The following is a 144,179-nucleotide window of genomic DNA, read 5'->3' as shown; positions in this document are numbered from 1 at the left end:
GATTTCATCTGAGGATATTTCCTTTTTCACCATAGCCCTCTAAGGGCTTCCAAATATCACTTTGCCAATTCCACAAGAACTGTCTTAGCGAAAGGCTTCTGGAGGGGAAAGCTGTAACTCTGTGAGATGATTTCACAGAACACAAAGAAGTTTCTCAGAAAGCTTCTTTCTCTTAGTTATCGGAGGATATTTCCTTTGACCCTATAGTCTTCAAAGGGATCCGAAATATCTGTTCTCAGATTCCACAGAAATAAGGCTAGCAAAGAGATCCACGAAATACAGATGTAACTCTGTGAGATGAATTAACAGAAAACTAAGCAGTTTCTCAGAAAGCTACTTTCCAGATTTCATCTGAGGATATTTCCTTTTTCACCATAGCCCTCTATGGGCTTCCAAATATCACTTGGCCAATTCCACAAGAACTGTCTTAGCGAAAGGCTTCTTGAGGGGAAAGCTGTAACTCTGTGAGATGATTTCACAGAACACAAAGAAGTTTCTCAGAAAGCTTCTTTGTCTTAGTTATCGGAGGATATTTCCTTTGGCCCTGTAGTCTTCAAAGGGATCCGAAATATCTGTTCTCAGATTCCACAGAAATAAGGCTAGCAAAGAGATCCACGAAATATAGAAGTAACTCTGTGAGATGAATTAACAGAACACTAAGCAGTTTCTCAGAAAGCTTCTTTCCAGATTTCATCTGAGGATATTTCCTTTTTCACCATAGCCCTCTATGGGCTTCCAAATATCACTTTGCCAATTCCACAAGAACTGTCTTAGCGAAAGGCTTCTTGAAGGCAAAGCTGTAACTCTGTGAGATGATTACATAGAACACAAAGAAATTTCTCGCAAATCTTCTTTCTCTTTGTTATCGGAGGATATTTCCTTTGGCCCTATAGTCTTCAAAGGGATCCGAAATATCTGTTCTCAGATTCCACAGAAATAAGGCTAGCAAAGAGATCCACGAAATACAGATGTAACTCTGTGAGATGAATTAACAGAACACTGAGCAGTTTCTCAGAAAGCTTCTTTCCAGATTTCATCTGAGGATATTTCCTTTTTCACCATAGCCCTCTAAGGGCTTCCAAATATCACTTTGCCAATTCCACAAGAACTGTCTTAGCGAAAGGCTTCTTGAGGGGAAAGCTGTAACTCTGTGAGATGATTTCACAGAACACAAAGAAGTTTCTCACAAAGCTTCTTTCTCTTAGTTATCGGAGGATATTTCCTTTGGCCCTATAGTCTTCAAAGGGATCCGAAATATCTGTTCTCAGATTCCACATAAATAAGGCTAGCAAAGAGATCCACGAAATACAGATGTAACTCTGTGAGATGAATTAACAGAAAACTAAGCAGTTTCTCAGAAAGCTTCTTTCCAGATTTCATCTGAGGATATTTCCTTTTTCACCATAGCCCTCTATGGGCTTCCAAATATCACTTGGCCAATTCCACAAGAACTGTCTTAGCGAAAGGCTTCTTGAGGGGAAAGCTGTAACTCTGTGAGCTGATTTGACATTACACAAAGAAGTTTCTCAGAAAGCTTCTTCCTCTTAGTTTTCGGAGGATATTTCCTTTGGCCCTATAGTCTTCAAAGGGATCCGAAATATCTGTTCTCAGATTCCACAGAAATAAGGCTAGAAAAGAGATCCACGAAATGTAGATGTAACTCTGTGAGATGAATTAACAGAACACTAAGCAGTTTCTCAGAAAGCTTCTTTCCAGATTTCATCGGAGGATATTTCCTTTTTCACCATAGCCCTCTATGGGCTTCCAAATATCACTTTGCCAATTCAACAAGAACTGTCTTAGCGAAAGGCTTCTTGAGGGGAAAGCTGTAACTCTGTGAGATGATTTCATAGAACACAAAGAAGTTTCTCAGAAAGCTTCTTTCTCTTAGTTATCGGATGATATTTCCTTTGGCCCTATAGTCTTCAAAGGGATCCGAAATATCTGTTCTCAGATTCCACAGAAATAAGCCTAGCAAAGAGATCCACGAAATATAGATGTAACTCTGTGAGATGAATTAACAGAACACTAAGCAGTTTCTCAGAAAGCTTCTTTCCAGATTTCATCGGAGGATATTTCCTTTTTCAACATAGCCCTCTATGGGCTTCCAAATATCACTTTGCCAATTCCACAAGAACTGTCTTAGCGAAAGGCTTCTTGAGGGGAAAGCTGTAACTCTGTGAGCTCATTTCACAGAACACAAAGAAGTTTCTCAGAAAGCTTCTTTCTCTTAGTTTTCGGAGGATATTTCCTTTGGCCCTATAGTCTTCAAAGGGATCCGAAATATCTGTTCTCAGATTCCACAGAAATAAGGCTAGCAAAGAGATCCACGAAATATAGATGTAACTCTGTGAGATGAATTAACAGAACACTAAGCAGTTTCTCAGAAAGCTTCTTTCCAGATTTCATCGGAGGATATTTCCTTTTTCACCATAGCACGCTATGGGTTTCCAAATATCACTTTGCCAATTCCACAAGAACTGTCTTAGCGAAAGGCTTCTTGAGTGGAAAGCTGTAACTCTGTGAGCTGATTTGACAGAACACAAAGAAGTTTCTCAGAAAGCTTCTTTCTCTTAGTTTTCGGAGGATATTTCCTTTGGCCCTATAGTCTTCAAAGGGATCTGAAATATCTGTTCTCAGATTCCACAGAAATAAGGCTAGCAAAGAGATCCACGAAATATATATGTAATTCTGTGAGATGAATTAACAGAACACTAAGCAGTTTCTCAGAAAGCTTCTTTCCAGATTTCATCTGAGGATATTTCCTTTTTCACCATAGCCCGCTATGGGCTTCCAAATATCACTTTGCCAATTCCACAAGAACTGTCTTAGCGTAAGGCTTCTTGAGGGGAAAGCTGTAACTCTGTGAGATGATTTCACAGAACACAAAGAAGTTTCTCAGAAAGCTTCTTTGTCTTAGTTATCGGAGGATATTTCCTTTGGCCCTGTAGTCTTCAAAGGGATCCGAAATATCTGTTCTCAGATTCCACAGAAATAAGGCTAGCAAAGAGATCCACGAAATATAGAAGTAACTCTGTGAGATGAATTAACAGAACACTAAGCAGTTTCTCAGAAAGCTTCTTTCCAGATTTCATCTGAGGATATTTCCTTTTTCACCATAGCCCTCTAGGGGCTTCCAAATATCACTTTGCCAATTCCACAAGAACTGTCTTAGCGAAAGGCTTCTTGAAGGCAAAGCTGTAACTCTGTGAGATGATTACATAGAACACAAAGAAATTTCTCACAAATCTTCTTTCTCTTTGTTATCGGAGGATATTTCCTTTGGCCCTATAGTCTTCAAAGGGATCCGAAATATCTGTTCTCAGATTCCACAGAAATAAGGCTAGCAAAGAGATCCACGAAATACAGATGTAACTCTGTGAGATGAATTCACAGAACACTGAGCAGTTTCTCAGAAAGCTTCTTTCCAGATTTCATCTGAGGATATTTCCTTTTTCACCATAGCCCTCTAAGGGCTTCCAAATATCACTTTGCCAATTCCAAAAGAACTGTCTTAGCGAAAGGCTTCTGGAGGCTAAAGCTGTAACTCTGTGAGATGATTTCACAGAACACAAAGAAGTTTCTCAGAAAGCTTCTTTCTCTTAGTTATCGGAGGATATTTCCTTTGGCCCTATAGTCTTCAAAGGGATCCGAAATATCTGTTCTCAGATTCCACATAAATAAGGCTAGCAAAGAGATCCACGAAATACAGATGTAACTCTGTGAGATGAATTAACAGAAAACTAAGCAGTTTCTCAGAAAGCTTCTTTCCAGATTTCATCTGAGGATATTTCCTTTTTCACCATAGCCCTCTATGGGCTTCCAAATATCACTTGGCCAATTCCACAAGAACTGTCTTAGCGAAAGGCTTCTTGAGGGGAAAGCTGTATCTCTGTGAGATGATTTCACAGAACACAAAGAAGTTTCTCAGAAAGCTTCTTTCTCTTTGTTATCGGAGGATATTTCCTTTTGCCCTATAGTCTTCAAAGGGATCCGAAATATCTGTTCTCAGATTCCATAGAAATAAGGTTAGCAAAGAGATCCACGAAATATAGATGTAACTCTGTGAGATGACCTAACAGAACACTAAGCAGTTTCTCAGAAAGCTTCTTTCCAGATTTCATCGGAGGATATTTCCTTTTTCACCATAGCCCTCTATGGGCTTCCAAATATCACTTTGCCAATTGCACAAGAAATGTCTTAGCGAAAGGCTTCTTGAGGGGAAAGCTGTAACTCTGTGGGCTCATTTAACAGAACACAAAGAAGTTTCTCAGAAACCTTCTTTCTCTTAGTTTTCGGAGGATATTTCCTTTGGCCCTATAGTCTTCAAAGGGATCCGAAATATCTGTTCTCAGTTCCACAGAAATAAGGCTAGCAAAGAGATCCACGAAATATAGATGTAACTCTGTGAGATGAATTAACAGAACACTAAGCAGTTTCTCAGAAAGCTTCTTTCCAGATTTCATCTGAGGATATTTCCTTTTTCACCATAGCCCTCTATGGGCTTCCAAATATCACTTTGCCAATTCCACAAGAACTGTCTTAGCGAAAGGCTTCTTGAGGGGAAAGCTGTAACTCTGTGAGCTGATTTGACAGAACACAAAGAAGTTTCTCAGAAAGCTTCTTTCTCTTAGTTTTCGGAGGATATTTCCTTTGGCCCTATAGTCTTCAAAGGGATCCGAAATATCTGTTCTCAGATTCCACAGAAATAAGGCTAGCAAAGAGATCCACGAAATATAGATGTAACTCTGTGAGATGAATTAACAGAACACTAAGCAGTTTCTCAGAAAGCTTCTTTCCAGATTTCATCTGAGGATATTTCCTTTTTCACCATAGCCCTCTATGGGCTTCCAAATATCACTTTGCCAATTCCACAAGAACTGTCTTAGCGAAAGGCTTCTTGAGGGGAAAGCTTTAACTCTGTGAGATGATTTCATAGAACACAAAGAAGTTTCTCAGAAAGCTTCTTTCTCTTAGTTATCGGAGGATATTTCCTTTGGCCCTATAGTCTTCAAAGGGATCCGAAATATCTGTTCTCAGATTCCACAGAAATAAGCCTAGCAAAGAGATCCACGAAATATAGATGTAACTCTGTGAGATGAATTAACAGAACACTAAGCAGTTTCTCAGAGAGCTTCTTTCCAGATTTCATCGGAGGATATTTCCTTTTTCACCATAGCCCTCTATGGGCTTAAAAATATCACTTTGCCAATTCCACAAGAACTGTCTTAGCGAAAGGCTTCTTGAGGGGAAAGCTGTAACTCTGTGAGATGATTTCACAGAACACAAAGAAGTTTCTCGGAAAGCTTCTTTCTCTTAGTTATCGGAGGATATTTCCTTTGGCCCTATAGTCTTCAAAGGGATCCGAAATATCTGTTCTCAGATTCCACAGAAATAAGGCTAGCAAGGAGATCCACGAAATATAGATGTAACTCTGTGAGATGAATTAACAGAACACTAAGCAGTTTCTCAGAAAGTTTCTTTCCAGATTTCATCGGAGGATATTTCCTTTTTCACCATAGCCCTCTATGGGCTTCCAAATATCACTTTGCCAATTCCACAAGAACTGTCTTAGCGAAAGGCTTCTTGAGGGGAAAGCTGTAACTCTGTGAGATGATTTCATAGAACACAAAGAAGTTTCTCAGAAAGCTTCTTTCTCTTAGTTATCGGATGATATTTCCTTTGGCCCTATAGTCTTCAAAGGGATCCGAAATATCTGTTCTCAGATTCCACAGAAATAAGCCTAGCAAAGAGATCCACGAAATATAGATGTAACTCTGTGAGATGAATTAACAGAACACTAAGCAGTTTCTCAGAAAGCTTCTTTCCAGATTTCATCGGAGGATATTTCCTTTTTCAACATAGCCCTCTATGGGCTTCCAAATATCACTTTGCCAATTCCACAAGAACTGTCTTAGCGAAAGGCTTCTTGAGGGGAAAGCTGTAACTCTGTGAGCTCATTTCACAGAACACAAAGAAGTTTCTGAGAAAGCTTCTTTCTCTTAGTTTTCGGAGGATATTTCCTTTGGCCCTATAGTCTTCAAAGGGATCCGAAATATCTGTTCTCAGATTCCACAGAAATAAGGCTAGCAAAGAGATCCACGAAATATAGATGTAACTCTGTGAGATGAATTAACAGAACACTAAGCAGTTTCTCAGAAAGCTTCTTTCCAGATTTCATCGGAGGATATTTCCTTTTTCACCATAGCACTCTATGGGTTTCCAAATATCACTTTGCCAATTCCACAAGAACTGTCTTAGCAAAAGGCTTCTTGAGTGGAAAGCTGTAACTTTGTGAGCTGATTTGACAGAACACAAAGAAGTTTCTCAGAAAGCTTCTTTCTCTTAGTTTTCGGAGGATATTTCCTTTGGCCCTATAGTCTTCAAAGGGATCCGAAATATCTGTTCTCAGATTCCACAGAAATAAGGCTAGCAAAGAGATCCACGAAATATATATGTAACTCTGTGAGATGAATTAACAGAACACTAAGCAGTTTCTCAGAAAGCTTCTTTCCAGATTTCATCTGAGGATATTTCCTTTTTCACCATAGCCCTCTAATGGCTTCCAAATATCACTTTGCCAATTCCACAAGAACTGTCTTAGCGAAAGGCTTCTTGAGGGGAAAGCTGTAACTCTGTGAGCTGATTTGACAGAACACAAAGAAGTTTCTCAGAAAGCTTCTTTCTCTTATTTTTCGGAGGATATTTCCTTTGGCCCTATAGTCTTCAAAGGGTTCCGAAATATCTGTTCTCAGATTCCACAGAAATAAGGCTAGCAAAGAGATCCACGAAATGTAGATGTAACTCTGTGAGATGAATTAACAGAACACTAAGCAGTTTCTCAGAAAGCTTCTTTCCAGATTTCATCGGAGGATATTTCCTTTTTCACCATAGCCCTCTAAGGGCTTCCAAATATCACTTTGCCAATTCCACAAGAACTGTCTTAGCGAAAGGCTTCTTGAGATGAAAGCTGTAACTCTGTGAGATGATTTCACAGAACACAAAGAAGTTTCTCAGAAAGCTTCTTTCTCTTACTTTTCGGAGGATATTTCCCTTGGCCCTATAGTCTTCAAAGGGATCCGAAATATCTGTTCTCAGATTCCATAGAAATAAGGCTAGCAAAGAGATCCACGAAATATATATGTAACTCTGTGAGATGAATTAACAGAACACTAAGCAGTTTCTCAGAAAGCTTCTTTCCAGATTTCATCGGAGGATATTTCCTTTTTCACCATAGCCCTCTATGGGCTTCCAAATATCACTTTGTCAATTCCACAAGAACTGTCTTAGCGAAAGGCTTCTTGAGGGGAAAGCTGTAACTCTGTGAGATGATTTCACAGAACACAAAGAAGTTTCTCAGAAAGCTTCTTTCTCTAATTTTTCGGAGGATATTTCCTTTGGCCCTATAGTCTTCAAAGGGATCCGAAATATCTGTTCTCAGATTCCACAGAAATAAGGCTGGCAAGGAGATCCACGAAATACAGATGTAACTCTGTGAGATGAATTAACAGAACACTAAGCAGTTTCTCAGAAAGCTTCTTTCCAGATTTCATCGGAGGATATTTCCTTTTTCACCATAGCCCTCTGGGGGCTTCCAAATATCACTTTGCCAATTCCACAAGAACTGTCTTAGCGAAAGGCTTCTTGAGGGGAAAGCTGTAACTCTGTGAGCTGATTTGACAGAACACAAAGAAGTTTCTCAGAAAGCTTCTTTCTCTTAGTTTTCGGAGGATATTTCCTTTGGCCCTATAGTCTTCAAAGGGATCCGAAATATCTGTTCTCAGATTCCACAGAAATAAGGCTAGCAAAGAGATCCACGAAATATAGATGTAACTCTGTGAGATGAATTAACAGAACACTAAGCAGTTTCTCAGAAAGCTTCTTTCCAGATTTCATCTGAGGATATTTCCTTTTTCACCATAGCCCTCTATGGGCTTCCAAATATCACTTTGCCAATTCCACAAGAACTGTCTTAGCGAAAGGCTTCTTGAGGGGAAAGCTTTAACTCTGTGAGATGATTTCATAGAACACAAAGAAGTTTCTCAGAAAGCTTCTTTCTCTTAGTTATCGGAGGATATTTCCTTTGGCCCTATAGTCTTCAAAGGGATCCGAAATATCTGTTCTCAGATTCCACAGAAATAAGCCTAGCAAAGAGATCCACGAAATATAGATGTAACTCTGTGAGATGAATTAACAGAACACTAAGCAGTTTCTCAGAGAGCTTCTTTCCAGATTTCATCGGAGGATATTTCCTTTTTCACCATAGCCCTCTATGGGCTTAAAAATATCACTTTGCCAATTCCACAAGAACTGTCTTAGCGAAAGGCTTCTTGAGGGGAAAGCTGTAACTCTGTGAGATGATTTCACAGAACACAAAGAAGTTTCTCGGAAAGCTTCTTTCTCTTAGTTATCGGAGGATATTTCCTTTGGCCCTATAGTCTTCAAAGGGATCCGAAATATCTGTTCTCAGATTCCACAGAAATAAGGCTAGCAAGGAGATCCACGAAATATAGATGTAACTCTGTGAGATGAATTAACAGAACACTAAGCAGTTTCTCAGAAAGTTTCTTTCCAGATTTCATCGGAGGATATTTCCTTTTTCACCATAGCCCTCTATGGGCTTCCAAATATCACTTTGCCAATTCCACAAGAACTGTCTTAGCGAAAGGCTTCTTGAGGGGAAAGCTGTAACTCTGTGAGATGATTTCATAGAACACAAAGAAGTTTCTCAGAAAGCTTCTTTCTCTTAGTTATCGGATGATATTTCCTTTGGCCCTATAGTCTTCAAAGGGATCCGAAATATCTGTTCTCAGATTCCACAGAAATAAGCCTAGCAAAGAGATCCACGAAATATAGATGTAACTCTGTGAGATGAATTAACAGAACACTAAGCAGTTTCTCAGAAAGCTTCTTTCCAGATTTCATCGGAGGATATTTCCTTTTTCAACATAGCCCTCTATGGGCTTCCAAATATCACTTTGCCAATTCCACAAGAACTGTCTTAGCGAAAGGCTTCTTGAGGGGAAAGCTGTAACTCTGTGAGCTCATTTCACAGAACACAAAGAAGTTTCTGAGAAAGCTTCTTTCTCTTAGTTTTCGGAGGATATTTCCTTTAGCCCTATAGTCTTCAAAGGGATCCGAAATATCTGTTCTCAGATTCCACAGAAATAAGGCTAGCAAAGAGATCCACGAAATATAGATGTAACTCTGTGAGATGAATTAACAGAACACTAAGCAGTTTCTCAGAAAGCTTCTTTCCAGATTTCATCGGAGGATATTTCCTTTTTCACCATAGCACTCTATGGGTTTCCAAATATCACTTTGCCAATTCCACAAGAACTGTCTTAGCGAAAGGCTTCTTGAGTGGAAAGCTGTAACTTTGTGAGCTGATTTGACAGAACACAAAGAAGTTTCTCAGAAAGCTTCTTTCTCTTAGTTTTCGGAGGATATTTCCTTTGGCCCTATAGTCTTCAAAGGGATCCGAAATATCTGTTCTCAGATTCCACAGAAATAAGGCTAGCAAAGAGATCCACGAAATATATATGTAACTCTGTGAGATGAATTAACAGAACACTAAGCAGTTTCTCAGAAAGCTTCTTTCCAGATTTCATCTGAGGATATTTCCTTTTTCACCATAGCCCTCTAATGGCTTCCAAATATCACTTTGCCAATTCCACAAGAACTGTCTTAGCGAAAGGCTTCTTGAGGGGAAAGCTGTAACTCTGTGAGCTGATTTGACAGAACACAAAGAAGTTTCTCAGAAAGCTTCTTTCTCTTATTTTTCGGAGGATATTTCCTTTGGCCCTATAGTCTTCAAAGGGTTCCGAAATATCTGTTCTCAGATTCCACAGAAATAAGGCTAGCAAAGAGATCCACGAAATGTAGATGTAACTCTGTGAGATGAATTAACAGAACACTAAGCAGTTTCTCAGAAAGCTTCTTTCCAGATTTCATCGGAGGATATTTCCTTTTTCACCATAGCCCTCTAAGGGCTTCCAAATATCACTTTGCCAATTCCACAAGAACTGTCTTAGCGAAAGGCTTCTTGAGATGAAAGCTGTAACTCTGTGAGATGATTTCACAGAACACAAAGAAGTTTCTCAGAAAGCTTCTTTCTCTTACTTTTCGGAGGATATTTCCCTTGGCCCTATAGTCTTCAAAGGGATCCGAAATATCTGTTCTCAGATTCCATAGAAATAAGGCTAGCAAAGAGATCCACGAAATATATATGTAACTCTGTGAGATGAATTAACAGAACACTAAGCAGTTTCTCAGAAAGCTTCTTTCCAGATTTCATCGGAGGATATTTCCTTTTTCACCATAGCCCTCTATGGGCTTCCAAATATCACTTTGTCAATTCCACAAGAACTGTCTTAGCGAAAGGCTTCTTGAGGGGAAAGCTGTAACTCTGTGAGATGATTTCACAGAACACAAAGAAGTTTCTCAGAAAGCTTCTTTCTCTAATTTTTCGGAGGATATTTCCTTTGGCCCTATAGTCTTCAAAGGGATCCGAAATATCTGTTCTCAGATTCCACAGAAATAAGGCTGGCAAGGAGATCCACGAAATACAGATGTAACTCTGTGAGATGAATTAACAGAACACTAAGCAGTTTCTCAGAAAGCTTCTTTCCAGATTTCATCGGAGGATATTTCCTTTTTCACCATAGCCCTCTGGGGGCTTCCAAATATCACTTTGCCAATTCCACAAGAACTGTCTTAGCGAAAGGCTTCTTGAGGGGAAAGCTGTAACTCTGTGAGCTCATTTCACAGAACACAAAGAAGTTTCTCAGAAAGCTTCTTTCTCTTAGTTTTCGGAGGATATTTCCTTTGGCCCTATAGTCTTCAAAGGGATCCGAAATATCTGTTCTCAGATTCCACAGAAATAAGGCTAGCAAAGAGATCCACGAAATATAGATGTAACTCTGTGAGATGAATTAACAGAACACTAAGCAGTTTCTCAGAAAGCTTCTTTCCAGATTTCATCGGAGGATATTTCCTTTTTCACCATAGCCCTCTATGGGTTTCCAAATATCACTTTGCCAATTCCACAAGAACTGTCTTAGCGAAAGGCTTCTTGAGGGGAAAGCTGTAACTCTGTGAGCTGATTTGACAGAACACAAAGAAGTTTCTCAGAAAGCTTCTTTCTCTTAGTTTTCGGAGGATATTTCCTTTGGCCCTATAGTCTTCAAAGGGATCCGAAATATCTGTTCTCAGATTCCACAGAAATAAGGCTAGCAAAGAGATCCACGAAATATATATGTAACTCTGTGAGATGAATTAACAGAACACTAAGCAGTTTCTCAGAAAGCTTCTTTCCAGATTTCATCTGAGGATATTTCCTTTTTCACCATAGGCCTCTATGGGCTTCCAAATATCACTTTGCCAATTCCACAAGAACTGTCTTAGCGAAAGGCTCCCTGAGGAGAAAGCTGTAACTCTGTGAGCTCATTTCACAGAACACAAAGAAGTTTCTCAGAAAGCTTCTTTCTCTTAGTTTTCGGAGGATATTTCCTTTGGCCCTATAGTCTTCAAAGGGATCCGAAATATCTGTTCTCAGATTCCACAGAAATAAGGCTAGCAAAGAGATCCACGAAATGTAGATGTAACTCTGTGAGATGAATTAACAGGACACTAAGCAGTTTCTCAGAAAGCTTCTCTCCAGATTTCATCGGAGGATATTTCCTTTTTCAACATAGCCCTCTATGGGCTTCCAAATATCACTTTGCCAATTCCACAAGAACTGTCTTTGCAAAAGGATTCTTGAGGGGAAAGCTGTAACTCTGTGAGCTCATTTCACAGAACACAAAGAAGTTTCTCAGAAAGCTTCTTTCTCTTACTTTTCGAAGGATATTTCCCTTGGCCCTATAGTCTTCAAAGGGATCCGAAATATCTGTTCTCAGATTCCACAGAAATAAGGCTAGCAAAGCGATCCACGAAATGTAGATGTAACTCTGTGAGATGAATTAACAGAACACTAAGCAGTTTCTCAGAAAGCTTCTTTCCAGATTTCATCGGAGGATATTTCCTTTTTCACCATAGCCCTCTAAGGGCTTCCAAATATCACTTTGCCAATTCCACAAGAACTGTCTTAGCGAAAGGCTTCTTGAGATGAAAGCTGAAACTCTGTGAGATAATTTCACAGAACACAAAGAAGTTTCTCAGAAAGCTTCTTTCTCTTAGTTATCGGAGGATATTTCCTTTGGCCCTATAGTCTTCAAAGGGATCCGAAATATCTGTTCTCAGATTCCACAGAAATAAGGCTAGCAAAGAGATCCACGAAATACAGATGTAACTCTGTGAGATGAATTAACAGAACACTAAGCAGTTTCTCAGAAAGCTTCTTTCCAGATTTCATCTGAGGATATTTCCTTTTTCACCATAGCCCTCTATGGCCTTCCAAATATCACTTTGCCAATTCCACAAGAACTGTCTTAGCGAAAGGCTTCTTGAGGGGAAAGCTGTAACTCTGTGAGATGATTTCACAGAACACAAAGAAGTTTCTCAGAAAGCTTCTTTCTCTTAGTTACCGGAGGATATTTCCTTTGGCCCTATAGTCTTCAAAGGGATCCGAAATATCTGTTCTCAGATTCCACAGAAATAAGGCTAGCAAAGAGAACCACGAAATATAGAAGTAACTCTGTGAGATGAATTAACAGAACACTAAGCAGTTTCTCAGAAAGCTTCTCTCCAGATTTCATCGGAGGATATTTCCTTTTTCAACGTAGCCCGCTATGGGCTTCCAAATATCACTTTGCCAATTCCACAAGAACTGTCTTAGCAAAAGGCTTCTTGAGGGGAAAGCTGTAACTCTGTGAGCTCATTTCACAGAACACAAAGAAGTTTCTCAGAAAGCTTCTTTCTCTTACTTTTCGGAGGATATTTCCCTTGGCCCTATATTCTTCAAAGGGATCCGAAATATCTGTTCTCAGATACCATAGAAATAAGGCTAGCAAAGAGATCCACGAAATATATATGTAACTCTGTGAGATGAATTAACAGAACACTAAGCAGTTTCTCAGAAAGCTTCTTTCCAGATTTCATCGGAGGATATTTCCTTTTTCACCATAGCCCTCTATGGGCTTCCAAATATCACTTTGTCAATTCCACAAGAACTGTCTTAGCGAAAGGCTTCTTGAGGGGAAAGCTGTAACTCTGTGAGATGATTTCACAGAACACAAAGAAGTTTCTCAGAAAGCTTCTTTCTCTTAGTTTTCGGAGGATATTTCCTTTGGCCCTATAGTCTTCAAAGGGATCCGAAATATCTGTTCTCAGATTCCACAGAAATAAGGCTGGCAAGGAGATCCACGAAATACAGATGTAACTCTGTGAGATGAATTAACAGAACACTAAGCAGTTTCTCAGAAAGCTTCTTTCCAGATTTCATCGGAGGATATTTCCTTTTTCACCATAGCCCTCTAGGGGCTTCCAAATATCACTTTGCCAATTCCACAAGAACTGTCTTAGCGAAAGGCTTCTTGAGGGGAAAGCTGTAACTCTGTGAGCTCATTTCACAGAACACAAAGAAGTTTCTCAGAAAGCTTCTTTCTCTTAGTTTTCGGAGGATATTTCCTTTGGCCCTATAGTCTTCAAAGGGATCCGAAATATCTGTTCTCAGATTCCACAGAAATAAGGCTAGCAAAGAGATCCACGAAATATAGATGTAACTCTGTGAGATGAATTAACAGAACACTAAGCAGTTTCTCAGAAAGCTTCTTTCCAGATTTCATCGGAGGATATTTCCTTTTTCACCATAGCCCTCTATGGGTTTCCAAATATCACTTTGCCAATTCCACAAGAACTGTCTTAGCGAAAGGCTTCTTGAGGGGAAAGCTGTAACTCTGTGAGCTGATTTGACAGAACACAAAGAAGTTTCTCAGAAAGCTTCTTTCTCTTAGTTTTCGGAGGATATTTCCTTTGGCCCTATAGTCTTCAAAGGGATCCGAAATATCTGTTCTCAGATTCCACAGAAATAAGGCTAGCAAAGAGATCCACGAAATATATATGTAACTCTGTGAGATGAATTAACAGAACACTAAGCAGTTTCTCAGAAAGCTTCTTTCCAGATTTCATCTGAGGATATTTCCTTTTTCACCATAGCCCTCTATGGGCTTCCAAATATCACTTTGCCAATTCCACAAGAACTGTCTTAGCGAAAGGCTTCCTGAGGAGAGAGCTGTAACTCTGTGAGCTCATTTCACAGAACACAAAGAAGTTTCTCAGAAAGCTTCTTTCTCTTAGTTTTCGGAGGATATTTCCTTTGGCCCTATAGTCTTCAAAGGGATCCGAAATATCTGTTCTCAGATTCCACAGAAATAAGGCTAGCAAAGAGATCCACGAAATGTAGATGTAACTCTGTGAGATGAATTAACAGAACACTAAGCAGTTTCTCAGAAAGCTTCTCTCCAGATTTCATCGGAGGATATTTCCTTTTTCAACATAGCCCTCTATGGGCTTCCAAATATCACTTTGCCAATTCCACAAGAACTGTCTTAGCAAAAGGCTTCTTGAGGGGAAAGCTGTAACTCTGTGAGCTCATTTCACAGAACACAAAGAAGTTTCTCAGAAAGCTTCTTTCACTTAGTTTTCGGAGGATATTTCCTTTGGCCCTATAGTCTTCAAAGGGATCCGAAATATCGGTTCTCAGATTCCACAGAAATAAGGCTAACAAGGAGATCCACGAAATATAGATGTAACTCTGTGAGATGAATTAACAGAACACTAAGCAGTTTCTCAGAAAGTTTCTTTCCAGATTTCATCGGAGGATATTTCATTTTTCACCATAGCCCTCAATGGGCTTCCAAATATCACTTTGCCAATTCCAAAAGAACTGTCTTAGCGAAAGGCTTCTTGAGATGAAAGATGTAATTCTGTGAGATGATTTCACAGAACACAAAGAAGTTTCTCAGAAAGCTTCTTTCTCTTAGTTATCGGAGGATATTTCCTTTGGCCCTATAGTCTTCAAAGGGATCCGAAATATCTGTTCTCAGATTCCACAGAAATAAGGCTAGCAAAGAGATCCACGAAATACAGATGTAACTCTGTGAGATGAATTAACAGAACACTAAGCAGTTTCTCAGAAAGCTTCTTTCCAGATTTCATCGGAGGATATTTCCTTTTTCACCATAGCCCTCTAGGGGCTTCCAAATATCACTTTGCCAATTCCACAAGAACTGTCTTAGCGAAAGGCTTCTTGAGGGGAAAGCTGTAACTCTGTGAGCTCATTTCACAGAACACAAAGAAGTTTCTCAGAAAGCTTCTTTCTCTTAGTTTTCGGAGGATATTTCCTTTGGCCCTATAGTCTTCAAAGGGATCCGAAATATCTGTTCTCAGATTCCACAGAAATAAGGCTAGCAAAGAGATCCACGAAATGTAGATGTAACTCTGTGAGATGAATTAACAGAACACTAAGCAGTTTCTCAGAAATCTTCTCTCCAGATTTCATCGGAGGATATTTCCTTTTTCACCATAGCCCTCTATGGGCTTCCAAATATCACTTTGCCAATTCCACAAGAACTGTCTTAGCAAAAGGCTTCTTGAGGGGAAAGCTGTAACTCTGTGAGCTCATTTCACAGAACACAAAGAAGTTTCTCAGAAAGCTTCTTTCTCTTACTTTTCGGAGGATATTTCCCTTGGCCCTATAGTCTTCAAAGGGATCCGAAATATCTGTTCTCAGATTCCACAGAAATAAGGCTAGCAAAGGGATCCAAGAAATATATATGTAACTCTGTGAGATGAATTAACAGACCACTAAGCAGTTTCTCAGAAAGCTTCTTTCCAGATTTCATCGGAGGATATTTCCTTTTTCACCATAGCCCTCTATGGGCTTCCAAATATCACTTTGTCAATTCCACAAGAACTGTCTTAGCGAAAGGCTTCTTGAGGGGAAAGCTGTAACTCTGTGAGATGATTTCAGAGAACACAAAGAAGTTTCTCAGAAAGCTTCTTTCTCTTAGTTTTCGGAGGATATTTCCTTTGGCCCTATAGTCCTCAAAGGGATCCGAAATATCTGTTCTCAGATTCCACAGAAATAAGGCTGGCAAGGAGATCCACGAAATACAGATGTAACTCTGTGAGATGAATTAACAGAACACTAAGCAGTTTCTCAGAAAGCTTCTTTCCAGATTTCATCGGAGGATATTTCCTTTTTCACCATAGCCCTCTATGGGCTTCCAAATATCACTTTGCCAATTCCACAAGAACTGTCTTAGCGAAAGGCTTCTTGAGGGGAAAGCTGTAACTCTGTGAGATGATTTCACAGAACACAAAGAAGTTTCTCAGAAAGCTTCTTTCTCTTAGTTATCGGAGGATATTTCCTTTGGCCCTATAGTCTTCAAAGGGATCCGAAATATCTGTTCTCAGATTCCACAGAAATAAGGCTAGCAAAGCGATCCACGAAATACAGATGTAACTCTGTGAGATGAATTAACAGAACACTGAGCAGTTTCTCAGAAAGCTTCTTTCCAGATTTCATCTGAGGATATTTCCTTTTTCACCATAGCCCTCTAAGGGCTTCCAAATATCACTTTGCCAATTCCACAAGAACTGTCTTAGCGAAAGGCTTCTGTAGGGGAAAGCTGTAAGTCTGTGAGATGATTTCACAGAACACAAAGAAGTTTCTCAGAAAGCTTCTTTCTCTTAGTTATAGGAGGATATTTCCTTTGGCCCTATAGTCTTCAAAGGGATCCGAAATATCTGTTCTCAGATTCCACAGAAATAAGGCCAGCAAAGAGATCCACGAAATACAGATGTAACTCTGTGAGATGAATTAACAGAAAACTAAGCAGTTTCTCAGAAAGCTTCTTTCCAGATTTCATCTGAGGATATTTCCTTTTTCACCATAGCCCTCTATGGGCTTCCAAATATCACTTGGCCAATTCCACAAGAACTGTCTTAGCGAAAGGCTTCTTGAGGGGAAAGCTGTAACTCTGTGAGATGATTTCACAGAACACAAAGAAGTTTCTCAGAAAGCTTCTTTCTCTTTGTTATCGGAGGATATTTCCTTTTGCCCTATAGACTTCAAAGGGATCCGAAATATCTGTTCTCAGATTCCACAGAAATAAGGTTATCAAAGAGATCCACGAAATATAGATGTAACTCTGTGAGATGAACTAACAGAACACTAAGCAGTTTCTCAGAAAGCTTCTTTCCAGATTTCATCGGAGGATATTTCCTTTTTCACCATAGCCCTCTATGGGCTTCCAAATATCACTTTGCCAATTCCACAAGAACTGTCTTAGCGAAAGGCTTCTTGAGGGGAAAGCTGTAACTCTGTGAGCTCATTTCACAGAACACAAAGAAGTTTCTCAGAAAGCTTCTTTCTCTTAGTTTTCGGAGGATATTTCCTTTGGCCCTATAGTCTTCAAAGGGATCCGAAATATCTGTTCTCAGTTCCACAGAAATAAGGCTAGCAAAGAGATCCAGGAAATACAGATGTAACTCTGTGAGATGAATTAACAGAACACTAAGCAGTTTCTCAGAAAGCTTCTTTCCAGATTTCATCGGAGGATATTTCCTTTTTCAACATAGCCCTCTATGGGCTTCCAAATATCACTTTGCCAATTCCACAAGAACTGTCTTAGCGAAAGGCTTCTTGAGGGGAAAGCTGTAACTCTGTGAGATGATTTCACAGAACACAAAGAAGTTTCTCAGAAAGCTTCTTTCTCTTAGTTTTTGGAGGATATTTCCTTTGGCCCTATAGTCTTCAAAGGGATCCGAAATATCTGTTCTCAGATTCCAGAGAAATAAGGCTAGCAAAGAGATCCACGAAATGTAGATGTAACTCTGTGAGATGAATTAACAGAACACTAAGCAGTTTCTCAGAAAGCTTCTTTCCAGATTTCATCGGAGGATATTTCCTTTTTCACCATAGCCCTCTATGGGCTTCCAAATATCACTTTGCCAATTCCACAAGAACTGTCTTAGCGAAAGGCTTCTTGAGGGGAAAGCTGTAACTCTGTGAGCTGATTTGACAGAACACAAAGAAGTTTCTCAGAAAGCTTCTTTCTCTTAGTTTTCGGAGTGTATTTCCTTTGGCCCTATAGTCTTCAAAGGGATCCGAAATATCTGTTCTCAGATTCCACAGAAATAAGGCTAGCAAAGAGATCCACGAAATATAGAAGTAACTCTGTGAGATGAATTAACAGAACACTAAGCAGTTTCTCAGAAAGCTTCTTTCCAGATTTCATCGGAGGATATTTCCTTTTTCACCATAGCCCTCTATGGGCTTCCAAATATCACTTTGCCAATTCCACAAGAACTGTCTTAGCGAAAGGCTTCTGGAGGGGAAAGCTGTAACTCTGTGAGATGATTTCACAGAACACAAAGAAGTTTCTCAGAAAGCTTCTTTCTCTTAGTTTTCGGAGGATATTTCCTTTGGCCCTATAGTCTTCAAAGGGATCCTAAATATCTGTTCTCAGATTCCACAGAAATAAGGCTAGCAAAGAGATCCACGAAATACAGATGTAATTCTGTGAGATGAATTAACAGAACACTGTGCAGTTTCTCAGAAAGCTTCTTTCCAGATTTCATCTGAGGATATTTCCTTTTTCACCATAGCCCTCTAAGGGCTTCCAAATATCACTTTGCCAATTCCACAAGAACTGTCTTAGCGAAAGGCTTCTGGAGGGGAAAGCTGTAACTCTGTGAGCTCATTTCACAGAACACAAAGAAGTTTCTCAGAAAGCTTCTTTCTCTTAGTTTTCGGAGGATATTTCCTTTGGCCCTATAGTCTTCAAAGGGATCCGAAATATCTGTTCTCAGATTCCACAGAATTAAGGCTAGCAAGGAGATCCACGAAATATAGATGTAACTCTGTGAGATGAATTAACAGAACACTAAGCAGTTTCTCAGAAAGCTTCTTTCCAGATTTCATCTGAGGATATTTCCTTTTTCACCATAGCCCTCTAAGGGCTTCCAAATATCACTTTGCCAATTCCACAAGAACTGTCTTAGCGAAAGGCTTCTGGAGGGGAAAGCTGTAAGTCTGTGAGATGATTTCACAGAACACAAAGAAGTTTCTCAGAAAGCTTCTTTCTCTTAGTTATAGGAGGATATTTCCTTTGGCCCTATAGTCTTCAAAGGGATCCGAAATATCTGTTCTCAGATTCCACAGAAATAAGGCTAGCAAAGAGATCCACGAAATATATATGTAACTCTGTGAGATGAATTAACAGAAAACTAAGCAGTTTCTCAGAAAGCTTCTTTCCAGATTTCATCTGAGGATATTTCCTTTTTCACCATAGCCCTCTATGGGCTTCCAAATATCACTTGGCCAATTCCACAAGAACTGTCTTAGCGAAAGGCTTCTTGAGGGGAAAGCTGTAACTCTGTGAGATGATTTCACAGAACACAAAGAAGTTTCTCAGAAAGCTTCTTTCTCTTTGTTATCGGAGGATATTTCCTTTTGCCCTATAGACTTCAAAGGGATCCGAAATATCTGTTCTCAGATTCCACAGAAATAAGGTTAGCAAAGAGATCCACGAAATATAGATGTAACTCTGTGAGATGAACTAACAGAACACTAAGCAGTTTCTCAGAAAGCTTCTTTCCAGATTTCATCGGAGGATATTTCCTTTTTCACCATAGCCCTCTATGGGCTTCCAAATATCACTTTGCCAATTCCACAAGAACTGTCTTAGCGAAAGGCTTCTTGAGGGGAAAGCTGTAACTCTGTGAGCTCATTTCACAGAACACAAAGAAGTTTCTCAGAAAGCTTCTTTCTCTTAGTTTTCGGAGGATATTTCCTTTGGCCCTATAGTCTTCAAAGGGATCCGAAATATCTGTTCTCAGTTCCACAGAAATAAGGCTAGCAAAGAGATCCAGGAAATACAGATGTAACTCTGTGAGATGAATTAACAGAACACTAAGCAGTTTCTCAGAAAGCTTCTTTCCAGATTTCATCGGAGGATATTTCCTTTTTCAACATAGCCCTCTATGGGCTTCCAAATATCACTTTGCCAATTCCACAAGAACTGTCTTAGCGAAAGGCTTCTTGAGGGGAAAGCTGTAACTCTGTGAGATGATTTCACAGAACACAAAGAAGTTTCTCAGAAAGCTTCTTTCTCTTAGTTTTTGGAGGATATTTCCTTTGGCCCTATAGTCTTCAAAGGGATCCGAAATATCTGTTCTCAGATTCGAGAGAAATAAGGCTAGCAAAGAGACCCACGAAATGTAGATGTAACTCTGTGAGATGAATTAACAGAACACTAAGCAGTTTCTCAGAAAGCTTCTTTCCAGATTTCATCGGAGGATATTTCCTTTTTCACCATAGCCCTCTATGGGCTTCCAAATATCACTTTGCCAATTCCACAAGAACTGTCTTAGCGAAAGGCTTCTTGAGGGGAAAGCTGTAACTCTGTGAGCTGATTTGACAGAACACAAAGAAGTTTCTCAGAAAGCTTCTTTCTCTTAGTTTTCGGAGTGTATTTCCTTTGGCCCTATAGTCTTCAAAGGCATCCGAAATATCTGTTCTCAGATTCCACAGAAATAAGGCTAGCAAAGAGATCCACGAAATATAGAAGTAACTCTGTGAGATGAATTAACAGAACACTAAGCAGTTTCTCAGAAAGCTTCTTTCCAGATTTCATCGGAGGATATTTCCTTTTTCACCATAGCCCTCTATGGGCTTCCAAATATCACTTTGCCAATTCCACAAGAACTGTCTTAGCGAAAGGCTTCTGGAGGGGAAAGCTGTAACTCTGTGAGATGATTTCACAGAACACAAAGAAGTTTCTCAGAAAGCTTCTTTCTCTTAGTTTTCGGAGGATATTTCCTTTGGCCCTATAGTCTTCAAAGGGATCCTAAATATCTGTTCTCAGATTCCACAGAAATAAGGCTAGCAAAGAGATCCACGAAATACAGATGTAATTCTGTGAGATGAATTAACAGAACACTGAGCAGTTTCTCAGAAAGCTTCTTTCCAGATTTCATCTGAGGATATTTCCTTTTTCACCATAGCCCTCTAAGGGCTTCCAAATATCACTTTGCCAATTCCACAAGAACTGTCTTAGCGAAAGGCTTCTGGAGGGGAAAGCTGTAACTCTGTGAGCTCATTTCACAGAACACAAAGAAGTTTCTCAGAAAGCTTCTTTCTCTTAGTTTTCGGAGGATATTTCCTTTGGCCCTATAGTCTTCAAAGGGATCCGAAATATCTGTTCTCAGATTCCACAGAATTAAGGCTAGCAAGGAGATCCACGAAATATAGAAGTAACTCTGTGAGATGAATTAACAGAACACTAAGCAGTTTCTCAGAAAGTTTCTTTCCAGATTTCATCTGAGGATATTTCCTTTTTCACCATAGCCCTCTATGGGCTTCCAAATATCACTTTGCCAATTCCACAAGAACTGTCTTAGCGAAAGGCTTCTTGAGGGGAAAGCTGTAACTCTGTGAGATGATTTCACAGAACACAAAGAAGTTTCTCAGAAAGCTTCTTTCTCTTAGTTATCGGAGGATATTTCCTTTGGCCCTATAGTCTTCAAAGGGATCCGAAATATCTGTTCTCAGATTCCACAGAAATAAGGCTAGCAAAGAGATCCACGAAATACATGTGTAACTCTGTGAGATGAATTAACAGAACACTAAGCAGTTTCTCAGAAAGCTTCTTTCCAGATTTCATCAGAGGATATTTCCTTTTTCACCATAGCCCTCTAAGGGCTTCCAAATATCACTTTGCCAATTCCACAAGAACTGTCTTAGCGAAAGGCTTCTTGAGGGGAAAGCTGTAACTCTGTGAGATGATTACATAGAACACAAAGAAATTTCTCACAAAGCTTCTTTCTCTTTTTTATCGGAGGATATTTCCTTTGGCCCTATAGTCTTCAAAGGGATCCGAAATATCTGTTCTCAGATTCCACAGAAATAAGGCTGGCAAGGAGATCCACGAAATACAGATGTAACTCTGTGAGATGAATTAACAGAACACTAAGCAGTTTCTCAGAAAGCTTCTTTCCAGATTTCATCGGAGGATATTTCCTTTTTCACCATAGCCCTCTATGGGCTTTCAAATATCACTTTTCCAATTCCACACGAACTGTCTTAGCGAAAGGCTTCTTGAGGGGAAAGCTGTAACTCTGTGAGCTCATTTCACAGAACACAAAGAAGTTTCTCAGAAAGCTTCTTTCTCTTAGTTTTCGGAGGATATTTCCTTTGGCCCTATAGTCTTCAAAGGGATCCGAAATATCTGTTCTCAGTTCCACAGAAAAAATAAGGCTAGCAAAGAGATCCACGAAATATAGATGTAACTCTGTGAGATGAATTAACAGAACACTAAGCAGTTTCTCAGAAAGCTTCTTTCCAGATTTCATCTGAGGATATTTCCTTTTTCACCATAGCCCTCTATGGGCTTCCAAATATCACTTTGCCAATTCCACAAGAACTGTCTTAGCGAAAGGCTTCTTGAGGGGAAAGCTGTAACTCTGTGAGATGATTTCACAGAACACAAAGAAGTTTCTCAGAAAGCTTCTTTTTCTTAGTTATCGGAGGATATTTCCTTTGGCCCTATAGTCTTCAAAGGGATCCGAAATATCTGTTGTCAGATTCCACAGAAATAAGGCTAGCAAAGAGATCCACGAAATATAGAAGTAACTCTTTGAGATGAATTAACAGAACACTAAGCAGTTTCTCAGAAAGCTTCTTTCCAGATTTCGTCTGAGGATATTTCCTTTTTCACCATAGCCCTCTATGGGCTTCCAAATATCACTTTGCCAATTCCACAAGAACTGTCTTAGCGAAAGGCTTCTTGAAGGGAAAGCTGTAACTCTGTGAGATGATTACATAGAACACAAAGAAATTTCTCACAAAGCTTCTTTCTCTTTGTTATCGGAGGATATTTCCTTTGGCCCTATAGTCTTCAAAGGGATCTGAAATATCTGTTCTCAGATTCCACAGAAATAAGGCTAGCAAAGAGATCCACGAAATACAGATGTAACTCTGTGAGATGAATTAACAGAACACTGAGCAGTTTCTCAGAAAGCTTCTTTCCAGATTTCATCTGAGGATATTTCCTTTTTCACCATAGCCCTCTAAGGGCTTCCAAATATCACTTTGCCAATTCCACAAGAACTGTCTTAGTGAAAGGCTTCTGGAGGGGAAAGCTGTAACTCTGTGAGATGATTTCACAGAACACAAAGAAGTTTCTCAGAAAGCTTCTTTCTCTTAGTTATCGGAGGATATTTCCTTTGGCCCTATAGTCTTCACAGGGATCCGAAATATCTGTTCTCAGATTCCACAGAAATAAGGCTAGCAAAGAGATCCACGAAATACAGATGTAACTCTGTGAGATGAATTAACAGAACACTAAGCAGTTTCTCAGAAAGCTTCTTTCCAGATTTCATCGGAGGATATTTCCTTTTTCACCATAGCCCTCTATGGGCTTCCAAATATCACTTTGTCAATTCCACAAGAACTGTCTTAGCGAAAGGCTTCTTGAGGGGAAAGCTGTAACTCTGTGAGATGATTTCACAGAACACAAAGAAGTTTCTCAGAAAGCTTCTTTCTCTTAGTTTTCGGAGGATATTTCCTTTGGCCCTATAGTCTTCAAAGGGATCCGAAATATCTGTTCTCAGATTCCACAGAAATAAGGCTGGCAAGGAGATCCACGAAATACGGATGTAACTCTGTGAGATGAATTAACAGAACACTAAGCAGTTTCTCAGAAAGCTTCTTTCCAGATTTCATCGGAGGATATTTCCTTTTTCACCATAGCCCTCTATGGGCTTCCAAATATCACTTTGCCAATTCCACAAGAACTGTCTTAGCGAAAGGCTTCTTGAGGGGAAAGCTGTAACTCTGTGAGCTCATTTCACAGAACACAAAGAAGTTTCTCAGAAAGCTTCTTTCTCTTAGTTTTCGGAGGATATTTCCTTTGGCCCTATAGTCTTCAAAGGGATCCGAAATATCTGTTCTCAGATTCCAGAGAATTAAGGCTAGCAAATAGATACACGAAATGTAGATGTAACTCTGTGAGATGAATTAACAGAACACTAAGCAGTTTCTCAGAAAGCTTCTTTCCAGATTTCATCGGAGGATATTTCCTTTTTCACCATAGCCCTCTATGGGCTTCCAAATATCACTTTGCCAATTCCACAAGAACTGTCTTAGCAAAAGGCTTCTTGAGGGGAAAGCTGTAACTCTGTGAGCTGATTTGACAGAACACAAAGAAGTTTCTCAGAAAGCTTCTTTCTCTTAGTTTTCGGAGGATATTTCCTTTGGCCCTATAGTCTTCAAAGGGATCCGAAATATCTGTTCTCAGATTCCACAGAAATAAGGCTAGCAAAGAGATCCACGAAATATAGAAGTAACTCTGTGAGATGAATTAACAGAACACTAAGCAGTTTCTCAGAAAGCTTCTTTCCAGATTTCATCGGAGGATATTTCCTTTTTCACCATAGCCCTCTATGGGCTTCCAAATATCACTTTGCCAATTCCACAAGAACTGTCTTAGCGAAAGGCTTCTGGAGGGGAAAGCTGTAACTCTGTGAGATGATTTCACAGAACACAAAGAAGTTTCTCAGAAAGCTTCTTTCTCTTAGTTTTCGGAGGATATTTCCTTTGGCCCTATAGTCTTCAAAGGGATCCTAAATATCTGTTCTCAGATTCCACAGAAATAAGGCTAGCAAAGAGATCCACGAAATACAGATGTAATTCTGTGAGATGAATTAACAGAACACTGAGCAATTTCTCAGAAAGCTTCTTTCCAGATTTCATCTGAGGATATTTCCTTTTTCACCATAGCCCTCTAAGGGCTTCCAAATATCACTTTGCCAATTCCACAAGAACTGTCTTAGCGAAAGGCTTCTGGAGGGGAAAGCTGTAACTCTGTGAGATGATTTCACAGAACACAAAGAAGTTTCTCAGAAAGCTTCTTTCTCTTAGTTATCGGAGGATATTTCCTTTGGCCCTATAGTCTTCAAAGGGATCCGAAATATCTGTTCTCAGATTCCACAGAAGTAAGGCTAGCAAAGAGATCCACGAAATACAGATGTAACTCTGTGAGATGAATTAACAGAAAACTAAGCAGTTTCTCAGAAAGCTTCTTTCCAGATTTCATCGGAGGATATTTCCTTTTTCAACATAGCCCTCTATGGGCTTCCAAATATCACTTTGCCAATTCCACAAGAACTGTCTTAGCGAAAGGCTTCTTGAGGGGAAAGCTGTAACTCTGTGAGATGATTTCACAGAACACAAAGAAGTTTCTCAGAAAGCTTCTTTCTCTCAATTATCGGAGGATATTTCCCTTGGCCCTATAGTCTTCAAAGGGATCCGAAATATCTGTTCTCAGATTCCACAGAAATAAGACTAGCAAAGAGATCCACGAAATACAGATGTAACTCTGTGAGATGAATTAACAGAACACTAAGCAGTTTCTCAGAAAGCTTCTTTCCAGATTTCATCGGAGGATATTTCCTTTTTCACCATAGCCCTCTAAGGGCTTCCAAATATCACTTTGCCAATTCCACAAGAACTGTCTTAGCGAAAGGCTTCTGGAGGGGAAAGCTGTAACTCTGTGAGCTGATTTCACAGAACACAAAGAAGTTTCTCAGAAAGCTGCTTTCTCTTTAGTTATCGGAGGATATTTCCTTTGGCCCTATAGTCTTCAAAGGGATCCGAAATATCTGTTCTCAGATTCCACAGAAATAAGCCTAGCAAAGTGATCCACGAAATACAGATATAACTCTGTGAGACGAATTAACAGAACACTAAGCAGTTTCACAGAAAGCTTCTTTCCAGATTTCATCTGAGGATATTTCCTTTTTCACCATAGCCCTCTATGGGCTTCCAAATATCACTTTGCCAATTCCACAAGAACTGTCTTAGCGAAAGGCTTCTTGAGGGGAAAGCTGTAACTCTGTGAGATGATTACATAGAACACAAAGAAATTTCTCACAAAGCTTCTCTCTCTTTGTTATCGGAGGATATTTCCTTTGGCCCTATAGTCTTCAAAGGGATCCGAAATATCTGTTCTCAGATTCCACAGAAATAAGCCTAGCAAAGAGATCCACGAAATACAGATGTAACTCTGTGAGATGAATTAACAGAACACTAAGCAGTTTCTCAGAAAGCTTCTTTCCAGATTTCATCTGAGGATATTTCCTTTTTCACCATAGCCCTCTATGGGCTTCCAAATATCACTTTGCCAATTCCACAAGAACTGTCTTAGCGAAAGGCTTCTTGAGGGGAAAGCTGTAACTCTGTGAGCTCATTTCACAGAACACAAAGAAGTTTCTCAGAAAGCTTCTTTCTCTTAGTTTTCGGAGGATATTTCCTTTGGCCCTATAGTCTTCAAAGGGATCCGAAATATCTGTTCTCAGATTCCACAGTAATAAGGCTGGCAAGGAGATCCACGAAATACAGATGTAACTCTGTGAGATGAATTAACAGAACACTAAGCAGTTTCTCAGAAAGCTTCTTTCCAGATTTCATCGGAGGATATTTCCTTTTTCACCATAGCCCTCTATGGGCTTCCAAATATCACTTTGCCAATTCCACAAGAACTGTCTTAGCGAAAGGCTTCTTGAGGGGAAAGCTGTAACTCTGTGAGATGATTTCACAGAACACAAAGAAGTTTCTCGGAAAGCTTCTTTCTCTTAATTATCGGAGGATATTTCCTTAGGCCGTATAGTCTTCAAAGGGATCCGAAATATCTGTTTTCAGATTCCACAGAAATAAGGCTAGCAAAGAGATCCACGAAATACAGATGTAACTCTGTGAGATGAATTAACAGAACACTAAGCAGTTTCTCAGAAACCTTCTTTCCAGGTTTCATCTGAGGATATTTCCTTTTTCACCTTAGCCCTCTAAGGGCTTCCAAATATCACTTTGCCAATTCCACAAGAACTGTCTTAGCGAAAGGCTTCTTGATTGGAAAGCTGTAACTCTGTGAGATGATTTCACAGAACACAAAGAAGTTTCTCAGAAAGCTTCTTTCTCTTAGTTATCGGAGGATATTTCCTTTGGCCCTATAGTCTTCAAAGGGATCCGAAATATCTGTTCTCAGATTCCACAGAAATAAGGCTAGCCAAGTGATCCACGAAATACAGATATAACTCTGTGAGATGAATTAACAGAACACTAAGCAGTTTCTCAGAAAGCTTCTTTCCAGATTTCATGTGAGGATATTTCCTTTTTCACCCTAGCCCTCTATGGGCTTCCAAATATCACTTTGCCAATTCCACAAGAAATGTCTTAGCGAAAGGCTTCTTGAAGGGAAAGCTGTAACTCTGTGAGATGATTACATAGAACACAAAGAAATTTCTCACAGAGCTTCTTTCTCTTAGTTATCGGAGGATATTTCCTTTGGCCCTATAGTCTTCAAAGGGATCCGAAATATCTGTTCTCAGATTCCACAGAAATAAGGCTAGCAAAGAGATCCAGGAAATACAGATGTAACTCTGTGAGATGAATTAACAGAACACTAAGAAGTTTCTCAGAAAGCTTCTTTCCAGATTTCATCTGAGGATATTTCCTTTTTCACCATAGCCCTCTATGGGCTTCCATATATCACTTTGCCAATTCCACAAGAACTGTCTTAGCGAAAGGCTTCTTGGGAGGAAAGCTATAACTCTGTGAGCCCATTTCACAGAACACAAAGAAGTTTCTCAGAAAGCGTCTTTCTCTTAGTTTTCGGAGGATATTTCCTTTGGCCCTGTAGTCTTCAAAGGGATCCAAAATATCTGTTCTCAGATTCCACAGAAATAAGGCTGGCAAGGAGATCCACGAAATACAGATGTAACTCTGTGAGATGAATTAACAGAACACTAAGCAGTTTCTCAGAAAGCTTCTTTCCAGATTTCATCGGAGGATATTTCCTTTTTCACCATAGCCCTCTATGGGCTTCCAAATATCACTTTGCCAATTCCACAAGAACTGTCTTAGCGAAAGGCTTCTTGAGAGGAAAGCTGTAACTCCGTGAGCTCATTTCACAGAACACAAAGAAGTTTCTCAGAAAGCTTCTTTCTCTTAGTTTTCGGAGGATATTTCCTTTGGCCCTACAGTCTTCAAAGGGATCCGAAATATCTGTTCTCAGATTCCACAGAAATAAGGCTAGCAAGGAGATCCACGAAATATAGATGTAACTCTGTGAGATGAATTACCAGAACACTAAGCAGTTTCTCAGAAAGCTTCTTTCCAGATTTCATCTGAGGATATTTCCTTTTTCACCGTAGCCCTCTATGGGCTTCCAAATATCACGTTGCCAATTCCACAAGAACTGTCTTAGCGAAAGGCTTCTTGAGGGGAAAGCTGTAACTCTGTGAGATGATTTCACAGAACACAAAGAAGTTTCTCAGAAAGCTTCTTTCTCTTAGTTATCGGAGGATATTTCCTTTGGCCCTACAGTCTACAAAGGGATCCGAAATATCTGTTCTCAGATTCCACAGAAATAAGGCTAGCCAAGTGATCCACGAAATACAGATGTAACTCTGTGAGATGAATTAACAGAACACTAAGCAGTTTCTCAGAAAGCTTCTTTCCAGATTTCATCTGATTATATTTCCTTTTTCACCATAGCCCTCTATGGGCTTCCAAATATCACTTTGCCAATTCCACAAGAACTGTCTTAGCGAAAGGCTTCTTGAGGGGAAAGCTGTAAGTCTGTGAGATGATTAGATAGAACACAAAGAAATTCCTCACAAAGCTTCTTTCTCTTTGTTATCGGAGGATATTTCCTTTGGCCCTATAGTCTTCAAAGGGATCCGAAATATCTGTTCTCAGATTCCACAGAAATAAGGCTAGCAAAGAGATCCACGAAATACAGATATAACTCTGTGAGATGAATTAACAGAACACTAAGCAGTTTCTCAGAAAGCTTCTTTCCAGATTTCATCGGAGGATATTTCCTTTTTCACCATAACCCTCTATGGGCTTCCAAATATCACTTTGCCAATTCCACAAGAACTGTCTTAGCGAAAGGCTTCTTGAGGGAAAGCTGTAACTCTGTGAGCTCATTTCACAGAACACAAAGAAATTTCTTAGAAAGCTTCTTTCTCTTAGTTTTTGGAGGATATTTCCTTTGGCCCTATAGTCTTCAAAGGGATCCGAAATATCTGTTCTCAGATTCCACAGAAATAAGCCTAGCAAAGAGGTCCAAGAAATATAGAAGTAACTCTGTGAGATGAAGTAACAGTACAATGAGCAGTTTCTCAGAAAGCTGCTTTCCAGATTTCATTTGAGGATATTTCCTTTTTCACCATAGCCCTCTATGGGCTTCCAAATATCACTTTGCCAATTCCACAAGAACTGTCTTAGCGAAAGGCTTCTTGAGGGGAAAGCTGTAACTCGGTGAGATGATTTCACAGAACACAAAGAAGTTTCTCAGAAAGCTTCTTTCTCTTAGTTATCGGAGGATATTTCCTTTGGCCCTATAGTCTACAAAGGGATCCGAAATATCTGTTCTCAGATTCCACAGAAATAAGGCTAGCCAAGTGATCCACGAAATACAGATGTAACTCTGTGAGATGAATTAACAGAACACTAAGCAGTTTCTCAGAAAGCTTCTTTCCAGATTTCATCTGAGGATATTTCCTTTTTCACCATAGCCCTCTATGGGCTTCCAAATATCACTTTGCCAATTCCACAAGAACTGTCTTAGCGAAAGGCTTCTTGAGGGGAAAGCTGTAACTCTTTGAGATGATTTCACAGAACACAAAGAAGTTTCTCAGAAAGCTTCTTTTTCTTTGCTATCGGAGGATATTTCCTTTGGCCCTACAGTCTTCAAAGGGATCCGAAATATCTGTTCTCAGATTCCACAGAAATAAGGCTAGCAAAGAGATCCACGAAATACAGATGTAACTCTGTGAGATGAATTAACAGAACTCCGAGCAGTTTCTCAGAAAGCTTCTTTCCAGATTTCATCTGAGGATATTTCCTTTTTCACCATAGCCCTCTATGGGCTTCCAAATATCACTTTGCCAATTCCACAAGAACTGTCTTAGCGAAAGGCTTCTTGAGGGGAAAGCTGTAACTCTGTGAGATGATTTCACAGAACACAAAGAAGTTTCTCAGAAAGCTTCTTTCTCTTAGTTATCGGAGGATATTTCCTTTGGCCCTATAGTCTTCAAAGGGATCCGAAATATCTGTTCTCAGATTCCACAGAAATAAGGCTAGCAAGGAGATCCACGAAATACAGATGTAACTCTGTGAGATGAATTAACAGAACACTAAGCAGTTTCTCAGAAAGCTTCTTTCCAGATTTTATCTGAGGATATTTCCTTTTTCACCATAGCCCTCTATGGGCTTCCAAATATCACTTTGCCAATTCCACAAGAACTGTCTTAGCGAAAGGCTTCTTGAGGGGAAAGCTGTAACTCTGTGAGATGATTTCACAGAACACAAAGAAGTTTCTCAGAAAGCTTCTTTCTCTTTGTTATCGGAGGATATTTCCTTTGGCCTATAGTCTTCAAAGGGATCCGAAATATCTGTTCTCAGATTCCACAGAAATAAGGCTAGCAAAGACATCCACGAAATACAGATGTAACTCTGTGAGATGAATTATCAGAACACTAAGCAGTTTCTCAGAAAGCTTCTTTCCAGATTTCATCGGAGGATATTTCCTTTTTCACCATAGCCCTCTATGGGCTTCCAAATATCACTTTGCCAATTCCTCAAGAAATGTCTTAGCGAAAGGCTTCTTGAGTGAAAACTGTAACTCTGTGAGATGATTTCACGGAACACAAAGAAGTTTCTCAGAAAGCTTCTTTCTCTTAGTTATCGGAGGATATTTCCTTTGGCCCTATAGTCTTCAAAGAGATCCGAAATATCTGTTCTCAGATTCCACAGAAATAAGGCTAGCCAAGTGATCCACGAAATACAGATGTAACTCTGTGAGATGAATTAACAGAACACTGAGCAGTTTCTCAGAAAGCTTCTTTCCAGATTTCATCTGCGGATATTTCCTTTTTCACCATAGCCCTCTATGGGCTTCCAAATATCACTTTGCCAATTCCTCAAGAAATGTCTTAGCGAAAGGCTTCTTGAGCGAAAACTGTAACTCTGTGAGATGATTTCACAGAACACAAAGAAGTTTCTCAGAAAGCTTCTTTCTCTTAGTTATCGGAGGATATTTCCTTTGGCCCTATAGTCTTCAAAGGGATCCGAAATATCTGTTCTCAGATTCCACAGAAATAAGGCTAGCAAAGAGATGCACGAAATACAGATGTAACTCTGTGCGATGAATTAACAGAACACTAAGCAGTTTCTCAGAAAGCTTTCCAGATTTCTTCTGAGGATATTTCCTTTTTCACCATAGCCCTCTATGGGCTTCCAAATATCACTTTGCCAATTCCACAAGAACTGTCTTAGCGAAAGGCTTCTTGAGGGGAAAGCTGTAACTCTGTGAGATGATTTCACGGAACACAAAGAAGTTTCTCAGAAAGCTTCTTTCTCTTAGTTATCGAAGGATATTTCCTTTTGCCCTATAGTCTTCAAAGGGATCCGAAATATCTGTTCTCAGATTCCACAGAAATAAGGCTAGCCAAGTGATCCACGAAATACAGATGTAACTCTGTGAGATGAATTAACAGAACACTAAGCAGTTTCTCAGAAAGTTTCTTTCCAGATTTCATCGGAGGATATTTCCTTTTTCACCATAGCCCTCTATGGGCTTCCAAATATCACTTTGCCAATTCCACAAGAACTGTCTTAGCGAAAGGCTTCTTGAGGGGAAAGCTGTAACTGTGTGAGATGATTTCATAGAACACAAAGAAGTTTCTCAGAAAGCTTCTTTCTCTTAGTTATCGGAGGATATTTCCTTTGGCCCTATAGTCTTCAAAGGGATCCGAAATATCTGTTCTCAGATTCCACAGAAATAAGCCTAGCAAAGAGATCCACGAAAAATAGATGTAACTCTGTGAGATGAATTAACAGAACACTAAACAGTTTCTCAGAAAGCTTCTTTCCAGATTACATCGGAGGATATTTCCTTTTTCACCATAGCCCTCTATGGGCTTCCAAATATCACTTTGCCAATTCCACAAGAACTGTCTTAGCGAAAGGCTTCTTGAGGGGAAAGCTGTAACTCTGTGAGATGATTTCACAGAACACAAAGAAGTTTCTCAGAAAGCTTCTTTCTCTTAGTTATCGGAGGATATTTCCTTTGGCCCTATAGTCTTCAAAGGGATCCGAAATATCTGTTCTCAGATTCCACAGAAATAAGGCTAGAAAAGAGATCCACGAAATATAGAAGTAACTCTGTGAGATGAATTAACAGAACACTAAGCAGTTTCTCAGAAAGCTTCTTTCCAGATTTCATCGGAGGATATTTCCTTTTTCACCATAGCCCTATATGGGCTTCCAAATATCACTTTGCCAATTCCTCAAGAAATGTCTTAGCGAAAGGCTTCTTGAGGGGAAAACTGTAACTCTGTGAGATGATTTCACAGAACACAAAGAAGTTTCTCAGAAAGCTTCTTTCTCTTAGTTATCGGAGGATATTTCCTTTGGCCCTATAGTCTTCAAAGGGATCCGAAATACCTGCTCTCAGATACCACAGAAATAAGGCTAGCCAAGTGATCCACGAAATACAGATGTAACTCTGTGAGATGAATTAACAGAACACTAAGCAGTTTCTCAGAAAGCTTCTTTCCAGATTTCATCTGCGGACATTTACTTTTTCACCATAGCCCTCTATGGGCTTCCAAATATCACTTTGCCAATTCCACAAGAACTGTCTCAGCAAAAGGCTTCTTTAGGGGAAAGCTCTAACTCTGTGAGATGATTACATAGAACACAAAGAAATTTCTCACAAAACTTCTTTCTCTTAGTTATCGGAGGATATTTCCTTTGGCCCTATAGTCTTCAAAGGGATCCGAAATATCTGTTGTCAGATTCCACAGAAATAAAGCTAGCAAGGAGATCCACGAAATATAGATGTAACTCTGTGAGATGAATTAACAGAACACTAAGCAGTTTCTCAGAAAGTTTCTTTCCAGATTTCATGGGAGGATATTTCCTTTTTCACCATAGCCCTCTAGGGCTTCCAAATATCACTTTGCCAATTCCACAAGAACTGTCTTAGCGAAAGGCTTCTTGAGGGGAAAGCTGTAACTCTGTGAGATGATTTCATAGAACACAAAGAAGTTTCTCAGAAAGCTTCTTTCTCTTAGTTATCAGAGGATATTTCCTTTGGCCCTATAGTCTTCAAAGGGATCCAAAATATCTGTTCTCAGATTCCACAGAAATAAGCCTAGCAAAGAGATCCACGAAATATAGATGTAACTCTGTGAGATGAATTAACAGAACACTAAGCAGTTTCTCAGAAAGCTTCTTTCCAGATTTCTTCGGAGGATATTTCCTTTTTCACCATAGCCCTCTATGGGCTTCCAAATATCACTTTGCCAATTCCTCAAGAAATGTCTTAGCGAAAGGCTTCCTGAGGGGAAAACTGTAACTCTGTGAGATGATTTCACAGAACACAAAGAAGTTTCTCAGAAAGCTTCTTTCTCTTAGTTATCGGAGGATATTTCCTTTGGCCCTATAGTCTTCAAAGGGATCCGAAATATCTGCTCTCAGATTCCACAGAAATAAGGCTAGCAGAGATCCACGAAATACAGATGTAACTCTGTGAGATGAATTAACAGAACACTAAGCAGTTTCTCAGAGAGCTTCTTTCCAGATTTCATCTGCGGATATTTCCTTTTTCACCATAGCCCTCTATGGGCTTCCAAATATCACTTTGCCAATTCCACAAGAACTGTCTCAGCGAAAGGCTTCTTTAGGGGAAAGCTCTAACTCTGTGAGATGATTACATAGAACACAAAGAAATTTCTCACAAAGCTTCTTTCTCTTTGTTATCGGAGGATATTTCCTTTGGCCCTATAGTCTTCAAAGGGATCCGAAATATCTGTTGTCAGATTCCACAGAAATAAAGCTAGCAAGGAGATCCACGAAATATAGATGTAACTCTGTGAGATGAATTAACAGAACACTAAGCAGTTTCTCAGAAAGTTTCTTTCCAGATTTCATCGGAGGATATTTCCTTTTTCACCATAGCCCTCTATGGGCTTCCAAATATCACTTTGCCAATTCCACAAGAACTGTCTTAGCGAAAGGCTTCTTGAGGGGAAAGCTGTAACTCTGTGAGATGATTTCATAGAACACAAAGAAGTTTCTCAGAAAGCTTCTTTCTCTTAGTTATCGGAGGATATTTCCTTTGGCCCTATAGTCTTCAAAGGGATCCGAAATGTCTGTTCTCAGATTCCACAGAAATAAGCCTAGCCATGAGATCCACGAAATATAGATGTAACTCTGTGAGATGAATTAACAGAACACTAAACAGTTTCTCAGAAAGCTTCTTTCCAGATTACATCGGAGGATATTTCCTTTTTCACCATAGCCCTCTATGGGCTTCCAAATATCACTTTGCCAATTCCACAAGAACTGTCTTAGCGAAAGGCTTCTTGAGGGGAAAGCTGTAACTCTGTGAGATGATTTCACAGAACACAAAGAAGTTTCTCAGAAAGCTTCTTTCTCTTAGTTATCGGAAGATATTTCCTTTGGCCCTATAGTCTTCAAAGGGATCCGAAATATCTGTTCTCAGATTCCACAGAAATAAGGCTAGCCAAATGATCCACGAAATACAGATGTAACTCTGTGAGATGAATTAACAAAACACTAAGCAGTTTCTCAGAAAGCTTCTTTCCAGATTTCGTCTAATTATATTTCCTTTTTCACCATAGCCCTCTATGGGCTTCCAAATATCAATTTGCCAATTCCACAAGAACTGTCTTAGCAAAAGGCTTCTTGAGGGGAAAGCTGTAACTCTGTGAGATGATTTCACAGAACACAAAGAAGTTTCTCAGAAAGCTTCTTTCTCTTAGTTATCGGAAGATATTTCCTTTGGCCCTATAGTCTTCAAAGGGATCCGAAATATCTGTTCTCAGATTCCACAGAAATAAGGCTAGCCAAGTGATCCACGAAATACAGATGTAACTCTGTGAGATGAATTAACAAAACACTAAGCAGTTTCTCAGAAAGCTTCTTTCCAGATTTCGTCTAATTATATTTCCTTTTTCACCATAGCCCTCTAAGGGCTTCCAAATATCACTTTGCCAATTCCACAAGGACTGTCTTAGCGAAAGGCTTCTTGAGGGGAAAGATGTAAGTCTGTGAGATGATTACATAGAACACAAAGAAATTTCTCACAAAGCTTCTTTCTCTTTCTTATCGGAGGATATTTCCTTCGACCCTATAGTCTTCAAAGGGATCCGAAATATCTGTTGTCAAATTCACAGAAATAAGGCTAGCAAAGAGATCCACGAAATACAGATGTAACTCTGTGAGATGAATTAACAGAACACTAAGCAGTTTCTCAGAAAGCTTCTTTCCAGATTTCATCTGAGGATATTTCCTTTTTCACCATAGCCCTCTACGGGCTTCCAAATATCACTTTGCCAATTCCACAAGCACTGTCTTAGCGAAAGTCTTCTTGAGGGGAAAGCTGTAACTCTGTGAGATGATTTCACAGAACACAAAGAAGTTTCTCAGAAAGCTTCTTTCTCTTAGTTATCGGAGGATATTTCCTTTGGCCCTATAGTCTTCAAAGGGATCCGAAATATCTGTTCTCAGATTCACAGAAATAAGGCTAGCCAAGTGATCCACGATATACAGATGTAACTCTGTGAGATGAATTAACAGAACACTAAGCAGTTTCTCAGAAAGCTTCTTTCCAGATTTCATCTGAGGATATTTCCTTTTTCACCATAGCCCTCTATGGGCTTCCAAATATCACTTTGCCAATTCCACAAGAACTGTCTTAGCGAAAGGCTTCTTGAGGGGAAAGCTGTAACTCTGTGAGATGATTTCACAGAACACAAAGTAGTTTCTCAGAAACGTTCTTTCTCTTAGTTATCGGAGGATATTTCCTTTGGCCCTATAGTCTTCAAAGGGATCCGAAATATCTGTTGTCAGATTCCACAGAAATAAGGCTAGCAAGGAGATCCACGAAATATAGATGTAACTCTGTGAGATGAATTAACAGAACACTAAGCAGTTTCTCAGAAAGCTTCTTTCCAGATTTCATCTGAGGATATTTTCTTTTTCACCATAGCCCTCTAAGGGCTTCCAAATATCACTTTGCCAATTCCACAAGAACTGTCTTAGCGAAAGGCTTCTTGAGGGGAAAGCTGTAACTCTGTGAGATGATTTCACAGAACACAAAGAAGTTTCTGAGAAAGCTTCTTTCTCTTAGTTTTCGGAGGATATTTCCTTTTTCCCTATAGTCTTCAAAGGGATCCGAAATATCTGTTCTCAGATTCCACAGAAATAAGGATAGCCAAGTGATCCACCAAATACAGATATAACACTGTGAGATGAATTAACAGAACACTAAGCAGTTTCTCAGAAACCTTCTTTCCAGATTTCATCTGAGGATATTTCCTTTTTCACCATAGCCCTCTATGGGCTTCCAAATATCACTTTGCCAATTCCACAAGAACTGTCTTAGCGAAAGGCTTCTTGAGGGGAAAGCTGTAACTCTGTGAGATGATTTCACAGAAAACAAAGAAGTTTCTCAGAAAGCTTCTTTTTCTTTGTTATCGGAGGATATTTCCTTTGGCCCTATAGTCTTCAAAGGTATCCGAAATATCTGTTCTCAGATTCCACAGAAATAAGGCTAGCAAAGAGATCCACGAAATACAGATGTAACACTGTGAGATGAATTAACAGAACACTGAGCAGTTTCTCAGAAAGCTTCTTTCCAGATTTCATCGGAGGATATTTCCTTTTTCACCATAGCCCTCTATGGGCTTCCAAATATCACTTTGCCAATTCCACAAGAACTGTCTTAGCAAAAGGCTTCTTGAGGGGAAAGCTGTAACTCTGTGAGATGATTTCATAGAACACAAAGAAGTGTCTCAGAAAGCTTCTTTCTCTTAGTTATCGGAGGATATTTACTTTGGCCCTATAGTCTTCAAAGGGATCCGAAATATCTGTTCTCAGATTCCACAGAAATAAGCCTAGCAAAGAGATCCACGAAATATAGATGTAACTCTGTGAGATGAATTAACAGAACACTAAACAGTTTCTCAGAAAGCTTCTTTCCAGATTACATCGGAGGATATTTCCTTTTTCACCATAGCCCTCTATGGGCTTCCAAATATCACTTTGCCAATTCCACAAGAACTATCTTAGCGAAAGGCTTCTTGAGGGGAAAGCTGTAACTCTGTGAGATGATTTCACAGAACACAAAGAAGTTTCTCAGAAAGCTTCTTTCTCTTAGTTATCGGAGGATATTTCCTTTGGCCCTATAGTCTTCAAAGGGATCCGAAATATCTGTTCTCAGATTCCACAGAAATAAGGCTAGAAAAGAGATCCACGAAATATAGAAGTAACTCTGTGAGATGAATTAACAGAACACTAAGCAGTTTCTCAGAAAGCTTCTTTCCAGATTTCATCTAATTATATTTCCTTTTTCACCATAGCCCTCTATGGGCTTCCAAATATCACTTTGCCAATTCCTCAAGAAATGTCTTAGCGAAAGGCTTCTTGAGGGGAAAACTGTAACTCTGTGAGATGATTTCACAGAACACAAAGAAGTTTCTCAGAAATCTTCTTTCTCTTAGTTATCGGAGGATATTTCCTTTGGCCCTATAGTCTTCAAAGGGATCCGAAATATCTGCTCTCAGATTCCACAGAAATAAGGCTAGCCAAGTGATCCACGAAACACAGATGTAACTCTGTGAGATGAATTAACAGAACACTAAGCAGTTTCTCAGAAAGCTTCTTTCCAGATTTCATCTGCGGATATTTCCTTTTTCACCATAGCCCTCTATGGGCTTCCAAATATCACTTTGCCAATTCCACAAGAACTGTCTCAGCGAAAGGCTTCTTTAGGGGAAAGCTCTAACTCTGTGAGATGATTACATAGAACACAAAGAAATTTCTCACAAAGCTTTTTCTCTTTGTTATCGGAGGATATTTCCTTTGGCCCTATAGTCTTCAAAGGGATCCGAAATATCTGTTGTCAGATTCCACAGAAATAAAGCTAGCAAGGAGATCCACGAAATATAGATGTAACTCTGTGAGATGAATTAACAGAACACTAAGCAGTTTCTCAGAAAGTTTCTTTCCAGATTTCATCGGAGGATATTTCCTTTTTCACCATAGCCCTCTATGGGCTTCCAAATATCACTTTGCCAATTCCACAAGAACTGTCTTAGCGAAAGGCTTCTTGAGGGGAAAGCTGTAACTCTGTGAGATGATTTCATAGAACACAAAGAAGTTTCTCAGAAAGCTTCTTTCTCTTAGTTATCGGAGGATATTTCCTTTGGCCCTATAGTCTTCAATGGGATCCGAAATATCTGTTCTCAGATTCCACAGAAATAAGCCTAGCAAAGAGATCCACGAAATATAGATATAACTCTGTGAGATGAATTAACAGAACACTAAACAGTTTCTCAGAAAGCTTCTTTCCAGATTACATCGGAGGATATTTCCTTTTTCACCATAGCCCTCTATGGGCTTCCAAATATCACTTTGCCAATTCCACAAGAACTGTCTTAGCTAAAGGCTTCTTGAGGGGAAAGCTGTAACTCTGTGAGATGATTTCACAGAACACAAAGAAGTTTCTCAGAAAGCTTCTTTCTCTTAGTTATCGGAGGATATTTCCTTTGGCCCTATAGTCTTCAAAGGGATCCGAAATATCTGTTCTCAGATTCCACAGAAATAAGGCTAGAAAAGAGATCCACGAAATATAGAAGTAACTCTGTGAGATGAATTAACAGAACACTAAGCAGTTTCTCAGAAAGCTTCTTTCCAGATTTCATCGGAGGATATTTCCTTTTTCACCATAGCCCTCTATGGGCTTCCAAATATCACTTTGCCAATTCCTCAAGAAATGTCTTAGCGAAAGGCTTCTTGAGGGGAAAGCTGTAACTCTGTGAGCTCATTTCACAGAACACAAAGCAGTTTCTCAGAAAGCTTCTTTCTCTTTGTTATCGGAGGATATTTCCTTTGGCCCTATAGTCTTCAAAGGGATCCGAAATATCTGTTCTCAGATTCCACAGAAATAAGGCTAGCAAAGAGATCCACGAAATACAGATGTAACTCTGTGAGATGAATTAACAGAACACTGAGCAGTTTCTCAGAAAGCTTCTTTCCAGATTTCATCTGAGGATATTTCCTTTTTCACCATAGCCCTCTACGGGCTTCCAAATATCACTTTGCCAATTCCACAAGCACTGTCTTAGCGAAAGTCTTCTTGAGGGGAAAGCTGTAACTCTGTGAGATGATTTCACAGAACACAAAGAAGTTTCTCAGAAAGCTTCTTTCTCTTAGTTATCGGAGGATATTTCCTTTGGCCCTATAGTCTTCAAAGGGATCCGAAATATCTGTTCTCAGATTCACAGAAATAAGGCTAGCCAAGTGATCCACGAAATACAGATGTAACTCTGTGAGATGAATTAACAGAACACTAAGCAGTTTCTCAGAAAGCTTCTTTCCAGATTTCATCTGAGGATATTTCCTTTTTCACCATAGCCCTCTATGGGCTTCCAAATATCACTTTGCCAATTCCACAAGAACTGTCTTAGCGAAAGGCTTCTTGAGGGGAAAGCTGTAACTCTGTGAGATGATTTCACAGAACACAAAGTAGTTTCTCAGAAACGTTCTTTCTCTTAGTTATCGGAGGATATTTCCTTTGGCCCTATAGTCTTCAAAGGGATCCGAAATATCTGTTGTCAGATTCCACAGAAATAAGGCTAGCAAGGAGATCCACGAAATACAGATGTAACTCTGTGAGATGAATTAACAGAACACTAAGCAGTTTCTCAGAAAGCTTCTTTCCAGATTTCATCTGAGGATATTTCCTTTTTCACCATAGCCCTCTAAGGGCTTCCAAATATCACTTTGCCAATTCCACAAGAACTGTCTTAGCGAAAGGCTTCTTGAGGGGAAAGCTGTAACTCTGTGAGATGATTTCACAGAACACAAAGAAGTTTCTGAGAAAGCTTCTTTCTCTTAGTTTTCGGAGGATATTTCCTTTGGCCCTATAGTCTTCAAAGGGATCCATAATATCTGTTCTCAGATTCCACAGAAATAAGGCTAGCCAAGTGATCCACCAAATACAGATATAACACTGTGAGATGAATTAACAGAACACTAAGCAGTTTCTCAGAAAGCTTCTTTCCAGATTTCATCTGAGGATATTTCCTTTTTCACCATAGCCCTCTATGGGCTTCCAAATATCACTTTGCCAATTCCACAAGAACTGTCTTAGCGAAAGGCTTCTTGAGGGGAAAGCTGTAACTCTGTGAGATGATTTCACAGAAAACAAAGAAGTTTCTCAGAAAGCTTCTTTTTCTTTGTTATCGGAGGATATTTCCTTTGGCCCTATAGTCTTCAAAGGGATCCGAAATATCTGTTCTCAGATTCCACAGAAATAAGGCTAGCAAAGAGATCCACGAAATACAGATGTAACTCTGTGAGATGAATTAACAGAACACTGAGCAGTTTCTCAGAAAGCTTCTTTCCAGATTTCATCTGAGGATATTTCCTTTTTCAACATAGCCCTCTACGGGCTTCCAAATATCACTTTGCCAATTCCACAAGCACTGTCTTAGCGAAAGGCTTCTTGAGGGGAAAGCTGTAACTCTGTGAGATGATTTCACAGAACACAAAGAAGTTTCTCAGAAAGCTTCTTTCTCTTAGTTATCGAAGGATATTTCCTTTTGCCCTATAGTCTTCAAAGGGATCCGAAATATCTGTTCTCAGATTCCACAGAAATAAGGCTAGCCAAGTGATCCACGAAATACAGATGTAACTCTGTGAGATGAATTAACAGAACACTAAGCAGTTTCTCAGAAAGCTTCTTTCCAGATTTCATCTGCGGATATTTCCTTTTTCACCATAGCCCTCTATGGGCTTCCAAATATCACTTTGCCAATTCCACAAGAACTGTCTTAGCGAAAGGCTTCTTGAGGGGAAAGCTGTAACTCTGTGAGATGATTACATAGAACACAAAGAAATTTCTCACAAAGCTTCTTTCTCTTTGTTATCGGAGGATATTTCCTTTGGCCCTATAGTCTTCAAAGGGATCCGAAATATCTGTTGTCAGATTCCACAGAAATAAAGCTAGCAAGGAGATCCACGAAATATAGATGTAACTCTGTGAGATGAATTAACAGAACACTAAGCAGTTTCTCAGAAAGTTTCTTTCCAGATTTCATCGGAGGATATTTCCTTTTTCACCATAGCCCTCTATGGGCTTCCAAATATCACTTTGCCAATTCCACAAGAACTGTCTTAGCAAAAGGCTTCTTGAGGGGAAAGCTGTAACTCTGTGAGATGATTTCATAGAACACAAAGAAGTTTCTCAGAAAGCTTCTTTCTCTTAGTTATCGGAGGATATTTACTTTGGCCCTATAGTCTTCAAAGGGATCCGAAATATCTGTTCTCAGATTCCACAGAAATAAGCCTAGCAAAGAGATCCACGAAATATAGATGTAACTCTGTGAGATGAATTAACAGAACACTAAACAGTTTCTCAGAAAGCTTCTTTCCAGATTACATCGGAGGATATTTCCTTTTTCACCATAGCCCTCTATGGGCTTCCAAATATCACTTTGCCAATTCCACAAGAACTGTCTTAGCGAAAGGCTTCCTGAGGGGAAAGCTGTAACTCTGTGAGATGATTTCACAGAACACAAAGAAGTTTCTCAGAAAGCTTCTTTCTCTTAGTTATCGGAGGATATTTCCTTTGGCCCTATAGTCTTCAAAGGGATCCGAAATATCTGTTCTCAGATTCCACAGAAATAAGGCTAGAAAAGAGATCCACGAAATATAGAAGTAACTCTGTGAGATGAATTAACAGAACACTAAGCAGTTTCTCAGAAAGCTTCTTTCCAGATTTCATCGGAGGATATTTCCTTTTTCACCATAGCCCTCTATGGGCTTCCAAATATCACTTTGCCAATTCCTCAAGAAATGTCTTAGCGAAAGGCTTCTTGAGGGGAAAACTGTAACTCTGTGAGATGATTTCACAGAACACAAAGAAGTTTCTCAGAAAGCTTCTTTCTCTTAGTTATCGGAGGATAATTCCTTTGGCCCTATAGTCTTCAAAGGGATCCGAAATATCTGCTCTCAGATTCCACAGAAATAAGGCTAGCCAAGTGATCCACGAAATACAGATGTAACTCTGTGAGATGAATTAACAGAACACTAAGCAGTTTCTCAGAAAGCTTCTTTCCAGATTTCATCGGAGGATATTTCCTTTTTCACCATAGCCCTCTATGGGCTTCCAAATATCACTTTGCCAATTCCACAAGAACTGTCTCAGCGAAAGGCTTCTTTAGGGGAAAGCTCTAACTCTGTGAGATGATTACATAGAACACAAAGAAATTTCTCACAAAGCTTCTTTCTCTTTGTTATCGGAGGATATTTCCTTTGGCCCTATAGTCTTCAAAGGGATCCGAAATATCTGTTCTCAGATTCCACAGAAATAAGGCTAGCAAAGAGATCCACGAAATACAGATGTAACTCTGTGAGATGAATTAACAGAACACTGAGCAGTTTCTCAGAAAGCTTGTTTCCAGATTTCATCTGAGGATATTTCCTTTTTCACCATAGCCCTCTACGGGCTTCCAAATATCACTTTGCCAATTCCACAATCACTGTCTTAGCGAAAGTCTTCTTGAGGGGAAAGCTGTAACTCTGTGAGATGATTTCACAAAACACAAAGAAGTTTCTCAGAAAGCTTCTTTCTCTTAGTTATCGGAGGATATTTCCTTTGGCCCTATAGTCTTCAAAGGGATCCGAAATATCTCTTCTCAGATTCACAGAAATAAGGCTAGCCAAGTGATCCACGAAATACAGATGTAACTCTGTGAGATGAATTAACAGAACACTAAGCAGTTTCTCAGAAAGCTTCTTTCCAGATTTCATCTGCGGGTATTTCCTTTTTCACCATAGCCCTCTAGGGGCTTCCAAATATCACTTTGCCAATTCCACAAGAACTGTCTTAGCGAAAGGCTTCTTGACGGGAAAGCTGTAACTCTGTGAGATGATTACATAGAACACAAAGAAATTTCTCACAAAGCTTCTTTCTCTTTGTTATCGGAGGATATTTCCTTTGGCCCTATAGTCTTCAAAGGGATCCGAAATATCTGTTCTCAGATTCCACAGAAATAAGGCTAGCAAAGAGATCCACGAAATACAGATGTAACTCTGTGAGATGAATTAACAGAACACTAAGCAGTTTCTCAGAAAGCTTCTTTCCAGATTTCATCTGAGGATACTTCCTTTTTCACCATAGCCCTCTATGGGCTTCCAAATATCAATTTGCCAATTCCACAAGAACTGTCTTAGCGAAAGGCTTCTTGAGGGGAAAGCTGTAACTCTGTGAGCTCATTTCACAGAACACAAAGAAGTTTCTCAGAAAGCTTCTTTCTCTTAGTTTTCGGAGGATATTTCCTTTGGCCCTATAGTCTTCAAAGGGATCCGAAATATCTGTTCTCAGATTCCACAGAAATAAGGCTAGCAAAGAGATCCACGAAATATAGATGTAACTCTGTGAGATGAATTAACAGAACACAAAGCAGTTTCTCAGAAAGCTTCTTTCCAGATTTCATCTAATTATATTTCCTTTTTCACCATAGCCCTCTAAGGGCTTCCAAATATCACTTTGCCAATTCCACAAGAACTGTCTTAGCGAAAGGCTTCTTGAGGGGAAAGCTGTAACTCTGTGAGATGATTACATAGAACACAAGGAAATTTCTCACAAAGCTTCTTTCTCTTTGTTATCGGAGGATATTTCCTTTGGCCCTATAGTCTTCAAAGGGATCCGAAATATCTGTTCTCAGATTCCACAGAAATAAGGCTAGCAAAGAGATCCACGAAATACAGATGTAACTCTGTGAGATGAATTAACAGAACACTAAGCAGTTTCTCAGAAAGCTTCTTTCCAGATTTCATCTGATTATATTGCCTTTTTCACCATAGCCCTCTATGGGCTTCCAAATATCACTTTGCCAATTCCACAAGAACTGTCTTAGCGAAAGGCTTCTTGAGGGGAAAGCTGTAACTCTGTGAGGTGATTACATAGAACACAAAGAAGTTTCTCAGAAATCTTCTTTCTCTTAGTTATCGGAGGATATTTCCTTTGGCCCTATAGTCTTCAAAGGGATCCGAAATATCTGTTCTCAGATTCCACAGAAATAAGGCTAGCAAAGAGATCCACGAAATACAGATGTAACTCTCTGAGATGAATTAACAGAACACTAAGCAGTTTCTCAGAAAGCTTCTTTCCAGATTTCATCTGAGGATATTTCCTTTTTCACCATAGCCCTCTATGGGCTTCCAAATATCACTTTGCCAATTCCACAAGAACTGTCTTAGCGAAAGGCTTCTTGAGGGGAAAGCTGTAACTCTGTGAGATGATTTCACAGAACACAAAGAAGTTTCTCAGAAAGCTTCTTTCTCTTAGTTTTCAGAGGATATTTCCTTTGGCCCTATAGTCTTCAAAGGGATCCGAAATATCTGTTCTCAGATTCCACAGAAATAAGGCTAGCAAAGAGATCCACGAAATATAGATGTAACTCTGTGAGATGAATTAACAGAAAACGAAGCAGTTTCTCAGAAAGCTTCTTTCCAGATTTCATCGGAGGATATTTCCTTTTTCACCATAGCCCTCTATGGGCTTCCAAACATCACTTTGCCAATTCCACAAGAACTGTCTTAGCGAAAGGCTTCTTGAGGGGAAAGCTGTAACTCTGTGAGCTCATTTCACAGAACACAAAGAAGTTTCTCAGAAAGCTTCTTTCTCTTAGTTTTCGGAGGATATTTCCTTTGGCCCTATAGTCTTCAAAGGGATCCGAAATATCTGTTCTCAGATTCCACAGAAATAAGGCTAGCAAAGAGATCCACGAAATATAGATGTAACTCTGTGAGATGAATTAACAGAACACTAAGCAGTTTCTCAGAAAGCTTCTTTCCAGATTTCATCGGAGGATATTTCCTTTTTCACCATAGTCCTCTATGGGCTTCCAAATATCACTTTGCCAATTCCACAAGAACTGTCTTAGCGAAAGGCTTCTTGAGGGGAAAGCTTTACCTCTGTGAGATGATTTCACAGAACACAAAGAAGTTTCTCAGAAAGCTTCTTTCTCTTAGTTTTCGGAGGATATTTCCTTTGGCCCTATAGTCTTCAAAGGGATCCGAAATATCTGTTCTCAGATTCCACAGAAATAACGCTAGCAAAGAGATCCAGAATTATAGATGTAACTCTGAGAGATGAATTAACAGAACACTAAGCAGTTTCTCAGAAAGCTTCTTTCCAGATTTCATCGGAGGATATTTCCTTTTTCACCATAGCCCTCTAAGGGCTTCCAAATATCACTTTGCCAATTACACAAGAAATGTCTTAGCGAAAGGCTTCTTGAGGGGAAAGCTGTAACTCTGTGAGATGATTTCACAGAACACAAAGAAGTTTCTCAGAAAGCTTCTTTCTCTTAGTTTTCAGAGGATATTTCCTTTGGCCCTATAGTCTTCAAAGGGATCCGAAATATCTGTTCTCAGATCCCACAGAAATAAGGCTAGCCAAGTGATCCACGAAATACAGATGTAACTCTGTGAGATGAATTAACAGAACACTAAGCAGTTTCTCAGAAAGCTTCTTTCCAGATTTCATCGGAGGATATTTCCTTTTTCACCATAGCCCTCTATGGGCTTCCAAATATCACTTTGCCAATTCCACAAGAACTGTCTTAGCGAAGGGCTTCTTGAGGGGAAAGCTGTAACTCTGTGAGCTCATTTCACAGAACACAAAGAAGTTTCTCAGAAAGCTTCTTTCTCTTAGTTTTTGGAGGATATTTCCTTTGGCCCTATAGTCTTCAAAGGGATCCGAAATATCTGTTCTCAGATTCCACAGAAATAAGGCTAGCAAAGAGATCCACGAAATATAGATGTAACTCTGTGAGATGAATTAACAGAACACTAAGCAGTTTCTCAGAAAGCTTCTTTCCAGATTTCATCGGAGGATATTTCCTTTTTCACCATAGTCCTCTATGGGCTTCCAAATATCACTTGGCCAATTCCACAAGAACTGTCTTAGCGAAAGGCTTCTTGAGGGGAAAGCTGTAACTCTGTGAGCTGATTTGACAGAACACAAAGAAGTTTCTCAGAAAGCTTCTTTCTCTTAGTTTTCGGAGGATATTTCCTTTGGCCCTATAGTCTTCAAAGGGATCCGAAATATCTGTTCTCAGATTCCACAGAAATAACGCTAGCAAAGAGATCCAGAAATATAGAAGTAACTCTGTGAGACGAATTAACAGAACACTTAGCAGTTTCCCAGAAAGCTTCCTTCCAGATTTCATCGGAGGATATTTCCTTTTTCAACATAGCCCTCTATGGGCTTCCAAATATCTCTTTGGCAATTACACAAGAAATGTCTTAGCGAAAGGCTTCTTGAGGGGAAAGCTGTAACTCTGTGAGATGATTTCACAGAACGCAAAGAAGTTTCTCAGAAAGCTTCTTTCTCTTAGTTATCGGAGGATATTTCCTTTGGCCCTATAGTCTTCAAAGGGATCAGAAATATCTGTTCTCAGATTCCACAGAAATAAGGCTAGCAAAGAGATCCACGAAATACAGATGTAACTCTGTGAGATGAATTAACAGAACACTAAGCAGTTTCTCAGAAAGCTTCTTTCCAGATTTCATCTGAGGATAATTCCTCTTTCACCATAGCCCTCTATGGGCTTCCAAATATCACTTTGCCAATTCCACAAGAACTGTCTTAGCGAAAGGCTTCTTGAGGGGAAAGCTGTAACTCTGTGAGATGATTTCACAGAACACAAAGAAGTTTCTGAGAAAGCTTCTTTCTCTTAGTTATCGGAGGATATTTCCTTTGGCCCAATAGTCTTCAAAGGGATACGAAATATCTGTTGTCAGATTCCACAGAAATAAGGCTAGCCAAGTGATCCACGAAATACAGATGTAACACTGTGAGATGAATTAACAGAACACTAAGCAGTTTCTCAGAAAGCTTCTTTCCAGATTTCATCTGAGGATATTTCCTTTTTCACCATAGCCCTCTATGGGCTTCCAAATATCACTTTGCCAATTCCACAAGAACTGTCTTAGCGAAAGGCTTCTTGAGGGGAAAGCTTAACTCTGTGAGATGATTACACAGAACACAAAGAAATTTCTCACAAAGCTTCTTTCTCTTTGTTATCTGAGGATATTTTCTTTGGCCCTATAGTCTTCAAAGGGATCCGAAATATCTGTTCTCAGATTCCACAGAAATAAGGCTAGCAAAGAGATCCACGAAATACAGATGTAACTCTGTGAGATGAATTAACAGAACACTAAGCAGTTTCTCAGAAAGCTTCTTTCCAGATTTCATCTGAGGATATTTCCTTTTTCACCATAGCCCTCTATGGGCTTCCAAATATCACTTTGCCAATTCCACAAGAACTGTCTTAGCAAAAGGCTTCTTGAGGGGAAAGCTGTAACTCTGTGAGCTCATTTCACAGAACACAAAGAAGTTTCTCAGAAAGCTTCTTTCTCTTAGTTTTCGGAGGATATTTCCCTTGGCCCTATAGTCTTCAAAGGGATCCGAAATATCTGTTCTCAGATTCCACAGAAATAATGCTAGCAAAGAGATCCACGAAATATAGATGTAACTCTGTGAGATGAATTAACAGAACACTAAGCAGTTTCTCAGAAATCTTCTTTCCAGATTTCATCGGAGGATATTTCCTTTTTCACCATAGCCCTCTATGGGCTTCCAAATATCACTTTGCCAATTCCACAAGAACTGTCTTAGCGAAAGGATTCTAGAGGGGAAAGCTGTAACTCTGTGAGATGATTTCACAGAACACAAAGAAGTTTCTCAGAAAGCTTCTTTCTCTTAGTTATCGGAGGATATTTCCTTTGGCCCTATAGTCTTCAAAGGGATCCGAAATATCTGTTCTCAGATTCCACAGAAATAAGGCTAGCAAAGAGATCCACGAAATATAGAAGTAACTCTGTGAGATGAATTAACAGAACACTAAGCGGTTTCTCAGAAAGCTTCTTTCCAGATTTCATCGGAGGATATTTCCTTTTTCACCATAGAACTCTATGGGCTTCCAAATATCACTTTGCCAATTCCACAAGAAATGTCTTAGCGAAAGGCTTCATGAGGGGAAAGCTGTAACTCTGTGAGATGATTTCACAGAACACAAAGAAGTTTCTCAGAAAGCTTCTTTCTCTTAGTTATCGGAGGATATTTCCTTTGGCCCTATAGTCTTCAAAGGGATCCGAAATATCTGTTTTCAGATTCCACAGAAATAAGGCTAGCAAAGAGATCCACGAAATACAGATGTAACTCTGTGAGATGAATTAACAGAACACTAAGCAGTTTCTCAGAAAGCTTCTTTCCAGATTTCATCTGAGGATATTTCCTTTTTCACCATAGCCCTCTATGGGCTTCCAAATATCACTTTGCCAATTCCACAAGAACTGTCTTAGCGAAAGGCTTCTTGAGGGGAAAGCTGTAACTCTGAGCTGATTTCACAGAACACAAAGAAGTTTCTCAGAAAGCTTCTTTCTCTTAGTTATCGGAGGATATTTCCTTTGGCCCTATAGTCTTCAAAGGGATCCGAAATATCTGTTCTTAGATTCAACAGAAATAAGGCTACCAAAGAGATCCACGAAATACAGATGTAACTCTGTGAGATGAATTAACAGAACACTGAGCAGTTTCTCAGAAAGCTTCTTTCCAGATTTCATCTGAGGATATTTCCTTTTTCACCATAGCCCTCTATGGGCTTCCAAATATCACTTTGCCAATTCCACAAGAACTGTCTTAGCGAAAGGATTCTTGAGGGGAAAGCTGTAACTCTGTGAGATGATTTCACAGAACACAAAGAAGTTTCTCAGAAAGCTTCTTTCTCTTAGTTTTCGGAGGATATTTCCTTTGGCCCTATAGTCTTCAAAGGGATCCGAAATATCTGTTCTCAGATTCCACAGAAATAAGGCTAGCAAAGAGATCCACGAAATATAGATGTAACTCTGTGAGATGAATTAACAGAACACTAAGCAGTTTCTCAGAAAGCTTCTTTCCAGATTTCATCTGAGGATATTTCCTTTTTCACCATAGCCCTCTATGGGCTTCCAAATATCACTTTGCCAATTCCACAAGAACTGTCTTAGCGAAAGGCTTCTTGAGGGGAAAGCTGTAACTCTGTGAGCTGATTTGACAGAACACAAAGAAGTTTCTCAGAAAGCTTCCTTCTCTTAGTTTTCGGAGGATATTTCCTTTGGCCCTATAGTCTTCAAAGGGATCCGAAATATCTGTTCTCAGATTCCACAGAAATAACGCTAGCAAAGAGATCCAGAAATATAGATGTAACTCTGTGAGATGAATTAACAGAACACTAAGCAGTTTCTCAGAAAGCTTCTTTCCAGATTTCATCGGAGGATATTTCCTTTTTCACCATAGAACTCTATGGGCTTCCAAATATCACTTTGCCAATTCCACAAGAAATGTCTTAGCGAAAGGCTTCATGAGGGGAAAGCTGTAACTCTGTGAGATGATTTCACAGAACACAAAGAAGTTTCTCAGAAAACTTCTTTCTCTTAGTTATCGGAGGATATTTCCTTTGGCCCTATAGTCTTCAAAGGGATCCAAAATATCTGTTTTCAGATTCCACAGAAAGAAGGCTAGCAAAGAGATCCACGAAATACAGATGTAACTCTGTGAGATGAATTAACAGAACACTAAGCAGTTTCTCAGAAAGCTTCTTTCCAGATTTCATCTGAGGATATTTCCTTTTTCACCATAGCCCTCTATGGGCTTCCAAATATCACTTTGCCAATTCCACAAGAACTGTCTTAGGGAAAGGCTTCTTGAGGGGAAAGCTCTAACTCTGTGAGCTGATTTCACAGAACACAAAGAAGTTTCTCAGAAAGCTTCTTTCTCTTAGTTATCGGAGGATATTTCCTTTGGCCCTATAGTCTACAAAGGGATCCGAAATATCTGTTCTCAGATTCCACAGAAATAAGGCTAGCCAAGTGATCCACGAAATACAGATGTAACTCTGTGAGATGAATTAACAGAACACTAAGCAGTTTCTCAGAAAGCTTCTTTCCAGATTTCATCGGAGGATATTTCCTTTTTCACCATAGCCCTCTATGGGCTTCCAAATATCACTTTGCCAATTCCACAAGAACTGTCTTAGCGAAAGGCTTCTTGAGGGGAAAGCTGTAACTCTGTGAGCTCATTTCACAGAACACAAAGAAGTTTCTCAGAAAGCTTCTTTCTCTTAGTTTTCGGAGGATATTTCCTTTGGCCCTATAGTCTTCAAAGGGATCCGAAATATCTGTTCTCAGATTCCACAGAAATAAGGCTAGCAAAGAGATCCACGAAATATAGATGTAACTCTGTGAGATGAATTAACAGAACACTAAGCAGTTTCTCAGAAAGCTTCTTTCCAGATTTCATCTGAGGATATTTCCTTTTTCACCATAGCCCTCTATGGGCTTCCAAATATCACTTTGCCAATTCCACAAGAACTGTCTTAGCGAAAGGCTTCTTGAGGGGAAAGCTGTAACTCTGTGAGATGATTTCACAGAACACAAAGAAGTTTCTCAGAAAGCTTCTTTCTCTTAGTTTTCGGAGGATATTTCCTTTGGCCCTATAGTCTTCAAAGGGATCCGAAATATCTGTTCTCAGATTCCACAGAAATAACGCTAGCAAAGAGATCCAGAAATATAGATGTAACTCTGTGAGATGAATTTACAGAACACTAAGCAGTTTCTCAGAAAGCTTCTTTCCAGATTTCATCGGAGGATATTTCCTTTTTCACCATAGCACTCTAAGGGCTTCCAAATATCACTTTGCCAATTCCACAAGAACTGTCTTAGCGAAAGGCTTCTTGAGGGGAAAGCTGTAACTCTGTGAGATGATTTCACAGACACAAAGAAGTTTCTCAGAAAGCTTCTTTCTCTTAGTTATTGGAGGATATTTCCTTTGGCCCTATAGTCTTCAAAGGGATCCGAAATATCTGTTCTTAGATTCCACAGAAATAAGGCTAGGAAAGAGATCCACGAAATACAGATGTAACTCTGTGAGATGAATTAACAGAACACTAAGCAGTTTCTCAGAAAGCTTCTTTCCAGATTTCATCTGAGGATATTTCCTTTTTCACCATAGCCCTCTATGGGCTTCCAAATATCACTTTGCCAATTCCACAAGAACTGTCTTAGCGAAAGACTTCTTGAGGGGAAAGCTGTAACTCTGTGAGATGATTTCACGGAACACAAAGAAGTTTCTCAGAAAGCTTCTTTCTCTTAGTTATCGGAGGATATTTCCTTTGGCCCTATAGTCTTCAAAGGGATCCGAAATATCTGTTCTCAGATTCCACAGAAATAAGGCTAGCAAAGAGATCCACGAAATATAGAAGTAACTCTGTGAGACGAATTAACAGAACACTAAGCAGTTTCTCAGAAACCTTCTTTCCAGATTTCATCGGAGGATATTTCCTTTTTCAACATAGCCCTCTATGGGCTTCCAAATATCTCCTTGGCAATTACACAAGAAATGTCTTAGCGAAAGGCTTCTTGAGGGGAAAGCTGTAACTCTGTGAGATGATTTCACAGAACACAAAGAAGTTTCTCAGAAAGCTTCTTTCTCTTAATTATCGGAGGATATTTCCTTTGGCCCTATAGTCTACAAAGGGATCAGAAATATCTGTTCTCAGATTCCACAGAAATAAGGCTAGCAAAGAGATCCACGAAATACAGATGTAACTCTGTGAGATGAATTAACAGAACACTAAGCAGTTTCTCAGAAAGCTTCTTTCCAGATTTCATCTGAGGATAATTCCTTTTTCACCATAGCCCTCTATGGGCTTCCAAATATCACTTTGCCAATTCCACAAGAACTGTCTTAGCGAAAGGCTTCTTGAGGGGAAAGCTGTAACTCTGTGAGATGATTTCACAGAACACAAAGAAGTTTCTGAGAAAGCTTCTTTCTCTTAGTTATCGGAGGATATTTCCTTTGGCCCAATAGTCTTCAAAGGGATACGAAATATCTGTTGTCAGATTCCACAGAAATAAGGCTAGCCAAGTGATCCACGAAATACAGATGTAACACTGTGAGATGAATTAACAGAACACTAAGCAGTTTCTCAGAAAGCTTCTTTCCAGATTTCATCTGAGGATATTTCCTTTTTCACCATAGCCCTCTATGGGCTTCCAAATATCACTTTGCCAATTCCACAAGAACTGTCTTAGCGAAAGGCTTCTTGAGGGGAAAGCTTAACTCTGTGAGATGATTACATAGAACACAAAGAAATTTCTCACAAAGCTTCTTTCTCTTTGTTATCTGAGGATATTTCCTTTGGCCCTATAGTCTTCAAAGGGATCCGAAATATCTGTTCTCAGATTCCACAGAAATAAGGCTAGCAAAGAGATCCACGAAATACCGATGTAACTCTGTGAGATGAATTAACAGAACACTAAGCAGTTTCTCAGAAAGCTTCTTTCCAGATTTCATCGGAGGGTATTTCCTTTTTCACCATAGCCCTCTATGGGCTTCCAAATATCACTTTGCCAATTCCACAAGAACTGTCTTAGCGAAAGGCTTCTTCAGGGGAAAGCTATAACTCTGTGAGCTGATTTCACAGAACACAAAGAAGTTTCTCAGAAAGCTTCTTTCTCTTAGTTTTCGGAGGATATTTCCCTTGGCACTGTAGTCTTCAAAGGGATCCGAAATATCTGTTCTCAGATTCCACAGAAATAATGCTAGCAAAGAGATCCACGAAATATAGATGTAACTCTGTGAGATGAATTAACAGAACACTAAGCAGTTTCTCAGAAATCTTCTTTCCAGATTTCATCGGAGGATATTTCCTTTTTCACCATAGCCCTCTATGGGCTTCCAAATATCACTTTGCCAATTCCACAAGAACTGTCTTAGCGAAAGGATTCTTGAGGGGAAAGCTGTAACTCTGTGAGATGATTTCACAGAACACAAAGAAGATTCTCAGAAAGCTTCTTTTTCTTTGTTATCCGAGGATATTTCCTTTGGCCCTATAGTCTTCAAAGGGATCCGAAATATCTGTACTCAGATTCCACAGAAATAAGCCTAGCAAAGAGATCCACGAAATACAGATGTAACTCTGTGAGATGAATTAACAGAACACTGAGCAGTTTCTCAGAAAGCTTCTTTCCAGATTTCATCGGAGGATATTTCCTTTTTCACCATAGCCCTCTATGGGCTTCCAAATATCACTTTGCCAATTCCACAAGAACTGTCTTAGCGAAAGGCTTCTTGAGGGGAAAGCTGTAACTCTGTGAGATGATTTCACAGAACACAAAGAAGTTTCTCAGAAAGCTTCTTTCTCTTAGTTATCGGAGGATATTTCCTTTGGCCCTATAGTCGACAAAGGGATCCGAAATATCTGTTCTCAGATTCCACAGAAATAAGGCTAGCCAAGTGATCCACGAAATACAGATGTAACTCTGTGAGATGAATTAACAGAACACTAAGCAGTTTCTCAGAAAGCTTCTTTCCAGATTTCATCTGAGGATATTTCCTTTTTCACCATAGCCCTCTATGGGCTTCCAAATATCACTTTGCCAATTCCACAAGAACTGTCTTAGCGAAAGGCTTCTTGAGGGGAAAGCTGTAACTCTGTGAGCTGATTTGACAGAACACAAAGAAGTTTCTCAGAAGGCTTCTTTCTCTTAGTTTTCGGAGGATATTTCCTTTGGCCCTGTAGTCTTCAAAGGGATCCGAAATATCTGTTCTCAGATTCCACAGAAATAACGCTAGCAAAGAGATCCAGAAATATAGATGTAACTCTGTGAGATGAATTAACAGAACACTAAGCAGTTTCTCAGAAAGCTTCTTTCCAGATTTCATCGGAGGATATTTCCTTTTTCACCATAGCCCTCTAAGGGCTTCCAAATATCACTTTGCCAATTACACAAGAAATGTCTTAGCGAAAGGCTTCTTGAGGGGAAAGCTGTAACTCTGTGAGATGATTTCACAGAACACAAAGAAGTTTCTCAGAAAGCTTCTTTCTCTTAGTTATCGGAGGATATTTCCTTTGGCCCTATAGTCTTCAAAGGGATCCGAAATATCTGTTCTTAGATTCCACAGAAATAAGGCTAGCAAAGAGATCCACGAAATACAGATGTAACTCTGTGAGATGAATTAACAGAACACTGAGCAGTTTCTCAGAAAGCTTCTTTCCAGATTTCATCGGAGGATATTTCCTTTTTCACCATAGCCCTCTATGGGCTTCCAAATATCACTTTGCCAATTCCACAAGAACTGTCTTAGCGAAAGGCTTCTTGAGGGGAAAGCTGTAACTCTGTGAGCTGATTTGACAGAACACAAAGAAGTTTCTCAGAAGGCTTCTTTCTCTTAGTTTTCGGAGGATATTTCCTTTGGCCCTGTAGTCTTCAAAGGGATCCGAAATATCTGTTCTCAGATTCCACAGAAATAACGCTAGCAAAGAGATCCAGAAATATAGATGTAACTCTGTGAGATGAATTAACAGAACACTAAGCAGTTTCTCAGAAAGCTTCTTTCCAGATTTCATCGGAGGATATTTCCTTTTTCACCATAGCCCTCTAAGGGCTTCCAAATATCACTTTGCCAATTACACAAGAAATGTCTTAGCGAAAGGCTTCTTGAGGGGAAAGCTGTAACTCTGTGAGATGATTTCACAGAACACAAAGAAGTTTCTCAGAAAGCTTCTTTCTCTTAGTTATCGGAGGATATTTCCTTTGGCCCTATAGTCTTCAAAGGGATCCGAAATATCTGTTCTTAGATTCCACAGAAATAAGGCTAGCAAAGAGATCCACGAAATACAGATGTAACTCTGTGAGATGAATTAACAGAACACTGAGCAGTTTCTCAGAAAGCTTCTTTCCAGATTTCATCGGAGGATATTTCCTTTTTCACCATAGCCCTCTATGGGCTTCCAAATATCACTTTGCCAATTCCACAAGAACTGTCTTAGCGAAAGGATTCTTGAGGGGAAAGCTGTAACTCTGTGAGATGATTTCACAGAACACAATGAAGTTTCTCACAAAGCTTCTTTCTCTTAGTTATCGGAGGATATTTCCTTTGGCCCTATAGTCTTCAAAGGGATCCGAAATATCTGTTTTCAGATTCCACAGAAATAAGGCTAGCAAAGAGATCCACGAAATACAGATGTAACTCTGTGAGATGAATTAACAGAACACTAAGCAGTTTCTCAGAAAGCTTCTTTCCAGATTTCATCTGAGGATATTTCCTTTTTCACCATAGCCCTCTATGGGCTTCCAAATATCACTTTGCCAATTCCACAAGAACTGTCTTAGCGAAAGGCTTCTTGAGGGGAAAGCTGTAACTCTGTGAGATGATTTCACAGAACACAAAGAAGTTTCTCAGAAAGCTTCTTTCTCTTAGTTTTCGGAGGATATTTCCTTTGGCCCTATAGTCTTCAAAGGGATCCGAAATATCTGTTCTCAGATTCCACAGAAATAACGCTAGCAAAGAGATCCAGAAATATAGATGTAACTCTGTGAGATGAATTAACAGAACACTAAGCAGTTTCTCAGAAAGCTTCTTTCCAGATTTCATCGGAGGATATTTCCTTTTTCACCATAGCCCTCTATGGGCTTCCAAATATCACTTTGCCAATTCCACAAGAACTGTCTTAGCGAAAGGCTTCTTGAGGGGAAAGCTGTAACTCTGTGAGATGATTTCACAGACACAAAGAAGTTTCTCAGAAAGCTTCTTTCTCTTAGTTATTGGAGGATATTTCCTTTGGCCCTATAGTCTTCAAAGGGATCCGAAATATCTGTTCTTAGATTCCACAGAAATAAGGCTAGGAAAGAGATCCACGAAATACAGATGTAACTCTGTGAGATGAATTAACAGAACACTAAGCAGTTTCTCAGAAAGCTTCTTTCCAGATTTCATCTGAGGATATTTCCTTTTTCACCATAGCCCTCTATGGGCTTCCAAATATCACTTTGCCAATTCCACAAGAACTGTCTTAGCGAAAGACTTCTTGAGGGGAAAGCTGTAACTCTGTGAGATGATTTCACGGAACACAAAGAAGTTTCTCAGAAAGCTTCTTTCTCTTAGTTATCGGAGGATATTTCCTTTGGCCCTATAGTCTTCAATGGGATCCGAAATATCTGTTCTCAGATTCCACAGAAATAAGGCTAGCAAAGAGATCCACGAAATATAGAAGTAACTCTGTGAGACGAATTAACAGAACACTAAGCAGTTTCTCAGAAACCTTCTTTCCAGATTTCATCGGAGGATATTTCCTTTTTCAACATAGCCCTCTATGGGCTTCCAAATATCTCCTTGGCAATTACACAAGAAAAGTCTTAGCGAAAGGCTTCTTGAGGGGAAAGCTGTAACTCTGTGAGATGATTTCACAGAACACAAAGAAGTTTCTCAGAAAGCTTCTTTCTCTTAATTATCGGAGGATATTTCCTTTGGCCCTATAGTCTACAAAGGCATCAGAAATATCTGTTCTCAGATTCCACAGAAATAAGGCTAGCAAAGAGATCCACGAAATACAGATGTAACTCTGTGAGATGAATTAACAGAACACTAAGCAGTTTCTCAGAAAGCTTCTTTCCAGATTTCATCTGAGGATAATTCCTTTTTCACCATAGCCCTCTATGGGCTTCCAAATATCACTTTGCCAATTCCACAAGAACTGTCTTAGCGAAAGGCTTCTTGAGGGGAAAGCTGTAACTCTGTGAGATGATTTCACAGAACACAAAGAAGTTTCTGAGAAAGCTTCTTTCTCTTAGTTATCGGAGGATATTTCCTTTGGCCCAATAGTCTTCAAAGGGATACGAAATATCTGTTGTCAGATTCCACAGAAATAAGGCTAGCCAAGTGATCCACGAAATACAGATGTAACACTGTGAGATGAATTAACAGAACACTAAGCAGTTTCTCAGAAAGCTTCTTTCCAGATTTCATCTGAGGATATTTCCTTTTTCACCATAGCCCTCTATGGGCTTCCAAATATCACTTTGCCAATTCCACAAGAACTGTCTTAGCGAAAGGCTTCTTGAGGGGAAAGCTTAACTCTGTGAGATGATTACATAGAACACAAAGAAATTTCTCACAAAGCTTCTTTCTCTTTGTTATCTGAGGATATTTCCTTTGGCCCTATAGTCTTCAAAGGGATCCGAAATATCTGTTCTCAGATTCCACAGAAATAAGGCTAGCAAAGAGATCCACGAAATACCGATGTAACTCTGTGAGATGAATTAACAGAACACTAAGCAGTTTCTCAGAAAGCTTCTTTCCAGATTTCATCGGAGGGTATTTCCTTTTTCACCATAGCCCTCTATGGGCTTCCAAATATCACTTTGCCAATTCCACAAGAACTGTCTTAGCGAAAGGCTTCTTCAGGGGAAAGCTATAACTCTGTGAGCTGATTTCACAGAACACAAAGAAGTTTCTCAGAAAGCTTCTTTCTCTTAGTTTTCGGAGGATATTTCCCTTGGCACTGTAGTCTTCAAAGGGATCCGAAATATCTGTTCTCAGATTCCACAGAAATAATGCTAGCAAAGAGATCCACGAAATATAGATGTAACTCTGTGAGATGAATTAACAGAACACTAAGCAGTTTCTCAGAAATCTTCTTTCCAGATTTCATCGGAGGATATTTCCTTTTTCACCATAGCCCTCTATGGGCTTCCAAATATCACTTTGCCAATTCCACAAGAACTGTCTTAGCGAAAGGATTCTTGAGGGGAAAGCTGTAACTCTGTGAGATGATTTCACAGAACACAAAGAAGTTTCTCAGACAGCTTCTTTTTCTTTGTTATCCGAGGATATTTCCTTTGGCCCTATAGTCTTCAAAGGGATCCGAAATATCTGTACTCAGATTCCACAGAAATAAGCCTAGCAAAGAGATCCACGAAATACAGATGTAACTCTGTGAGATGAATTAACAGAACACTGAGCAGTTTCTCAGAAAGCTTCTTTCCAGATTTCATCGGAGGATATTTCCTTTTTCACCATAGCCCTCTATGGGCTTCCAAATATCACTTTGCCAATTCCACAAGAACTGTCTTAGCGAAAGGCTTCTTGAGGGGAAAGCTGTAACTCTGTGAGATGATTTCACAGAACACAAAGAAGTTTCTCAGAAAGCTTCTTTCTCTTAGTTATCGGAGGATATTTCCTTTGGCCCTATAGTCGACAAAGGGATCCGAAATATCTGTTCTCAGATTCCACAGAAATAAGGCTAGCCAAGTGATCCACGAAATACAGATGTAACTCTGTGAGATGAATTAACAGAACACTAAGCAGTTTCTCAGAAAGCTTCTTTCCAGATTTCATTTGAGGATATTTCCTTTTTAACCATAGCCCTCTATGGGCTTCCAAATATCACTTTGCCAATTCCACAAGAACTGTCTTAGCGAAAGGCTTCTTGAGGGGAAAGCTGTAACTCTGTGAGCTCATTTCACAGAACACAAAGAAGTTTCTCAGAAAGCTTCTTTCTCTTAGTTTTCGGAGGATATTTCCTTTGGCCCTATAGTCTTCAAAGGGATCCGAAATATCTGTTCTCAGATTCCACAGAAATAAGGCTAGCAAAGAGATCCAAGAAATATAGATGTAACTCTGTGAGATGAATTAACAGAACACTAAGCAGTTTCTCAGAAAGCTTCTTTCCAGATTTCATCTGAGGATATTTCCTTTTTCACCATAGCCCTCTATGGGCTTCCAAATATCACTTTGCCAATTCCACAAGAACTGTCTTAGCGAAAGGCTTCTTGAGGGGAAAGCTGTAACTCTGTGAGCTGATTTGACAGAACAAAAAGAAGTTTCTCAGAAAGCTTCTTTCTCTTAGTTTTCGGAGGATATTTCCTTTGGCCCTATAGTCTTCAAAGGGATCCGAAATATCTGTTCTCAGATTCCACAGAAATAACGCTAGCAAAGAGATCCAGAAATATAGATGTAACTCTGTGAGATGAATTAACAGAACACTAAGCAGTTTCTCAGAAAGCTTCTTTCCAGATTTCATCGGAGGATATTTCCTTTTTCACCATAGCCCTCTAAGGGCTTCCAAATATCACTTTGCCAATTACACAAGAAATGTCTTAACGAAAGGCTTCTTGAGGGGAAAGCTGTAACTCTGTGAGATGATTTCACAGAACACAAAGAAGTTTCTCAGAAAGCTTCTTTCTCTTAGTTATCGGAGGATATTTCCTTTGGCCCTATAGTCTTCAAAGGGATCCGAAATATCTGTTCTCAGATTCCCCGGAAATAAGGCTAGCAAAGAGATCCACGAAATACAGATGTAACTCTGTGAGATGAATTAACAGAACACTGAGCAGTTTCTCAGAAAGCTTCTTTCCACATTTCATCGGAGGATATTTCCTTTTTCACCATAGCCCTCTATGGGCTTCCAAATATCACTTTGACAATTCCACAAGAACTGTCTTAGCGAAAGGATTCTTGAGGGGAAAGCTGTAACTCTGTGAGAAGATTTCACAGAACACAAAGAAGTTTCTCAGAAAGCTTCTTTCTCTTAGTTATCGGAGGATATTTCCTTTGGCCCTATAGTCTTCAAAGGGATCAGAAATATCTGTTCTCAGATTCCACAGAAATAAGGCTAGCAAAGAGATCCACGAAATACAGATGTAACTCTGTGAGATGAATTAACAGAACACTGAGCAGTTTCTCAGAAAGCTTCTTTCCAGATTTCATCTGAGGATATTTCCTTTTTCACCATAGCCCTCTATGGGCTTCCAAATATCACTTTGCCAATTCCACAAGAACTGTCTTAGCGAAAGGATTCTTGAGGGGAAAGCTGTAACTCTGTGAGATGATTTCACAGAACACAAAGAAGTTTCTCAGAAAGCTTCTTTCTCTTAGTTTTCGGAGGATATTTCCTTTGGCCCTATAGTCTTCAAAGGGATCCGAAATATCTGTTCTCAGATTCCACAGAAATAAGGCTAGCAAAGAGATCCACGAAATATAGATGTAACTCTGTGAGATGAATTAACAGAACACTAAGCAGTTTCTCAGAAAGCTTCTTTCCAGATTTCATCCGAGGATATTTCCTTTTTCACCATAGCCCTCTATGGGCTTCCAAATATCACTTTGCCAATTCCACAAGAACTGTCTTAGCGAAAGGCTTCTTGAGGGGAAAGCTGTAACTCTGTGAGCTGATTTGACGGAACACAAAGAAGTTTCTCAGAAAGCTTCTTTCTCTTAGTTTTCGGAGGATATTTCCTTTGGCCCTATAGTCTTCAAAGGGATCCGAAATATCTGTTCTCAGATTCCACAGAAATAACGCTAGCAAAGAGATCCAGAAATATAGATGTAACTCTGTGAGATGAATTAACAGAACACTAAGCAGTTTCTCAGAAAGCTTCTTTCCAGATTTCATCGGAGGATATTTCCTTTTTCACCATAGAACTCTATGGGCTTCCAAATATCACTTTGCCAATTCCACAAGAAATGTCTTAGCGAAAGGCTTCATGAGGGGAAAGCTGTAACTCTGTGAGATGATTTCACAGAACACAAAGAAGTTTCTCAGAAAGCTTCTTTCTCTTAGTTATCGGAGGATATTTCCTTTGGCCCTATAGTCTTCAAAGGGATCCGAAATATCTGTTTTCAGATTCCACAGAAATAAGGCTAGCAAAGAGATCCACGAAATACAGATGTAACTCTGTGAGATGAATTAACAGAACACTAAGCAGTTTCTCAGAAAGCTTCTTTCCAGATTTCATCTGAGGATATTTCCTTCTTCACCATAGCCCTCTATGGGCTTCCAAATATCACTTGGCCAATTCCACAAGAACTGTCTTAGCGAAAGGCTTCTTGAGGGGAAAGCTCTAACTCTGTGAGCTGATTTCACAGAACACAAAGAAGTTTCTCAGAAAGCTTCTTTCTCTTAGTTATCGGAGGATATTTCCTTTGGCCCTATAGTCTACAAAGGGATCCGAAATATCTGTTCTCAGATTCCACAGAAATAAGGCTAGCCAAGTGATCCACGAAATACAGATGTAACTCTGTGAGATGAATTAACAGAACACTAAGCAGTTTCTCAGAAAGCTTCTTTCCAGATTTCATCTGATTATATTGCCTTTTTCACCATAGCCCTCTATGGGCTTCCAAATATCACTTTGCCAATTCCACAAGAACTGTCTTAGCGAAAGGCTTCTTGAGAGGAAAGCTGTAACTCTGTGACGTGATTACATAGAACACAAAGAAGTTTCTCAGAAAGCTTCTTTCTCTTAGTTATCGGAGGATATTTCCTTTGGCCCTATAGTCTTCAAAGGGATCCGAAATATCTGTTCTCAGATTCCACAGAAATAAGGCTAGCAAAGAGATCCACGAAATACAGATGTAACTCTGTGAGATGAATTAACAGAACACTAAGCAGTTTCTCAGAAAGCTTCTTTCCAGATTTCATCGGAGGATATTTCCTTTTTCACCATAGCCCTCTATGGGCTTCCAAATATCACTTTGCCAATTCCACAAGAACTGTCTTAGCGAAAGACTTCTTGAGGGGAAAGCTGTAACTCTGTGAGCTCATTTCACAGAACACAAAGAAGTTTCTCAGAAAGCTTCTTTCTCTTAGTTTTCGGAGGATATTTCCTTTGGCCCTATAGTCTTCAAAGGGATCCGAAATATCTGTTCTCAGATTCCACAGAAATAAGGCTAGCAAAGAGATCCACGAAATATAGATGTAACTCTGTGAGATGAATTAACAGAACACTAAGCAGTTTCTCAGAAAGCTTCTTTCCAGATTTCATCTGAGGATATTTCCTTTTTCACCATAGCCCTCTATGGGCTTCCAAATATCACTTTGCCAATTCCACAAGAACTGTCTTAGCGAAAGGCTTCTTGAGGGGAAAGCTGTAACTCTGTGAGCTGATTTGACAGAACACAAAGAAGTTTCTCAGAAAGCTTCTATCTCTTAGTTTTCGGAGGATATTTCCTTTGGCCCTATAGTTTTCAAAGGGATCCGAAATATCTGTTCTCAGATTCCACAGAAATAACGCTAGCAAAGAGATCCAGAAATATAGATGTAACTCTGTGAGATGAATTAACAGAACACTAAGCAGTTTCTCAGAAAGCTTCTTTCCAGATTTCATCGGAGGATATTTCCTTTTTCACCATAGCCCTCTAAGGGCTTCCAAATATCACTTTGCCAATTACACAAGAAATGTCTTAGCGAAAGGCTTCTTGAGGGGAAAGCTGTAACTCTGTGAGATGATTTCACAGAACACAAAGAAGTTTCTCAGAAAGCTTCTTTCTCTTAGTTATCGGAGGATATTTCCTTTGGCCCTATAGTCTTCAAAGGGATCCGAAATATCTGTTCTTAGATTCCACAGAAATAAGGCTAGCAAAGAGATCCACGAAATACAGATGTAACTCTGTGAGATGAATTAACAGAACACTGAGCAGTTTCTCAGAAAGCTTCTTTCCAGATTTCATCGGAGGATATTTCCTTTTTCACCATAGCCCTCTATGGGCTTCCAAATATCACTTTGCCAATTCCACAAGAACTGTCTTAGCGAAAGAATTCTTGAGGGGAAAGCTGTAACTCTGTGAGATGATTTCACAGAACACAAAGAAGTTTCTCAGAAAGCTTCTTTCTCTTAGTTATCGGAGGACATTTCCTTTGGCCCTATAGTCTTCAAAGGGATCCGAAATATCTGTTTTCAGATTCCACAGAAATAAGGCTAGCAAAGAGATCCACGAAATACAGATGTAACTCTGTGAGATGAATTAACAGAACACTAAGCAGTTTCTCAGAAAGCTTCTTTCCAGATTTCATCTGAAGATATTTCCTTTTTCACCATAGCCCTCTATGGGCTTCCAAATATCACTTTGCCAATTCCACAAGAACTGTCTTAGCGAAAGGCTTCTTGAGGGGAAAGCTGTAACTCTGTGAGATGATTTCACAGAACACGAAGAAGTTTCTGAGAAAGATTCTTTCTCTTAGTTATCGGAGGATATTTCCTTTGGCCCAATAGTCTTCAAAGGGATACGAAATATCTGTTGTCAGATTCCACAGAAATAAGGCTAGCCAAGTGATCCACGAAATACAGATGTAACACTGTGAGATGAATTAACAGAACACTAAGCAGTTTCTCAGAAATCTTCTTTCCAGATTTCATCTGAGGATATTTCCTTTTTCACCATAGCCCTCTATGGGCTTCCAAATATCACTTTGCCAATTCCACAAGAACTGTCTTAGCGAAAGGCTTCTTGAGGGGAAAGCTTAACTCTGTGAGATGATTACATAGAACACAAAGAAATTTCTCAGAAAGCTTCTTTCTCTTAGTTTTCGGAGGATATTTCCTTTGGCCCTATAGTCTTCAAAGGGATCCGAAATATCTGTTCTCAGATTCCACAGAAATAAGGCTAGCAAAGAGATCCACGAAATACAGATGTAACTCTGTGAGATGAATTAACAGAACACTAAGCAGTTTCTCAGAAAGCTTCTTTCCAGATTTCATCGGAGGATATTTCCTTTTTCACCATAGCCCTCTATGGGCTTCCAAATATCACTTTGCCAATTCCACAAGAACTGTCTTAGCAAAAGGCTTCTTCAGGGGAAAGCTATAACTCTGTGAGCTCATTTCACAGAACACAAAGAAGTTTCTCAGAAAGCTTCTTTCTCTTAGTTATCGGAGGATATTTCCTTTGGCCCTATAGTCTACAAAGGGATCCGAAATATCTGTTCTCAGATTCCACAGAAATAAGGCTAGCCAAGTGATCCACGAAATACAGATGTAACTCTGTGAGATGAATTAACAGAACACTAAGCAGTTTCTCAGAAAGCTTCTTTCCAGATTTCATCTGATTATATTGCCTTTTTCACCATAGCCCTCTAAGGGCTTCCAAATATCACTTTGCCAATTCCACAAGAACTGTCTTAGCGAAAGGCTTCTTGAGGGGAAAGCTGTAACTCTGTGAGGTGATTACATAGAACACAAAGAAGTTTCTCAGAAAGCTTCTTTCTCTTAGTTATCGGAGGATATTTCCTTTGGCCCTATAGTCTTCAAAGGGATCCGAAATATCTGTTCTCAGATTCCACAGAAAAAAGGCTAGCAAAGAGATCCACGAAATACAGATGTAACTCTGTGAGATGAATTAACAGAACACTAAGCAGTTTCTCAGAAAGCTTCTTTCCAGATTTCATCTGAGGATATTTCCTTTTTCACCATAGCCCTCTATGGGCTTCCAAATATCACTTTGCCAATTCCACAAAAACTGTCTTAGCGAAAGGCTTCTTGAGGGGAAAGCTGTAACTCTGTGAGATGATTTCACAGAACACAAAGAAGTTTCTCAGAAAGCTTCTTTCTCTTAGTTTTCAGAGGATATTTCCTTTGGCCCTATAGTCTTCAAAGGGATCCGAAATATCTGTTCTCAGATTCCACAGAAATAAGGCTAGCAAAGAGATCCACGAAATACAGATGTAACTCTGTGAGATGAATTAACAGAACACTAAGCAGTTTCTCAGAAAGCTTCTTTCCAGATTTCATCGGAGGATATTTCCTTTTTCACCATAGCCCTCTATGGGCTTCCAAATATCACTTTGCCAATTCCACAAGAACTGTCTTAGCAAAAGGCTTCTTGAGGGGAAAGCTGTAACTCTGTGAGCTCATTTCACAGAACACAAAGAAGTTTCTCAGAAAGCTTCTTTCTCTTAGTTTTCGGAGGATATTTCCCTTGGCCCTATAGTCTTCAAAGGGATCCGAAATATCTGTTCTCAGATTCCACAGAAATAATGCTAGCAAAGAGATCCACGAAATATAGATGTAACTCTGTGAGATGAATTAACAGAACACTAAGCAGTTTCTCAGAAATCTTCTTTCCAGATTTCATCGGAGGATATTTCCTTTTTCACCATAGCCCTCTATGGGCTTCCAAATATCACTTTGCCAATTCCACAAGAACTGTCTTAGCGAAAGGATTCTTGAGGGGAAAGCTGTAACTCTGTGAGATGATTTCACAGAACACAAAGAAGTTTCTCAGAAAGCTTCTTTTTCTTTGTTATCCGAGGATATTTCCTTTGGCCCTATAGTCTTCAAAGGGATCCGAAATATCTGTTCTCAGACTCCACAGAAATAAGCCTAGCAAAGAGATCCACGAAATACAGATGTAACTCTGTGAGATGAATTAACTGAACACTGAGCAGTTTCTCAGAAAACTTCTTTCCAGATTTCATCGGAGGATATTTCCTTTTTCACCATAGCCCTCTATGGGCTTCCAAATATCACTTGGCCAATTACACAAGAACTGTCTTAGCGAAAGGCTTCTTGAGGGGAAAGCTGTAACTCTGTGAGATGATTTCACAGAACACAAAGAAGTTTCTCAGAAAGCTTCTTTCTCTTAGTTATCGGAGGATATTTCCTTTGGCCCTATAGTCTTCAAAGGGATCCGAAATATCTGTTTTCTGATTCCACAGAAATAAGGCTAGCAAAGAGATCCACCAAATACAGATGTAACTCTGTGAGATGAATTAACAGAACACTAAGCAGTTTCTCAGAAAGCTTCTTTCCAGATTTCATCGGAGGATATTTCCTTTTTCACCATAGCCCTCTATGGGCTTCCAAATATCACTTTGCCAATTCCACAAGAACTGTCTTAGCGAAAGGCTTCCTGAGGGGAAAGCTGTAACTCTGTGAGATGATTTCACAGAACACAATGAAGTTTTTCAGAAAGCTTCTTTTTCTTTGTTATCGGAGAATATTTCCTTTGGCCCTATAGTCTTCAAAGGGATCCGAAATATCTGTTCTCAGATTCCACAGAAATAAGCTTAGCAAAGAGATCCACGAAATACAGATGTAACTCTGTGAGATGAATTAACAGAACACTGAGCAGTTTCTCAGAAAGCTTCTTTCCAGATTTCATCTGAGGACATTTCCTTTTTCACCATAGCCCTCTATGGGCTTCCAAATATCACTTTGCCAATTCCACAAGAACTGTCTTAGCGAAAGGCTTCTTGAGGGGAAAGCTGTAACTCTGTGAGATGATTTCACAGACCACAAAGAAGTTTCTCAGAAAGCTTCTTTTTCTTTATTATCCGAGGATATTTCCTTTGGCCCTATTGTCTTCAAAGGGATCCGAAATATCTGTTCTCAGATTCCACAGAAATAAGCCTAGCAAACAGATCCACGAAATACAGATGTAACTCTGTGAGATGAATTAACAGAACACTGAGCAGTTTCTCAGAAAGCTTCTTTCCAGATTTCATCGGAGGATATTTCCTTTTTCACCATAGCCCTCTATGGGCTTCCAAATATCACTTGGCCAATTCCACAAGAACTGTCTTAGTGAAAGGCTTCTTGAGGGGAAAGCTGTAACTCTGTGAGATGATTTCACAGAACACAAAGAAGTTTCTCAGAAAGCTTCTTTCTCTTATTTATCGGAGGATATTTCCTTTGGCCCTATAGTCTTCAAAGGGATCCGAAATATCTGTTTTCAGATTCCACAGAAATAAGGCTAGCAAAGAGATCCACGAAATACAGATGTAACTCTGTGAGATGAATTAACAGAACACTAAGCAGTTTCTCAGAAAGCTTCTTTCCAGATTTCATCGGAGGATATTTCCTTTTTCACCATAGCCCTCTATGGGCTTCCAAATATCACTTTGCCAATTCCACAAGAACTGTCTTAGCGAAAGGCTTCTTGAGGGGAAAGCTGTAACTCTGTGAGATGATTTCACAGAACACAAAGAAGTTTCTCAGAAAGCTTCTTTTTCTTTGTTATCGGAGGATATTTCCTTTGGCCCTATAGTCTTCAAAGGGATCCGAAATATCTGTTCTCAGATTCCACAGAAATAAGCCTAGCAAAGAGATGCACGAAATACAGATGTAACTCTGTGAGATGAATTAACAGAACACTGAGCAGTTTCTCAGAAAGCTTCTTTCCATATTTCATCTGAGGATATTTCCTTTTTCACCATAGCCCTCTATGGGCTTCCAAATATCACTTTGCCAATTCCACAAGAAATGTCTTAGCGAAAGGCTTCTTGAGGGGAAAGCTGTAACTCTGTGAGATGATTTCACAGAACACAAAGAAGTTTCTCAGAAAGCTTCTTTCTCTTAGTTATCGGAGGATATTTCCTTTGGCCCTATAGTCTTCAAAGGGATCCGAAATATCTGTTCTCAGATTCCACAGAAATAAGGCTAGCAAAGTGATTCACGAAATACAGATGTAACTCTGTGAGATGAATTAACAGAACACTAAGCAGTTTCTCAGAAAGCTTCTTTCCAGATTTCATCTGAGGATATTTCCTTTTTCACCATAGCCCTCTATGGGCTTCCAAATATCACTTTGCCAATTCCACAAGAACTGTCTTAGCGAAAGGCTTCTTGAGGGGAAAGCTTTACCTCTGTGAGATGATTTCACAGAACACAAAGAAGTTTCTCAGAAAGCTTCTTTCTCTTTGTTATCGGAGGATATTTCCTTTTGCCCTATAGTCTTCAAAGGGATCCGAAATATCTGTTCTCAGATTCCACAGAAATAAGGCTAGCAAAGAGATCCACGAAATATAGATGTAACTCTGTGAGATGAATTAACAGAACACTAAGCAGTTTCTCAGAAAGCTTCTTTCCAGATTTCATCGGAGGATATTTCCTTTTTCACCATAGCCCTCTATGGGCTTCCAAATATCACTTTGCCAATTCCACAAGAACTGTCTTAGCGAAAGGCTTCTTGAGGGGAAAGCTGTAACTCTGTGAGATGATTACATAGAACACAAAGAAATTTCTCACAAAGCTTCTTTCTCTTTGTTATCGGAGGATATTTCCTTTGGCCCTATAGTCTTCAAAGGGATCCGAAATATCTGTTCTCAGATTCCACAGAAATAAGGCTAGCAAAGAGATCCACGAAATACAGATGTAACTCTGTCAGATGAATTAACAGAACACTAAGCAGTTTCTCAGAAAGCTTCTTTCCAGATTTCATCTGAGGATATTTCCTTTTTCACCATAGCCCTCTATGGGCTTCCAAATATCACTTTGCCAATTCCACAAGAACTGTCTTAGCGAAAGGCTTCTTGAGGGAAAAGCTGTAACTCTGTGAGCTGATTTGACAGAACACAAAGAAGTTTCTCAGAAAGCTTCTTTCTCTTAGTTATCGGAGGATATTTCCTTTGGCCCTATAGTCTTCAAAGGGATCCGAAATATCTCTTCTCAGATTCCACAGAAATAAGGCTGGCAAGGAGATCCACGAAATACAGATGTAACTCTGTGAGATGAATTAACAGAACCCTAAGCAGTTTCTCAGAAAGCTTCTTTCCAGATTTCATCGGAGGATATTTCCTTTTTCACCATAGCCCTCTATGGGCTTCCAAATATCACTTTGCCAATTCCACAAGAACTGTCTTAGCGAAAGGATTCTTGAGGGGAAAGCTGTAACTCTGTGAGCTCATTTCACAGAACACAAAGAAGTTTCTCAGAAAGCTTCTTTCTCTTAGTTTTCGGAGGATATTTCCTTTGGCCCTATAGTCTTCAAAGGGATCCGAAATATCTGTTCTCAGATTCCACAGAAATAAGGCTAGCAAAGATATCCACGAAATATATATGTAACTCTGTGAGATGAATTAACAGAACACTAAGCAGTTTCTCAGAAAGCTTCTTTCCAGATTTCATCTGAGGATATTTCCTTTTTCACCATAGCCCTCTATGGGCTTCCAAATATCACTTTGCCAATTCCACAAGAACTGTCTTAGCGAAAGGCTTCTTGAGGGGAAAGCTGTAACTCTGTGAGATGATTACATAGAACACAAAGAAATTTCTCACAAAGCTTCTTTCTCTTTGTTATCGGAGGATATTTCCTTTGGCCCTATAGTCTTCAAAGGGATCCGAAATATCTGTTCTCAGATTCCACAGAAATAAGGCTAGCAAAGAGATCCACGAAATACAGATGTAACTCTGTCAGATGAATTAACAGAACACTAAGCAGTTTCTCAGAAAGCTTCTTTCCAGATTTCATCTGAGGATATTTCCTTTTTCACCATAGCCCTCTATGGGCTTCCAAATATCACTTTGCCAATTCCACAAGAACTGTCTTAGCGAAAGGCTTCTTGAGGGAAAAGCTGTAACTCTGTGAGCTGATTTGACAGAACACAAAGAAGTTTCTCAGAAAGCTTCTTTCTCTTAGTTATCGGAGGATATTTCCTTTGGCCCTATAGTCTTCAAAGGGATCCGAAATATCTCTTCTCAGATTCCACAGAAATAAGGCTGGCAAGGAGATCCACGAAATACAGATGTAACTCTGTGAGATGAATTAACAGAACCCTAAGCAGTTTCTCAGAAAGCTTCTTTCCAGATTTCATCGGAGGATATTTCCTTTTTCACCATAGCCCTCTATGGGCTTCCAAATATCACTTTGCCAATTCCACAAGAACTGTCTTAGCGAAAGGATTCTTGAGGGGAAAGCTGTAACTCTGTGAGCTCATTTCACAGAACACAAAGAAGTTTCTCAGAAAGCTTCTTTCTCTTAGTTTTCGGAGGATATTTCCTTTGGCCCTATAGTCTTCAAAGGGATCCGAAATATCTGTTCTCAGATTCCACAGAAATAAGGCTAGCAAAGATATCCACGAAATATATATGTAACTCTGTGAGATGAATTAACAGAACACTAAGCAGTTTCTCAGAAAGCTTCTTTCCAGATTTCATCTGAGGATATTTCCTTTTTCACCATAGCCCTCTATGGGCTTCCAAATATCACTTTGCCAATTCCACAAGAACTGTCTTAGCGAAAGGCTTCTTGAGGGGAAAGCTGTAACTCTGTGAGCTGATTTGACAGAACACAAAGAAGTTTCTCAGAAAGCTTCTTTCTCTTAGTTTTCGGAGGATATTTCCTTTGGCCCTATATTCTTCAAAGGGATCCGAAATATCTGTTCTCAGATTCCACAGAAATAAGGCTAGCAAAGAGATCCACGAAATGTAGATGTAACTCTGTGAGATGAATTAACAGAACACTAAGCAGTTTCTCAGAAAGCTTCTTTCCAGATTTCATCGGAGGATATTTCCTTTTTCACCATAGCCCTCTATGGGCTTCCAAATATCACTTTGCCAATTCCACAAGAACTGTCTTAGCAAAAGGCTTCTTGAGGGGAAAGATGTAACTCTGTGAGATGATTTCACAGAACACAAAGAAGTTTCTCAGAAAGCTTCTTTCTCTTAGTTATCGGAGGATATTTCCTTTGGCCCTATAGTCTTCAAAGGGATCCGAAATATCTGTTCTCAGATTCCACAGAAATAAGGCTAGCAAAGAGATCCACGAAATACAGATGTAACTCTGTGAGATGAATTAACAGAACACTAAGCAGTTTCTCAGAAAGCTTCTTTCCAGATTTCATCTGAGGATATTTCCTTTTTCACCATAGCCCTCTATGGGCTTCCAAATGTCACTTTGCGAATTCCACAAGAACTGTCTTAGCGAAAGGCTTCTTGAGGGGAAAGCTGTAACTCTGTGAGCTCATTTCACAGAACACAAAGAAGTTTCTCAGAAAGCTTCTTTCTCTTAGTTATCGGATGATATTTCCTTTGGCCCTATAGTCTTCAAAGGGATCCGAAATATCTGTTCTCAGATTCCACAGAAATAAGGCTAGCAAAGAGATCCACGAAATATAGAAGTAACTCTGTGAGATGAATTAACAGAACACTAAGCAGTTTCTCAGAAAGCTTCTTTCAAGATTTCATCGGAGGATACTTCCTTTTTCACCATAGCCCTCTATGGGCTTCCAAATATCACTTTGCCAATTCCACAAGAACTGTCTTAGCAAAAGGCTTCTTGAGGGGAAAGCTGTAACTCTGTGAGCTCATTTCACAGAACACAAAGAAGTTTCTCAGAAAGCTTCTTTCTCTTACTTTTCGGAGGTTATTTCCCTTGGCCCTATAGTCTTCAAAGGGATCCGAAATATCTGTTCTCAGATTCCACAGAAATAAGGCTAGCAAAGAGATCCACGAAATATAGATGTAACTCTGTGAGATGAATTAACAGAACACTAAGCAGTTTCTCAGAAAGCTTCTTTCCAGATTTCATCGGAGGATATTTCCTTTTTCACCATAGCCCTCTATGGGCTTCCAAATATCACTTTGTCAATTCCACAAGAACTGTCTTAGCGAAAGGCTTCTTGAGGGGAAAGCTGTAACTCTGTGAGATGATTTCACAGAACACAAAGAAGTTTCTCAGAAAGCTTCTTTCTCTTAGTTTTCGGAGGATATTTCCTTTGGCCCTATAGTCTTCAAAGGGATCCGAAATATCTGTTCTCAGATTCCACAGAAATAAGGCTGGCAAGGAGATCCACGAAATACAGATGTAACTCTGTGAGATGAATTAACAGAACACTAAGCAGTTTCTCAGAAAGCTTCTTTCCAGATTTCATCGGAGGATATTTCCTTTTTCACCATAGCCCTCTATGGACTTCCAAATATCACTTTGCCAATTCCACAAGAACTGTCTTAGCGAAAGGCTTCTTGAGGGGAAAGCTGTAACTCTGTGAGCTCATTTCACAGAACACAAAGAAGTTTCTCAGAAAGCTTCTTTCTCTTAGTTTTCGGAGGATATTTCCTTTGGCCCTATAGTCTTCAAAGGGATCCGAAATATCTGTTCTCAGATTCCACAGAAATAAGGCTAGCAAGGAGATCCACGAAATATAGATGTAACTCTGTGAGATGAATTAACAGAACACTAAGCAGTTTCTCAGAAAGTTTCTTTCCAGATTTCATCGGAGGATATTTCCTTTTTCACCATAGCCCTCTATGGGCTTCCAAATATCACTTTGCCAATTCCACAAGAACTGTCTTAGCGAAAGGCTTCTTGAGGGGAAAGCTGTAACTCTGTGAGATGATTTCACAGAACACAAAGAAGTTTCTCAGAAAGCTTCTTTCTCTTAGTTTTCGGAGGATATTTCCTTTGGCCCTATAGTCTTCAAAGGGATCCGAAATATCTGTTCTCAGATTCCACAGAAATAAGTCTGGCAAGGAGATCCACGAAATACAGATGTAACTCTGTGAGATGAATTAACAGAACACTAAGCAGTTTCTCAGAAAGCTTCTTTCCAGATTTCATCGGAGGATATTTCCTTTTTCACCATAGCCCTCTATGGGCTTCCAAATATCACTTTGCCAATTCCACAAGAACTGTCTTAGCGAAAGGCTTCTTGAGGGGAAAGCTGTAACTCTGTGAGCTCATTTCACAGAACACAAAGAAGTTTCTCAGAAAGCTTCTTTCTCTTAGTTTTCGGAGGATATTTCCTTTGGCCCTATAGTCTTCAAAGGGATCCGAAATATCTGTTCTCAGATTCCACAGAAATAAGGCTAGCAAGGAGATCCACGAAATATAGATGTAACTCTGTGAGATGAATTAACAGAACACTAAGCAGTTTCTCAGAAAGTTTCTTTCCAGATTTCATCGGAGGATATTTCCTTTTTCACCATAGCCCTCTATGGGCTTCCAAATATCACTTTGCCAATTCCACAAGAACTGTCTTAGCGAAAGGCTTCTTGAGGGGAAAGCTGTAACTCTGTGAGATGATTTCATAGAACACAAAGAAGTTTCTCAGAAAGTTTCTTTCTCTTAGTTATCGGATGATATTTCCTTTGGCCCTATAGTCTTCAAAGGGATCCGAAATATCTGTTCTCAGATTCCACAGAAATAAGCCTAGCAAAGAGATCCACGAAATATATATGCAACTCTGTGAGATGAATTAACAGAACACTAAGCAGTTTCTCAGAAAGCTTCTTTCCAGATTTCATCGGAGGATATTTCCTTTTTCACCATAGCCCTCTATGGGCTTCCAAATATCACTTTGTCAATTCCACAAGAACTGTCTTAGCGAAAGGCTTCTTGAGGGGAAAGCTGTAACTCTGTGAGATGATTTCACAGAACACAAAGAAGTTTCTCAGAAAGCTTCTTTCTCTTAGTTTTCGGAGGATATTTCCTTTGGCCCTATAGTCTTCAAAGGGATCCGAAATATCTGTTCTCAGATTCCACAGAAATAAGGCTGGCAAGGAGATCCACGAAATACAGATGTAACTCTGTGAGATGAATTAACAGAACACTAAGCAGTTTCTCAGAAAGCTTCTTTCCAGATTTCATCTGAGGATATTTCCTTTTTCACCATAGCCCTCTATGGGCTTCCAAATATCACTTTGCCAATTCCACAAGAACTGTCTTAGCGAAAGGCTTCTTGAGGGGAAAGCTGTAACTCTGTGAGCTCATTTCACAGAACACAAAGAAGTTTCTCAGAAAGCTTCTTTCTCTTAGTTTTCGGAGGATATTTCCTTTGGCCCTATAGTCTTCAAAGGGATCCGAAATATCTGTTCTCAGATTCCACAGAAATAAGGCTAGCAAGGAGATCCACGAAATATAGATGTAACTCTGTGAGATGAATTAACAGAACACTAAGCAGTTTCTCAGAAAGTTTCTTTCCAGATTTCATCGGAGGATATTTCCTTTTTCACCATAGCCCTCTATGGGCTTCCAAATATCACTTTGCCAATTCCACAAGAACTGTCTTAGCGAAAGGCTTCTTGAGGGGAAAGCTGTAACTCTGTGAGATGATTTCATAGAACACAAAGAAGTTTCTCAGAAAGCTTCTTTCTCTTAGTTATCGGATGATATTTCCTTTGGCCCTATAGTCTTCAAAGGGATCCGAAATATCTGTTCTCAGATTCCACAGAAATAAGCCTAGCAAAGAGATCCACGAAATATGGATGTAACTCTGTGAGATGAATTAACAGAACACTAAGCAGTTTCTCAGAAAGCTTCTTTCCAGATTTCATCAGAGGATACTTCCTTTTTCACCATAGCTCTCTATGGGCTTCCAAATATCACTTTGCCAATTCCACAACAACTGTCTTAGCGAAAGGCTTCTTGAGGGGAAAGCTGTAACTCTGTGAGCTCATTTCACAGAACACTAAGAAGTTTCTCAGAAAGCTTCTTTCTCTTAGTTTTCGGAGCATATTTCCTTTGGCCCTATAGTCTTCAAAGGGATCCGAAATATCTGTTCTCAGATTTCACAGAAATAAGGCTAGCAAAGAGATCCACGAAATATAGATGTAACTCTGTGAAGTGAATTAACAGAACACTAAGCAGTTTCTCAGAAAGCTTCTTTCCAGATTTCATCTGAGGATATTTCCTTTTTCACCATAGCCCTCTATGGGCTTCCAAATATCACTTTGCCAATTCCACAAGAACTGTCTTAGCGAAAGGCTTCTTGAGGGGAAAGCTGTAACTCTGTGAGATGATTACATAGAACACAAAGAAATTTCTCACAAAGCTTCTTTCTCTTTGTTATCGGAGGATATTTCCTTTGGCCCTATAGTCTTCAAAGGGATCCGAAATATCTGTTCTCAGATTCCACAGAAATAAGGCTAGCAAAGAGATCCACGAAATACAGATGTAACTCTGTCAGATGAATTAACAGAACACTAAGCAGTTTCTCAGAAAGCTTCTTTCCAGATTTCATCTGAGGATATTTCCTTTTTCACCATAGCCCTCTATGGGCTTCCAAATATCACTTTGCCAATTCCACAAGAACTGTCTTAGCGAAAGGCTTCTTGAGGGGAAAGCTGTAACTCTGTGAGCTCATTTCACAGAACACAAAGAAGTTTCTCAGAAAGCTTCTTTCTCTTAGTTATCAGAGGATATTTCCTTTGGCCCTATAGTCTTCAAAGGGATCCGAAATATCTGTTCTCAGATTCCACAGAAATAAGGCTAGCAAAGAGATCCACGAAATACAGATGTAACTCTGTGAGATGAATTAACAGAACACTAAGCAGTTTCTCAGAAAGCTTCTTTCCAGATTTCATCTGAGGATATTTCCTTTTTCACCATAGCCCTCTATGGGCTTCCAAATATCCCTTTGCCAATTCCACAAGAACTGTCTTAGCGAAAGGCTTCTTGAGGGGAAAGCTGTAACTCTGTGAGATGATTTCACAGAACACAAAGAAGTTTCTCAGAAAGCTTCTTTCTCTTAGTTATCGGAGGATATTTCCTTTGGCCCTATAGTCTTCAAAGGGATCCGAAATATCTGTTCTCAGATTCCACAGAAATAAGCCTAGCAAAGAGATCCACGAAATACAGATGTAACTCTGTGAGATGAATTAACAGAACACTAAGCAGTTTCTCAGAAAGCTTCCTTCCAGATTTCATCGGAGGATATTTCCTTTTTCACCATAGCCCTCTATGGGTTTCCAAATATCACTTTGCCAATTCCACAAGAACTTTCTTAGCGAAAGGCTTCTTGAGGGGAAAGCTGTAACTCTGTGAGATGATTTGACAGAACACAAAGAAGTTTCTCAGAAAGCTTCTTTCTCTTAGTTTTCGGAGGATATTTCCTTTGGCCCTATAGTCTTCAAAGGGATCCGAAATATCTGTTCTCAGATTCCACAGAAATAAGGCGAGCAAAGAGATCCACGAAATTTAGATGTAACTCTGTGAGATGAATTAACAGAACACTAAGCAGTTTCTCAGAAAGCTTCTTTCCAGATTTCATCGGAGGATATTTCCTTTTTCACCATAGCCCTCTATGGGCTTCCAAATATCACTTTGCCAATTCCACAAGAACTGTCTTAGCGAAAGGCTTCTTGAGGGGAAAGCTGTAACTCTGTGAGATGATTTCACAGAACACAAAGAAGTTTCTCAGAAAGCTTCTTTCTCTTAGTTTTCGGAGGATATTTCCTTTGGCCCTATAGTCTTCAAAGGGATCCGAAATATCTGTTCTCAGATTCCACAGAAATAAGGCTAGCAAAGAGATCCACGAAATGTAGATGTAACTCTGTGAGATGAATTAACAGAACACTAAGCAGTTTCTCAGAAAGCTTCTTTCCAGATTTCATCGGAGGATATTTCCTTTTTCACCATAGCCCTCTAAGGGCTTCCAAATATCACTTTGCCAATTCCACAAGAACTGTCTTAGCGAAAGGCTTCTTGAGATGAAAGCTGTAACTCTGTGAGATGATTTCACAGAACACAAAGAAGTTTCTCAGAAAGCTTCTTTCTCTTAGTTATCGGAGGATATTTCCTTTTGCCCTATAGTCTTCAAAGGGATCCGAAATATCTGTTCTCAGATTCCACAGAAATAAGGCTAGCAAAGAGATCCACGAAATACAGATGTAACTCTGTGAGATGAATTAACAGAACACTAAGCAGTTTCTCAGAAAGCTTCTTTCCAGATTTCATCTGAGGATATTTCCTTTTTCACCATAGCCCTCTATGGGCTTCCAAATATCACTTTGCCAATTCCACAAGAACTGTCTTAGCGAAAGGCTTCTTGAGGGGAAAGCTGTAACTCTGTGAGATGATTTCACAGAACACAAAGAAGTTTCTCAGAAAGCTTCTTTCTCTTAGTTTTCGGAGGATATTTCCTTTGGCCCTATAGTCTTCAAAGGGATCCGAAATATCTGTTCTCAGATTCCACAGAAATAAGGCTAGCAAAGAGATCCACGAAATATAGATGTAACTCTGTGAGATGAATTAAAAGAACACTAAGCAGTTTCTCAGAAAGCTTCTTTCCAGATTTCATCTGAGGATATTTCCTTTTTCACCATAGCCCTCTATGGGCTTCCAAATATCACTTTGCCAATTCCACAAGAACTGTCTTAGCGAAAGGCTTCTTGAGGGGAAAGCTGTAACTCTGTGAGATGATTTCACAGAACACAAAGAAGTTTCTCAGAAAGCTTCTTTCTCTTAGTTATCGGAGGATATTTCCTTTGGCCCTATAGTCTTCAAAGGGATCCGAAATATCTGTTCTCAGATTCCACAGAAATAAGGCTAGCAAAGAGAACCACGAAATATAGAAGTAACTCTGTGAGATGAATTAACAGAACACTAAGCAGTTTCTCAGAAAGCTTCTCTCCAGATTTCATCGGAGGATATTTCCTTTTTCAACATAGCCCTCTATGGGCTTCCAAATATCACTTTGCCAATTCCACAAGAACTGTCTTAGCGAAAGGCTTCTTGAGGGGAAAGCTGTAACTCTGTGAGATGATTTCACAGAACACAAAGAAGTTTCTCAGAAAGCTTCTTTCTCTTAGTTATCGGAGGATATTTCCTTTGGCCCTATAGTCTTCAAAGGGATCCGAAATATCTGTTCTCAGATTCCACAGAAATAAGGCTAGCAAAGAGATCCACGAAATATAGAAGTAACTCTGTGAGAAGAATTAACAGAACACTAAGCAGTTTCTCAGAAAGCTTCTTTCCAGATTTCATCGGAGGATATTTCCTTTTTCACCATAGCCCTCTATAGGCTTCCAAATATCACTTTGCCAATTCTACAAGAACTGTCTTAGCAAAAGGCTTCTTGAGGGGAAAGCTGCAACTCTGTGAGCTCATTTCACAGAACACAAAGAAGTTTCTCAGAAAGCTTCTTTCTCTTACTTTTCGGAGGATATTTCCCTTGGCCCTATAGTCTTCAAAGGGATCCGAAATATCTGTTCTCAGATTCCACAGAAATAAGGCTAGCAAAGAGATCCACGAAATATATATGTAACTCTGTGAGATGAATTAACAGAACACTAAGCAGTTTCTCAGAAAGCTTCTTTCCTGATTTCATCGGAGGATATTTCCTTTTTCACCATAGACCTCTATGGGCTTCCAAATATCACTTTGTCAATTCCACAAGAACTGTCTTAGCGAAAGGCTTCTTGAGGGGAAAGCTGTAACTCTGTGAGATGATTTCACAGAACACAAAGAAGTTTCTCAGAAAGCTTCTTTCTCTTAGTTTTCGGAGGATATTTCCTTTGGCCCTATAGTCTTCAAAGGGATCCGAAATATCTGTTCTCAGATTCCACAGAAATAAGGCTAGCAAAGAGATCCACGAAATATAGATGTAACTCTGTGAGATGAATTAACAGAACACTAAGCAGTTTCTCAGAAAGCTTCTTTCCAGATTTCATCGGAGGATATTTCCTTTTTCAGCATAGCCCTCTATGGGTTTCCAAATATCACTTTGCCAATTCCACAAGAACTGTCTTAGCGAAAGGCTTCTTGAGGGGAAAGCTGTAACTCTGTGAGCTCATTTCACAGAACACAAAGAAGTTTCTCAGAAAGCTTCTTTCTCTTAGTTTTCGGAGGATATTTCCTTTGGCCCTATAGTCTTCAAAGGGATCCGAAATATCTGTTCTCAGATTCCACAGAAATAAGGCTAGCAAAGAGATCCACGAAATATAGATGTAACTCTGTGAGATGAATTAACAGAACACTAAGCAGTTTCTCAGAAAGCTTCTTTCCAGATTTCATCTGAGGATATTTCCTTTTTCACCATAGCCCTCTATGGGCTTCCAAATATCACTTTGCCAATTCCACAAGAACTGTCTTAGCGAAAGGCTTCTTGAGGGGAAAGCTTTAACTCTGTGAGCTGATTTGACAGAACACAAAGAAGTTTCTCAGAAAGCTTCTTTCTCTTAGTTATCGGAGGATATTTCCTTTGGCCCTATAGTCTTCAAAGGGATCCGAAATATCTGTTCTCAGATTCCACAGAAATAAGGCTAGCAAAGAGATCCACGAATTACAGATGGAACTCTGTGAGATGAATTAACAGAACACTAAGCAGTTTCTCAGAAAGCTTCTTTCCAGATTTCATCGGAGGATATTTCCTTTTTCAGCATAGCCCTCTATGGGCTTCCAAATATCACTTTGCCAATTCCACAAGAACTGTGTTAGCGAAAGGCTTCTTGAGGGGAAAGCTGTAACTCTGTGAGATGATTTCACAGAACACAAAGAAGTTTCTCAGAAAGCTTCTTTCTCTTAGTTATCGGAGGATATTTCTTTTGGCCCTATAGTCTTCAAAGGGATCCGAAATATCTGTTCTCAGATTCCACAGAAATAAGGCTAGCAAAGAGATCCACGAAACATAGAAGTAACTCTGTGAGAAGAATTAACAGAACACTAAGCAGTTTCTCAGAAAGCTTCTTTCCAGATTTCATCAGAGGATATTTCCTTTTTCACCATAGCCCTCTATGGGCTTCCAAATATCACTTTGCCAATTCCACAAGAACTGTCTTAGCGAAAGGCTTCTTGAGGGGAAAGCTGTAACTCTGTGAGCTCATTTCACAGAACACAAAGAAGTTTCTCAGAAAGCTTCTTTCTCTTACTTTTCGGAGGATATTTCCCTTGGCCCTATAGTCTTCAAAGGGATCCGAAATATCTGTTCTCAGATTCCACAGAAATTAATCTAGCAAAGAGATCCACGAAATACAGATGTAACTCTGTGAGATGAATTAACAGAACACTAAGCAGTTTCTCAGAAAGCTTCTTTCCAGATTTCATCGGAGGATATTTCCTTTTTCACCATAGCCCTCTATGGGCTTCCAAATATCACTTTGCCAATTCCACAAGAACTGTCTTAGCGAAAGGCTTCTTGAGGGGAAAGCTGTAACTCTGTGAGATGATTTCACAGAACACAAAGAAGTTTCTCAGAAAGCTTCTTTCTCTTAGTTTTTGAAGGATATTTCCTTTGGCCCTATAGTCTTCAAAGGGATCCGAAATATCTGTTCTCAGGTTCCTCAGAAATAAGGCTGTCAAGGAGATCCAAGAAATACAGAAGTAACTCTGTGAGAAGAATTAACAGAACACTAAGCAGTTTCTCAGAAAGCTTCTTTCCAGATTTCATCAGAGGATATTTCCTTTTTCACCATAGCCCTCTATGGGCTTCCAAATATCACTTTGCCAATTCCACAAGAACTGTCTTAGCGAAAGGCTTCTTGAGGGGAAAGCTGTAACTCTGTGAGCTCATTTCACAGAACACAAAGAAGTTTCTCAGAAAGCTTCTTTCTCTTACTTTTCGGAGGATATTTCCCTTGGCCCTATAGTCTTCAAAGGGATCCGAAATATCTGTTCTCAGATTCCACAGAAATTAATCTAGCAAAGAGATCCACGAAATACAGATGTAACTCTGTGAGATGAATTAACAGAACACTAAGCAGTTTCTCAGAAAGCTTCTTTCCAGATTTCATCGGAGGATATTTCCTTTTTCACCATAGCCCTCTATGGGCTTCCAAATATCACTTTGCCAATTCCACAAGAACTGTCTTAGCGAAAGGCTTCTTGAGGGGAAAGCTGTAACTCTGTGAGATGATTTCACAGAACACAAAGAAGTTTCTCAGAAAGCTTCTTTCTCTTAGTTTTTGAAGGATATTTCCTTTGGCCCTATAGTCTTCAAAGGGATCCGAAATATCTGTTCTCAGATTCCTCAGAAATAAGGCTGTCAAGGAGATCCAAGAAATACAGATGTAACTCTGTGAGATGAATTAACAGAACACTAAGCAGTTTCTCAGAAAGCTTCTTTCCAGATTTCATCGGAGGATATTTCCTTTTTCGCCATAGCCCTCTAAGGGCTTCCAAATATCACTTTGCCAATTCCACAAGAACTGTCTTAGCGAAAGGCTTCTTGAGGGGAAAGCTGTAACTCTGTGAGCTGATTTGACAGAACACAAAGAAGTTTCTCAGAAAGCTTCTTTCTCTTAGTTTTCGGAGGATATTTCCTTTGGCCATATAGTCTTCAAAGGGATCCGAAATATCTGTTCTCAGATTCCACAGAAATAAGGCTAGCAAAGAGATCCACGAAATGTAGATGTAACTCTGTGAGATGAATTAACAGAACACTAAGCAGTTTCTCAGAAAGCTTCTTTCCAGGTTTCCTCGGAGGATATTTCCTTTTTCACCATAGCCCTCTATGGGCTTCCAAATATCACTTTGCCAATTCCACAAGAACTGTCTTAGCGAAAGGCTTCTTGAGGGGAAAGCTGTAACTCTGTGAGCTCATTTCACAGAACACAAAGAAGTTTCTCAGAAAGCTTCTTTCTCTTAGTTATCAGAGGATATTTCCTTTGGCCCTATAGTCTTCAAAGGGATCCGAAATATCTGTTCTCAGATTCCACAGAAATAAGGCTAGCAAAGAGATCCACGAAATACAGATGTAACTCTGTGAGATGAATTAACAGAACACTAAGCAGTTTCTCAGAAAGCTTCTTTCCAGATTTCATCGGAGGATATTTCCTTTTTCACCATAGTCCTCTATGGGCTTCCAAATATCACTTTGCCAATTCCACAAGAACTGTCTTAGCGAAAGGCTTCTTGAGGGGAAAGCTGTAACTCTGTGAGATGATTTCACAGAACACAAAGAAGTTTCTCAGAAAGCTTCTTTCTCTTAGTTATCGGAGGATATTTCCTTTGGCCCTATAGTCTTCAAAGGGATCCGAAATATCTGTTCTCAGATTCCACAGAAATAAGGCTAGCAAAGAGAACCACGAAATATAGAAGTAACTCTGTGAGATGAATTAACAGAACACTAAGCAGTTTCTCAGAAAGCTTCTTTCCAGATTTCATCGGAGGATATTTCCTTTTTCAACATAGCCCTCTATGGGCTTCCAAATATCACTTTGCCAATTCCACAAGAACTGTTTTAGCGAAAGGCTTCTTGAGGGGAAAGCTGTAACTCTGTGAGCTCATTTCACAGAACACAAAGAAGTTTCTCAGAAAGCTTCTTTCTCTTAGTTTTCGGAGGATATTTCCTTTGGCCCTATAGTCTTCAAAGGGATCCGAAATATCTGTTCTCAGATTCCACAGAAATAAGGCTAGCAAAGAGATCCACGAAATATAGATGTAACTCTGTGAGATGAATTAACAGAACACTAAGCAGTTTCTCAGAAAGCTTCTTTCCAGATTTCATCGGAGGATATTTCCTTTTTCACCATAGCCCTCTATGGGTTTCCAAATATCACTTTGCCAATTCCACAAGAACTGTCTTAGCGAAAGGCTTCTTGAGGGGAAAGCTGTAACTCTGTGAGCTCATTTCACAGAACACGAAGAAGTTTCTCAGAAAGCTTCTTTCTCTTAGTTTTCGGAGGATATTTCCTTTGGCCCTATAGTCTTCAAAGGGATCCGAAATATCTGTTCTCAGATTCCACAGAAATAAGGCTAGCAAAGAGATCCACGAAATGTAGATGTAACTCTGTGAGATGAATTAACAGAACACTAAGCAGTTTCTCAGAAAGCTTCTTTCCAGATTTCATCGGAGGATATTTCCTTTTTCACCATAGCCCTCTAAGGGCTTCCAAATATCACTTTGCCAATTCCACAAGAACTGTCTTAGCGAAAGGCTTCTTGAGATGAAAGCTGTAACTCTGTGAGATGATTTCACAGAACACAAAGAAGTTTCTCAGAAAGCTTCTTTCTCTTAGTTATCGGAGGATATTTCCTTTGGCCCTATAGTCTTCAAAGGGATCCGAAATATCTGTTCTCAGATTCCACAGAAATAAGGCTAGCAAAGAGATCCACGAAATACAGATGTAACTCTGTGAGATGAATTAACAGAACACTAAGCAGTTTCTCAGAAAGCTTCTTTCCAGATTTCATCTGAGGATATTTCCTTTTTCACCATAGCCCTCTATGGGCTTCCAAATATCACTTTGCCAATTCCACAAGAACTGTCTTAGCGAAAGGCTTCTTGAGGGGAAAGCTGTAACTCTGTGAGCTGATTTGACAGAACACAAAGAAGTTTCTCAGAAAGCTTCTTTCTCTTAGTTTTCGGAGGATATTTCCTTTGGCCCTATAGTCTTCAAAGGGATCCGAAATATCTGTTCTCAGATTCCACAGAAATAAGGCTAGCAAAGAGATCCACGAAATACAGATGTAACTCTGTGAGATGAATTAAAAGAACACTAAGCAGTTTCTCAGAAAGCTTCTTTCCAGATTTCATCTGAGGATATTTCCTTTTTCACCATAGCCCTCTATGGGCTTCCAAATATCACTTTGCCAATTCCACAAGAACTGTCTTAGCGAAAGGCTTCTTGAGGGGAAAGCTGTAACTCTGTGAGATGATTTCACAGAACACAAAGAAGTTTCTCAGAAAGCTTCTTTCTCTTAGTTATCGGAGGATATTTCCTTTGGCCCTATAGTCTTCAAAGGGATCCGAAATATCTGTTCTCAGATTCCACAGAAATAAGGCTAGCAAAGAGAACCACGAAATATAGAAGTAACTCTGTGAGATGAATTAACAGAACACTAAGCAGTTTCTCAGAAAGCTTCTCTCCAGATTTCATCGGAGGATATTTCCTTTTACAACATAGCCCTCTATGGGCTTCCAAATATCACTTTGCCAATTACACAAGAACTGTCTTAGCAAAAGGCTTCTTGAGGGGAAAGCTGTAACTCTGTGAGCTCATTTCACAGAACACAAAGAAGTTTCTCAGAAAGCTTCTTTCTCTTACTTTTCGGAGGATATTTCCCTTGGCCCTATAGTCTTCAAAGGGATCCGAAATATCTGTTCTCAGATCCCACAGAAATAAGGCTAGCAAAGAGATCCACGAAATATATATGTAACTCTGTGAGATGAATTAACAGAACACTAAGCAGTTTCTCAGAAAGCTTCTTTCCAGATTTCATCGGAGGATATTTCCTTTTTCACCATAGCCCTCTATGGGCTTCCAAATATCACTTTGCCAATTCCACAAGAACTGTCTTAGCGAAAGGCTTCTTGAGGGGAAAGGTGTAACTCTGTGAGCTCATTTCACAGAACACAAAGAAGTTTCTCAGAAAGCTTCTTTCTCTTAGTTTTCGGAGGATATTTCCTTTGGCCCTATAGTCTTCAAAGGGATCCGAAATATCTGTTCTCAGATTCCACAGAAATAATGCTAGCAAGAAGATCCACGAAATATAGATGTAACTCTGTGAGATGAATTAACAGAACACTAAGCAGTTTCTCAGAAAGTTTCTTTCCAGATTTCATCTGAGGATATTTCCTTTTTCACCATAGCCCTCTATGGGCTTCCAAATATCACTTTGCCAATTCCACAAGAACTGTCTTAGCGAAAGGCTTCTTGAGGGGAAAGCTGTAACTCTGTGAGATGATTTCATAGAACACAAAGAAGTTTCTCAGAAAGCTTCTTTCTCTTTGTTTTCGGAGGATATTTCCTTTGGCCCTATACTCTTCAAAGGGATCCGAAATATCTGTTCTCAGTTTCCACAGAAATAAGGCTGGCAAGGAGATCCACGAAATACAGATGTAACTCTGTGAGATGAATTAACAGAACACTAAGCAGTTTCTCAGAAAGCTTCTTTCCAGATTTCATCGGAGGATATTTCCTTTTTCACCATAGCCCTCTATGGGCTACCAAATATCACTTTGCCAATTCCACAAGAACTGTCTTAGCGAAAGGCTTCTTGAGGGGAAAGCTGTAACTCTGTGAGCTCATTTCACAGAATACAAAGAAGTTTCTCAGAAAGCTTCTTTCTCTTAGTTTTCGGAGGATATTTCCTTTGGCCCTATAGTCTTCAAAGGGATCCGAAATATCTGTTCTCAGATTCCACAGAAATAAGGCTAGCAAGGAGATCCACGAAATATAGATGTAACTCTGTGAGATGAATTAACAGAACACTAAGCAGTTTCTCAGAAAGTTTCTTTCCAGATTTCATCGGAGGATATTTCCTTTTTCACCATAGCCCTCTATGGGCTTCCAAATATCACTTTGCCAATTCCACAAGAACTTTCTTAGCGAAAGGCTTCTTGAGGGGAAAGCTTTAACTCTGTGAGATGATTTCATAGAACACAAAGAAGTTTCTCAGAAAGCTTCTTTCTCTTAGTTATCGGAGGATATTTCCTTTGGCCCTATTGTCTTCAAAGGGATCCGAAATATCTGTTCTCAGATTCCACAGAAATAAGCCTAGCAAAGAGATCCACGAAATATAGATGTAACTCTGTGAGATGAATTAACAGAACACTAAGCAGTTTCTCAGAAAGCTTCTTTCCAGATTTCATCGGAGGATATTTCGTTTTTCACCATAGCCCTCTATGGGCTTCCAAATATCACTTTGCCAATTCCACAAGAACTGTCTTAGCGAAAGGCTTCTTGAGGGGAAAGCTGTAACTCTGTGAGCTGATTTGACAGAACACAAAGAAGTTTCTCAGAAAGCTTCTTTCTCTTAGTTTTCGGAGGATATTTCCTTTGGCCCTATAGTCTTCAAAGGGATCCGAAATATCTGTTCTCAGATTCCACAGAAATAAGGCTAGCAAAGAGATCCACGAAATGTAGATGTAACTCTGTGAGATGAATTAACAGAACACTAAGCAGTTTCTCAGAAAGCTTCTTTCCAGATTTCATCGGAGGATATTTCCTTTTTCACCATAGCCCTCTATGGGCTTCCAAATATCACTTTGCCAATTCCACAAGAACTGTCTTGGCGAAAGGCTTCTTAGGGGAAAGCTGTAACTCTGTGAGATGATTTCACAGAACACAAAGAAGTTTCTCAGAAAGCTTCTTTCTCTTAGTTATCGGAGGATATTTTCTTTGGCCCTATAGTCTTCAAAGGGATCCGAAATATCTGTTCTCAGATTCCACAGAAATAAGGCTAGCAAAGAGATCCACGAAATACAGATGTAACTCTGTGAGATGAATTAACAGAACACTAAGCAGTTTCTCAGAAAGCTTCTTTCCAGATTTCATCGGAGGATATTTCCTTTTTCACCATAGCCCTCTATGGGCTTCCAAATATCACTTTGCCAATTCCACAAGAACTGTCTTAGCGAAAGGCTTCTTGAGGGGAAAGCTGTAACTCTGTGAGATGATTTCACAGAACACAAAGAAGTTTCTCAGAAAGCTTCTTTCTCTTAGTTATCGGAGGATATTTCCTTTGGCCCTATAGTCTTCAAAGGGATCCGAAATATCTGTTCTCAGATTCCACAGAAATAAGGCTAGCAAAGAGAACCACGAAATATAGAAGTAACTCTGTGAGATGAATTAACAGAACACTAAGCAGTTTCTCAGAAAGCTTCTTTCCAGATTTCATCGGAGGATATTTCCTTTTTCAACATAGCCCTCTATGGGCTTCCAAATATCACTTTGCCAATTCCACAAGAACTGTCTTAGCAAAAGGCTTCTTGAGGGGAAAGCTGTAACTCTGTGAGCTCATTTCACAGAACACAAAGAAGTTTCTCAGAAATCTTCTTTCTCTTACTTTTCGGAGGATATTTCCCTTGGCCCTATAGTCTTCAAAGGGATCCGAAATATCTGTTCTCAGATTCCACAGAAATAAGGCTAGCAAAGAGATCCACGAAATATATATGTAACTTTGTGAGATGAATTAACAGAACACTAAGCAGTTTCTCAGAAAGCTTCTTTCCAGATTTCATCGGAGGATATTTCCTTTTTCACCATAGCCCTCTATGGGCTTCCAAATATCACTTTGTCAATTCCACAAGAACTGTCTTAGCGAAAGGCTTCTTGAGGGGAAAGCTGTAACTCTGTGAGATGATTTCACAGAACACAAAGAAGTTTCTCAGAAAGCTTCTTTCTCTTAGTTTTCGGAGGATATTTCCTTTGGCCTTATAGTCTTCAAAGGCATCCGAAATATCTGTTCTCAGTTTCCACAGAAATAAGGCTGGCAAGGAGATCCACGAAATACATATGTAACTCTGTGAGATGAATTAACAGAACACTAAGCAGTTTCTCAGAAAGCTTCTTTCCAGATTTCATCGGAGGATATTTCCTTTTTCACCATAGCCCTCTATGGGCTACCAAATATCACTTTGCCAATTCCACAAGAACTGTCTTAGCGAAAGGCCTCTTGAGGGGAAAGCTGTAACTCTGTGAGCTCATTTCACAGAATACAAAGAAGTTTCTCAGAAAGCTTCTTTCTCTTAGTTTTCGGATGATATTTCCTTTGGCCCTATAGTCTTCAAAGGGATCCGAAATATCTGTTCTCAGATTCCACAGAAATAAGGCTAGCAAGGAGATCCACGAAATATAGATGTAACTCTGTGAGATGAATTAACAGAACACTAAGCAGTTTCTCAGAAAGCTTCTTTCCAGATTTCATCGGAGGATATTTCCTTTTTCACCATAGCCCTCTATGGGTTTCCAAATATCACTTTGCCAATTCCACAAGAACTGTCTTAGCGAAAGGCTTCTTGAGGGGAAAGCTGTAACTCTGTGAGCTCATTTCACAGAACACAAAGAAGTTTCTCAGAAAGCTTCTTTCTCTTAGTTTTCGTAGGATATTTCCTTTGGCCCTATAGTCTTCAAAGGGATCCGAAATATCTGTTCTCAGATTCCACAGAAATAAGGCTAGCAAAGAGATCCACGAAATATATATGTAACTCTGTGAGATGAATTAACAGAACACTAAGCAGTTTCTCAGAAAGCTTCTTTCCAGATTTCATCTGAGGATATTTCCTTTTTCACCATAGCCCTCTATGGGCTTCCAAATATCACTTTGCCAATTCCACAAGAACTGTCTTAGCGAAAGGCTTCTTGAGAGGAAAGCTGTAACTCTGTGAGATGATTTCACAGAACACAAAGAAGTTTCTCAGAAAGCTTCTTTCTCTTAGTTTTCGGAGGATATTTACTTTGGCACTATAGTCTTCAAAGGGATCCGAAATATCTGTTCTCAGATTCCACAGAAATAAGGCTAGCAAAGAGATCCACGAAATGTAGATGTAACTCTGTGAGATGAATTAACAGAACACTAAGCAGTTTCTCAGAAAGCTTCTTTCCAGATTTCATCGGAGGATATTTCCTTTTTCACCATAGCCCTCTATGGGCTTCCAAATATCACTTTGCCAATTCCACAAGAACTGTCTTAGCGAAAGGCTTCTTGAGGGGAAAGCTGTAACTCTGTGAGATGATTTCACAGAACACAAAGAAGTTTCTCAGAAAGCTTCTTTCTCTTAGTTATCGGAGGATATTTCCTTTGGCCCTATAGTCTTCAAAGGGATCCGAAATATCTGTTCTCAGATTCCACAGAAATAAGGCTAGCAAAGAGATCCACGAAATACAGATGTAACTCTGTGAGATGAATTAACAGAACACTAAGCAGTTTCTCAGAAAGCTCCTTTCCAGATTTCATCGGAGGATATTTCCTTTTTCACCATAGCCCTCTATGGGCTTCCAAATATCACTTTGCCAATTCCACAAGAACTGTCTTAGCGAAAGGCTTCTTGAGGGGAAAGTTGTAACTCTGTGAGATGATTTCACAGAACACAAAGAAGTTTCTCAGAAAGCTTCTTTCTCTTAGTTATCGGAGGATATTTCCTTTGGCCCTATAGTCTTCAAAGGGATCCGAAATATCTGTTCTCAGATTCCACAGAAATAAGGCTAGCAAAGAGATCCACGAAATATATATGTAACTCTGTGAGATGAATTAACAGAACACTAAGCAGTTTCTCAGAAAGCTTCTTTCCAGATTTCATCGGAGGATATTTCCTTTTTCACCATAGCCCTCTATGGGCTTCCAAATATCACTTTGTCAATTCCACAAGAACTGTCTTAGCGAAAGGCTTCTTGAGGGGAAAGCTGTAACTCTGTGAGATGATTTCACAGAACACAAAGAAGTTTCTCAGAAAGCTTCTTTCTCTTAGTTTTCGGAGGATATTTCCTTTGGCCCTATAGTCTTCAAAGGGATCCGAAATATCTGTTCTCAGATTCCACAGAAATAAGGCTAGCAAAGAGATCCACGAAATATATATGTAACTCTGTGAGATGAATTAACAGAACACTAAGCAGTTACTCAGAAAGCTTCTTTCCAGATTTCATCTGAGGATATTTCCTTTTTCACCATAGCCCTCTATGGGCTTCCAAATATCACTTTGCCAATTCCACAAGAACTGTCTTAGCGAAAGACTTCTTGAGGGGAAAGCTGTAACTCTGTGAGCTGATTTGACAGAACACAAAGAAGTTTCTCAGAAAGCTTCTTTCTCTTAGTTTTCGGAGGATATTTACTTTGGCCCTATAGTCTTCAAAGGGATCCGAAATATCTGTTCTCAGAATCCACAGAAATGAGGCTAGCAAAGAGATCCACGAAATGTAGATGTAACTCTGTGAGATGAATTAACAGAACACTAAGAAGTTTCTCAGAAAGCTTCTTTCCAGATTTCCTCGGAGGATATTTCCTTTTTCACCATAGCCCTCTATGGGCTTCCAAATATCACTTTGCCAATTCCACAAGAACTGTCTTAGCGAAAGGCTTCTTGAGGGGAAAGCTGTAACTCTGTGAGCTCATTTCACAGAACACAAAGAAGTTTCTCAGAAAGCTTCTTTCTCTTAGTTTTCGGAGGATATTTCCTTTGGCCCTATAGTCTTCAAAGGGATCCGAAATATCTGTTCTCAGATTCCACAGAAATAAGGCTAGCAAAGAGATCCACGAAATGTAGATGTAACTCTGTGAGATGAATTAACAGAACACTAAGCAGTTTCTCAGAAAGCTTCTTTCCAGATTTTATCGGAGGATATTTCCTTTTTCAACATAGCCCTCTAAGGGCTTCCAAATATCACTTTGCCAATTCCACAAGAACTGTCTTAGCGAAAGGCTTCTTGAGATGAAAGCTGTAACTCTGTGAGATGATTTCACAGAACACAAAGAAGTTTCTCAGAAAGCTTCTTTCTCTTAGTTATCGGAGGATATTTCCTTTGGCCCTATAGTCTTCAAAGGGATCCGAAATATCTGTTCTCAGATTCCACAGAAATAAGGCTAGCAAAGAGATCCACGAAATACAGATGTAACTCTGTGAGATGAATTAACAGAACACTAAGCAGTTTCTCAGAAAGCTTCTTTCCAGATTTCATCGGAGGATATTTCCTTTTTCACCATAGCCCTCTATGGGCTTCCAAATATCACTTTGCCAATTCCACAAGAACTGTCTTAGCGAAAGGCTTCTTGAGGGGAAAGTTGTAACTCTATGAGATGATTTCACAGAACACAAAGAAGTTTCTCAGAAAGCTTCTTTCTCTTAGTTATCGGAGGATATTTCCTTTGGCCCTATAGTCTTCAAAGGGATCCGAAATATCTGTTCTCAGATTCCACAGAAATAAGGCTAGCAAAGAGATCCACGAAATATATATGTAACTCTGTGAGATGAATTAACAGAACACTAAGCAGTTTCTCAGAAAGCTTCTTTCCAGATTTCATCGGAGGATATTTCCTTTTTCACCATAGCCCTCTATGGGCTTCCAAATATCACTTTGTCAATTCCACAAGAACTGTCTTAGCGAAAGGCTTCTTGAGGGGAAAGCTGTAACTCTGTGAGATGATTTCACAGAACACAAAGAAGTTTCTCAGAAAGCTTCTTTCTCTTAGTTTTCGGAGGATATTTCCTTTGGCCCTATAGTCTTCAAAGGGATCCGAAATATCTGTTCTCAGATTCCACAGAAATAAGGCTAGCAAAGAGATCCACGAAATATATATGTAACTCTGTGAGATGAATTAACAGAACACTAAGCAGTTACTCAGAAAGCTTCTTTCCAGATTTCATCTGAGGATATTGCCTTTTTCACCATAGCCCTCTATGGGCTTCCAAATATCACTTTGCCAATTCCACAAGAACTGTCTTAGCGAAAGACTTCTAGAGGGGAAAGCTGTAACTCTGTGAGCTGATTTGACAGAACACAAAGAAGTTTCTCAGAAAGCTTCTTTCTCTTAGTTTTCGGAGGATATTTACTTTGGCCCTATAGTCTTCAAAGGGATCCGAAATATCTGTTCTCAGAATCCACAGAAATGAGGCTAGCAAAGAGATCCACGAAATGTAGATGTAACTCTGTGAGATGAATTAACAGAACACTAAGAAGTTTCTCAGAAAGCTTCTTTCCAGATTTCCTCGGAGGATATTTCCTTTTTCACCATAGCCCTCTAGGGGCTTCCAAATATCACTTTGCCAATTCCACAAGAACTGTCTTAGCGAAAGGCTTCTTGAGGGGAAAGCTGTAACTCTGTGAGCTCATTTCACAGAACACAAAGAAGTTTCTCAGAAAGCTTCTTTCTCTTAGTTATCAGAGGATATTTCCTTTGGCCCTATAGTCTTCAAAGGGATCCGAAATATCTGTTCTCAGATTCCACAGAAATAAGGCTAGCAAAGAGATCCACGAAATACAGATGTAACTCTGTGAGATGAATTAACAGAACACTAAGCAGTTTCTCAGAAAGCTTCTTTCCAGATTTCATCTGAGGATATTTCCTTTTTCACCATAGCCCTCTATGGGCTTCCAAATATCACTTTGCCAATTCCACAAGAACTGTCTTAGCGAAAGGCTTCTTGAGATGAAAGCTGTAACTCTGTGAGCTGATATGACAGAACACAAAGAAGTTTCTCAGAAAGCTTCTTTCTCTTAGTTTTCGGAGGATATTTACTTTGGCCCTATAGTCTTCAAAGGGATCCGAAATATCTGTTCTCAGAATCCACAGAAATGAGGCTAGCAAAGAGATCCACGAAATGTAGATGTAACTCTGTGAGATGAATTAACAGAACACTAAGAAGTTTCTCAGAAAGCTTCTTTCCAGATTTCCTCGGAGGATATTTCCTTTTTCACCATAGCCCTCTATGGGCTTCCAAATATCACTTTGCCAATTCCACAAGAACTGTCTTAGCGAAAGGCTTCTTGAGGGGAAAGCTGTAACTCTGTGAGCTCATTTCACAGAACACAAAGAAGTTTCTCAGAAAGCTTCTTTCTCTTAGTTATCAGAGGATATTTCCTTTGGCCCTATAGTCTTCAAAGGGATCCGAAATATCTGTTCTCAGATTCCACAGAAATAAGGCTAGCAAAGAGATCCACGAAATACAGATGTAACTCTGTGAGATGAATTAACAGAACACTAAGCAGTTTCTCAGAAAGCTTCTTTCCAGATTTCATCTGAGGATATATCCTTTTTCACCATAGCCCTCTATGGGCTTCCAAATATCACTTTGCCAATTCCACAAGAACTGTCTTAGCGAAAGGCTTCTTGAGGGGAAAGTTGTAACTCTGTGAGATGATTTCACAGAACACAAAGAAGTTTCTCAGAAAGCTTCTTTCTCTTAGTTATCGGAGGATATTTCCTTTGGCCCTATAGTCTTCAAAGGGATCCGAAATATCTGTTCTCAGATTCCACAGAAATAAGGCTAGCAAAGAGATCCACGAAATACAGATGTAACTCTGTGAGATGAATTAACAGAACACTAAGCAGTTTCTCAGAAAGCTTCTTTCCAGATTTCATCGGAGGATATTTCCTTTTTCACCATAGCCCTCTATGGGTTTCCAAATATCACTTTGCCAATTCCACAAGAAATGTCTTAGCGAAAGGCTTCTTGAGGGGAAAGCTGTAACTCTGTGAGATGATTTGACAGAACACAAAGAAGTTTCTCAGAAAGCTTCTTTCTCTTAGTTTTCGGAGGATATTTCCTTTGGCCCTATAGTCTTCAAAGGGATCCGAAATATGTGTTCTCAGATTCCACAGAAATAAGGCTAGCAAAGAGATCCACGAAATGTAGATGTAACTCTGTGAGATGAATTAACAGAACACTAAGCAGTTTCTCAGAAAGCTTCTTTCCAGATTTCATCGGAGGATATTTCCTTTTTCACCATAGCCCTCTATGGGCTTCCAAATATCACTTTGCCAATTCCACAAGAACTGTCTTAGCGAAAGGCTTCTTGAGGGGAAAGCTGTAACTCTGTGAGATGATTTGACAGAACACAAAGAAGTTTCTCAGAAAGCTTCTTTCTCTTAGTTTTCGGAGGATATTTCCTTTGGCCCTATAGTCTTCAAAGGGATCCGAAATATCTGTTCTCAGATTCCACAGAAATAAGGCTAGCAAAGAGATCCACGAAATGTAGATGTAACTCTGTGAGATGAATTAACAGAACACTAAGCAGTTTCTCAGAAAGCTTCTTTCCAGATTTCATCGGAGGATATTTCCTTTTTCACCATAGCCCTCTAAGGGCTTCCAAATATCACTTTGCCAATTCCACAAGAACTGTCTTAGCGAAAGGCTTCTTGAGATGAAAGCTGTAACTCTGTGAGATGATTTCACAGAACACAAAGAAGTTTCTCAGAAAGCTTCTTTCTCTTAGTTATCGGAGGATATTTCCTTTGGCCCTATAGTCTTCAAAGGGATCCGAAATATCTGTTCTCAGATTCCACAGAAATAAGGCTAGCAAAGAGATCCACGAAATACAGATGTAACTCTGTGAGATGAATTAACAGAACACTAAGCAGTTTCTCAGAAAGCTTCTTTCCAGATTTCATCTGAGGATATTTCCTTTTTCACCATAGCCCTCTATGTCCTTCCAAATATCACTTTGCCAATTCCACAAGAACTGTCTTAGCGAAAGGCTTCTTGAGGGGAAAGCTGTAACTCTGTGAGATGATTTCACAGAACACAAAGAAGTTTCTCAGAAAGCTTCTTTCTCTTAGTTATCGTAGGATATTTCCTTTGACCCTATAGTCTTCAAAGGGATCCGAAATGTCTGTTCTCAGATTCCACAGAAATAAGGCTAGCAAAGAGAACCACGAAATATAGAAGTAACTCTGTGAGATGAATTAACAGAACACTAAGCAGTTTCTCAGAAAGCTTCTCTCCAGATTTCATCGGAGGATATTTCCTTTTTCAACATAGCCCTCTATGGGCTTCCAAATATCACTTTGCCAATTCCACAAGAACTGTCTTAGCAAAAGGCTTCTTGAGGGGAAAGCTGTAACTCTGTGAGCTCATTTCACAGAACACAAAGAAGTTTCTCAGAAAGCTTCTTTCTCTTACTTTTCGGAGGATATTTCCCTTGGCCCTATAGTCTTCAAAGGGATCCGAAATATCTGTTCTCAGATTCCACAGAAATAAGGCTAGCAAAGAGATCCACGAAATATATATGTAACTCTGTGAGATGAATTAACAGAACACTAAGCAGTTTCTCAGAAAGCTTCTTTCCAGATTTCATCGGAGGATATTTCCTTTTTCACCATAGTCCTCTATGGGCTTCCAAATATCACTTTGTCAATTCCACAAGAACTGTCTTAGCGAAAGGCTTCTTGAGGGGAAAGCTGTAACTCTGTGAGATGATTTCACAGAACACAAAGAAGTTTCTCAGAAAGCTTCTTTCTCTTAGTTTTCGGAGGATATTTCCTTTGGCCCTATAGTCTTCAAAGGGATCCGAAATATCTGTTCTCAGATTCCACAGAAATAAGGCTGGCAAGGAGATCCACGAAATACAGATGTAACTCTGTGAGATGAATTAACAGAACACTAAGCAGTTTCTCAGAAAGCTTCTTTCCAGATTTCATCGGAGGATATTTCCTTTTTCACCATAGCCCTCTAAGGGCTTCCAAATATCACTTTGCCAATTTCACAAGAACTGTCTTAGCGAAAGGCTTCTTGAGATGAAAGTTGTACCTCTGTGAGATGATTTCACAGAACACAAAGAAGTTTCTCAGAAAGCTTCTTTCTCTTAGTTATCGGAGGATATTTCCTTTGGCCCTATAGTCTTCAAAGGGATCCGAAATATCTGTTCTCAGATTCCACAGAAATAAGGCTAGCAAAGAGATCCACGAAATACAGATGTAACTCTGTGAGATGAATTAACAGAACACTAAGCAGTTTCTCAGAAAGCTTCTTTCCAGATTTCATCTGAGGATATTTCCTTTTTCACCATAGCCCTCTATGGCCTTCCAAATATCACTTTGCCAATTCCACAAGAACTGTCTTAGCGAAAGGCTTCTTGAGGGGAAAGCTGTAACTCTGTGAGATGATTTCACAGAACACAAAGAAGTTTCTCAGAAAGCTTCTTTCTCTTAGTTATCGGAGGATATTTCCTTTGGCCCTATAGTCTTCAAAGGGATCCGAAATATCTGTTCTCAGATTCCACAGAAATAAGGCTAGCAAAGAGAACCACGAAATATAGAAGTAACTCTGTGAGATGAATTAACAGAACACTAAGCAGTTTCTCAGAAAGCTTCTCTCCAGATTTCATCGGAGGATATTTCCTTTTTCAACATATCCCTCTATGGGCTTCCAAATATCACTTTGCCAATTCCACAAGAACTGTCTTAGCAAAAGGTTTCTTGAGGGGAAAGCTGTAACTCTGTGAGCTCATTTCACAGAACACAAAGAAGTTTCTCAGAAAGCTTCTTTCTCTTACTTTTCGGGGGATATTTCCCTTGGCCCTATAGTCTTCAAAGGGATCCGAAATATCTGTTCTCAGATTCCACAGAAATAAGGCTAGCAAAGAGATCCACGAAATATATATGTAACTCTGTGAGATGAATTAACAGAACACTAAGCAGTTTCTCAGAAAGCTTCTTTCCAGATTTCATCGGAGGATATTTCCTTTTTCAACATAGCCCTCTATGGGCTTCCAAATATCACTTTATCAATTCCACAAGAACTGTCTTAGCGAAAGGCTTCTTGAGGTGAAAGCTGTAACTCTGTGAGATGATTTCACAGAACACAAAGAAGTATCTCAGAAAGCTTCTTTCTCTTGGTTTTCGGAGGATATTTCCTTTGGCCCTATAGTCTTCAAAGGGATCCGAAATATCTGTTCTCAGATTCCACAGAAATAAGGCTGGCAAGGAGATCCACGAAATACAGATGTAACTCTGTGAGATGAATTAACAGAACACTAAGCAGTTTCTCAGAAAGCTTCTTTCCAGATTTCATCGGAGGATATTTCCTTTTTCACCATAGCCCTCTAGGGGCTTCCAAATATCACTTTGCCAATTCCACAAGAACTGTCTTAGCGAAAGGCTTCTTGAGGGGAAAGCTGTAACTCTGTGAGCTCATTTCACAGAACACAAAGAAGTTTCTCAGAAAGCTTCTTTCTCTTAGTTTTCGGAGGATATTTCCTTTGGCCCTATAGTCTTCAAAGGGATCCGAAATATCTGTTCTCAGATTCCACAGAAATAAGGCTAGCAAAGAGATCCACGAAATATATATGTAACTCTGTGGGATGAATTAACAGAACACTAAGCAGTTTCTCAGAAAGCTTCTTTCCAGATTTCATCGGAGGATATTTCCTTTTTCACCATAGCCCTCTATGGGCTTCCAAATATCACTTTGCCAATTCCAAAAGAACTGTCTTAGCGAAAGGCTTCTTGAGGGGAAAGCTGTAACTCTGTGAGCTGATTTAACAGAACACAAAGAAGTTTTTCAGAAAGCTTCTTTCTCTTAGTTTTCGGAGGATATTTCCTTTGGCCCTATAGTCTTCAAAGGGATCCGAAATATCTGTTCTCAGATTCCACAAAAATAAGGCTAGCAAAGAGATCCACGAAATGGAGATGTAACTCTGTGAGATGAATTAACAGAACACTAAGCAGTTTCTCAGAAAGCTTCTTTCCAGATTTCATCGGAGGATATTTCCTTTTTCACCATAGCCCTCTATGGGCTTCCAAATATCACTTTGCCAATTCCACAAGAACTGTCTTAGCGAAAGGCTTCTTGAGGGGAAAGCTGTAACTCTGTGAGATGAATTCACAGAACACAAAGAAGTTTCTCAGAAAGCTTCTTTCTCTTAGTTATCGGAGGATATTTCCTTTGGCCCTATAGTCTTCAAAGGGATCCGAAATATCTGTTCTCAGATTCCACAGAAATAAGGCTAGCAAAGAGATCCACGAAATACAGATGTAACTCTGTGAGATGAATTAACAGAACACTAAGCAGTTTCTCAGAAAGCTTCTTTCCAGATTTCATCTGAGGATATTTCCTTTTTCACCATAGCCCTCTATGGGCTTCCAAATATCACTTTGCCAATTCCACAAGAACTATCTTAGCGAAAGGCTTCTTGAGGGGAAAGCTGTAACTCTGTGAGATGATTTCACAGAACACAAAGAAGTTTCTCAGAAAGCTTCTTTCTCTTAGTTATCGGAGGATATTTCCTTTGGCCCTATAGTCTTCAAAGGGATCCGAAATATCTGTTCTCAGATTCCACAGAAATAAGGCTAGCAAAGAGAACCACGAAATATAGAAGTAACTCTGTGAGATGAATTAACAGAACACTAAGCAGTTTCTCAGAAAGCTTCTCTCCAGATTTCATCGGAGGATATTTCCTTTTTCAACATAGCCCTCTATGGGCTTCCAAATATCACTTTGCCAATTCCACAAGAACTGTCTTAGCAAAAGGCTTCTTGAGGGGAAAGCTGTAACTCTGTGAGCTCTTTTCACAGAACACAAAGAAGTTTCTCAGAAAGCTTCTTTCTCTTACTTTTTGGAGGATATTTCCCTTGGCCCTATAGTCTTCAAAGGGATCCGAAATATCTGTTCTCAGATTCCACAGAAATAAGGCTAGCAAAGAGATCCACGAAATATAGAAGTAACTCTGTGAGATGAATTAACAGAACACTAAGCAGTTTCTCAGAAAGCTTCTTTACAGATTTCATCGGAGGATATTTCCTTTTTCACCATAGCCCTCTATGGGCTTCCAAATATCACTTTGCCAATTCCACAAGAACTGTCTTAGCGAAAGGCTTCTTGATTGGAAAGCTGTAACTCTGTGAGCTCATTTCACAGAACACAAAGAAGTTTCTCAGAAAGCTTCTTTCTCTTAGTTATCGGAGGATATTTCCTTTGGCCCTATAGTCTTCAAAGGGATCCGAAATATCTGTTCTCAGATTCCACAGAAATAAGGCTAGCAAGGAGATCCACGAAATATAGATGTAACTCTTTGAGATGAATTAACAGAACACTAAGCAGTTTCTCAGAAAGCTTCTTTCCAGATTTCATCGGAGGATATTTCCTTTTTCACCATAGCCCTCTAGGGGCTTCCAAATATCACTTTGCCAATTCCACAAGAACTGTCTTAGCGAAAGGCTTCTTGAGGGGAAAGCTGTAACTCTGTGAGCTCTTTTCACAGAACACAAAGAAGTTTCTCAGAAAGCTTCTTTCTCTTAGTTATCGGAGGATATTTCCTTTGGCCCTATAGTCTTCAAAGGGATCCGAAATATCTGTTCTCAGATTCCACAGAAATAAGGCTAGCAAAGAGAACCACGAAATATATATGTAACTCTGTGAGATGAATTAACAGAACACTAAGCAGTTTCTCAGAAAGCTTCTTTCCAGATTTCATCGGAGGATATTTCCTTTTTCACCATAGCCCTCTATGGGCTTCCAAATATCACTTTATCAATTCCACAAGAACTGTCTTAGCGAAAGGCTTCTTGAGGGGAAAGCTGTAACTCTGTGAGATGATTTCACAGAACACAAAGAAGTTTCTCAGAAAGCTTCTTTCTCTTAGTTATCGGAGGATATTTCCTTTGGCCCTATAGTCTTCAAAGGGATCCGAAATATCTGTTCTCAGATTCCACAGAAATAAGGCTAGCAAAGAGAACCAAGAAATATAGAAGTAACTCTGTGAGATGAATTAACAGAACACTAAGCAGTTTCTCAGAAAGCTTCTCTCCAGATTTCATCAGAGGATATTTCCTTTTTCAACATAGCCCTCTATGGGCTTCCAAATATCACTTTGCCAATTCCACAAGAACTGTCTTAGCAAAAGGCCTCTTGAGGGGAAAGCTGTAACTCTGTGAGCTCATTTCACAGAACACAAAGAAGTTTCTCAGAAAGCTTCTTTCTCTTACTTTTCGGAGGATATTTCCCTTGGCCCTATAGTCTTCAAAGGGATCCGAAATATCTGTTCTCAGTTCCACAGAAATAAGGCTAGCAAAGAGATCCACGAAATATATATGTAACTCTGGGAGATGAATTAACAGAACACTAAGCAGTTTCTCAGAAAGCTTCTTTCCAGATTTCATCGGAGGATATTTCCTTTTTCACCATAACCCTCTATGGGCTTCCAAATATCACTTTATCAATTCCACAAGAACTGTCTTAGCGAAAGGCTTCTTGAGGGGAAAGCTGTAACTCTGTGAGATGATTTCACAGAACACAAAGAAGTATCTCAGAAAGCTTCTTTCTCTTGGTTTTCGGAGGATATTTCCTTTGGCCCTATAGTCTTCAAAGGGATCCGAAATATCTGTTCTCAGATTCCACAGAAATAAGGCTGGCAAGGAGATCCACGAAATACAGATGTAACTCTGTGAGATGAATTAACAGAACACTAAGCAGTTTCTCAGAAAGCTTCTTTCCAGATTTCATCGGAGGATATTTCCTTTTTCACCATAGCCCTCTAGGGGCTTCCAAATATCACTTTGCCAATTCCACAAGAACTGTCTTAGCGAAAGGCTTCTTGAGGGGAAAGCTGTAACTCTGTGAGCTCATTTCACAGAACACAAAGAAGTTTTTCAGAAAGCTTCTTTCTCTTAGTTTTCGGATGATATTTCCTTTGGCCCTATAGTCTTCAAAGGGATCCGAAATATCTGTTCTCAGATTCCACAGAAATAAGGCTAGCAAAGAGATCCACGAAATGGAGATGTAACTCTGTGAGATGAATTAACAGAACACTAAGCAGTTTCTCAGAAAGCTTCTTTCCAGATTTCATCGGAGGATATTTCCTTTTTCACCATAGCCCTCTATGGGCTTCCAAATATCACTTTGCCAATTCCACAAGAACTGTCTTAGCGAAAGGCTTCTTGAGATGAAAGCTGTAACTCTGTGAGATGATTTCACAGAACACAAAGAAGTTTCTCAGAAAGCTTCTTTCTCTTAGTTATCGGAGGATATTTCTTATGGCCCTATAGTCTTCAAAGGGATCCGAAATATCTGTTCTCAGATTCCACAGAAATAAGGCTAGCAAAGAAATCCACGAAATACAGATGTAACTCTGTGAGATGAATTAACAGAACACTAAGCAGTTTCTCAGAAAGCTTCTTTCCAGATTTCATCTGAGGATATTTCCTTTTTCACCATAGCCCTCTATGGGCTTCCAAATATCACTTTGCCAATTCCACAAGAACTGTCTTAGCGAAAGGCTTCTTGAGGGGAAAGCTGTAACTCTGTGAGATGATTTCACAGAACACAAAGAAGTTTCTCAGAAAGCTTCTTTCTCTTAGTTATCGGAGGATATTTCCTTTGGCCCTATAGTCTTCAAAGGGATCCGAAATATCTGTTCTCAGATTCCACAGAAATAAGGCTAGCAAAGAGAACCACGAAATATAGAAGTAACTCTGTGAAATGAATTAACAGAACACTAAGCAGTTTCTCAGAAAGCTTCTCTCCAGATTTCATCGGAGGATATTTCCTTTTTCAACATAGCCCTCTATGGGCTTCCAAATATCACTTTGCCAATTCCACAAGAACTGTCTTAGCAAAAGGCTTCTTGAGGGGAAAGCTGTAACTCTGTGAGCTCATTTCACAGAACACAAAGAAGTTTCTCAGAAAGCTTCTTTCTCTTACTTTTCGGAGGATATTTCCCTTGGCCCTATAGTCTTCAAAGGGATCCGAAATATCTGTTCTCAGATTCCACAGAAATAAGGCTAGCAAAGAGATCCACGAAATATATATGTAACTCTGTGAGATGAATTAACAGAACACTAAGCAGTTTCTCAGAAAGCTTCTTTCCAGATTTCATCGGAGGATATTTCCTTTTTCACCATAGCCCTCTATGGGCTTCCAAATATCACTTTGCCAATTCCACAAGAACTGTCTTAGCGAAAGGCTTCTTGAGGGGAAAGCTGTAACTCTGTGAGCTCATTTCACAGAACACAAAGAAGTTTCTCAGAAAGCTTCTTTCTCTTAGTTTTCGGAGGATATTTCCTTTGGCCCTATAGTCTTCAAAGGGATCCGAAATATCTGTTCTCAGATTCCACAGAAATAAGGCTAGCAAGGAGATCCACGAAATATAGATGTAACTCTGGGAGATAAATTAACAGAACACTAAGCAGTTTCTCAGAAAGCTTCTTTCCAGATTTCATCGGAGGATATTTCCTTTTTCACCATAGCCCTCTATGGGCTTCCAAATATCACTTTATCAATTCCACAAGAACTGTCTTAGCGAAAGGCTTCTTGAGGGGAAAGCTGTAACTCTGTGAGATGATTTCACAGAACACAAAGAAGTTTCTCAGAAAGCTTCTTTCTCTTAGTTATCGGAGGATATTTCCTTTGGCCCTATAGTCTTCAAAGGGATCCGAAATATCTGTTCTCAGATTCCACAGAAATAAGGCTAGCAAAGAGAACCACGAAATATAGAAGTAACTCTGTGAGATGAATTAACAGAACACTAAGCAGTTTCTCAGAAAGCTTCTCTCCAGATTTCATCAGAGGATATTTCCTTTTTCAACATAGCCCTCTATGGGCTTCCAAATATCACTTTGCCAATTCCACAAGAACTGTCTTAGCAAAAGACCTCTTGAGGGGAAAGCTGTAACTCTGTGAGCTCATTTCACAGAACACAAAGAAGTTTCTCAGAAAGCTTCTTTCTCTTACTTTTCGGAGGATATTTCCCTTGGCCCTATAGTCTTCAAAGGGATCCGAAATATCTGTTCTCAGTTCCACAGAAATAAGGCTAGCAAAGAGATCCACGAAATATATATGTAACTCTGGGAGATGAATTAACAGAACACTAAGCAGTTTCTCAGAAAGCTTCTTTCCAGATTTCATCGGAGGATATTTCCTTTTTCACCATAACCCTCTATGGGCTTCCAAATATCACTTTATCAATTCCACAAGAACTGTCTTAGCGAAAGGCTTCTTGAGGGGAAAGCTGTAACTCTGTGAGATGATTTCACAGAACACAAAGAAGTATCTCAGAAAGCTTCTTTCTCTTGGTTTTCGGAGGATATTTCCTTTGGCCCTATAGTCTTCAAAGGGATCCGAAATATCTGTTCTCAGATTCCACAGAAATAAGGCTGGCAAGGAGATCCACGAAATACAGATGTAACTCTGTGAGATGAATTAACAGAACACTAAGCAGTTTCTCAGAAAGCTTCTTTCCAGATTTCATCGGAGGATATTTCCTTTTTCACCATAGCCCTCTAGGGGCTTCCAAATATCACTTTGCCAATTCCACAAGAACTGTCTTAGCGAAAGGCTTCTTGAGGGGAAAGCTGTAACTCTGTGAGCTCATTTCACAGAACACAAAGAAGTTTTTCAGAAAGCTTCTTTCTCTTAGTTTTCGGATGATATTTCCTTTGGCCCTATAGTCTTCAAAGGGATCCGAAATATCTGTTCTCAGATTCCACAGAAATAAGGCTAGCAAAGAGATCCACGAAATGGAGATGTAACTCTGTGAGATGAATTAACAGAACACTAAGCAGTTTCTCAGAAAGCTTCTTTCCAGATTTCATCGGAGGATATTTCCTTTTTCACCATAGCCCTCTATGGGCTTCCAAATATCACTTTGCCAATTCCACAAGAACTGTCTTAGCGAAAGGCTTCTTGAGATGAAAGCTGTAACTCTGTGAGATGATTTCACAGAACACAAAGAAGTTTCTCAGAAAGCTTCTTTCTCTTAGTTATCGGAGGATATTTCCTATGGCCCTATAGTCTTCAAAGGGATCCGAAATATCTGTTCTCAGATTCCACAGAAATAAGGCTAGCAAAGAAATCCACGAAATACAGATGTAACTCTGTGAGATGAATTAACAGAACACTAAGCAGTTTCTCAGAAAGCTTCTTTCCAGATTTCATCTGAGGATATTTCCTTTTTCACCATAGCCCTCTATGGGCTTCCAAATATCACTTTGCCAATTCCACAAGAACTGTCTTAGCGAAAGGCTTCTTGAGGGGAAAGCTGTAACTCTGTGAGATGATTTCACAGAACACAAAGAAGTTTCTCAGAAAGCTTCTTTCTCTTAGTTATCGGAGGATATTTCCTTTGGCCCTATAGTCTTCAAAGGGATCCGAAATATCTGTTCTCAGATTCCACAGAAATAAGGCTAGCAAAGAGAACCACGAAATATAGAAGTAACTCTGTGAAATGAATTAACAGAACACTAAGCAGTTTCTCAGAAAGCTTCTCTCCAGATTTCATCGGAGGATATTTCCTTTTTCAACATAGCCCTCTATGGGCTTCCAAATATCACTTTGCCAATTCCACAAGAACTGTCTTAGCAAAAGGCTTCTTGAGGGGAAAGCTGTAACTCTGTGAGCTCATTTCACAGAACACAAAGAAGTTTCTCAGAAAGCTTCTTTCTCTTACTTTTCGGAGGATATTTCCCTTGGCCCTATAGTCTTCAAAGGGATCCGAAATATCTGTTCTCAGATTCCACAGAAATAAGGCTAGCAAAGAGATCCACGAAATATATATGTAACTCTGTGAGATGAATTAACAGAACACTAAGCAGTTTCTCAGAAAGCTTCTTTCCAGATTTCATCGGAGGATATTTCCTTTTTCACCATAGCCCTCTATGGGCTTCCAAATATCACTTTGCCAATTCCACAAGAACTGTCTTAGCGAAAGGCTTCTTGAGGGGAAAGCTGTAACTCTGTGAGATGATTTCACAGAACACAAAGAAGTATCTCAGAAAGCTTCTTTCTCTTAATTTTCGGAGGATATTTCCTTTGGCCCTATAGTCTTCAAAGGGATCCGAAATATCTGTTCTCAGATTCCACAGAAATAAGGCTGGCAAGGAGATCCACGAAATACAGATGTAACTCTGTGAGATGAATTAACAGAACACTAAGCAGTTTCTCAGAAAGCTTCTTTCCAGATTTCATCGGAGGATATTTCCTTTTTCACCATAGCCCTCTATGGGCTTCCAAATATCACTTTGCCAATTCCACAAGAACTGTCTTAGCGAAAGGCTTCTTGAGGGGAAAGCTGTAACTCTGTGAGCTGATTTAACAGAACACAAAGAAGTTTTTCAGAAAGCTTCTTTCTCTTAGTTTTCGGAGGATATTTCCTTTGGCCCTATAGTCTTCAAAGGGATCCGAAATATCTGTTCTCAGATTCCACAGAAATAAGGCTAGCAAAGAGATGCACGAAATGGAGATGTAACTCTGTGAGATGAATTAACAGAACACTAAGCAGTTTCTCAGAAAGCTTCTTTCCAGATTTCATCGGAGGATATTTCCTTTTTCACCATAGCCCTCTATGGGCTTCCAAATATCACTTTGCCAATTCCACAAGAACTGTCTTAGCGAAAGGCTTCTTGAGATGAAAGCTGTAACTCTGTGAGATGATTTCACAGAACACAAAGAAGTTTCTCAGAAAGCTTCTTTCTCTTAGTTATCGGAGGATATTTCCTTTGGCCCTATAGTCTGCAAAGGGATCCGAAATATCTGTTCTCAGATTCCACAGAAATAAGGCTAGCAAAGAGATCCACGAAATACAGATGTAACTCTGTGAGATGAATTAAAAGAACACTAAGCAGTTTCTCAGAAAGCTTCTTTCCAGATTTCATCTGAGGATATTTCCTTTTTCACCATAGCCCTCTATTGTCTTCCAAATATCACTTTGCCAATTCCACAAGAACTGTCTTAGCGAAAGGCTTCTTGAGGGGAAAGCTGTAACTCTGTGAGATGATTTCACAGAACACAAAGAAGTTTCTCAGAAAGCTTCTTTCTCTTAGTTATCGGAGGATATTTCCTTTGGCCCTATAGTCTTCAAAGGGATCCGAAATATCTGTTCTCAGATTCCACAGAAATAAGGCTAGCAAAGAGAACCACGAAATATAGAAGTAACTCTGTGAGATGAATTAACAGAACACTAAGCAGTTTCTCAGAAAGCTTCTCTCCAGATTTCATCGGAGGATATTTCCTTTTTCAACATAGCCCTCTATGGGCTTCCAAATATCACTTTGCCAATTCCACAAGAACTGTCTTAGCAAAAGGCTTCTTGAGGGGAAAGCTGTAACTCTGTGAGCTCATTTCACAGAACACAAAGAAGTTTCTCAGAAAGCTTCTTTCTCTTACTTTTCGGAGGATATTTCCCTTGGCCCTATAGTCTTCAAAGGGATCCGAAATATCTGTTCTCAGATTCCACAGAAATAAGGCTAGCAAAGAGATCCACGAAATATATATGTAACTCTGTGAGATGAATTAACAGAACACTAAGCAGTTTCTCAGAAAGCTTCTTTCCAGATTTCATCGGAGGATATTTCCTTTTTCACCATAGCCCTCTATGGGCTTCCCAATATCACTTTGCCAATTCCACAAGAACTGTCTTAGCGAAAGGCTTCTTGAGGGGAAAGCTGTAACTCTGTGAGATGATTTCACAGAACACAAAGAAGTATCTCAGAAAGCTTCTTTCTCTTAATTTTCGGAGGATATTTCCTTTGGCCCTATAGTCTTCAAAGGGATCCGAAATATCTGTTCTCAGATTCCACAGAAATAAGGCTGGCAAGGAGATCCACGAAATACAGATGTAACTCTGTGAGATGAATTAACAGAACACTAAGCAGTTTCTCAGAAAGCTTCTTTCCAGATTTCATCGGAGGATATTTCCTTTTTCACCATAGCCCTCTATGGGCTTCCAAATATCACTTTGCCAATTCCACAAGAACTGTCTTAGCGAAAGGCTTCTTGAGGGGAAAGCTGTAACTCTGTGAGCTGATTTAACAGAACACAAAGAAGTTTTTCAGAAAGCTTCTTTCTCTTAGTTTTCGGAGGATATTTCCTTTGGCCCTATAGTCTTCAAAGGGATCCGAAATATCTGTTCTCAGATTCCACAGAAATAAGGCTAGCAAAGAGATGCACGAAATGGAGATGTAACTCTGTGAGATGAATTAACAGAACACTAAGCAGTTTCTCAGAAAGCTTCTTTCCAGATTTCATCGGAGGATATTTCCTTTTTCACCATAGCCCTCTATGGGCTTCCAAATATCACTTTGCCAATTCCACAAGAACTGTCTTAGCGAAAGGCTTCTTGAGATGAAAGCTGTAACTCTGTGAGATGATTTCACAGAACACAAAGAAGTTTCTCAGAAAGCTTCTTTCTCTTAGTTATCGGAGGATATTTCCTTTGGCCCTATAGTCTGCAAAGGGATCCGAAATATCTGTTCTCAGATTCCACAGAAATAAGGCTAGCAAAGAGATCCACGAAATACAGATGTAACTCTGTGAGATGAATTAAAAGAACACTAAGCAGTTTCTCAGAAAGCTTCTTTCCAGATTTCATCTGAGGATATTTCCTTTTTCACCATAGCCCTCTATTGTCTTCCAAATATCACTTTGCCAATTCCACAAGAACTGTCTTAGCGAAAGGCTTCTTGAGGGGAAAGCTGTAACTCTGTGAGATGATTTCACAGAACACAAAGAAGTTTCTCAGAAAGCTTCTTTCTCTTAGTTATCGGAGGATATTTCCTTTGGCCCTATAGTCTTCAAAGGGATCCGAAATATCTGTTCTCAGATTCCACAGAAATAAGGCTAGCAAAGAGAACCACGAAATATAGAAGTAACTCTGTGAGATGAATTAACAGAACACTAAGCAGTTTCTCAGAAAGCTTCTCTCCAGATTTCATCGGAGGATATTTCCTTTTTCAACATAGCCCTCTATGGGCTTCCAAATATCACTTTGCCAATTCCACAAGAACTGTCTTAGCGAAAGGCTCCTTGAGGGGAAAGCTGTAACTCTGTGAGCTCATTTCACAGAACACAAAGAAGTTTCTCAGAAAGCTTCTTTCTCTTAGTTTTCGGAGGATATTTCCTTTGGCCCTATAGTCTTCAAAGGGATCCGAAATATCTGTTCTCAGATTCCACAGAAATAAGGCTAGCAAGGAGATCCACGAAATATAGATGTAACTCTGTGAGATGAATTAACAGAACACTAAGCAGTTTCTCAGAAAGCTTCTTTCCAGATTTCATCTGAGGATATTTCCTTTTTCACCATAGCCCTCTAGGGGCTTCCAAATATCACTTTGCCAATTCCACAAGAACTGTCTTAGCGAAAGGCTTTTTGAGGGGAAAGCTGTAACTCTGTGAGCTCATTTCACAGAACACAAAGAAGTTTCTCAGAAAGCTTCTTTCTCTTAGTTTTCGGAGGATATTTCCTTTGGCCCTATAGTCTTCAAAGGGATCCGAAATATCTGTTCTCAGATTCCACAGAAATAAGGCTAGCAAAGAGATCCACGAAATATAGATGTAACTCTGTGAGATGAATTAACAGAACACTAAGCAGTTTCTCCGAAAGCTTCTTTCCAGATTTCATCTGAAGATATTTCCTTTTTCACCATAGCCCTCTATGGGTTTCCAAATATCACTTTGCCAATTCCACAAGAACTGTCTTAGCGAAAGGCTTCTTGAGGGGAAAGCTGTAACTCTGTGAGCTGATTTGACAGAACACAAAGAAGTTTCTCAGAAAGCTTCTTTCTCTTAGTTTTCGGAGGATATTTCCTTTGGCCCTATAGTCTTCAAAGGGATCCGAAATATCTGTTCTCAGATTCCACAGAAATAAGGCTAGCAAAGAGAACCACGAAATATAGAAGTAACTCTGTGAGATGAATTAACAGAACACTAAACAGTTTCTCAGATAGCTTTTCTCCAGATTTCATCGGAGGATATTTCCTTTTTCAACATAGCCCTATATGGGCTTCCAAATATCACTTTGCCAATTCCACAAGAACTGTCTTAGCAAAAGGCTTCTTGAGGGGAAAGCTGTAACTCTGTGAGCTCATTTCACAGAACACAAAGAAGTTTCTCAGAAAGCTTCTTTCTCTTACTTTTCGGAGGATATTTCCCTTGGCCCTATAGTCTTCAAAGGGATCCGAAATATCTGTTCTCAGATTCCACAGAAATAAGGCTAGCAAAGAGATCCACGAAATATATATGTAACTCTGTGAGATGAATTAACAGAACACTAAGCAGTTTCTCAGAAAGCTTCTCTCCAGATTTCATCGGAGGATATTTCCTTTTTCACCATAGCCCTCTATGGGCTTCCAAATATCACTTTGCCAATTCCACAAGAACTGTCTTAGCGAAAGGCTCCTTGAGGGGAAAGCTGTAACTCTGTGAGCTCATTTCACAGAACACAAAGAAGTTTCTCAGAAAGCTTCTTTCTCTTAGTTTTCGGAGGATATTTCCTTTGGCCCTATAGTCTTCAAAGGGATCCGAAATATCTGTTCTCAGATTCCACAGAAATAAGGCTAGCAAGGAGATCCACGAAATATAGATGTAACTCTGTGAGATGAATTAACAGAACACTAAGCAGTTTCTCAGAAAGCTTCTTTCCAGATTTCATCTGAGGATATTTCCTTTTTCACCATAGCCCTCTAGGGGCTTCCAAATATCACTTTGCCAATTCCACAAGAACTGTCTTAGCGAAAGGCTTCTTGAGGGGAAAGCTGTAACTCTGTGAGCTCATTTCACAGAACACAAAGAAGTTTCTCAGAAAGCTTCTTTCTCTTAGTTTTCGGAGGATATTTCCTTTGGCCCTATAGTCTTCAAAGGGATCCGAAATATCTGTTCTCAGATTCCACAGAAATAAGGCTAGCAAAGAGATCCACGAAATATAGATGTAACTCTGTGAGATGAATTAACAGAACACTAAGCAGTTTCTCCGAAAGCTTCTTTCCAGATTTCATCTGAAGATATTTCCTTTTTCACCATAGCCCTCTATGGGTTTCCAAATATCACTTTGCCAATTCCACAAGAACTGTCTTAGCGAAAGGCTTCTTGAGGGGAAAGCTGTAACTCTGTGAGCTGATTTGACAGAACACAAAGAAGTTTCTCAGAAAGCTTCTTTCTCTTAGTTTTCGGAGGATATTTCCTTTGGCCCTATAGTCTTCAAAGGGATCCGAAATATCTGTTCTCAGATTCCACAGAAATAAGGCTAGCAAAGAGAACCACGAAATATAGAAGTAACTCTGTGAGATGAATTAACAGAACACTAAACAGTTTCTCAGATAGCTTTTCTCCAGATTTCATCGGAGGATATTTCCTTTTTCAACATAGCCCTCTATGGGCTTCCAAATATCACTTTGCCAATTCCACAAGAACTGTCTTAGCAAAAGGCTTCTTGAGGGGAAAGCTGTAACTCTGTGAGCTCATTTCACAGAACACAAAGAAGTTTCTCAGAAAGCTTCTTTCTCTTAGTTTTCGGAGGATATTTCCTTTGGCCCTATAGTCTTCAAAGGGATCCGAAATATCTGTTCTCAGATTCCACAGAAATAAGGCTAGCAAGGAGATCCACGAAATATAGGTGTAACTCTGTGAGATGAATTAACAGAACACTAAGCAGTTTCTCAGAAAGCTTCTTTCCAGATTTCATCGGAGGATATTTCCTTTTTCACCATAGCCCTCTAGGGGCTTCCAAATATCACTTTGCCAATTCCACAAGAACTGTCTTAGCGAAAGGCTTCTTGAGGGGAAAGCTGTAACTCTGTGAGCTCATTTCACAGAACACAAAGAAGTTTCTCAGAAAGCTTCTTTCTCTTAGTTATCGGAGGATATTTCCTTTGGCCCTATAGTCTTCAAAGGGATCCGAAATATCTGTTCTCAGATTCCACAGAAATAAGGCTAGCAAAGAGATCCACGAAATATATATGTAACTCTGTGAGATGAATTAACAGAACACTAAGCAGTTTCTCAGAAAGCTTCTTTCCAGATTTCATCGGAGGATATTTCCTTTTTCACCATAGCCCTCTATGGGCTTCCAAATATCACTTTATCAATTCCACAAGAACTGTCTTAGCGAAAGGCTTCTTGAGGGGAAAGCTGTAACTCTGTGAGATGATTTCACAGAACACAAAGAAGTATCTCAGAAAGCTTCTTTCTCTTGGTTTTCGGAGGATATTTCCTTTGGCCCTATAGTCTTCAAAGGGATCCGAAATATCTGTTCTCAGATTCCACAGAAATAAGGCTGGCAAGGAGATCCACGAAATACAGATGTAACTCTGTGAGATGAATTAACAGAACACTAACCAGTTTCTCAGAAAGCTTCTTTCCAGATTTCATCGGAGGATATTCCTTTTTCACCATAGCCCTCTAGGGGCTTCCAAATATCACTTTGCCAATTCCACAAGAACTGTCTTAGCGAAAGGCTTCTTGAGGGGAAATCTGTAACTCTGTGAGCTCATTTCACAGAACACAAAGAAGTTTCTCAGAAAGCTTCTTTCTCTTAGTTTTCGGAGGATATTTCCTTTGGCCCTATAGTCTTCAAAGGGATCCGAAATATCTGTTCTCAGATTCAACAGAAATAAGGCTAGCAAAGAGATCCACGAAATATAGATGTAACTCTGTGAGATGAATTAACAGAACACTAAGCAGTTTCTCAGAAAGCTTCTTTCCAGATTTCATCGGAGGATATTTCCTTTTTCACCATAGCCCTCTATGGGCTTCCAAATATCACTTTGCCAATTCCACAAGAACTGTCTTAGCGAAAGGCTTCTTGAGGGGAAAGCTGTAACTCTGTGAGATGATTTCACAGAACACAAAGAAGTTTCTCAGAAAGCTTCTTTCTCTTAGTTATCGGAGGATATTTCCTTTGGCCCTATAGTCTTCAAAGGGATCCGAAATATCTGTTCTCAGATTCCACAGAAATAAGGCTAGCAAAGAGAACCACGAAATATAGAAGTAACTCTGTGAAATGAATTAACAGAACACTAAGCAGTTTCTCAGAAAGCTTCTCTCCAGATTTCATCGGAGGATATTTCCTTTTTCAACATAGCCCTCTATGGGCTTCCAAATATCACTTTGCCAATTCCACAAGAACTGTCTTAGCAAAAGGCTTCTTGAGGGGAAAGCTGTAACTCTGTGAGCTCATTTCACAGAACACAAAGAAGTTTCTCAGAAAGCTTCTTTCTCTTACTTTTCGGAGGATATTTCCCTTGGCCCTATAGTCTTCAAAGGGATCCGAAATATCTGTTCTCAGATTCCACAGAAATAAGGCTAGCAAAGAGATCCACGAAATATATATGTAACTCTGTGAGATGAATTAACAGAACACTAAGCAGTTTCTCAGAAAGCTTCTTTCCAGATTTCATCGGAGGATATTTCCTTTTTCACCATAGCCCTCTATGGGCTTCCAAATATCACTTTGCCAATTCCACAAGAACTGTCTTAGCGAAAGGCTTCTTGAGGGGAAAGCTGTAACTCTGTGAGATGATTTCACAGAACACAAAGAAGTATCTCAGAAAGCTTCTTTCTCTTAATTTTCGGAGGATATTTCCTTTGGCCCTATAGTCTTCAAAGGGATCCGAAATATCTGTTCTCAGATTCCACAGAAATAAGGCTGGCAAGGAGATCCACGAAATACAGATGTAACTCTGTGAGATGAATTAACAGAACACTAAGCAGTTTCTCAGAAAGCTTCTTTCCAGATTTCATCGGAGGATATTTCCTTTTTCACCATAGCCCTCTATTGTCTTCCAAATATCACTTTGCCAATTCCACAAGAACTGTCTTAGCGAAAGGCTTCTTGAGGGGAAAGCTGTAACTCTGTGAGATGATTTCACAGAACACAAAGAAGTTTCTCAGAAAGCTTCTTTCTCTTAGTTATCGGAGGATATTTCCTTTGGCCCTATAGTCTTCAAAGGGATCCGAAATATCTGTTCTCAGATTCCACAGAAATAAGGCTAGCAAAGAGAACCACGAAATATAGAAGTAACTCTGTGAGATGAATTAACAGAACACTAAGCAGTTTCTCAGAAAGCTTCTCTCCAGATTTCATCGGAGGATATTTCCTTTTTCAACATAGCCCTCTATGGGCTTCCCAATATCACTTTGCCAATTCCACAAGAACTGTCTTAGCAAAAGGCTTCTTGAGGGGAAAGCTGTAACTCTGTGAGCTCATTTCACAGAACACAAAGAAGTTTCTCAGAAAGCTTCTTTCTCTTAGTTTTCGGAGGATATTTCCTTTGGCCCTATAGTCTTCAAAGGGATCCGAAATATCTGTTCTCAGATTCCACAGAAATAAGGCTAGCAAGGAGATCCACGAAATATAGATGTAACTCTGTGAGATGAATTAACAGAACACTAAGCAGTTTCTCAGAAAGCTTCTTTCCAGATTTCATCGGAGGATATTTCCTTTTTCACCATAGCCCTCTAGGGGCTTCCAAATATCACTTTGCCAATTCCACAAGAACTGTCTTAGCGAAAGGCTTCTTGAGGGGAAAGCTGTAACTCTGTGAGCTCATTTCACAGAACACAAAGAAGTTTCTCAGAAAGCTTCTTTCTCTTAGTTATCGGAGGATATTTCCTTTGGCCCTATAGTCTTCAAAGGGATCCGAAATATCTGTTCTCAGATTCCACAGAAATAAGGCTAGCAAAGAGAACCACGAAATATAGAAGTAACTCTGTGAGATGAATTAACAGAACACTAAGCAGTTTCTCAGAAAGCTTTTCTCCAGATTTCATCGGAGGATATTTCCTTTTTCAACATAGCCCTCTATGGGCTTCCAAATATCACTTTGCCAATTCCACAAGAACTGTCTTAGCAAAGGGCTTCTTGAGGGGAAAGCTGTAACTCTGTGAGCTCATTTCACAGAACACAAAGAAGTTTCTCAGAAAGCTTCTTTCTCTTACTTTTCGGAGGATATTTCCCTTGGCCCTATAGTCTTCAAAGGGATCCGAAATATCTGTTCTCAGATTCCACAGAAATAAGGCTAGCAAAGAGATCCACGAAATATATATGTAACTCTGTGAGATGAATTAACAGAACACTAAGCAGTTTCTCAGAAAGCTTCTTTCCAGATTTCATCGGAGGATATTTCCTTTTTCACCATAGCCCTCTATGGGCTTCCAAATATCACTTTATCAATTCCACAAGAACTGTCTTAGCGAAAGGCTTCTTGAGGGGAAAGCTGTAACTCTGTGAGATGATTTCACAGAACACAAAGAAGTATCTCAGAAAGCTTCTTTCTCTTGGTTTTCGGAGGATATTTCCTTTGGCCCTATAGTCTTCAAAGGGATCCGAAATATCTGTTCTCAGATTCCACAGAAATAAGGCTGGCAAGGAGATCCACGAAATACAGATGTAACTCTGTGAGATGAATTAACAGAACACTAACCAGTTTCTCAGAAAGCTTCTTTCCAGATTTCATCGGAGGATATTCCTTTTTCACCATAGCCCTCTAGGGGCTTCCAAATATCACTTTGCCAATTCCACAAGAACTGTCTTAGCGAAAGGCTTCTTGAGGGGAAAGCTGTAACTCTGTGAGATGATTTCATAGAACACAAAGAAGTTTCTCAGAAAGCTTCTTTCTCTTAGTTATCGGAGGATATTTCCGTTGGCCCTATAGTCTTCAAAGGGATCCGAAATATCTGTTCTCAGATTCCACAGAAATAAGGCTAGCAAAGAGATCCACGAAATATAGATGTAACTCTGTGAGATGAATTAACAGAACACTAAGCAGTTTCTCAGAAAGCTTCTTTCCAGATTTCATCGGAGGATATTTCCTTTTTCACCGTAGCCCTCTATGGGTTTCCAAATATCACTTTGCCAATTCCACAAGAACTGTCTTAGCGAAAGGCTTCTTGAGGGGAAAGCTGTAACTCTGTGAGCTGATTTGACAGAACACAAAGAAGTTTCTCAGAAAGCTTCTTTCTCTTAGTTTTCGGAGGATATTTCCTTTAGCCCTATAGTCTTCAAAGGGATCCGAAATATCTGTTCTCAGATTCCACAGAAATAAGGCTAGCAAAGAGATCCACGAAATATATATGTAACTCTGTGAGATGAATTAACAGAACACTAAGCAGTTTCTCAGAAAGCTTCTTTCCAGATTTCATCTGAGGATATTTCCTTTTTCACCATAGCCCTCTATGGGCTTCCAAATATCACTTTGCCAATTCCACAAGAACTGTCTTAGCGAAAGGCTTCTTGAGGGGAAAGCTGTAACTCTGTGAGCTGATTTCACAGAACACAAAGAAGTTTTTCAGAAAGCTTCTTTCTCTTAGTTTTCGGAGGATATTTCCTTTGGCCCTATAGTCTTCAAAGGGATCCGAAATATCTGTTCTCAGATTCCACAGAAATAAGGCTAGCAAAGAGATCCACGAAATGGAGATGTAACTCTGTGAGATGAATTAACAGAACACTAAGCAGTTTCTCAGAAAGCTTCTTTCCAGATTTCATCGGAGGATATTTCCTTTTTCACCATAGCCCTCTATGGGCTTCCAAATATCACTTTGCCAATTCCACAAGAACTGTCTTAGCAAAAGGCTTCTGGAGGGGAAAGCTGTAACTCTGTGAGCTCATTTCACAGAACACAAAGAAGTTTCTCAGAAAGCTTCTTTCTCTTACTTTTCGGAGGATATTTCCCTTGGCCCTATAGTCTTCAAAGGGATCCGAAATATCTGTTCTCAGATTCCACAGAAATAAGGCTAGCAAAGAGATCCACGAAATATATATGTAACTCTGTGAGATGAATTACCAGAACACTAAGCAGTTTCTCAGAAAGCTTCTTTCCAGATTTCTTCGGAGGATATTTCCTTTTTCACCATAGCCCTCTATGGGCTTCCAAATATCACTTTGCCAATTCCACAAGAACTATCTTAGCGAAAGGCTTCTTGAGGGGAAAGCTGTAACTCTGTGAGCTCATTTCACAGAACACAAAGAAGTTTCTCAGAAAGCTTCTTTCTCTTAGTTTTCGGAGGATATTTCCTTTGGCCCTATAGTCTTCAAAGGGATCCGAAATATCTGTTCTCAGATTCCACAGAAATAAGGCTAGCAAGGAGATCCACGAAATATAGATGTAACTCTGTGAGATGAATTAACAGAACACTAAGCAGTTTCTCAGAAAGCTTCTTTCCAGATTTCATCTGAGGATATTTCCTTTTTCACCATAGCCCTCTATGGGCTTCCCAATATCACTTTGCCAATTCCACAAGAACTGTCTTAGCAAAAGGCTTCTTGAGGGGAAAGCTGTAACTCTGTGAGCTCATTTCACAGAACACAAAGAAGTTTCTCAGAAAGCTTCTTTCTCTTAGTTTTCGGAGGATATTTCCTTTGGCCCTATAGTCTTCAAAGGGATCCGAAATATCTGTTCTCAGATTCCACAGAAATAAGGCTAGCAAGGAGATCCACGAAATATAGATGTAACTCTGTGAGATGAATTAACAGAACACTAAGCAGTTTCTCAGAAAGCTTCTTTCCAGATTTCATCGGAGGATATTTCCTTTTTCACCATAGCCCTCTAGGGGCTTCCAAATATCACTTTGCCAATTCCACAAGAACTGTCTTAGCGAAAGGCTTCTTGAGGGGAAAGCTGTAACTCTGTGAGCTCATTTCACAGAACACAAAGAAGTTTCTCAGAAAGCTTCTTTCTCTTAGTTATCGGAGGATATTTCCTTTGGCCCTATAGTCTTCAAAGGGATCCGAAATATCTGTTCTCAGATTCCACAGAAATAAGGCTAGCAAAGAGAACCACGAAATATAGAAGTAACTCTGTGAGATGAATTAACAGAACACTAAGCAGTTTCTCAGAAAGCTTTTCTCCAGATTTCATCGGAGGATATTTCCTTTTTCAACATAGCCCTCTATGGGCTTCCAAATATCACTTTGCCAATTCCACAAGAACTGTCTTAGCAAAGGGCTTCTTGAGGGGAAAGCTGTAACTCTGTGAGCTCATTTCACAGAACACAAAGAAGTTTCTCAGAAAGCTTCTTTCTCTTACTTTTCGGAGGATATTTCCCTTGGCCCTATAGTCTTCAAAGGGATCCGAAATATCTGTTCTCAGATTCCACAGAAATAAGGCTAGCAAAGAGATCCACGAAATATATATGTAACTCTGTGAGATGAATTAACAGAACACTAAGCAGTTTCTCAGAAAGCTTCTTTCCAGATTTCATCGGAGGATATTTCCTTTTTCACCATAGCCCTCTATGGGCTTCCAAATATCACTTTATCAATTCCACAAGAACTGTCTTAGCGAAAGGCTTCTTGAGGGGAAAGCTGTAACTCTGTGAGATGATTTCACAGAACACAAAGAAGTATCTCAGAAAGCTTCTTTCTCTTGGTTTTCGGAGGATATTTCCTTTGGCCCTATAGTCTTCAAAGGGATCCGAAATATCTGTTCTCAGATTCCACAGAAATAAGGCTGGCAAGGAGATCCACGAAATACAGATGTAACTCTGTGAGATGAATTAACAGAACACTAACCAGTTTCTCAGAAAGCTTCTTTCCAGATTTCATCGGAGGATATTCCTTTTTCACCATAGCCCTCTAGGGGCTTCCAAATATCACTTTGCCAATTCCAGAAGAACTGTCTTAGCGAAAGGCTTCTTGAGGGGAAAGCTGTAACTCTGTGAGATGATTTCATAGAACACAAAGAAGTTTCTCAGAAAGCTTCTTTCTCTTAGTTATCGGAGGATATTTCCTTTGGCCCTATAGTCTTCAAAGGGATCCGAAATATCTGGTTCTCAGATTCCACAGAAATAAGGCTAGCAAAGAGATCCACGAAATATAGATGTAACTCTGTGAGATGAATTAACAGAACACTAAGCAGTTTCTCAGAAAGCTTCTTTCCAGATTTCATCGGAGGATATTTCCTTTTTCACCGTAGCCCTCTATGGGTTTCCAAATATCACTTTGCCAATTCCACAAGAACTGTCTTAGCGAAAGGCTTCTTGAGGGGAAAGCTGTAACTCTGTGAGCTGATTTGACAGAACACAAAGAAGTTTCTCAGAAAGCTTCTTTCTCTTAGTTTTCGGAGGATATTTCCTTTAGCCCTATAGTCTTCAAAGGGATCCGAAATATCTGTTCTCAGATTCCACAGAAATAAGGCTAGCAAAGAGATCCACGAAATATATATGTAACTCTGTGAGATGAATTAACAGAACACTAAGCAGTTTCTCAGAAAGCTTCTTTCCAGATTTCATCTGAGGATATTTCCTTTTTCACCATAGCCCTCTATGGGCTTCCAAATATCACTTTGCCAATTCCACAAGAACTGTCTTAGCGAAAGGCTTCTTGAGGGGAAAGCTGTAACTCTGTGAGCTGATTTCACAGAACACAAAGAAGTTTTTCAGAAAGCTTCTTTCTCTTAGTTTTCGGAGGATATTTCCTTTGGCCCTATAGTCTTCAAAGGGATCCGAAATATCTGTTCTCAGATTCCACAGAAATAAGGCTAGCAAAGAGATCCACGAAATGGAGATGTAACTCTGTGAGATGAATTAACAGAACACTAAGCAGTTTCTCAGAAAGCTTCTTTCCAGATTTCATCGGAGGATATTTCCTTTTTCACCATAGCCCTCTATGGGCTTCCAAATATCACTTTGCCAATTCCACAAGAACTGTCTTAGCAAAAGGCTTCTGGAGGGGAAAGCTGTAACTCTGTGAGCTCATTTCACAGAACACAAAGAAGTTTCTCAGAAAGCTTCTTTCTCTTACTTTTCGGAGGATATTTCCCTTGGCCCTATAGTCTTCAAAGGGATCCGAAATATCTGTTCTCAGATTCCACAGAAATAAGGCTAGCAAAGAGATCCACGAAATATATATGTAACTCTGTGAGATGAATTACCAGAACACTAAGCAGTTTCTCAGAAAGCTTCTTTCCAGATTTCATCGGAGGATATTTCCTTTTTCACCATAGCCCTCTATGGGCTTCCAAATATCACTTTGCCAATTCCACAAGAACTATCTTAGCGAAAGGCTTCTTGAGGGGAAAGCTGTAACTCTGTGAGCTCATTTCACAGAACACAAAGAAGTTTCTCAGAAAGCTTCTTTCTCTTAGTTTTCGGAGGATATTTCCTTTGGCCCTATAGTCTTCAAAGGGATCCGAAATATCTGTTCTCAGATTCCACAGAAATAAGGCTAGCAAGGAGATCCACGAAATATAGATGTAACTCTGTGAGATGAATTAACAGAACACTAAGCAGTTTCTCAGAAAGCTTCTTTCCAGATTTCATCTGAGGATATTTCCTTTTTCACCATAGCCCTCTAGGGGCTTCCAAATATCACTTTGCCAATTCCACAAGAACTGTCCTAGCGAAAGGCTTCTTGAGGGGAAAGCTGTAACTCTGTGAGCTCATTTCACAGAACACAAAGAAGTTTCTCAGAAAGCTTCTTTCTCTTAGTTTTCGGAGGATATTTCCTTTGGCCCTATAGTCTTCAAAGGGATCCGAAATATCTGTTCTCAGATTCCACAGAAATAAGGCTAGCAAAGAGATCCACGAAATATAGATGTAACTCTGTGAGATGAATTAACAGAACACTAAGCAGTTTCTCAGAAAGCTTCTTTCCAGATTTCATCTGAGGATATTTCCTTTTTCACCATAGCCCTCTATGGGCTTCCAAATATCACTTTGCCAATTCCACAAGAACTGTCTTAGCGAAAGGCTTCTTGAGGGGAAAGCTGTAACTCTGTGAGCTGATTTAACAGAACACAAAGAAGTTTTTCAGAAAGCTTCTTTCTCTTAGTTTTCGGAGGATATTTCCTTTGGCCCTATAGTCTTCAAAGGGATCCGAAATATCTGTTCTCAGATTCCACAGAAATAAGGCTAGCAAAGAGATCCACGAAATACAGATGTAACTCTGTGAGATGAATTAACAGAACACTAAGCAGTTTCTCCGAAAGCTTCTTTCCAGATTTCATCTGAGGATATTTCCTTTTTCACCATAGCCCTCTATGGCCTTCCAAATATCACTTTGCCAATTCCACAAGAACTGTCTTAGCGAAAGGCTTCTTGAGGGGAAAGCTGTAACTCTGTGAGATGATTTCATAGAACACAAAGAAGTTTCTCAGAAAGCTTCTTTCTCTTAGTTATCGGAGGATATTTCCTTTGGCCCTATAGTCTTCAAAGGGATCCGAAATATCTGTTCTCAGATTCCACAGAAATAAGGCTAGCAAAGAGAACCACGAAATATAGAAGTAACTCTGTGAGATGAATTAACAGAACACTAAGCAGTTTCTCAGAAAGCTTTTCTCCAGATTTCATCGGAGGATATTTCCTTTTTCAACATAGCCCTCTATGGGCTTCCAAATATCACTTTGCCAATTCCACAAGAACTGTCTTAGCAAAAGGCTTCTTGAGGGGAAAGCTGTAACTCTGTGAGCTCATTTCACAGAACACAAAGAAGTTTCTCAGAAAGCTTCTTTCTCTTACTTTTCGGAGGATATTTCCCTTGGCCCTATAGTCTTCAAAGGGATCCGAAATATCTGTTCTCAGATTCCACAGAAATAAGGCTAGCAAAGAGATCCACGAAATATATATGTAACTCTGTGAGATGAATTAACAGAACACTAAGCAGTTTCTCAGAAAGCTTCTTTCCAGATTTCATCGGAGGATATTTCCTTTTTCACCATAGCCCTCTATGGGCTTCCAAATATCACTTTATCAATTCCACAAGAACTGTCTTAGCGAAAGGCTTCTTGAGGGGAAAGCTGTAACTCTGTGAGATGATTTCACAGAACACAAAGAAGTATCTCAGAAAGCTTCTTTCTCTTGGTTTTCGGAGGATATTTCCTTTGGCCCTATAGTCTTCAAAGGGATCCGAAATATCTGTTCTCACATTCCACAGAAATAAGGCTGGCAAGGAGATCCACGAAATACAGATGTAACTCTGTGAGATGAATTAACAGAACACTAAGCAGTTTCTCAGAAAGCTTCTTTCCAGATTTCATCGGAGGATATTTCCTTTTTCACCATAGCCCTCTAGGGGCTTCCAAATATCACTTTGCCAATTCCACAAGAACTGTCTTAGCGAAAGGCTTCTTGAGGGGAAAGCTGTAACTCTGTGAGCTCATTTCACAGAACACAAAGAAGTTTCTCAGAAAGCTTCTTTCTCTTAGTTTTCGGAGGATATTTCCTTTGGCCCTATAGTCTTCAAAGGGATCCGAAATATCTGTTCTCAGATTCCACAGAAATAAGGCTAGCAAAGAGATCCACGAAATATAGATGTAACTCTGTGAGATGAATTAACAGAACACTAAGCAGTTTCTCAGAAAGCTTCTTTCCAGATTTCATCGGAGGATATTTCCTTTTTCACCATAGCCCTCTATGGGTTTCCAAATATCACTTTGCCAATTCCACAAGAACTGTCTTAGCGAAAGGCTTCTTGAGGGGAAAGCTGTAACTCTGTGAGCTGATTTGACAGAACACAAAGAAGTTTCTCAGAAAGCTTCTTTCTCTTAGTTTTCGGAGGATATTTCCTTTAGCCCTATAGTCTTCAAAGGGATCCGAAATATCTGTTCTCAGATTCCACAGAAATAAGGCTAGCAAAGAGATCCACGAAATATATATGTAACTCTGTGAGATGAATTAACAGAACACTAAGCAGTTTCTCAGAAAGCTTCTTTCCAGATTTCATCTGAGGATATTTCCTTTTTCACCATAGCCCTCTATGGGCTTCCAAATATCACTTTGCCAATTCCACAAGAACTGTCTTAGCGAAAGGCTTCTTGAGGGGAAAGCTGTAACTCTGTGAGCTGATTTCACAGAACACAAAGAAGTTTTTCAGAAAGCTTCTTTCTCTTAGTTTTCGGAGGATATTTCCTTTGGCCCTATAGTCTTCAAAGGGATCCGAAATATCTGTTCTCAGATTCCACAGAAATAAGGCTAGCAAAGAGATCCACGAAATACAGATGTAACTCTGTGAGATGAATTAACAGAACACTAAGCAGTTTCTCCGAAAGCTTCTTTCCAGATTTCATCTGAGGATATTTCCTTTTTCACCATAGCCCTCTATGGCCTTCCAAATATCACTTTGCCAATTCCACAAGAACTGTCTTAGCGAAAGGCTTCTTGAGGGGAAAGCTGTAACTCTGTGAGATGATTTCATAGAACACAAAGAAGTTTCTCAGAAAGCTTCTTTCTCTTAGTTATCGGAGGATATTTCCTTTGGCCCTATAGTCTTCAAAGGGATCCGAAATATCTGTTCTCAGATTCCACAGAAATAAGGCTAGCAAAGAGAACCACGAAATATAGAAGTAACTCTGTGAGATGAATTAACAGAACACTAAGCAGTTTCTCAGAAAGCTTTTCTCCAGATTTCATCGGAGGATATTTCCTTTTTCAACATAGCCCTCTATGGGCTTCCAAATATCACTTTGCCAATTCCACAAGAACTGTCTTAGCAAAAGGCTTCTTGAGGGGAAAGCTGTAACTCTGTGAGCTCATTTCACAGAACACAAAGAAGTTTCTCAGAAAGCTTCTTTCTCTTACTTTTCGGAGGATATTTCCCTTGGCCCTATAGTCTTCAAAGGGATCCGAAATATCTGTTCTCAGATTCCACAGAAATAAGGCTAGCAAAGAGATCCACGAAATATATATGTAACTCTGTGAGATGAATTAACAGAACACTAAGCAGTTTCTCAGAAAGCTTCTTTCCAGATTTCATCGGAGGATATTTCCTTTTTCACCATAGCCCTCTATGGGCTTCCAAATATCACTTTATCAATTCCACAAGAACTGTCTTAGCGAAAGGCTTCTTGAGGGGAAAGCTGTAACTCTGTGAGATGATTTCACAGAACACAAAGAAGTATCTCAGAAAGCTTCTTTCTCTTGGTTTTCGGAGGATATTTCCTTTGGCCCTATAGTCTTCAAAGGGATCCGAAATATCTGTTCTCACATTCCACAGAAATAAGGCTGGCAAGGAGATCCACGAAATACAGATGTAACTCTGTGAGATGAATTAACAGAACACTAAGCAGTTTCTCAGAAAGCTTCTTTCCAGATTTCATCGGAGGATATTTCCTTTTTCACCATAGCCCTCTAGGGGCTTCCAAATATCACTTTGCCAATTCCACAAGAACTGTCTTAGCGAAAGGCTTCTTGAGGGGAAAGCTGTAACTCTGTGAGCTCATTTCACAGAACACAAAGAAGTTTCTCAGAAAGCTTCTTTCTCTTAGTTTTCGGAGGATATTTCCTTTGGCCCTATAGTCTTCAAAGGGATCCGAAATATCTGTTCTCAGATTCCACAGAAATAAGGCTAGCAAAGAGATCCACGAAATATAGATGTAACTCTGTGAGATGAATTAACAGAACACTAAGCAGTTTCTCAGAAAGCTTCTTTCCAGATTTCATCGGAGGATATTTCCTTTTTCACCATAGCCCTCTATGGGTTTCCAAATATCACTTTGCCAATTCCACAAGAACTGTCTTAGCGAAAGGCTTCTTGAGGGGAAAGCTGTAACTCTGTGAGCTGATTTGACAGAACACAAAGAAGTTTCTCAGAAAGCTTCTTTCTCTTAGTTTTCGGAGGATATTTCCTTTAGCCCTATAGTCTTCAAAGGGATCCGAAATATCTGTTCTCAGATTCCACAGAAATAAGGCTAGCAAAGAGATCCACGAAATATATATGTAACTCTGTGAGATGAATTAACAGAACACTAAGCAGTTTCTCAGAAAGCTTCTTTCCAGATTTCATCTGAGGATATTTCCTTTTTCACCATAGCCCTCTATGGGCTTCCAAATATCACTTTGCCAATTCCACAAGAACTGTCTTAGCGAAAGGCTTCTTGAGGGGAAAGCTGTAACTCTGTGAGCTGATTTCACAGAACACAAAGAAGTTTTTCAGAAAGCTTCTTTCTCTTAGTTTTCGGAGGATATTTCCTTTGGCCCTATAGTCTTCAAAGGGATCCGAAATATCTGTTCTCAGATTCCACAGAAATAAGGCTAGCAAAGAGATCCACGAAATGGAGATGTAACTCTGTGAGATGAATTAACAGAACACTAAGCAGTTTCTCAGAAAGCTTCTTTCCAGATTTCATCGGAGGATATTTCCTTTTTCACCATAGCCCTCTATGGGCTTCCAAATATCACTTTGCCAATTCCACAAGAACTGTCTTAGCGAAAGGCTTCTTGAGATGAAAGCTGTAACTCTGTGAGATGATTTCACAGAACACAAAGAAGTTTCTCAGAAAGCTTCTTTCTCTTAGTTTTCGGAGGATATTTCCTTTGGCCCTATAGTCTTCAAAGGGATCCGAAATATCTGTTCTCAGATTCCACAGAAATAAGGCTAGCAAAGAGATCCACGAAATACAGATGTAACTCTGTGAGATGAATTAAAAGAACACTAAGCAGTTTCTCAGAAAGCTTCTTTCCAGATTTCATCTGAGGATATTTCCTTTTTCACCATAGCCCTCTATGGGCTTCCAAATATCACTTTGCCAATTCCACAAGAACTGTCTTAGCGAAAGGCTTCTTGAGGGGAAAGCTGTAACTCTGTGAGATGATTTCACAGAACACAAAGAAGTTTCTCAGAAAGCTTCTTTCTCTTAGTTATCGGAGGATATTTCCTTTGGCCCTATAGTCTTCAAAGGGATCCGAAATATCTGTTCTCAGATTCCACAGAAATAAGGCTAGCAAAGAGAACCACGAAATATAGAAGTAACTCTGTGAGATGAATTAACAGAACACTAAGCAGTTTCTCAGAAAGCTTCTCTCCAGATTTCATCGGAGGATATTTCCTTTTTCAACATAGCCCTCTATGGGCTTCCAAATATCACTTTGCCAATTCCACAAGAACTGTCTTAGCAAAAGGCTTCTTGAGGGGAAAGCTGTAACTCTGTGAGCTCATTTCACAGAACACAAAGAAGTTTCTCAGAAAGCTTCTTTCTCTTACTTTTCGGAGGATATTTCCCTTGGCCCTATAGTCTTCAAAGGGATCCGAAATATCTGTTCTCAGATTCCACAGAAATAAGGCTAGCAAAGAGATCCACGAAATATATATGTAACTCTGTGAGATGAATTAACAGAACACTAAGCAGTTTCTCAGAAAGCTTCTTTCCAGATTTCATCGGAGGATATTTCCTTTTTCACCATAGCCCTCTGTGGGCTTCCAAATATCACTTTGCCAATTCCACAAGAACTATCTTAGCGAAAGGCTTCTTGAGGGGAAAGCTGTAACTCTGTGAGCTCATTTCACAGAACACAAAGAAGTTTCTCAGAAAGCTTCTTTCTCTTAGTTTTCGGAGGATATTTCCTTTGGCCCTATAGTCTTCAAAGGGATCCGAAATATCTGTTCTCAGATTCCACAGAAATAAGGCTAGCAAGGAGATCCACGAAATATAGATGTAACTCTGTGAGATGAATTAACAGAACACTAAGCAGTTTCTCAGAAAGCTTCTTTCCAGATTTCATCTGAGGATATTTCCTTTTTCAGCATAGCCCTCTAGGGGCTTCCAAATATCACTTTGCCAATTCCACAAGAACTGTCTTAGCGAAAGGCTTCTTGAGGGGAAAGCTGTAACTCTGTGAGCTCATTTCACAGAACACAAAGAAGTTTCTCAGAAAGCTTCTTTCTCTTAGTTTTCGGAGGATATTTCCTTTGGCCCTATAGTCTTCAAAGGGATCCGAAATATCTGTTCTCAGATTCCACAGAAATAAGGCTAGCAAAGAGATCCACGAAATATAGATGTAACTCTGTGAGATGAATTAACAGAACACTAAGCAGTTTCTCAGAAAGCTTCTTTCCAGATTTCATCTGAGGATATTTCCTTTTTCACCATAGCCCTCTATGGGCTTCCAAATATCACTTTGCCAATTCCACAAGAACTGTCTTAGCGAAAGTCTTCTTGAGGGGAAAGCTGTAACTCTGTGAGCTGATTTAACAGAACACAAAGAAGTTTTTCAGAAAGCTTCTTTCTCTTAGTTTTCGGAGGATATTTCCTTTGGCCCTATATTCTTCAAAGGGATCCGAAATATCTGTTCTCAGATTCCACAGAAATAAGGCTAGCAAAGAGATCCACGAAATACAGATGTAACTCTGTGAGATGAATTAACAGAACACTAAGCAGTTTCTCCGAAAGCTTCTTTCCAGATTTCATCTGAGGATATTTCCTTTTTCACCATAGCCCTCTATGGCCTTCCAAATATCACTTTGCCAATTCCACAAGAACTGTCTTAGCGAAAGGCTTCTTGAGGGGAAAGCTGTAACTCTGTGAGATGATTTCATAGAACACAAAGAAGTTTCTCAGAAAGCTTCTTTCTCTTAGTTATCGGAGGATATTTCCTTTGGCCCTATAGTCTTCAAAGGGATCCGAAATATCTGTTCTCAGATTCCACAGAAATAAGGCTAGCAAAGAGAACCACGAAATATAGAAGTAACTCTGTGAGATGAATTAACAGAACACTAAGCAGTTTCTCAGAAAGCTTTTCTCCAGATTTCATCGGAGGATATTTCCTTTTTCAACATAGCCCTCTATGGGCTTCCAAATATCACTTTGCCAATTCCACAAGAACTGTCTTAGCAAAAGGCTTCTTGAGGGGAAAGCTGTAACTCTGTGAGCTCATTTCACAGAACACAAAGAAGTTTCTCAGAAAGCTTCTTTCTCTTACTTTTCGGAGGATATTTCCCTTGGCCCTATAGTCTTCAAAGGGATCCGAAATATCTGTTCTCAGATTCCACAGAAATAAGGCTAGCAAAGAGATCCACGAAATATATATGTAACTCTGTGAGATGAATTAACAGAACACTAAGCAGTTTCTCAGAAAGCTTCTTTCCAGATTTCATCGGAGGATATTTCCTTTTTCACCATAGCCCTCTATGGGCTTCCAAATATCACTTTATCAATTCCACAAGAACTGTCTTAGCGAAAGGCTTCTTGAGGGGAAAGCTGTAACTCTGTGAGATGATTTCACAGAACACAAAGAAGTATCTCAGAAAGCTTCTTTCTCTTGGTTTTCGGAGGATATTTCCTTTGGCCCTATAGTCTTCAAAGGGATCCGAAATATCTGTTCTCACATTCCACAGAAATAAGGCTGGCAAGGAGATCCACGAAATACAGATGTAACTCTGTGAGATGAATTAACAGAACACTAAGCAGTTTCTCAGAAAGCTTCTTTCCAGATTTCATCGGAGGATATTTCCTTTTTCACCATAGCCCTCTAGGGGCTTCCAAATATCACTTTGCCAATTCCACAAGAACTGTCTTAGCGAAAGGCTTCTTGAGGGGAAAGCTGTAACTCTGTGAGCTCATTTCACAGAACACAAAGAAGTTTCTCAGAAAGCTTCTTTCTCTTAGTTTTCGGAGGATATTTCCTTTGGCCCTATAGTCTTCAAAGGGATCCGAAATATCTGTTCTCAGATTCCACAGAAATAAGGCTAGCAAAGAGATCCACGAAATATAGATGTAACTCTGTGAGATGAATTAACAGAACACTAAGCAGTTTCTCAGAAAGCTTCTTTCCAGATTTCATCGGAGGATATTTCCTTTTTCACCATAGCCCTCTATGGGTTTCCAAATATCACTTTGCCAATTCCACAAGAACTGTCTTAACGAAAGGCTTCTTGAGGGGAAAGCTGTAACTCAGTGAGCTGATTTGACAGAACACAAAGAAGTTTCTCAGAAAGCTTCTTTCTCTTAGTTTTCGGAGGATATTTCCTTTGGCCCTATAGTCTTCAAAGGGATCCGAAATATCTGTTCTCAGATTCCACAGAAATAAGGCTAGCAAAGAGATCCACGAAATATATATGTAACTCTGTGAGATGAATTAACAGAACACTAAGCAGTTTCTCAGAAAGCTTCTTTCCAGATTTCATCTGAGGATATTTCCTTTTTCACCATAGCCCTCTATGGGCTTCCAAATATCACTTTGCCAATTCCACAAGAACTGACTTAGCGAAAGGCTTCTTGAGGGGAAAGCTGTAACTCTGTGAGCTGATTTAACAGAACACAAAGAAGTTTTTCAGAAAGCTTCTTTCTCTTAGTTTTCGGAGGATATTTCCTTTGGCCCTATAGTCTTCAAAGGGATCCGAAATATCTGTTCTCAGATTCCACAGAAATAAGGCTAGCAAAGAGATCCACGAAATGGAGATGTAACTCTGTGAGATGAATTAACAAAACACTAAGCAGTTTCTCAGAAAGATTCTTTCCAGATTTCATCTGAGGATATTTCCTTTTTCACCATAGCCCTCTATGGGCTTCCAAATATCACTTTGCCAATTCCACAAGAACTGTCTTAGCGAAAGGCTTCTTGAGATGAAAGCTGTAACTCCGTGAGATGATTTCACAGAACACAAAGAAGTTTCTCAGAAAGCTTCTTTCTCTTAGTTATCGGAGGATATTTCCTTTGGCCCTATAATCTTCAAAGGGATCCGAAATATCTGTTCTCAGATTCCACAGAAATAAGGCTAGCAAAGAGATCCACGAAATACAGATGTAACTCTGTGAGATGAATTAACAGAACACTAAGCAGTTTCTCAGAAAGCTTCTTTCCAGATTTCATCTGAGGATATTTCCTTTTTCACCATAGCCCTCTATGGGCTTCCAAATATCACTTTGCCAATTCCACAAGAACTGTCTTAGCGAAAGGCTTCTTGAGGGGAAAGCTGTAACTCTGTGAGATGATTTCACAGAACACAAAGAAGTTTCTCAGAAAGCTTCTTTCTCTTAGTTATCGGAGGATATTTCCTTTGGCCCTATAGTCTTCAAAGGGATCCGAAATATCTGTTCTCAGCTTCCACAGAAATAAGGCTAGCAAAGAGAACCACGAAATATAGAAGTAACTCTGTGAGATGAATTAACAGAACACTAAGCAGTTTCTCAGAAAGCTTCTCTCCAGATTTCATCGGAGGATATTTCCTTTTTCAACATAGCCCTCTATGGGCTTCCAAATATCACTTTGCCAATTCCACAAGAACTGTCTTAGCAAAAGGCTTCTTGAGGGGAAAGCTGTAACTCTGTGAGCTCATTTCACAGAACACAAAGAAGTTTCTCAGAAAGCTTCTTTCTCTTACTTTTCGGAGGATATTTCCCTTGGCCCTATAGTCTTCAAAGGGATCCGAAATATCTGTTCTCAGATTCCACAGAAATAAGGCTAGCAAAGAGATCCACGAAATATATATGTAACTCTGTGAGATGAATTAACAGAACACTAAGCAGTTTCTCAGAAAGCTTCTTTCCAGATTTCATCGGAGGATATTTCCTTTTTCACCATAGCCCTCTATGGGCTTCCAAATATCACTTTGCCAATTCCACAAGAACTGTCTTAGCGAAAGGCTTCCTGAGGGGAAAGCTGTAACTCTGTGAGCTCATTTCACAGAACACAAAGAAGTTTCTCAGAAAGCTTCTTTCTCTTAGTTTTCGGAGGATATTTCCTTTGGCCCTATAGTCTTCAAAGGGATCCGAAATATCTGTTCTCAGATTCCACAGAAATAAGGCTAGCAAGGAGATCCACGAAATATAGATGTAACTCTGTGAGATGAATTAACAGAACACTAAGCAGTTTCTCAGAAAGCTTCTTTCCAGATTTCATCTGAGGATATTTCCTTTTTCACCATAGCCCTCTAGGGGCTTCCAAATATCACTTTGCCAATTCCACAAGAACTGTCTCAGCGAAAGGCTTCTTGAGGGGAAAGCTGTAACTCTGTGAGCTCATTTCACAGAACACAAAGAAGTTTCTCAGAAAGCTTCTTTCTCTGAGTTTTCGGAGGATATTTCCTTTGGCCCTATAGTCTTCAAAGGGATCCGAAATATCTGTTCTCAGATTCCACAGAAATAAGGCTAGCAAAGAGATCTACGAAATATAGATGTAACTCTGTGAGATGAATTAACAGAACACTAAGCAGTTTCTCAGAAAGCTTCTTTCCAGATTTCATCTGAGGATATTTCCTTTTTCACCATAGCCCTCTATGGGTTTCCAAATATCACTTTGCCAATTCCACAAGAACTGTCTTAGCGAAAGGCTTCTTGAGGGGAAAGCTGTAACTCTGTGAGCTGATTTGACAGAACACAAAGAAATTTCTCAGAAAGCTTCTTTCTCTTAGTTTTCGGAGGATATTTCCTTTGGCCCTATAGTCTTCAAAGGGATCCGAAATATCTGTTCTCAGATTCCACAGAAATAAGGCTAGCAAAGAGATCCACGATATATATATGTAACTCTGTGAGATGAATTAACAGAACACTAAGCAGTTTCTCAGAAAGCTTCTTTCCAGATTTCATCTGAGGATATTTCCTTTTTCACCATAGCCCTCTATGGGCTTCCAAATATCACTTTGCCAATTCCACAAGAACTGTCTTAGCGAAAGGCTTCTTGAGGGGAAAGCTGTAACTCTGTGAGCTGATTTAACAGAACACAAAGAAGTTTTTCAGAAAGCTTCTTTCTCTTAGTTTTCGGAGGATATTTCCTTTGGCCCTATAGTCTTCAAAGGGATCCGAAATATCTGTTCTCAGATTCCACAGAAATAAGGCTAGCAAAGAGATCCACGAAATACAGATGTAACTCGGTGAGATGAATTAACAGAACACTAAGCAGTTTCTCCGAAAGCTTCTTTCCAGATTTCATCTGAGGATATTTCCTTTTTCAAGATAGCCCTCTATGGCCTTCCAAATATCACTTTGCCAATTCCACAAGAACTGTCTTAGCGAAAGGCTTCTTGAGGGGAAAGCTGTAACTCTGTGAGATGATTTCATAGAACACAAAGAAGTTTCTCAGAAAGCTTCTTTCTCTTAGTTATCGGAGGATATTTCCATTGGCCCTATAGTCTTCAAAGGGATCCGAAATATCTGTTCTCAGATTCCACAGAAATAAGGCTAGCAAAGAGAACCACGAAATATAGAAGTAACTCTGTGAGATGAATTAACAGAACACTAAGCAGTTTCTCAGAAAGCTTTTCTCCAGATTTCATCGGATGATATTTCCTTTTTCAACATAGCCCTCTATGGGCTTCCAAATATCACTTTGCCAATTCCACAAGAACTGTCTTAGCAAAAGGCTTCTTGAGGGGAAAGCTGTAACTCTGTGAGCTCATTTCACAGAACACAAAGAAGTTTCTCAGAAAGCTTCTTTCTCTTACTTTTCGGAGGATATTTCCCTTGGCCCTATAGTCTTCAAAGGGATCCGAAATATCTGTTCTCAGATTCCACAGAAATAAGGCTATCAAAGAGATCCACGAAATATATATGTAACTCTGTGAGATGAATTAACAGAACACTAAGCAGTTTCTCAGAAAGCTTCTTTCGAGATTTCATCGGAGGATATTTCCTTTTTCACCAGAGCCCTCTATGGGCTTCCAAATATCACTTTATCAATTCCACAAGAACTGTCTTAGCGAAAGGCTTCTTGAGGGGAAAGCTGTAACTCTGTGAGATGATTTCACAGAACACAAAGAAGTATCTCAGAAAGCTTCTTTCTCTTGGTTTTCGGAGGATATTTCCTTTGGCCCTATAGTCTTCAAAGGGATCCGAAATATCTGTTCTCACATTCCACAGAAATAAGGCTGGCAAGGAGATCCACGAAATACAGATGTAACTCTGTGAGATGAATTAACAGAACACTAAGCAGTTTCTCAGAAAGCTTCTTTCCAGATTTCATCGGAGGATATTTCCTTTTTCACCATAGCCCTCTAGGGGCTTCCAAATATCACTTTGCCAATTCCACAAGAACTGTCTTAGCGAAAGGCTTCTTGAGGGGAAAGCTGTAACTCTGTGAGCTCATTTCACAGAACACAAAGAAGTTTCTCAGAAAGCTTCTTTCTCTTAGTTTTCGGAGGATATTTCCTTTGGCCCTATAGTCTTCAAAGGGATCCGAAATATCTGTTCTCAGATTCCACAGAAATAAGGCTAGCAAAGAGATCCACGAAATATAGATGTAACTCTGTGAGATGAATTAACAGAACACTAAGTAGTTTCTCAGAAAGCTTCTTTCCAGATTTCATCGGAGGATATTTCCTTTTTCACCATAGCCCTCTATGGGTTTCCAAATATCACTTTGCCAATTCCACAAGAACTGTCTTAGCGAAAGGCTTCTTGAGGGGAAAGCTGTAACTCTGTGAGCTGATTTGACAGAACACAAAGAAGTTTTTCAGAAAGCTTCTTTCTCTTAGTTTTCGGAGGATATTTCCTTTGGCCCTATAGTCTTCAAAGGGATCCGAAATATCTGTTCTCAGATTCCACAGAAATAAGGCTAGCAAAGAGATCCACGAAATACAGATGTAACTCTGTGAGATGAATTAACAGAACACTAAGCAGTTTCTCAGAAAGCTTCTTTCCAGATTTCATCGGAGGATATTTCCTTTTTCACCATAGCCCTCTATGGGCTTCCAAATATCACTTTGCCAATTCCACAAGAACTGTCTTAGCGAAAGGCTTCTTGAGATGAAAGCTGTAACTCTGTGAGATGATTTCACAGAACACAAAGAAGTTTCTCAGAAAGCTTCTTTCTCTTAGTTATCGGAGGATATTTCCTTTGGCCCTATAATCTTCAAAGGGATCCGAAATATCTGTTCTCAGATTCCACAGAAATAAGGCTAGCAAAGAGATCCACGAAATACAGATGTAACTCTGTGAGATGAATTAACAGAACACTAAGCAGTTTCTCAGAAAGCTTCTCTCCAGATTTCATCGGAGGATATTTCCTTTTTCAACATAGCCCTCTATGGGCTTCCAAATATCACTTTGCCAATTCCACAAGAACTGTCTTAGCAAAAGGCTTCTTGAGGGGAAAGCTGTAACTCTGTGAGCTCATTTCACAGAACACAAAGAAGTTTCTCAGAAAGCTTCTTTCTCTTACTTTTCGGAGGATATTTCCCTTGGCCCTATAGTCTTCAAAGGGATCCGAAATATCTGTTCTCAGATTCCACAGAAATAAGGCTAGCATAGAGATCCACGAAATATATATGTAACTCTGTGAGATGAATTAACAGAACAGTAAGCAGTTTCTCAGAAAGCTTCTTTCCAGATTTCATCGGAGGATATTTCCTTTTTCACCGTAGCCCTCTATGGGCTTCCAAATATCACTTTGCCAATTCCACAAGAACTGTCTTAGCGAAAGGCTTCTTGAGAGGAAAGCTGTAACTCTGTGAGCTCATTTCACAGAACACAAAGAAGTTTCTCAGAAAGCTTCTTTCTCTTAGTTTTCGGAGGATATTTCCTTTGGCCCTATAGTCTTCAAAGGGATCCGAAATATCTGTTCTCAGATCCCACAGAAATAAGGCTAGCAAGGAGATCCACGAAATATAGATGTAACTCTGTGAGATGAATTAACAGAACACTAAGCAGTTTCTCAGAAAGCTTCTTTCCAGATTTCATCTGAGGATATTTCCTTTTTCACCATAGCCCTCTAGGGGCTTCCAAATATCACTTTGCCAATTCCACAAGAACTGTCTTAGCGAAAGGCTTCTTGAGGGGAAAGCTGTAACTCTGTGAGCTCATTTCACAGAACACAAAGAAGTTTCTCAGAAAGCTTCTTTCTCTTAGTTTTCGGAGGATATTTCCTTTGGCCCTATAGTCTTCAAAGGGATCCGAAATATCTGTTCTCAGATTCCACAGAAATAAGGCTAGCAAAGAGATCCACGAAATATAGAAGTAACTCTGTGAGATGAATTAACAGAACACTAAGCAGTTTCTCAGAAAGCTTCTTTCGAGATTTCATCGGAGGATATTTCCTTTTTCACCATAGCCCTCTAGGGGCTTCCAAATATCACTTTGCCAATTCCACAAGAACTGTCTCAGCGAAAGGCTTCTTGAGGGGAAAGCTGTAACTCTGTGAGCTCATTTCACAGAACACAAAGAAGTTTCTCAGAAAGCTTCTTTCTCTGAGTTTTCGGAGGATATTTCCTTTGGCCCTATAGTCTTCAAAGGGATCCGAAATATCTGTTCTCAGATTCCACAGAAATAAGGCTAGCAAAGAGATCCACGAAATATAGATGTAACTCTGTGAGATGAATTAACAGAACACTAAGCAGTTTCTCAGAAAGCTTCTTTCCAGATTTCATCTGAGGATATTTCCTTTTTCACCATAGCCCTCTATGGGTTTCCAAATATCACTTTGCCAATTCCACAAGAACTGTCTTAGCGAAAGGCTTCTTGAGGGGAAAGCTGTAACTCTGTGAGCTGATTTGACAGAACACAAAGAAGTTTCTCAGAAAGCTTCTTTCTCTTAGTTTTCGGAGGATATTTCCTTTGGCCCTATAGTCTTCAAAGGGATCCGAAATATCTGTTCTCAGATTCCACAGAAATAAGGCTAGCAAAGAGATCCACGATATATATATGTAACTCTGTGAGATGAATTAACAGAACACTAAGCAGTTTCTCAGAAAGCTTCTTTCCAGATTTCATCTGAGGATATTTCCTTTTTCACCATAGCCCTCTATGGGCTTCCAAATATCACTTTGCCAATTCCACAAGAACTGTCTTAGCGAAAGGCTTCTTGAGGGGAAAGCTGTAACTCTGTGAGCTGATTTAACAGAACACAAAGAAGTTTTTCAGAAAGCTTCTTTCTCTGAGTTTTCGGAGGATATTTCCTTTGGCCCTATAGTCTTCAAAGGGATCCGAAATATCTGTTCTCAGATTCCACAGAAATAAGGCTAGCAAAGAGATCCACGAAATACAGATGTAACTCGGTGAGATGAATTAACAGAACACTAAGCAGTTTCTCCGAAAGCTTCTTTCCAGATTTCATCTGAGGATATTTCCTTTTTCAAGATAGCCCTCTATGGCCTTCCAAATATCACTTTGCCAATTCCACAAGAACTGTCTTAGCGAAAGGCTTCTTGAGGGGAAAGCTGTAACTCTGTGAGATGATTTCATAGAACACAAAGAAGTTTCTCAGAAAGCTTCTTTCTCTTAGTTATCGGAGGATATTTCCTTTGGCCCTATAGTCTTCAAAGGGATCCGAAATATCTGTTCTCAGATTCCACAGAAATAAGGCTAGCAAAGAGAACCACGAAATATAGAAGTAACTCTGTGAGATGAATTAACAGAACACTAAGCAGTTTCTCAGAAAGCTTTTCTCCAGATTTCATCGGAGGATATTTCCTTTTTCAACATAGCCCTCTATGGGCTTCCAAATATCACTTTGCCAATTCCACAAGAACTGTCTTAGCAAAAGGCTTCTTGAGGGGAAAGCTGTAACTCTGTGAGCTCATTTCACAGAACACAAAGAAGTTTCTCAGAAAGCTTCTTTCTCTTACTTTTCGGAGGATATTTCCCTTGGCCCTATAGTCTTCAAAGGGATCCGAAATATCTGTTCTCAGATTCCACAGAAATAAGGCTATCAAAGAGATCCACGAAATATATATGTAACTCTGTGAGATGAATTAACAGAACACTAAGCAGTTTCTCAGAAAGCTTCTTTCGAGATTTCATCGGAGGATATTTCCTTTTTCACCAGAGCCCTCTATGGGCTTCCAAATATCACTTTATCAATTCCACAAGAACTGTCTTAGCGAAAGGCTTCTTGAGGGGAAAGCTGTAACTCTGTGAGATGATTTCACAGAACACAAAGAAGTATCTCAGAAAGCTTCTTTCTCTTAGTTTTCGGAGGATATTTCCTTTGGCCCTATAGTCTTCAAAGGGATCCGAAATATCTGTTCTCACATTCCACAGAAATAAGGCTGGCAAGGAGATCCACGAAATACAGATGTAACTCTGTGAGATGAATTAACAGAACACTAAGCAGTTTCTCAGAAAGCTTCTTTCCAGATTTCATCGGAGGATATTTCCTTTTTCACCATAGCCCTCTAGGGGCTTCCAAATATCACTTTGCCAATTCCACAAGAACTGTCTTAGCGAAAGGCTTCTTGAGGGGAAAGCTGTAACTCTGTGAGCTCATTTCACAGAACACAAAGAAGTTTCTCAGAAAGCTTCTTTCTCTTAGTTTTCGGAGGATATTTCCTTTGGCCCTATAGTCTTCAAAGGGATCCGAAATATCTGTTCTCAGATTCCACAGAAATAAGGCTAGCAAAGAGATCCACGAAATATAGATGTAACTCTGTGAGATGAATTAACAGAACACTAAGTAGTTTCTCAGAAAGCTTCTTTCCAGATTTCATCGGAGGATATTTCCTTTTTCACCATAGCCCTCTATGGGTTTCCAAATATCACTTTGCCAATTCCACAAGAACTGTCTTAGCGAAAGGCTTCTTGAGGGGAAAGCTGTAACTCTGTGAGCTGATTTGACAGAACACAAAGAAGTTTCTCAGAAAGCTTCTTTCTCTTAGTTTTCGGAGGATATTTCCTTTGGCCCTATAGTCTTCAAAGGGATCCGAAATATCTGTTCTCAGATTCCACAGAAATAAGGCTAGCAAAGAGATCCACGAAATGGAGATGTAACTCTGTGAGATGAATTAACAGAACACTAAGCAGTTTCTCAGAAAGCTTCTTTCCAGATTTCATCTGAGGATATTTCCTTTTTCACCATAGCCCTCTATGGGCTTCCAAATATCACTTTGCCAATTCCACAAGAACTGTCTTAGCGAAAGGCTTCTTGAGATGAAAGCTGTAACTCTGTGAGATGATTTCACAGAACACAAAGAAGTTTCTCAGAAAGCTTCTTTCTCTTAGTTATCGGAGGATATTTCCTTTGGCCCTATAATCTTCAAAGGGATCCGAAATATCTGTTCTCAGATTCCACAGAAATAAGGCTAGCAAAGAGATCCACGAAATACAGATGTAACTCTGTGAGATGAATTAACAGAACACTAAGCAGTTTCTCAGAAAGCTTCTCTCCAGATTTCATCGGAGGATATTTCCTTTTTCAACATAGCCCTCTATGGGCTTCCAAATATCACTTTGCCAATTCCACAAGAACTGTCTTAGCAAAAGGCTTCTTGAGGGGAAAGCTGTAACTCTGTGAGCTCATTTCACAGAACACAAAGAAGTTTCTCAGAAAGCTTCTTTCTCTTACTTTTCGGAGGATATTTCCCTTGGCCCTATAGTCTTCAAAGGGATCCGAAATATCTGTTCTCAGATTCCACAGAAATAAGGCTAGCAAAGAGATCCACGAAATATATATGTAACTCTGTGAGATGAATTAACAGAACACTAAGCAGTTTCTCAGAAAGCTTCTTTCCAGATTTCATCGGAGGATATTTCCTTTTTCACCGTAGCCCTCTATGGGCTTCCAAATATCACTTTGCCAATTCCACAAGAACTGTCTTAGCGAAAGGCTTCTTGAGAGGAAAGCTGTAACTCTGTGAGCTCATTTCACAGAACACAAAGAAGTTTCTCAGAAAGCTTCTTTCTCTTAGTTTTCGGAGGATATTTCCTTTGGCCCTATAGTCTTCAAAGGGATCCGAAATATCTGTTCTCAGATTCCACAGAAATAAGGCTAGCAAAGAGATCCAAGAAATATAGATGTAACTCTGGGAGATGAATTAACAGAACACTAAGCAGTTTCTCAGAAAGCTTCTTTCCAGATTTCATCAGAGGATACTTCCTTTTTCACCATAGCCCTCTATGGGCTTCCAAATATCACTTTGCCAATTCCACAAGAACTGTCTTAGCAAAAGGCTTCCTGAGGGGAAAGCTGTAACTCTGTGAGCTCATTTCGCAGAACACAAAGAAGTTTCTCAGAGAGCTTCTTTCTCTTACTTTTCGGAGGATGTTTCCCTTGGCCCTATGGTCTTCAAAGGGATCCGAAATATCTGTTCTCAGATTCCACAGAAATAAGGCTGGCAAGGAGATCCACGAAATGGAGATGTAACTCTGTGAGATGAATTAACAGAACACTAAGCAGTTTCTCAGAAAGCTTCTTTCCAGATTTCATCGGAGGATATTTCCTTTTTCACCATAGCCCTCTATGGGCTTCCAAATATCACTTTGCCAATTCCACAAGAACTGTCTTAGCGAAAGGCTTCTTGAGATGAAAGCTGTAACTCTGTGAGATGATTTCACAGAACACAAAGAAGTTTCTCAGAAAGCTTCTTTCTCTTAGTTATCGGAGGATATTTCCTTTGGCCCTATAGTCTTCAAAGGGATCCGAAATATCTGTTCTCAGATTCCACAGAAATAAGGCTAGCAAAGAGATCCACGAAATACAGATGTAACTCTGTGAGATGAATTAACAGAACACTAAGCAGTTTCTCAGAAAGCTTCTTTCCAGATTTCATCTGAGGATATTTCCTTTTTCACCATAGCCCTCTATGGGCTTCCAAATATCACTTTGCCATTTCCACAAGAACTGTCTTAGCGAAAGGCTTCTTGAGGGGAAAGCTGTAACTCTGTGAGATGATTTCACAGAACACAAAGAAGTTTCTCAGAAAGCTTCTTTCTCTTAGTTATCGGAGGATATTTCCTTTGGCCCTATAGTCTTCAAAGGGATCCGAAATATCTGTTCTCAGCTTCCACAGAAATAAGGCTAGCAAAGAGAACCACGAAATATAGAAGTAACTCTGTGAGATGAATTAACAGAACACTAAGCAGTTTCTCAGAAAGCTTCTCTCCGGATTTCATCGGAGGATATTTCCTTTTTCAACATAGCCCTCTATGGGCTTCCAAATATCACTTTGCCAATTCCACAAGAACTGTCTTAGCAAAAGGCTTCTTGAGGGGAAAGCTGTAACTCTGTGAGCTCATTTCACAGAACACAAAGAAGTTTCTCAGAAAGCTTCTTTCTCTTAGTTTTCGGAGGATATTTCCTTTGGCCCTATAGTCTTCAAAGGGATCCGAAATATCTGTTCTCAGATTCCACAGAAATAAGGCTAGCATGGAGATCCACGAAATATAGATGTAACTCTGTGAGATGAATTAACAGAACACTAAGCAGTTTCTCAGAAAGTTTCTTTCCAGATTTCATCGGAGGATATTTCCTTTTTCACCATAGCCCTCTATGGGCTTCCAAATATCACTTTGCCTATTCCACAAGAACTGTCTTAGCGAAAGGCTTCTTGAGGGGAAAGCTGTAACTCTGTGAGATGATTTCATAGAACACAAAGAAGTCTCTCAGAAAGCTTCTTTCTCTTAGTTATCGGATGATATTTCCTTTGGCCCTATAGTCTTCAAAGGGATCCGAAATATCTGTTCTCAGATTCCACAGAAATAAGCCTAGCAAAGAGATCCACGAAATATAGATGTAACTCTGTGAGATGAATTAACAGAACACTAAGCAGTTTCTCAGAAAGCTTCTTTCCAGATTTCATCGGAGGATATTTCCTTTTTCACCATAGCCCTCTATGGGCTTCCAAATATCACTTTGCCAATTCCACAAGAACTGTCTTAGCGGAAGGCTTCTTGAGGGGAAAGCTGTAACTCTGTGAGCTCATTTCACAGAACACAAAGAAGTTTCTCAGAAAGCTTCTTTCTCTTAGTTTTCGGAGGATATTTAGTTTGACCCTATAGTCTTCAAAGGGATCCGAAATATCTGTTCTCAGATTCCACAGAAATAAGGCTGGCAAAGAGATCCACGAAATATAGATGTAACTCTGTGAGATGAATTAACAGAACACTAAGCAGTTTCTCAGAAAGCTTCTTTCCAGATTTCATCTGAGGATATTTCCTTTTTCACCATAGCCCTCTATGGGTTTCCAAATATCACTTTGCCAATTCCACAAGAACTGTCTTAGCGAAAGGCTTTTTGAGGGGAAAGCTGTAACTCTGTGAGCTCATTTCACAGAACACAAAGAAGTTTCTCAGAAAGCTTCTTTCTCTTAGTTATCGGAGGATATTTCCTTTGGCCCTATAGTCTTCAAAGGGATCCGAAATATCTGTTCTCAGATTCCACAGAAATAAGGCTAGCAAAGAGATCCACGAAATACAGATGTAACTCTGTGAGATGAATTAACAGAACACTAAGCAGTTTCTCAGAAAGCTTCTTTCCAGATTTCATCGGAGGATATTTCCTTTTTCACCATAGACCTCTATGGGCTTCCAAATATCACTTTGCCAATTCCACAAGAACTGTCTTAGCGAAAGGCTTCTTGAGGGAAAAGCTGTAACTCTGTGAGATGATTTCACAGAACACAAAGAAGTTTCTCAGAAAGCTTCTTTCTCTTAGTTATCGGAGGATATTTCCTTTGGCCCTATAGTCTTCAAAGGGATCCGAAATATCTGTTCTCAGATTCCACAGAAATAAGGCTAGCAAAGAGAACCACGAAATATAGAAGTAACCCTGTGAGATGAATTAACAGAACACTAAGCAGTTTCTCAGAAAGCTTCTTTCCAGATTTCATCTGAGGATATTTCCTTTTTCAACGTAGCCCTCTATGGGCTTCCAAATATCACTTTGCCAATTCCACAAGAACTGTCTTAGCGAAAGGCTTCTTGAGGGGAAAGCTGTAACTCTGTGAGATGATTACATAGAACACAAAGAAATTTCTCACAAAGCTTCTTTCTCTTTGTTTTCGGAGGATATTTCCTTTGGCCCTATAGTCTTCAAAGGGATCCGAAATATCTGTTCTCAGATACCACAGAAATAAGGCTAGCAAAGAGATCCACGAAATATATATGTAACTCTGTGAGATGAATTAACAGAACACTAAGCAGTTTCTCAGAAAGCTTCTTTCCAGATTTCATCGGAGGATATTTCCTTTTTCACCATAGCCCTCTATGGGCTTCCAAATATCACTTTGCCAATTCCACAAGAACTGTCTTAGCGAAAGGCTTCTTGAGGGGAAAGCTGTAACTCTGTGAGATGATTTCACAGAACACAAAGAAGTTTCTCAGAAAGCTTCTTTCTCTTAGTTTTCGGAGGATATTTCCTTTGTCCCTATAGTCTTCAAAGGGATCCGAAATATCTGTTCTCAGATTCCACAGAAATAAGGCTGGCAAGGAGATCCACGAAATACAGATGTAACTCTGTGAGATGAATTAACAGAACACTAAGCAGATTCTCAGAAAGCTTCTTTCCAGATTTCATCTGAGGATATTTCCTTTTTCACCATAGCCCTCTATGGGCTTCCAAATATCACTTTGCCAATTCCACAAGAACTGTCTTAGCGAAAGGCTTCTTGAGGGGAAAGCTGTAACTCTGTGAGCTCATTTCACAGAACACAAAGAAGTTTCTCAGAAAGCTTCTTTCTCTTAGTTTTCGGAGGATATTTCCTTTAGCCCTATAGTCTTCAAAGGGATCCGAAATATCTGTTCTCAGATTCCACAGAAATAAGGCTAGCAAGGAGATCCACGAAATATAGATGTAACTCTGTGAGATGAATTAACAGAACACTAAGCAGTTTCTCAGAAAGCTTCTTTCCAGATTTCATCGGAGGATATTTCCTTTTTCACCATAGCTCTCTATGGGCTTCCAAATATCACTTTGCCAATTCCACAAGAACTGTCTTAGCGAAAGGCTTCTTGAGGGGAAAGCTGTAACTCTGTGAGCTCATTTCACAGAACACTAAGAAGTTTCTCAGAAGGCTTCTTTCTCTTAGTTTTCGGAGGGTATTTCCTTTGGCCCTATAGTCTTCAAAGGGATCCGAAATATCTGTTTCAGATTCCACAGAAATAAGGCTAGCAAAGAGATCCACGAAATATAGATGTAACTCTGTGAGATGAATTAACAGAACACTAAGCAGTTTCTCAGAAAGCTTCTTTCCAGATTTCATCTGAGGATATTTCCTTTTTCACCATAGCCCTCTATGGGCTTCCAAATATCACTTTGCCAATTCCACAAGAACTGTCTTAGCGAAAGGCTTCTTGAGGGGAAAGCTGTAACTCTGTGAGATGATTACATAGAACACAAAGAAATTTCTCACAAAGATTCTTTCTCTTTGTTATCGGAGGATATTTCCTTTGGCCCTATAGTCTTCAAAGGGATCCGAAATATCTGTTCTCAGATTCCACAGAAATAAGGCTAGCAAAGAGATCCACGAAATATAGATGTAACTCTGTGAGATGAATTAACAGAACACTAAGCAGTTTCTCAGAAAGCTTCTTTCCAGATTTCATCGGAGGATATTTCCTTTTTCACCATAGCCCTCTATGGGTTTCCAAATATCACTTTGCCAATTCCACAAGAACTGTCTTAGCGAAAGGCTTCTTGAGGGGAAAGCTGTAACTCTGTGAGCTCATTTCACAGAACACAAAGAAGTTTCTCAGAAAGCTTCTTTCTCTTAGTTTTCGGAGGATATTTCCTTTGGCCCTATAGTCTTCAAAGGGATCCGAAATATCTGTTCTCAGATTCCACAGAAATAAGGCTAGCAAAGAGATCCACGAAATATAGATGTAACTCTGTGAGATGAATTAACAGAACACTAAGCAGTTTCTCAGAAAGCTTCTTTCCAGATTTCATCTGAGGATATTTCCTTTTTCACCATAGCCCTCTATGGGCTTCCAAATATCACTTTGCCAATTCCACAAGAACTGTCTTAGCGAAAGGTTTCTTGAGGGGAAAGCTGTAACTCTGTGAGCTGATTTGACAGAACACAAAGAAGTTTCTCAGAAAGCTTCTTTCTCTTAGTTATCGGAGGATATTTCCTTTGGCCCTATAGTCTTCAAAGGGATCCGAAATATCTGTTCTCAGATTCCACAGAAATAAGGCTAGCAAAGAGATCCACGAAATATAGATGTAACTCTGTGAGATGAATTAACAGAACCCTAAGCAGTTTCTCAGAAAGCTTCTTTCCAGATTTCATCCGAGGATATTTCCTTTTTCACCAGAGACCTCTATGGGCTTCAAAATATCACTTTGCCAATTCCACAAGAACTGTCTTAGCGAAAGGCTTCTTGAGGGGAAAGCTGTAACTCTGTGAGATGATTTCACAGAACACAAAGAAGTTTCTCAGAAAGCTTCTTTCTCTTAGTTATCGGAGGATATTTCCTTTGGCCCTATAGTCTTCAAAGGGATCCGAAATATCTGTTCTCAGATTCCACAGAAATAAGGCTAGCAAAGAGATCCACGAAATGTAGATGTAACTCTGTGAGATGAATTAACAGAACACTAAGCAGTTTCTCAGAAAGCTTCTTTCCAGATTTCATCGGAGGATATTTCCTTTTTCACCATAGCCCTCTATGGGCTTCCAAATATCACTTTGCCAATTCCACAAGAACTGTCTTAGCGAAAGGCTTCTTGAGGGGAAAGCTGTAACTCTGTGAGATGATTTCACAGAACACAAAGAAGTTTCTCAGAAAGCTTCTTTCTCTTAGTTATCGGAGGATATTTCCTTTGGCCCTATAGTCTTCAAAGGGATCCGAAATATCTGTTCTCAGATTCCACAGAAATAAGGCTAGCAAAGAGAACCAGGAAATATAGAAGTAACTCTGTGAGATGAATTAACAGAACACTAAGCAGTTTCTCAGAAAGCTTCTTTCCAGATTTCATCGGAGGATATTTCCTTTTTCACCATAGCCCTCTATGGGCTTCCAAATATCACTTTGCCAATTCCACAAGAACTGTCTTAGCGAAAGGCTTCTTGAGGGGAAAGATGTAACTCTGTGAGATGATTTCACAGAACACAAAGAAGTTTCTCAGAAAGCTTCTTTCTCTTAGTTATCGGAGGATATTTCCTTTGGCCCTATAGTCTTCTAAGGGATCCGAAATATCTGTTCTCAGATTCCACAGAAATAAGGCTAGCAAAGAGATCCACGAAATACAGATGTAACTCTGTGAGATGAATTAACAGAACAATAAGCAGTTTCTCAGAAAGCTTCTTTCCAGATTTCATCGGAGGATATTTCCTTTTTCACCATAGCCCTCTATGGGCTTCCAAATATCACTTTGCCAATTCCACAAGAACTGTCTTAGCGAAAGGCTTCTTGAGGGGAAAGATGTAACTCTGTGAGATGATTTCACAGAACACAAAGAAGTTTCTCAGAAAGCTTCTTTCTCTTAGTTATCGGAGGATATTTCCTTTGGCCCTATAGTCTTCAAAGGGATCCGAAATATCTGTTCTCAGATTCCACTGAAATAAGGCTAGCAAAGAGATCCACGAAATACAGATGTAACTCTGTGAGATGAATTAACAGAACACTAAGCAGTTTCTCAGAAAGCTTCTTTCCAGATTTCATCGGGGGATATTTCCTTTTTCACCATAGCCCTCTATGGGCTTCCAAATATCACTTTGCCAATTCCACAAGAACTGTCTTAGCGAAAGGCTTCTTGAGGGGAAAGATGTAACTCTGTGAGATGATTTCACAGAACACAAAGAAGTTTCTCATAAAGCTTCTTTCTCTTAGTTATCGGAGGATATTTCCTTTGGCCCTATAGTCTTCAAAGGGATCCGAAATATCTGTTCTCAGATTCCACAGAAATAAGGCTAGCAAAGAGATCCACGAAATACAGATGTAACTCTGTGAGGTGAATTAACAGAACACTAAGCAGTTTCTCAGAAAGCTTCTTTCCAGATTTCATCGGAGGATATTTCCTTTTTCACCATAGCCCTCTATGGGCTTCCAAATATCACTTTGCCAATTCCACAAGAACTGTCTTAGCGAAAGGCTTCTTGAGGGGAAAGCTGTAACTCTGTGAGATGATTTCACAGAACACAAAGAAGTTTCTCAGAAAGCTTCTTTCTCTTAGTTATCGGAGGATATTTCCTTTGGCCCTATAGTCTTCAAAGGGATCCGAAATATCTGTTCTCAGATTCCACAGAAATAAGGCTAGCAAAGAGAACCACGAAATATAGAAGTAACTCTGTGAGATGAATTAACAGAACACTAAGCAGTTTCTCAGAAAGCTTCTTTCCAGATTTCATCGGAGGATATTTCCTTTTTCAACATAGCCCTCTATGGGCTTCCAAATATCACTTTGCCAATTCCACAAGAACTGTCTTAGCAAAAGGCTTCTTGAGGGGAAAGCTGTAACTCTGTGAGCTCATTTCACAGAACACAAAGAAGTTTCTCAGAAAGCTTCTTTCTCTTACTTTTCGGAGGATATTTCCCTTGGCCCTATAGTCTTCAGAGGGATCCGAAATATCTGTTCTCAGATTCCACAGAAATAAGGCTAGCAAAGAGATCCACGAAATATAAATGTAACTCTGTGAGATGAATTAACAGAACACTAAGCAGTTTCTCAGAAAGCTTCTTTCCAGATTTCATCTGAGGATATTTCCTTTTTCACCATAGCCCTCTATGGGCTTCCAAATATCACTTTGCCAATTCCACAAGAACTGTCTTAGCGAAAGGCTTCTTGAGGGGAAAGCTGTAACTCTGTGAGCTAATTTGACCGAACACAAAGAAGTTTCTCAGAAAGCTTCTTTCTCTTAGTTTTCGGAGGATATTTACTTTGGCCCTATAGTCTTCAAAGGGATCCGAAATATCTGTTCTCAGATTCCACAGAAATAAGGCTAGCAAAGAGATCCACGAAATGTAGATGTAACTCTGTGAGATGAATTAACAGAACACTAAGCAGTTTCTCAGAAAGCTTCTTTCCAGATTTCATCGGGGGATATTTCCTTTTTCACCATAGCCCTCTATGGGCTTCCAAATATCACTTTGCCAATTCCACAAGAACTGTCTTAGCGAAAGGCTTCTTGAGGGGAAAGCTGTAACTCTGTGAGATGATTTCACAGAACACAAAGAAGTTTCTCAGAAAGCTTCTTTCTCTTAGTTATCGGAGGATATTTCCTTTGGCCCTATAGTCTTCAAAGGGATCCGAAATATCTGTTCTCAGATACCACAGAAATAAGGCTAGCAAAGAGATCCACGAAATATATATGTAACTCTGTGAGATGAATTAACAGAACACTAAGCAGGTTCTCAGAAAGCTTCTTTCCATATTTCATCGGAGGATATTTCCTTTTTCACCATAGCCCTCTATGGGCTTCCAAATATCACTTTGCCAATTCCACAAGAACTGTCTTAGCGAAAGGCTTCTTGAGGGGAAAGCTGTAACTCTGTGAGATGATTTCACAGAACACAAAGAAGTTTCTCAGAAAGCTTCTTTCTCTTAGTTTTCGGAGGATATTTCCTTTGTCCCTATAGTCTTCAAAGGGATCCGAAATATCTGTTCTCAGATTCCACAGAAATAAGGCTGGCAAGGAGATCCACGAAATACAGATGTAACTCTGTGAGATGAATTAACAGAACACTAAGCAGTTTCTCAGAAAGCTTCTTTCCAGATTTCATCTGAGGATATTTCCTTTTTCACCATAGCCCTCTATGGGCTTCCAAATATCACTTTGCCAATTCCACAAGAACTGTCTTAGCGAAAGGCTTCTTGAGGGGAAAGCTGTAACTCTGTGAGCTCATTTCACAGAACACAAAGAAGTTTCTCAG

This window comes from Macaca mulatta, chromosome 6 (assembly GCF_049350105.2).
Source record: "Macaca mulatta isolate MMU2019108-1 chromosome 6, T2T-MMU8v2.0, whole genome shotgun sequence".
NCBI classification, from domain to species: domain Eukaryota; kingdom Metazoa; phylum Chordata; class Mammalia; order Primates; family Cercopithecidae; genus Macaca; species Macaca mulatta.
This window is presented reverse-complemented; position numbering follows the sequence as displayed.